Here is a 144179-nt window from a genome sequence, read left to right on the forward strand (position 1 = left end):
CATAGCGTAACTATGTGCCGAATTTGTTGTTTTACTGTGGTGGCTACCCCAGGGGAGAAACTGAATTATCCTACACACTCACCAGAAACCAATGTATTGCCAAGCGTAGACGAGGCTAGGGAGTAGCTTTATTTGCTGATTTATTCCACAGTTGAGGCACCCAAGTTGTGCATTCTGTAAAGGAAATTATTGCTATATCAGCTATTGCAGGATTCTTTCAGGAAAGCCAGCTCTACTGACTACTTCAAAGTATGTGGCTATCGACACAATTTCGATGAGAGTCATTATGTCCCTCATTCCCAGATATTGTTGCATAAGTTTGTTGGACAAAAACTCAGCAAATTTTCCTACCAGTATATCATCTTTCTAGCTTTTAACATAGTTCAGCGTATTGCACAATTTTCTACAGGGTCGAATTGCTGATATAGTTTGTAGGTGGTTGTTGTTCAATCGTCTTATTCTCTTTCGCCAAGTGGTCAATTGCATTGTGTGCTGGACTGTATAAATTGGGTATCAGGCATGGCACTATCCGCTCCTCTGTTTATCTATTCCAAGCAGTTACGTGCTCGAAACGCTTTGGGAACTGGTCTAGGCTTTATCACATAAACCCCTTGGACATTGAGTGTGTGATCTATTTGACTTCTCTCAAAAAGCGCTGTGTGTCTCAAAAGACTGAGAGTAATTTCCACCAACACCCTTTGTTATGGATAGAAACCACTCACAGGGCCATCAACACCCAAGGGTTGGTTGTCTGAACTAGGACTAAAAAGCAATGTGTGTCTCTCTCGGTAGCTCTTTGTAGACTTTTATATTACCCCAGGTATCTCGAGCTGTCGTCGACGTTAGGTGTCTTTCACCATGTGGATCTAGGTTTTCCACCCATATGCGCCTATTGCCACACCTACACATGAGGTAACTGTGACTAGTGGAGATCATCCACCATTGGCATGGCTATCTTATGCCCACCACTAATTGGCAGTCTTGACCAACGCTAGAGATGTGATACTGGCAATGACCTAGGATTTCGAAATAGGCTTATTTAAGTGATTTTGAACTGTTTGAGTGCCAAACCATTCCAGCAAATCTCAGTTGTTCACATTTCCTTTCCGTCAATGTTGATATTTAGGAACATTGGCTGTTCGACTGGTTTAAGTATTCCAGATGTGATAAAACTTCTCTGAGCTAGTCATCGCTGGTTAAATGGCATCATGAACCTTCACGATATTGGTAAAAGTTCTATTTAGAATATAACATTTCCTGGACTGAGGCTAGATATGTCTTCCCAATCTGACTATCTTTATCCATTGTGAATTCTTTCTTCTGGTTCTGAATAGTACTTTTACGTCTAGAAAATTCCATTACCTTCTATAAAAGCATTCCTTGAAACTTCTTAAGTCAAGCGGTTAAATGAGGGCTAGAAGATTCGTTATCATCCACAAAAATACTTCATAATCTATCTGGCACAGCACCAAAATTTACGTTATCTTTCTATTTGTGGTAGTGTGGGTTAAAACAAGTTCCCTACAAGTAGAAGATGTGTTGGGTTTTGCAAAACTACCGGATTTCTACAAAATACAAGGAAAGTGTTTTATAGTTGATAACCTGGACTGTGAAAAATAAAAAGACTAGACAAAATTACAAGAGAAAAACACACTTTTTATTCAAGGCAAATAAAAGAAGAGAGCAGTGGGTACGCAGATAAGAAGACATTGGTCTTACTTTGACGGTCTTTAACCGCTTATCTTTCTCTTCTACATGATCAACTAATAAAGAAACTAAAAACCATTGTCTTTAAGAACACAGGTGTTATACTTTCTATGGCCTGGTAAAATTAAAAAAAAAAAAAAACGCACCTAGTCTTCCAGATAAGCTCGTTCTCTTCGTTCAGTCTATAACATCACTTCGTGGTCTTCACCGCTTCACAACATTGACCAACTATGGCTTTTAGCGATATCCTCATGGACCAGCGAGCAGCCATCACAATGTTAATCTTCAAAATTGGATCTTATCTGTAATACTGCGATATCCCACAGGTAGACGACACATCAACTACTAGAACTAAAAGAAAAAAAGGATGACTGAAATATTAGACATTTAACTCTGGACCATGTAATACTATAAAAGTACCGGAACCTAATAACCGAATAAAAAAATAAAAATTGGTATATTACTGTAAAAGGTAAAAATTAATTTATATGACGTATATCACATGACAAACTATTTGATTACAGTTACTGTCGTTTGGGAATAAATAATGCCGAAGCATTGAAAGGCAGTGTATAAATTGATAAAATTAATTTGTAATTAGATTAATGAAATATGATTGCTCTTGTTTTAAATATCAATTGTTTGCCTTTGAAATTTTAAAATATTTATTGTATACTATACTGGGATAGAGGTAAAGTCTTCGGATGTACAACACCAAAATCAGCGCTTCGATTCCCCTTGTTGGATTTAGAAGATGGTCCACTGTGGTATTTTTATAATAAAATGCACATATCACATTGGGCCCAGCAAGACCCGGGGGTTAAGACACTCGACTTGTAATTCGAGGGTCGCGGGTTCGAATCCCTGTCACACCAAACATGTTCACCCTTTCAGCCGTGGGGGCGTTATGATTTGACAGTCAATCACACTATTCGTTAGTAAAAGAGTATCTCAAGAGTTGGCGGTGGGTGGTGATGACTAGCTGCTTTCCGTCTAATCTTACACTCCTAAATCAGGGACAGCTAGCGTAGATAGCCCTCGTGTAGCTTTGCGCGAATTTCAAAAACTAACACATATCACATAACAGTAGTAATGATAAAAATGGGGATAATATTGGTTTTAGGTAGGCAGGAATAATCATACAGGAAAAAAAAAGTCTTTTGTTTACATCTCAGTGATTCTTCAACAATTCGTAATCCGAGGGTCGAGGGTTCGAATCCCCGTCACACCAAACATACTCGGCCTTTCAGCCGTGGGACGTTATAACGTGACGGTCAATCCCTCTATTCGTTGGTAAAAGAGTAGCCCAAGAGTTGGCGGTGGTGATGACTAGCTGCCTTCCCTCTAGTCTTACCCTGCTAAATTAGGGACGGCTAGCGCAGATAGCTCTAGTGTAGCTTTGCGCGAAATTCTAAACAAACTGAACAAACAATCTTCAACAATTATTTTTAATTATTTATCTTTTCGTGCAGTGTGGACACTTCTTAGTTTTTCCTGTTTCCAAAATCACAAAATTTACCTTAAAACGTAATAATATAAGAAACATTTGAAAAGAGCTAATATTTCGTTTTATTTTCTAAACATACATTATAATACTTTATTTATATCATAAAGAAACTGAATTTTTATTTAAGAGGGCGATAGTATACGTGGTTGGTTACTTTGGCGTAATGGTAGCGTTTAGGAAATTATGTAAAGAAAGTGAAAGGTTCAGCATGCGAGAAGTGTTCATTTATGTTGAAAATAGTTTCGTTTCGTCACATTTCAGAAGGATAAGATTCAATTTTGATTTAGAAATGTCGGTTTTTAAATTATATGCTAGTTTTATGATTAAAATTTAAGAATATTTAATTACTACTAACTAGTGTTAATTTGTTAGTGATACTCTACTTCATAGTTTTAAAAGTGTAATAAAGTTAAAAGTTATAGTTACACTATACTGTGTGCATTGTGTTGCGTAAGCTAACAGTTGGCTTAACAACGAATGCAACGTTTATTGTGATTATTTATATAAATTTAGTATTCAGATAACTCCCTTCCTAACGAAGGGAACATATATTTTAACACAAATAAGTTTATACATTGGCGCAATCAACAGTTTACACTAAAAAAAAACAGGTTAGCTTAACACATTAGGTAATGATAGATTAATTAACTAATGTTTCTATATTGATATCACTATATAAGTGGGTGTACGTTTTTGTGAAGTTACAAAGGTTATAATAGTAATTCTTATAAAAGTTCTATTTATCATAGATTATGGTGTGCATTTTGTTTGATATTGGTATTGATACTCAAACAATATGCTGAAGGAAGGTATTTATTCCTGAGTGTGACTGTGTAAGATTAAAGTGTGTGAATTCATTTGAAGAATCAGAGTGGTGTGAATTTATTATTATCTGTAGGTTTTTAGATAGAAAATGGCATCGATTCAAGCTTGTAAAGATACTGCTGAAGCTGTTGAACTAAATGAATTATTGGGTTTTTTCTTGAAGCCACTAGCAAAATTAAATATATGTGTTCAGCTGCCATCTTTAAAAACTCCTGGAAAGTCTATATCTAATTGGGAGGTTATGGAAAAATTGAAGAAGATGGTCAAACCAGAAGAATTTATTGTTCTAAAAGTTAGTAAAACCACTTTAGAATTTATCAGGTTTGAAGGTGAAGTTGAAAATAAAAGTACTTTAAAGGTTGTTTTAGGAAGACTAGATGGAAGCACTATAAAACTTAGTGGTTTTGCTGATGTACTAAAAGTGCGGGCTGCAGAAGCTAAGTTGACTTTTCCAGCAAGACATGATTGGGACTCCTTTTTTCGAGATGCAAAGAACATGAATGAAATGAAACCAGGAGAACGTCCAGATACAATTCACTTTCAAGGCTTACCATGCAAATGGTTTGCTGAAAATAATTCTGAGAGTGGAAAAGTAAGTGAAAAAATACTTCGTCAGGTGTTTGAGGCATTTGGAGAAATTCGATGTATTGACATTCCAATGTTGGATCCGTATCGTCAAGATATAGATAAATCTGTAGGAAAGATAAGCACTTTCTCATTTGGACAAGATCTTACTTTTGAGGCATATGTACAATACAAGGAATACATGGGATTTGTGAAAGCAATGGATGCTTTGCGTGGAATGAAACTTATGTTTGCAAATGAAAACAAACTCCATGCAGCAGTTATCAAGGTAAGAGGTATAAAGAGTTTCATTAAGTTTATCCTTAACGCATTTTCTGCAGATACAATGATTTTGTTTAGAAATAGTGTATGAATTGTATTTTTCACATATCATAAAGTTTCCTATACATACAGTAGATGTTAAAATAATAAATTTACAACTGAAATCTCTATTGCAAAATGTAGTCATAATGTATGAAATATAAGCACTATTTAAGGATAAATTTTAATGTTTATAATGGATTGAAAAAAATTTGTTATTGGTATGTAATTCAAATGCAGAATTATGTTTTAAAGGGAATAAGGGTTACTTATTTTGTTTCCAGGTTTATAAAGTTTTTATGTATGACTAAATTTCCTTCTCCCCAATATAAATGTTTAATAATTTATACTTCAAAACTGCCCAAATGTCCCCAGGTGGGACAGAGATAAGTCTTCAAACTGACATTGATAAAATATGGAGTTTATTTCACAGGTAATTGGCCATAATTAATTTTAACTCCCCCCAGTCTTAACTAAGGCATATTTTAGCAGATGAATTCCAGGTGAACTGATTGTTAAACAGAAGTATTGACTTGTTGGGTGAGGTGGGGTCCTTGGAGCAATAAGCTTATTTCTGGGTTTGTGAGAAATTCTAGCCTCAAATGTAAAGGTGTTTATAAGGAATTGTTAATGGGGACTTTAACAGCACACTTTGTGAGTAAATGAGACCAACTCCAGAAATATGGATGGAACGATATAGGAATAAAGCCTGATGATGTGATACAGTGTATGTGCTTTTAGATAGAACTTTTATTAATTAGGTATATGAATATGAAACAATTTAACTTTGAGTAACATTTTTGTTATGTGGGAGGTACATCCTTGGTGGGCTGAATGAGCTTTTAGAACCTATTTTTCCCTAGTTCAGGTTGATTGATAGTATATCAGTTAACTCTCAATAAGTCACAAGGGATCATTACTATCCCATGCAATACCTTTAATTAATTACTATGTGTTAAATGGTTCTCTACTTAGCCCTGCCTACAGTAGCTTCCTTAGTTACATGTCTGTCTATATAGCAGTTTTCATTAGTGTTCTGTAGTTTTAGTGATGTTTCAGATTGGGGTGATATATACCCCTTGTGTCTACTTGGGTTTATTTTTTACAAGGCCATATTATTTTACTGAGATTTTAATATACTTGATTTTGTGTTTTTCTTAGTTTGTGGTTAAAAGATATCTTTATTCTATATCACTTCTCTTTTGGCACTTCTTTGTTCAATTGCTTTAGATGCTACTTCCTTCTTGCACATCTCTATGTTGCTATTTGGCTTTTATTTTATACAGATGACTAGAACAGGACTTACTGCTACAGCCATATGTTTTAATATTATGAGTCATAATCTGAGGTTTTCATTACTTTATTTTGCTTACAAATAAAGGCTTGGAGAAAAAAATCATACAATAGTTTGAGCTTTATAATAAATCTAAATGCTGCAGTTGAACCATAATCACCCCAAGGTGACCACACGTGTTCCATTTTACCATATAATTGGGAATTAAACTAATTATTTTTGATAACACTTATTACTCTCAGGTGGAATTTGATAAAACCAAACATCTTAGTGATAGACAAATAAGAAAGAGAAGGCTTGAAAGAGAGAAACTCATCACTTTGGAGAAAGAACGAGAAGAAAGAGTTCGAAAAGAGCGCAAAGAGGAAGAAAAAAGAATAGAAGAAGAAAGGTATATTTGAAATACTGTATATTTGTAGAAAATCAGAAAAATTGTGTGTTTTTGGCTGTCAGATTCCAACAATTTTAGTGTACTTTCCTACTAGATTTATTCCTAAAACAAATAAGGTATTATAATTCATCTCTGTGGAATAGTTGTTGAAAATTCATACTTATTTTGAATAAATGGTAAACATGCATTTGTTATTGTGTGTTGTTGAGATAATTTTTGTTTAAACCATGTTTTTAAAAAATAGGATAAAACACGTATTTAAGAGTTATGAACTTATAAAATGGGCTGCCTGATCATTTGTGCAATTAATTCACATTTTTTTTAAAACAAATTCTTGATATGTACGTATGGAGGGGAAAAGGTATATTCAATTTAAATTCTTAGAATTTGTTATCAGTATTTTAAGAATTTGTGGATTAGGAGTGATCTTAATGAACTAAATGACTATCTCTTACCATGCTTTTTTTGTAGTCTTAATTCCAAACAAAATTACTTGATCAGACTACAAAATATAAATGTGTTATGGTGAATGTTAGAAATAATTCAGTCATAATATTAAAGTTGTTATATCATGAATTAAAGTAATGATGGCCATTAATAAACCTTATCTGTGCTCATAGAAAAAATAGTTCATAAATAAATGTATCAGTCTGAAAGCCTCATAACCCATATGCTAAAACACTCTGTTATCAATGTGTATAGATTTTGCATTTTGTGACATGAAAAAAACTGTCAGTTTAACAGTGAGGTGTTTTATTACATTAATCTACACAATGTTATTATGAGTGATCATACTGATAAGCCCGGCATGGCCAGGTGGCTAAGGCACTCAGTTCATAATCTAAGAGTTGTGGGTTTGAATCCCAGCCACATAAAAAATGCCCTTTCAGCCATGGGGGTGTTATAATATTATGCTCAATCCCACTATTCATTGGTTAAAGAGCAGCTTAAGAGTTGTTGGTGATGACTAGCTGCCTTCCCTCTAGCCTTACACTGCTAAATTAGGGATGGCTAGTGCAGATAGCCCTTGTGTAGCTTTACGAGAAATTCAAAACAAACTGAATCAATCATACTGACAAGTATTTTTAGTTCTTCTTGAATTTGCTTTAGATTTTTTTAAACTTAATTGTATGTACATTTATGTGGAATCTCAAATTGATCACAGTTTGAAATTTTAATTAAAAGTCATTTCAAGAAAGTTTTTAAAAGTAAGAAAATATTTATTTGCAGCATTTCTTTAATTTCTCCAGTGGCTCAGCAGTAAGCTTGATTCACCAGTTACTATATATATATAAAATGATAAGAGAAATAATGATGACTTTTGAAAGGCATTTAACAGTTACAGGTCTTGTAACAGTAGATTATTACTGTTTTTTCACCTCTTTCAACAAACCTTACATATGGTGATGTCAAATACAAATGTTTTTCAGATGTTTACTTACATTTGATTATTTATACATCATAAAGAACTAGAAAATTACTGAATTTTAATTGTATTTATTTACTGATTTACTTGTGTTTATTTATTGTGTTTTGTTGACAGAATCTTCATGCTCGTGACCATTTCCAGGTGGGTGGGGTGTTGGGTGAGAATGGACTTCCTTTTGAACCTCAGTTGCATTTCAATGGTTATGGAAAATTAGTGCTGCAAAAATTCCTTATTATGGCAACATAATTTTATATTAATAATCACTTTTGTTTATGTGTTTCGTACAGAACATTTAAAGGACTGCTACTGACTTGAGGATTATTAGACCTACATGTCTGGTTAACTTCAGAAATATTTGTAAAATTCACCATATTAACAACTATAATGTTAAAATCTGCATAGTTGAAATCTGTGAGTGTCTGTTTGACTCCATTGCCTTAAAGATAAATTGTGATGTTTTGTCAATAGAAGCTGATATTCTGCTGAATAAGTGTCCAAAAGAAGAATTTTGAGATTGTTGACTGAGAATATGTAAAAGATGTGATTATTTGATATCAGGTAGGCACTAGAACTGCCTAATAGGGATGGCTGGGATTGTTCATTGAAATGGTATTTTAAATATCTCCCAAATAGTTCATCAGAAATGTATAATAATATACCGAAAACAAAAGGTGAAAGACTTTCAGAATGTCATTCTCAACATGTGTTTCTATAAAAGGCAGTTGTCATTCACTCAATTAAATTTCATCAGTATTATACAGTGTTTCCTTTTATAATGATTGAGAGACAAGTTCTGGGAATGGCTGTAAATATCGGAGGAAAAAGTTTGAATTTCTTGTTTTTTTATTACATAACACAAAAATCAAAACAGTGGTGTAAGCCAAATGCACTGAAGTGGCATAGTTTCAAACAGAGTATTTGCTTTAATAACTAATTATACTTTTGTTTCAAAAATCATAATTCTAGCATGATGTTATCATTACCCCTCGCAGTTCGCTTTCTTGCAGAGATTTGGTGTTCCTTTAAAAAGCTTAAGTACAGAGTGAAACAGGAATTACCAGCCAATAATTGAAAAACAATAAATACTATAGTTTGAACCTTATTGTATTTAGAAAGTTCATACTTCCTATGTGTATTTAAACACTGCATTAAAAACATTTCAAAAAGGAAGTAATTGGTGGGAGTGGCTCATATCAGTCCTTTAAAAACAGTGCAAATGATATAATAAGGATGGCATTTGTAGCATTCCTGCATAAAATCAGAGGCAAGAATTAATATATAACAATGTGTATTTAACTATTCAATCGCAATCAAGTTTAATTTATTCTGTTTTTATCTGTGCTGTTGCATTTATGTTATTTTTGAAGATTGGTTCCTAGTGTCTGGGTTTTGATTTGTGTATGACTTGCCATGTATGGTATGTCATGCCCTAGCCACTCCACACTTTCTGGCACATCCTTTTTTACTTTCACATGCATTATGGTCACCTAAGGAATTGAAATCAAAATTGTGGTTTGAATCAATTTCTACCCAATCATTGTTCTTTTCCTTTTGGATGTATTCCATCCTTGTCTGTGTCACCTCTTTTCACAATTGGCAAAGAGTAAACCTGGTACAGTCTCCCACATAGGCTCCTTTAATGCAAGGTTTCCTTCTTTTAGAGGTTTCTTTGGAAGCTTCCGAAGAATGCATCTTTCTGTCTCTTGCACTAGTCTCTCCTCATATTCATGGTGAGATTCCAGTTATTTATGTAAGAGGAGATAATGTACAATATTGGAAGTTATAATTTTCTTACAATGAAATTCTATTTCTGATAGGTACTTATCCCACATCACATTTCCCACACTTTGTCCTCACTAAAAAACTGGTGCTTTCATTTTCTGTCAAAGGTGATAGTTCAGTAGAATTGAATAGAGGGAGTTCCATGCATCATAAGGGTGTGTCACACGTTTATTTACATGCAAAAAACAGTTAAACCATGTTGATTGCAGGGCACGTGGGATCTTAAGGCTTGTGGCTTTCAAAAAGTTTGTTGCATATAGAGGGAAGCACTGAACAAATATAGCTATTTATATGAGGGGAGCTAAATACCTATCAGGAATACATTTTCAGTATAAGAAAATTATAACTACAGCATACATCAAACTGCTTTAAAGTTCGAAAAAAAAAAAGACCTAGTAGGATAGGTGGAAGTTCGTGTGTGAGATACTCCAAATCTACCTTATAAAAGACTTGGTTTGTAAAGGATTGGTACATTATTTGTCTTTGGAAATTCATTTGTTCAGGTCTTGATACTTTATGAAAATACCAGTTTGTACTAAATTGGCCTAATTATTGCAATTATAAATACTTGCATGTAATGTTCTTTTAAATATTTTATAAAATTACCATTTCTTATCTTAACTGGTCTGATATTTTGATCATTTGAATGTGAGTTAAAGCAGTAAAAGTTCAGTGTTTACTGATCATTGTAGCAATGAAGAATATAAACATTTAGTTCCTCAAAATGGCCTATAATTCATCAGAGAGAACAAAACCTTTTACTCCCAATCTTTATAGGATAGGATCTAAGATGAGCCCAAAATTTTATCATCCCTGTTAATAATAAGTGGTTCCATTATTGTCTTTTAGAACTATTTAAATTATTTATAGTAAGGCTTTTGCAAGTTCCTGGAAGATTTGCTGAAGAATTAGGTTTTATTTTTCAAAAACACAATTTCACATAAAGCTGAGTGGTCTCTTTAATGATCTTCTAACAACTGTTATGTTGCCTGATGAGAGTTGTGGAATAAACACTATATTGTGATAACCTTTTATATTGTTTTCTATTGTTATGCCATTTGGGGTCACTAAGGACATGTTAACCTGGCTCCTACAATCTGTCCTCTTTGTAATTCATTTACTGGGTTTAGTTGACAACATATGTAAGCACTATTTTACATTAGTTCAGATAATACAGATAACCTGTTTAAGAAATCATTGGAGTAACAAATTAATCAATCTGCTGAGGTTTAGTCCACTTAATGTATGGAATAAGTGTCACATCTTTAATCAGATGTTATTGTTTTTTGTCCAACCTCAATATATGTTTATAATTTGTGTGCTTTATAGACAGAAACTGAAAAAAGAAGAAGAAATTAAAGATCAGAAACTGAAAGAGAAGCTATTAAAAAAGAAGGAGCGGAGATTGTTGAAAGAGCAGAAAAGAAAACAAAAACTTCTTGAAAAGAAAGAGAAGGAAAAATCCAAAGAATATGCTCTTCAACAGAGAAGAGAACTTGTTCTGCGAAGAAAGGAACAAGCTGTCCATCTTCTTAAAAATCTCTTTGAAAGAATAAAGGTATTTGAAAGATTATTTTATAATTTTACACTTGGATGAAATGTAACTTCAGAAAAGTTAAATTTAAATGAAAGACTGACAGCAGTTGTTTTGAACGAAGTACCCAGTTGTCTTACAAATTAGATTCTAGAAAGGATATTTTTATAACATTTCACAGCATATTTACTTATTTTTTAAGCTGTCATATTAGCATTAGTGTTAGAATGTTTTATGTTCTGTAATTTTAGTGATTTTTAGCTAAGACTTAGATATTTTGATAGAATAAATAAACCTTTAAACTAAAAATATATCTTATAAGTTTGCTAGTTTAATGAACTTGCAATTGAAGACTTTTACAGGAAACTAAAACAATTGATTGAAAAAGTTAAAAGATGTTAATTATTTCTATGAATTAGGGTAAAAACGTTTTGCCTTACAGTAAGTAACCTACAATTTTTGAAGAATGGCTTCTTTGTGAGGAAGATATAATTAATGAAGCTTGAAAACTGAGGAAAACATGTCCTCTGTATGCTCATATGTATTCTATACATACATGGTTCAAAATAAAAGCTTTTTTTTTCAGCTGCAAAATATATTTGTATTTTATTACAGATATTTAATGTTTACCAGCATATACCAAAACTATTTTGCCTTTTCCTGTTTTAATACATTAACACACTATTGAAGAAATTTTTTTGCTTATGTTTAGGCTTTTGAATGTATGGCTGATATTTTCATCATCTAAGACAGTTATGTAGAAGTTTGAAAGAGTACATATTATGGGTGTGGTTAATATATTTTATTTATGGTTGCAAGGGCTCATTTTTTGTATGGGAAAGAGATTAACACCTTATGAACATTTTTACTCTTTATTTATGGAATAAGAATGGTCCCAGATTTGTGGAATGAAGCTAGAATACATATTGTAGATTAAACAATGCCTTACTAGACTTTGAGCTGTGAGCACAAAGTTAACCATTATCACAGATTAAATAATCATAAAATACACAATAAAATAATGTAAATGGTCACATATTACTGATTGTGTCTGTTATGCTGAATAATTTAGATTTATAGTGCACATTATGGAATTATTTTTTGATTAGAAAGGATATAAAATTATATAGTTATTCATTTCATAATGTTTTTCTCCTTCATTTATTAGTTTATTAGAAATAAAGCATAAGTAAGATAACATTATGCCTAAGAACATTTTTTTTATTAATTAGGATAAAAGCTTTTTATACAAGCATTATTTTATCCAGTGATTTTTTTAATGCTTCAGTGGTGGTATGTTGATTGAACAACTTCGTATTTATAATTGGTAAATAAAATGTATGAAGTACAGTTGTGAAATACATAGCTTCTACTTCCAGTGGCTCAGTGGTAAGTTTGTAACATTAAAAATTTAGTTTCAGTACTGCAAATGGACACAATATAGATAACTAATTATGTAGCTTTGTATTTATCAACAAACAAGAAAATATTTAATTTTAAACTTTTATGTTTTACAATATTGATTTTTTTTCTGTTTAATAAATCTAATTTGGAGAAAAATTATGAAGTTGTAACAATACTACATAATGGCATTTAAAAATGTATGGTTGTTAATATTACCCAGTTTATTTTAAACCTTGCAAGTGAGCAACAGAAATTGATAGTTTATTTCACTGAATTAATATTGTGCTAGAAAGTCAAAATTTCACTTGGAGCTTACACTGAAATTTGAATCAATTCATAAAAGTAACATTTACTTATTGCTAGAGTCATGGATGTGTGATACTTTAGGTTAAGTTAGTTAGAAGTTGAAATTGTAGACATGAGTTACAACTAACAAGAAGAAAACGTTCTACAGAATGAATTAAACATATGATGATAGATAAATCTGCTTTTAAAACTTAAGACAATGTAACATACAAAATTTGTTAAACTGAGATCACATTCATAATGAAAATGACCAAGATGCTTCAGAGCAAATACGTTTTAGGCTTTTGTAAGTTCATATAAGTTATTTTAATGTTTTTTTAAAGTTGTTATGTGCAAACTAGCTTTTAAAAGTGCCTGAAAACTAAAGCTCTAGTTGACATAAGTACATTCCTCACAATGAGCAAAAGTCTTTTCAAAGTAAACTGCTTATAATGTTCTTATATTGAAGTATACAATTTAACATGAGTAAACAATGCTCTACTAGTAGAATATTCACAAGTTATAGTTTATTTGATCTTAAACTTCATGAAAAATTACATTAATGTCAATACAAACTGAAAATAAACAGTAGTAATGTAAAAATACACCTGATCTAACCAGAAGCTCCTACATGACTATGAATTGGTTTGTATAATCTGACTATTGTTTGTACATGAAAGCATTTTGGTGCATCTTCAGTTTAATCTGAGTTTGTGACTGAAGCTGATAGTGAAAGCTTTTCATCTACAAACAATTGAGCGATGAAGCCTGCTCAACAAAGACGTTTGTGTGTAGTGTATATTTAATTTTTTAAACAGATGTTTTATAAATATATTTTGATATTGTATGTTTTTCCACAAGTCAACTATATCTTCCACCTTAAAGTTAGTGACTTTTTTGTTCAAGAGATGTGAATCAAAGGGTTTTAATTTCAATATGTTAAAAAAATTGTAAAAAAAGTGTACATGCTAGCATATTAATGGATGTGTTATGATTTTTTCCAGAAGCTAGTCAGCTGTTCCACTTTGTTAAAATGAAACATTTCCAACTACGTGCATAATATTGTTTCTAATGTTTTTGTACGTTAAAATGTTTATATATTTTAACATTTTTCTAATGTTTAATTGTGCATCATATAAGTTATGACACCTATTTAAAAACTCCTGTATCAATCATATAGATAAAATAATATTAATAAGTTATTATTCTTAACTTTATTTCAATATTTATTTAGCTTGTTAAGCAGAAAGAAGAAGTGAAAAGAAAAATGGAAGAGATCGAAAGAGAAAGAATTTGTCAACTCGAATTAGAAAACAGGAGACGACTAGAAGAGGTAAAACATCGGTTGGAAGAGGAAAAGCAGCAGCAAGAACGTCTTAAGAAACGGGAACAACTTCTGAGAAACAAATTAATTAAAAATTTAAAAAAACACGAAGAAAAAAAGACAGAAGAAATGAGAGAAAAGTTAAGAAAAGAAATTGCGGGTAAGCATATGCTTAAGAGTGTATTGGTAGCAGCTCCAACTTCATCCAAATCATTATCGTCAGAAGATTTAACATCGTCTGTGACTAGAACTGATGTTGATAATTGTCATCATAACTTCAGATCATCTTTCAATTGTAACAGGGGATTTTATAGAGGATCAAAATCTTACCATAGTCTTGGACCATTTAAGAGAAGTAGCTGTTACGGACTCAGGTGGCCATTTCCTTATCCACAATCTTTTTCACACATGAAACAACTTCAAAACAAGGGGACATTAAAAAGTTATCATTACAAAACCCACTGTAAGAGGTGATAACATTTTTTAATATGAATGAAAATACTTATTTTTCATTTTTGTAAAGTGAAATTTCATTTGTACATATCTTTTATGTACTACTATTTGCTGAACTGACAGAATATTGGTACAAATTAGTTTTAAATAGAAATTTGGGGAGACTTGTGATGTTAAGAAATTATTTCTATGTTTCAATAGCTAAAGAATTTAATACTTTAAAGGCATAAATGTCATTGGGGGTTTTAAATTTAAAATAGTTAATCTATTGGGCCACAGACAGATATAGCTTTTGCAATTAAGAAAAACCATTAACATGTTAATCTGTAAGGTTTATATAATCTATTATATAAAACATGAAAAATATTTTAAAAAAAATTTAAAACTTCCTGATCTTTACCAAAAAGCAGTTGGTGTTTTATGTTATCTCTTATATGATTTTTACATAATTAAATGTACATTATTATACAAGGTTAGAACTCTAAGTAGAGCATTGAGAATTTCATTTTTTTTTTGTTTTGCTTTTTTAACATTCTACAATCATAATTTCTGTGTTTAAGTTGGTGATGTTTTTGTTCAAAAGCTGTGAATTAAAGGGTTTAATCTAAATATAATTAACACCTATAGGCTAGTGTATGGGAATATTGGACATCATTTTGTACTAGAGGTATGATCACCAAACATTCATCTTGAAATCAGTTATAGAAATGATCCAAAATGAAAGTACTAATGATAAGGATTTTGCAGTATGTTTATTTTGGATCAAAATATCACGTATGGATGAAGATATAGATACATAAGGATTGGTATACTAATGAATATTAGCTGTGTATTAGAAATGTTACATAAATAGCAGTGCAGTTGTAAACAACCTTATTCAGAATGTGTTTACCAGAGACTGTATCAAACTGAAATATTGGGTATTTATTAGACTTTAATATTGATTTTACACAAATGGAAAACTTTGTTTTGTATTGAAGCACAGAGTGGAGCTTATTGGATAGAATGCAACAGAAATTTTGTCTGTATTTATATTAATTTTTTTTAACTTCTTACTTATAATTTTTTTTTGCTTTTTCTGCTATCATTTATATTGATCAGTAATTGATCTGCATCATTGGGTAAGGCAATAGAAGGTGTTGTCTTTAGTACTGAAATGCTGAAGGTAATTTTACTACTTCCTTTGTCAATAGACTCAAAGAATTCACTTTCAGATACTTTTCGATTTGGTAAATGTCTTGTCAGAAAAGTATCTTTTTTAAGACCATATCTCATACCATATACTTTTCTACATTCTTTTGTGACATTTACGTTTTGTCATAATCACTATTTTCAGTTAAGACCAGAAAGTCATTATCATTTTTCATCAGTGATGTTGACAATATCTCACTGTTATGTGGCTGTGGTAATCCACAATTTTTGCATTGTTAGTACTCACCAGTATTTTTTGGCTCTTTTCTCTTTGTTGACTCAATTTAGCAGAAATTGATAGTCCATCATATTCACAACCACAAAGAGAATGCTAAGTATTTTGAACATATGAGCTGTTTACATTTGTAAGATAAGGGTTACTTTTTGAACTAGAATTGTGATTTCTTAAAAGTTGTCAGCAGTGCCATCCTTTTCTTTTTAAGCAGCCAGTGTTCCACTGAAGGTAAAAGTAGATTAAATTGTTATACTTTTAGCCAATTACATTGCTTAAACAAGGAAACAAAAAAACTTCTCAGCAGTGGTTTATTTTTTTTCTGACCAACATGAGCTTAGCCAGTTCGCAGGTATTTGTAGTGTTTAAAAAAATTAAACACAATTCAGAAGAGTATAAAACATAAAACTGTCATCATAGAATATTTTCATTTATTTATTCAAATTTGTTTTCTGAGATATTATTTCAATAACAATTTGTACATAAATTGACTACATTTATAGGAAGGAACTGTTAAACTCTCTTGTTTTCTGTAAGATTTTTTTGAATTTGTATGTATTTTGGTGCATGTGATAATGCAAAATTGAAAGATACAGAACCAGAGTAAAATACATCCTCTATTTTTTTTCCTTTTCCTGATCCGAAACAGTTTTTGAAACCATATTTTAAAACACTGCTGTGTATATTTCACATCACTAAGATTTGTTGTATGTGTACGTATTCTGGAATAAAAGGATATTTTTAAATAAAACATTTGATGCAAAAAACATTTAGCATTGTATTATTGTAGTTATTACACCAGTAATTTATTTATTAACAGTAAGCCTTAAGTTAATAGTTTTCTCCTGGAATGTTAAAGAGCTTTACAAGTGGAAAATTCATATTTCTTCAGATTTGTGATTGCAGAAATGTATAAAGGATCAATAGTATGGGAATCATCTTTGCACAGAATTGCTGATGGCATATTTGAGAAATGGCATTTCAGAATAGCTACCTACCTTCTGTTACTTTACTCTTGCAACTGTGTAATTCTTTGCAAATACCACAAGCTTCAACAAAATTTCCAGTCCAACATGTCTGATGTTTATTATGCCATCTTATGATGATGTCATTGCCAACCCTTCATCATTATGAAGGAAGCATATCCTCCATGTGGAGTACTACCATGTGAATACAAGTTTATTTACTTTGTATTAGTATTAAAATGCATTTTCTTGTACTTCTTTAACCACTTAAAAGACAACCTTTATGGATTTGTGGGTCATTTTTCACCATAAATTTTCAGGTTTCTGTTTTTACTAATTATGTGATCAGGAATTCCAGTTTAAAATTCTCCTTCTATTGTTTCAGTAGTGACTGGAGAAAATGTCATGAATTTATCCTAATTGCACATCATAAGTTTGTCATTGTTCTACCTCGTTCCTCACTCTTATAAAATCTTTATCCTTTTGTTTATTGCTTTAGTTGAGTCTCTCTTTTAGTGATGACTTGAACTCACCTTTCCCTCTGCCTGCCTTTGTTTCTGATTCATCTTGTGGTGAAGAACAGGTATATCTTTCATCTTCCCTTATGATTGTAATTACTCAGCTATGTGATGAGTTTCAGGCTACTTTGCTTCATAAGCCTCCACCTTTAAGGCTTCTCTCCCCCCCCTCTCTGTAGACATTCATGCTTATGCTTTTGTTTCCCAACTACATGTTGATTAATATAAGCATTAACTTCCTTGCCTTTGTGACTTTTCTTTAACTAATGGTCATGATCCTTCAGTTTCTGGAATATCTCTACTTTAAGGGTCCCTCTCTTTTCCTACTTTATCTGTACCCTTACTGGGGCAGCGGTAACTCTATGGACTTACAATGTTAAACTCAGGGATTTGATTCTCCAAGGTGAACACAGCAGGTAGTCTGATGTGGCTTTGCTATAAGAAACGCACACACATACACTCTACTTTATCTCTTACTTGTCTCCACGTTACTTGCATTCACCATACTGTTATACATGTTTCTTTACTATTTGTCTATCCTTTGTTTTCTCTCAAAGGCTCTCCATTGCAGCTCCAGTAATTTTTAAGATACTCATTCTCACTTGTTTGAGGTCTTGGCTGCATTCAAAATATGCAGTAGTGTGTTTTGCAGCCAAAAACAAACTGCAGGACGCTTTGATATTAACAGGAGTGATAGTTTAGTGATTTTCCACATTCTATAGCTTGGACTGTGGTAATTTAAACTATCATGTATGAAACTCTTCACATTCTAAATTTCAAGGCAATACAGTAAGAAATACATTTTATTACCAAAGTGCAGAAACTTTATTTACTGGAAAACAATTTTTTTTTTTTTCAAATTTGGTATACCGATAGATCTTTACAACCTACAATTAGGAGTCTCATTTGGTGTAAATATAATGCTGCTTCTAGAAAGTTAGTCAAGAAAAACTTCTCTAATTTGATAAAACATTTTGTACGTGCCTATGCAGAAAGACACACAAGCTATCCATCTAACATTTTACAACAGCTTCACCTAAGAATAAAAGTAGACAGTTTTCATCATTGGGATTAAAAATGACTGGTTTAAGAACAGCAGAACTACAAGGTGAATGGACAAGTAGATACATAAGTGTTGGTTAGGCCAAGCAAACTAGATCAACAGTTTCTAACTCAAGTCTTCAAAAAAAATCATACTGGTGGGCAATTTTTATTGATTATTCATTACCAACTTTTCAGCACAAATGTATTAAATCTTGAAAAATTATCCTAATTAAAGATTATTTAGTGTTACCTGATGTTAATTTAAGTAATCAGCATAAACAGTAATGCTTTTTCAGCTGTATTGACTACTTTGGTGATGACAAGAACTGTTAAACTAAATTTGATGGCATTAATATTAATACTGATTTATAGGAAGAAAAACTGGTAAAGATCTGTTCCAAATAATAGGGTTGCACTAAGGTTAATGTTGGCTATTATCAAGTGTCACTTTCTTATTTTGTGTTGTTTGTTATTAAGTTTTGACCCCCCCCCCAAAAAAAAAAAGACCACATACTTGCAGATCATGCCAAAAACTGAACAAAAAAGGCAGCCTGGCTAGCTAATTAATAAATATATGCTATAGAATTTTATCAGTGCTATAAGTGTAGCTACCAATTTTGATTTCCTTTAAAGTCACACCCTCAGTCCTTATTTGGCTGCATCTTTTTTTTTACACCTTGGGTATATTTGGTTATATCTCTTCTTCTGTCATGGCTTTGTTGATGCTTCTTTGTTTTGGGATTTTCTTGTTGGTATCCCTTCTTTTCTGGGGTGTGCACCATCCACCTTTATATCTACGAGTTCTTTGTTTCTTTCCTTTCTCTGGGGGCAGAGTCTTTAGGGATGTTTCAAGTTATTTTGAGCTTTTGGCTGAAGCTGCTAAGTAGCAGTATTTTTTTTTTTTTTTAAGTTTCCCACTTTACCAAATTACAAGTGGTCCAACATGTTTCCTGTCTGTGGGAGTTATGTAGGTTGCCCTCTAACTTATTTTACATATATTTTCTCTACAAGTGGGTTTTCTTGTCATCATGGTGATTGTACAAGAAGTGCAAGTCTTTGTTTTCTTTATGTATTTGTACTTATTCATGTAACCATTATGTTTGAACTAACATTCATTATACCACTTTTTACAGTACACGCTCATACGATCGTAAAGAAACTTAAACCAAAGAATTATCAATAGAAGAAATGACATCTATTTCATTCAACAATGTAGAAAGGAACAACTAACCCCTAACTTTGTAAAGGTTAAAACTATCAAATTTTAATCAATGCTCAAACATTATCTAAAATTAACAGAAAAAACTACTTAAAGCCATGTTGAACACAAAATACAAAGAACTACATGACTTGCAAAAACAAAAAATGAACCTGGACCATCAACTGGCATGCTACATCAAACCAGAGATTTACAGACTTATACAACGAAACACAAACCAAATCAACATTTAGAATGACAGGGACAAAAAGATCTGCTACAACAAAAAACTAGAAAAACTAAGATGTAAATAACAGAAAAGACACCAACACGACAAATTGTTGACTGACCTCATAATTAACAGATCCGACTGACAATTAAACACAGATGAGATATCTATTTAACGAAGGACTCAACTTCGTAGTAGCACCTAGGTACATTCCAACCTTAGAAATTAAAACATGTTTAGAAGACCTAGCCAGGACACTTGTGATACTTTCCACAGAAAACAAGACAACCACTGAAAACAACTAACAGAAAGAGGAAAATTTTGACAATTTTATTGACATCCAACAGCCAAACTTCCCAGAAAAAATTTATATTTTCCAGAAACACCAAAAAACAACATCTTAAACGATTTTTTCAAAGAAGTTTCTCACAAAATCATCAACATAATTTCACAAAACAGAAAACTAAAAAACAATCTCACAAAAAGAGAGAGACATTAATTCCATTAAAAATAAAAATTCTAAAAGAAGATAAAGGAAATGCTATAGTCATAATGAACACGAATGAATACATACATCCAAGAAATGAAAAACATCCTATCAGACACACAAATCCAACAAAGACATATGAAACACAACTAAACAAAATACTAGTAAAAATGAAAAAGACCAACACAATTTCAAAAACACTTTATTCCTACCTATGCATGCCACAAATATATGGCATCCCCAAACCTCATAAACCAGATTGTCCATTACGACCAATAATGTCCACATATGAATCATTTAATTACAATCTTTGTAAATACATAGCAAGGACATTCTCCAAATATATAAAATCAACCAGCTCATTCATCAAAGACTTTTAATTTCAAGTCTAATCTTAATCAACTTAATCATAAAACTTTAATGGCCAGTTTTGATGTTACATCACTCTTTACAAAATCCAACCACTGAAGCCTGCAAGATAGCCTCAGAATTCTATAGCCAAGATCCTAACACATCAATAGACATTCCCAGCAACCATCTAGCAACCCTCATAGAATTCACCACGAAGACAAACTTCATGTTCAACAACCCCAACTATATACAAACAAATGGCCTATGCATGGGCAACCCAGTATCACCAGTTCTAGCCAATATTTTTATGACACAAGTGAAAACACAAGCAATTAACACAGCATTATATCCACCACTATACTGGTACAGACATGTAGATGATGCGATTGAGGGATTCACATCTACAGAACACACTTAATTTTTTCAATCACATTAACTATATACATCCCAACATTAACTTCACATGTGAACATGAAGAAAGCAATCAAATATCATTTCTTAACCTCAAAATTACAAGAACCGACACACAATTCAAAACAGAAATCCACCGAAAAATCACCCATACTGGACTATACATTCCTTGGGACTCAGCACATGAAACAAAACAAAAACTCGTACTAAGAAACCAAATAAACACAGCCATAAAACTGTGCTCACTACATTAATGACAAATTAAACAAAACAAAACAATACTTCATCAACACAAATAAGTTTCCTCCACAAGCCGTAGAAAACATTATACGCACATACCTAGAATAAAAGCAAAATTAACTAACAAAAGTAAATATATCCCATGAATTAAAAAATTATAAAACCATATACTGCTGCATACCATATATTCCAAACATCAGCAAAAAAATAACCAACATTTGGCAAAAACTAGTGACAAAATACGACATCCCAATTAATACCATATTTATTTAAAAACCAGGGACAAACCTAAGGTCTATACTATGTAAAAACTACACTGACAAACACCACATCAACATTATTTATAAGATACAATGTGATAACTGCCATGACTTCTATATTGAAGAAACAAGTAGAAAAATGGAAACCAGATTCAAAGAACACAAAAAGCCATCTTCACACATTTTCGAACACTGCAAATCAAATAAACACAACATAACCACAAAAAACACCCAAATACTAAGTAAAGAAATAAACATAAACAAATGCAAAATTAAAGAAGCCTTACTTATACAACAACTCAAGCCCAAAATAAGACAATACAAAGGAACACCTTTATATTAAAAATAATATAATAAATATTAATAATAAAATAAATATAAACTTATATAATCAAACATCTAAGCATGCCCTCTACATTCATACACTCAATTGCACAACCCTCTTCAAACATGTGGTCAGCTATCAATCAGTTATCTCTTTCTTTCTTTGTGAACCTGATGATGACTGAAGAAGGTTGAAACATTGTTTGCTCCTCCACATAAAAGTTCTCAACCTATACCAGCTGTTTTTACATATACATTTTTGCCCTTTCACCTGTTTGTTTTTGTATCATAAAAATCATATTTGCACACCTATGATCTGAAAGTCATGCAGGTGCTTTTTCATGGTCTGTCCCTGTGTTCTTGTATATCCTTTCATTTTGTATTGTTTGATCATTTTTCAACTGCCCTCCATCTCATTCATCTTAGTTTCTTAATGAGGCTATGTATATATATCCAAGAAGGCCAAGGATTGGCATCCTGTCATCAACTTATTGACCTAGAACTCTGAACAATGTTTTGAGAGAGTTGCTCTATTCAGTTAACTGAGTGGCAAGGACTTTACAGGGCATTATACCATGCTCTTGCTACCTTCTCACCCATATATATATACCTGAAAAGTATACTAAATTTACACACTGTGAAGGAATTGTGCTTTTTATGTACATACACTCATAGACAGTAGTAACAACATGAGTAGTAATCCTGGCTGATGAGAATTTTATATGAGAAAGTCTTAATTTGACTCGGTTCTGCCAATATTATTTATGGTTAAAAATGAAAACACCTTGTGTTTGATGCATCCTATATGGCAGCACATTATAGGACCACTACTACAGTGATGTAGTTTAGGAAAGCAATACCCAAAGGTTACCAGATTAGTTTACTCAGGAGTTGGAAGCAGTGTATTTTAAGCAAGTAGAGCATGCGATAATGTGTAATTGTGATATAAGCATATAACAATATATGTCCTTGGTTTTGCATACATATGCAAAAATTGCATAAAATAATTCATGAGTGTTGTATAACAATATTCACTTAAAGAATACAACAGTAAACAACATACTTCTGAGAGAAAATGCTCCTTTATCTGTTTTATTTTTTGTAAAACATAGTGCAAGATATTCAGATGAATTGAACTGAAATACTTGAATAAGTGAAATTATCAATATTAAATGTTTGTTTGAATTTCACACAAAGCTACATGAGCAGAGATGCCAACCATTATGATTTGAGCATGATCATTATGATTTTGGTGTATACATTACGACTGTACGCTCATACAGACAAATACTATGACTTGTTGCAACTCCCAAATTATATTATATAGGCCTATACAATAAAGTGATAAATTGTTCCCCCAGAGTTTGAAAGGGGTGAAAAGAAAATTTCTTGTGAGATACAAATAAATTTTGATAATAAATAAAAGACAGTCCAAATGGCTACTTGCAATAATCATGTTTGTGCTTGAAATAATAAAAACTATTTGTATCTTCAACATCTACCAATAGTTTGAGTGTGGTGCTTCTCCATACTGGGTATGTGGGGGAATCCATAGTTATGTCATCAGTGCTTGTCAGCCAATCAGAGCTCACGTAGATGGGTATTTCTCGTTTTCTAAGCGGCATAGAAACACCAATGCGATTGTTCACAAGATGGAAAAAAAGAGGCCTCCTTCACCAGATTGTCTTGTTTCTGGCAAATCTAAAAGGACTAAAACTGTGAAAGGACTCTGTCATTATGCTCAGTCATTTGAAATAGTTGAAATCTCTGCATGAGGGCTGTCTGTGTTAGTCCTCCCTAATTTAATAGTGAAAAAGTAGAGAAAAGGCAGCTAGTTATCACCACCCACTGGCAATTCTTATCAACAAATGGTGGGATTGATTATGCCATTATAATGCCTCCATGGATGAAAGGGCAAGCATGAAATTTATAAACACTAGCTTAGACATCATAATGCATACAGAGTTTATGTATTCAGTGTTTTCTTTGATTCTGACAACTGTTTGTAAACACACAAACTGAAATTTTTTTTTACACTTTTTATGCAACAAGGTACAGTAATAATGCATGAAAAAGCAGGCTGTAAGTGTACAAGAACATACAAAGTAACAATCAAATGGTGAAAGTTTTTTAATTCACATCAAAAACTAGTACTAAACTTGGATCTTGAAAAATGTTCTTAAGGAGAGACAAATAAATATTAGTAGATTCCAACATTCAAGATTAACAATTGAAACCACATTACAGAAGTCAGTTCATTTGTGTAGAAATTAGTTTGTGGTCTCAACTTTTTTCTTTCTTTTCGCTGGAACCAGATTTCATCCATTTGATAACTAGATATTTCAAGAGGAATAAGGCTGTATTAGAGAGTAAGCTGTCTTGTTTGTTGTCCATCATGTAAAACAGAAAGCAGCAGAGTTAAAGGTATTGAAGTCCCAGTGAAATTTGAGCATTGGGAAGTTCGACAGGTATTATGTATACATCTTCTGTTCATGATATAGGGCATGCATACATATAAAGTCTGTAGAAATTTACTCAAGACCTCACATTTTGACTGTCTATATAAAGAATTTGGCCAGGTGGTTGTGGTGCTCGATTCGTAATCTGAAGGCTGCAAGATCAAATTGCCATCACACAAACCATGTTCACCCTTTCACTTTTGGAGGCATTATAATGTGATGATCAATCCCATTATTTGTTGGTAAAAGAAGAACGGCCTAAGAGTGGGCAGCGGATGGTGATGACTGGCTGCCTTCCCTCTAGTATTACAATGCTAAATTAGGGACAGCTATTTCATATAGCCCTCATGTTGTTTTGCGAGGAAGTTCAAAACAAACTCTTAAAGATCTTATGAGAGATCATGACCATAATCAAACAGTCATGGCCATTTTCAACCTATACATACCTAACTGAAATGTTGACCAATTAAAATTCAACTGGTGTTATATTTTTCTTAAACTAATTAGTACTAATGATCAGCTATCTTTTCTTGTTAGCAAAGTATGTTGATGATTACGTTTGAACTCCATGATGTATTGGCTACTTATTGATACCTAATAGACCCAGGACTTTATCCACTGCAAAGAAGAAGACTATGCTGCAAAACCTTGGATTCCAAGGGTTAAACTGACATTTACTATAGATGAAGATTTGTTACAGCCGATACATTACACACTTGGGAGTTTACTGCACATCTGGTTCTGTTATCTCTAAGTTTCAGTGGAATGGATCAATGTCCCTGGAAGCAATAAGCTCTATTAGAAGTCAGTCCTCCACTGCATGTATGAGTCATGGAGGAAACAATATGAACAAATACCAGATTGATTCCAAAGGAAACTTTCTTTACAATGTTGCAAGTATATAGCTGACTGGTTTTAAAGCTAAATTGTTAGCTTCCAAAAAAGCTTGAAACAGAGGGAGAAAAGGCATGGTATGCAAATATGATGTGTGTTTTCTGTCAGGTCATCCTATAAGTAATGTCCAAAAATTTAATATAGAAAGTGCATCATCATTTTTGTCTTTGTAGAAGGCTTTAATGATTAAAATATGTTGTAGGATGTGTATAAAAATGTTCAGACAAATAAAAGAAACTAACCCAACTCCACTTTTTCAGATCATTAATAAAATAAATCCTTATGGATGGATGTGTCTGAGGAGCACATTAGGCATACAATGCTTTATGAGTTTAGAAAAGGCAATATTGCAGCAGAAACTACACGAAACATTCAAGGTGTTTATGGTGCAGTCTCTCAATGAAATAACATGTCAAAGGAGGTTTCAGATGTTCAGATCAGGTGACTACAGCTTAAGTGATGCACCACATTCAGGTCGTCCTGTTGAGATTAATGATGACTTGCTGCTGGCTGCACTTGATGAAGATTGTGCTGTAACAGTTGAAGAACTAGCATAGAAGCTTAATTCAACCCATTCAACAGTTCATCATCATCTGCAATAACTTGGGAGGGTGTCAAAACTTGGAAAATGGGTCCCCATGATTTGACAGAAGCCAACCTCAGAGCAAGAGTGGACATTTGCACTTCTCTGCACTTTTGTTAAGTGTTTGGTGGGATATTGTTGTTGTGATCCACTTTGAGTTGCTGCCACTCAAAGTGGGGATTACATGAGACTTCTATAATCAAAGGTTAGAGAGCTTGAATGTTGCACTGAAAGAAAAGAGTCCTGCTTTGATCAGTTGTAAAGGTGTTGTGTTACACCCAGATAATGCATGGCCCCATACAACAAGGTTCACATCTGCAAAGATTGAAGAGCTAGACTGAGAAAAACTTTCACATCCTCCTTATTCTCCAGACATTGCCCCATCTGATTATCATCTATTCTGAAGCTTGTAGAAGTATCTTGATGGAAAAGAGCTTGGAACTCATGAAGATGTCAAAACTACCCTCTCTACATTCTTTTCCTCCAAACCCCAATAATATTATAGAAGTGGCATTCAGAAGTTAGTGCATCATTGGCAGGAAGTAATTAATCATAATGGAACATACATTATTGATTAAATCACATTAAAAGCATTTGAAATCCTTTCTCTTTTTTTGAACCTGAAATTTGACATTACTTATGGGATGACATGATACATTCTTATTTCAGTTTAGAGTTTTTCATTTATTCTCAGTCTGTGCAGCTGGTGCATAATCAGTGATCCAGAAAACTATTTAGTTGATTTTGTCCTGGTTACCTTTGTGACTTTGTTGTTTTATAAACATAATATCTGTTCCACATAGAGGGGCTACTGTTGTAATGCTGCCCATTGTACAACATTGTAGATGACAACAGAATCCTTAACTTGTAAGGCAGATGATATCTAAAGGGTATGATCTCCCCTGTTGAATGAGAATGACTTATGTGAAATACCAATCGCTACAAGTATATCCATTGTTCCCATTAATTAAGAAATGTTAGATTTTAATATAGCTGCACAGGCTCTCAAATAAGTTGGTTGACAGGAGAAAAATCTTGAGGGAAAATTTCATCTAATCAACTCATGAGTTGATGTAAGGTGACATCTAACATTAATGATGTAAGTACAATGTATTTGTGCACTGATTCAAATAAAGATTGTTTTCATTTAGTATAATAAATTGTGTCTGGTCTGTTTATTTCTTTACTTAAACTCAGTCAGTTAATTAAATTCACCATTACTTTATAATATATCCTGCCAATGTTCCCATTACAAAGTGAACCTACTTATTATTCTTTACCTAAATCAGTTTAACCAGAAAATGTTTCATTTCTGACTGGAGATATTCACTAGAAATTCAAAAATTAAGCTCAAAAGGCATTTTTAACCTTTACTTCCTGAGACATCAAGCATTTTTCAGTGGTGAGATACTTTGAAGAATTATTAACACTACCTAGCTGAATAGTAGTGGAATTCTTGTGGAGCAGACCATATGATACTCACTACTAATTGGTAGGACAACTGATGTTATTAGATGAAATGCCTAGAACCATGATTTTTGAGATTTCTATTATATTTGAAGGTTGAAAGGATATTGTGCTATTTTGCATTCCAAACACCAACTGAACATTTTTCAGAATGAGCAAAAACAGACCCAAATTTTTTTTTTTTGTTTTTATGAAGTTTATGAAACATGTACAACAAGTATATTTGATTTCTATATATACAGTGAGAGTGTTGTGTTCTAAGTCAACACAAAATATGAATCAATTTGTGATGGCAAAAACTCACCTGAAGTAAAAATCCATCTCAAGACAGCTGGTATGGTATTAACAAGGTAAAGAACAATGTTTCAATCTTCTTAGCTCATCTTCAGGTTTGCCTGAACACCCATACCAGCTGTCTTGAGAGACAAAATATGAATCAGTTTGTTATAAAATGTATGAACCCGTTACTTTAGTTGAATTTTTTTATTTTTCTGTGATGCTGAATGTAGTGAGTAGATTTTACTCATGAGTGATGGAGCAACATCATGGTGTTTGTTGCTGTCCGAGACTATAAATGTATTTTAGTGTTTAATATTTTATTTAGCCTATGTTGGTGTAAAAGTGTGTTTATGTATTAGCTTACATCATGAATATTTATGCTGGCTGAGAAGTCTTAGTCTGGCAGAATAATGTTGATAATTATTTATTTCATTAAGCCATAGGACCATAGGAAGTGAAGTTCCTGGGCTCATACCTGGCAGTGCATCATGGCAGCACAGTTACTGAATCATAGTTAGTGAAAATATCCTGTTTTGGTTTATAAGATAATGAAAGTCGAACAGACAAGAGACAATTGTGTAAACCTGATAGTAAACAGAGGAGAAGTATATTATATTAAAATTATTATGGGATCCTACCCTGTCTTTACATTCCATGTTACTTCATCTACCTATATTCTGTCTGATGATCATACATCTTTACAATAGCCTTGCATTGTAGTTTCAATTTCAAAAAAGCTCAGTCATAAGGCCTTCAAGTAAAAAGGACACTACTCTTCCCATAATTCATATAGAGTACAGCAATGATGGGTTCCATACACCTATTTCAATAGTTTCATTATAAAGAAATATTCAGACACTGCATCCACTGACTTAGCCAGTAGGTTTTGTTATGGAACAACATGACTTAAAGCATAATCTTGGTAAACCCTTACCCTTGGCAAAGTTTCTTTGTTTCTAAATGGAGACCTTCCTTGATTATGTTGTGCACTTTTGTTATGGAGCACATGGATAGCTTTTGCCACTGTGTTTTGTGTTCAGGGTTTCTTACCTGTTACAAAATATTACACTTTGTTTACTACAGTTGGAATACCATTCATCTATATTCCTTTGTTTTCTGATAGCATTACAAACAAGGGATATTTCTATCTTGGAAGTTTGAAATCACCAATATGAACACATCATTATGATTTTACTATATGGATTATTGTGCTGCAAAGGGTTGTTACATTCCATTCCTAAATAAAAGCAGTTTTTGGGAATGTCACAGTATTCATATAATTCCAAAATATAGTTCTAATAATAAATGCTGTTTCATCAGGACTGTTGCATAACTTGCTGATTTGCATATTCAAAATAATTTTAATACAACATACTCAACCCTCTGTGTATGATATGTGACAAAGAAATATATGTATGTGGCAACATACAAGCATAGTGTTGCACACATTTATAGACTTGCATGAAGTTGTTCATGAATGTTGTAAGATACAAATGTCAAACAAAATTTTAAGACATTTAGATATGAGGTAAACTACAATTATTTACTTTTTAAATGTTATTTAAAAATCTTAAAAAATAGGGTGTAAAAATATTTGGAAGGTAGTGAATTCTCCTTAGAGAGATAACAGTAATAGGCAAGGTCACATTACCTTTGGGGAAACAGTATTTGTGGTAATAGTAAAAAAAAGAGTATTTGTAATTGGTTGAGATCAAGGTATTCATGAGCACGTTATACTTAGAAACTTATATTCACAAATGGTAGATTATGTGTCATACCAAATATAAACTTCTTGTACCCACCATTTAGTTGAGTTACAATTAAATATTGTCAATCATGCATATTCAGTATTTATGAGCAAGCAAATTTAATGAACATTTATTAAAATGTATTTCAGGACATGTTGCAGTTATAATGCAAGGTAGTGTGCTGTAAGTTTACAACCTAAGGAAGAAAGTAAAATTGATTTGTAGGGGCCCTGGCCTGTGCTAAAAGTTGTGACTGAAAACATGTGGAAGAGAGATCTCTGTGCAAATTGTTTCTTATGGTCAGAAGCTAAAGGTTAGCCCTTGTATAGTGGCTGTTCTATTTCATTCATTAGGGAACCAGCTTGTACTTAAAAGTTTTACACCATACCTTATCCATCAGATCCAAACGTTTGGTTTTGTAACAATGAGACAATAACTTAAAGGTTAATATACGTGTGACAGGTAGCTGTATTAGTTTTTGTCATGATAATAGTGGGAAGCACAGCTATATGCTGGTCAGGTGAAGAACTCTAACAATGTCTGATGGACTGTAATGTACACCAGTACAAAGGATACATTTACAATAGGCAATACATAATTGAATATACACGTGTCTGAAGAAACAACATTTGATCAGAACAATGGTTTTAACACACTTTATCCAAAACTTGCTCTTAATATGAATAGTACTTACAACCAAGCTATTACAACTTTAAAACCTAGATTTTTAGCTGAACTTCTGATCACTCAGAATCCAGTTAATCACACATTTTAATCTTTTAGGTGCTCTGAATCATGCTATCCAGTGTGTGCTCCAATAATGCATTAGTAACAGATATATTGAGCAATGGATACATTTTAGCACATTTTATGAAGTAGATGATGGTATTGAGTATAAGTAATCTCCTTCTTTCTTCAACAGTGGACCAGTGATACTTAGGACTATTCTCTTCAGGGACAACTAATAATTTCCTACTAGAGTTTACCTTGTTGAGTTAGATTTTTTCTCTGCATGGCACACACCATAAAGTGTTGAACCTGTCAACTCATGTGGTTAATAGGACCTTCAGGCATTGTGTTATGCAAAATCTTGAGCCAATAATGGTGTGGATAATATTGGTGAAGTTAACCAGAAATCATTGATAGTTCAATGCAAAACAAAGAAATCAGTAGACTTCTCACTTGGTTACAGGTTGAGATAAATCTTGCACCACTACTATTTTATTGATATCCATGGAGATTTCAGATCTATATAAAACATGACTTAAAAATTAAATCCAGTTAAATGCACATGAACACACATTTTCTCAGTTTTCAATTGTATACCTGCTATTTTTCTCTAGTAGAATACCATTTTCAAGTTTTTACAAAGTACTTTATGATGGCTGTGTGACCCCTTTCCTATATTCACTGTACATCCTTAGTGCTCCAGGGAATCCAGCACAACATTTGTTCAATCAAATGTGTATCACCTATATCAATACAATACCGTGTTACTTTTGTGGTCCCACAATACATTGGCACATTCAGTCAACAACTCACTGAGTTTCTGCATTGAGTTTTGATTGTTAACTAGAAATCTCAAATGCGTAGATCAACACAACCTTGCTTTCAAACTTAGTGCAATGGATAGAACCATAGCATTGATCAGTTCCACCTTACTCAATGTAACAATGATTATTTCAGTGCAAGGAGGGATAACAGATCATCCATAACTGCATAATGACACTGTGACTTTATCCTTTCTTAGAAAAATAACTGGCTAAAATAGCATTGCTTTGTTTATGGATGGGAAATGGCTTGGTTTGTGTATGGGCTCTATAACCATATTAGACAACACATAGCAAACCCCAGAACAACACTTGTTTAGAAGTATATAATTTACTCTCCAATACAAAGTATTGGAATCTAACATTCCAGATCTCATAGGTATTGGATAGTTCTCTAACATAACATCAATTCATCAGTTGTACTGACACAGCTGATTAATTATATAAGCAGTGCATTCATCCCTAGGTTACTGATACTTAGCTGAGGTCATAGTGACTACATTCATTCTTTTAGTGTGCTTCCTAGGCATAGTCAAAGAACATTCTTTTCATTCACGTCTATTTTTGTCTCAGTTCATCAGATTGAAGAGCATGTTGACTGGTTAGAGTGGAAGACTTATTCAACATGCCTAATATACAACATGATGCATTACTGTTATGGCTACTCCTAGATCAACTCTATTCATCACTTTTATACCCTGAAAAGCACATACCAAGATCTATCCAGCTCTAAAAGATATGGTTAAATCATAACACCTTTGGTAGAAGCTTTACACTGTACTTTCTCACTTCAGTCACTAGCTCCATCTTCGATTCTGTCAATTTCCCCGAGTTGAAGAGGCAGTATTAACTGCCTATTGTTGGCTCTTCTACACCTGCTGAGCCATTGGTCATAAGCCAATAGCTCTGTCTACCTTATTGTAAAACATAATATAAGCAATTCACTTGGAAATGACCAAATCTATAGACAAATAAAAAATTTGTTCCTTTTCTCTACGATGATGTCTTATCCATTACATCCAGACTCTGCCATTTTAACAATCAAACAATAGGTATAAACTCAGGCATATATAAATTATTATTCAGTAATGTGCCATTTTCAGGTTTTCAGCCACATGCTCTAAGGTGCAACCAAACACTGGGAAGAGTAGGATAACTCTACTCATCCACCAGGCATTTGTGAGATTGTATTACAGTGTCCAAATGTGTAGATGGTTTAAATGTTAAACACTGATGGATCTAGAGCTTGATAAGGTAGATGTATATAGTAGAATGGCCTGTGTGAGATACAGCTAGTACTGATTCCTTAATTTTTTGCAATCAGCTCAATGTCATGACATTGTATGGCATTGCTAAAGAAATTGCCTCAATAAGATCTATCACATTCAGGCAGTGCCTCTTTGTTTCACTGAGTATCTCTTTCACAAGCTTGTTAGAGAGAATATTCTTGTATTCCATCAAAAGACATTGCAAGGTAATTATTACTATGCTACTAGTGTAGGTTATCCATGTAGATGGCTAAGTTCTCTTTAGTGCCATTATTTTGAGCCTTGTATTTGGCTTGATGGGTTGCTTGATTTTCAACTGGATAAACTGTCAGCATAACTTGTGAATGACTATCTCACAGTCATAAATTGGTGCTTCTCTTAAATGATTGATGGAGTTAAGTTCAGAACCCTGTAGACTCAAGATCAGAAATTATAAACTTATCCATTAACTCTGCATGATCACAGGCTTCCCAGTGATCCATGACTGCTGAAGCAGAATACCTATTTCCTGAAGAGACTCTCCATTGCTTTGTGATTTACTATTCGATGACAACTGATTAGATATCGCTCATGTTGGTGGATGCAACTCATTAGAATCTTCCTTCTCTGAGTCTTATATAGACTGCCCCTTTTAATCTCAGATGTATCAGATGCCACAGCACCTCAATCACCTTCAGCCATCCACACTTCCCTCACACTGAGATAGATCTTCAAGGTAAAAGTATGAACAGCCATTCTTGATTACATCCATTAACTGCAAGTGAAGCTGTTAGAAATGAGGATGTTACACAACATCAGTACAAGTATGATGTCTAGAAGAGGACTTTTACCAGACTGGGCAACTCTCAAACAGTCATCACCCTCTAGTGACCAACTATTATTTTTATTATAAATTTTATGGTTTGTTGAAGATGGCGTTTCTATAAAAACATAGCCTTTTTCAACTTAATAACATCAGAGTAAGAGAAAAGGATATTACATATTTCAGCAGAAATTCCACTAGAAAAGTTCCTGTGATCATGGCATAAAAATTCCCCCCCCCCATTTTTATCTAGCATGTGGTTTATCCAGGCCAAGCTGATTTGAGATGATTAAATAATAGGCATTTTACAAAATATTTGTTATAGAGTAAGCCTAAATCTTCCTGAAACTAGCTGAGTTTGTGACAACGAAATAAAGGAACTAGATACAACGAACAAACTTTATTTAGTAACAAAAACACAGTATGCATATTTAATTAGGGCACTAAATATTTAAGTTTACTAGATTATAAGCTGTTTTTTTATCGAAGCTGAGATTGAATACAAGACTATTTAAATTAAAATTACTTGCTTCCAAGAAAACAAATATCAAACTTACCCAGATCGAATAACGCTGTTACGTTTATAATGTTAGAAAAACATTAAGTTCAAGAAGTCTTAAACAAAAATGAATGAAAAAACAACTCAACACCCGACTATTTTCGAAATGATTCTAGTTTGCCTGTGAAAAAGAAATGCCTTTTTTGAAAGCGCTCGAGTTACAGCCGTTTGTTCATTTTTAACACTATTACGTAACAGCCGTTCCTATTGAAACAAGGGTTGGAAAGACAGTAACTTGACTTTTAGAACTATGAGTTACGTAAAACCTACACAAATTAGAATAAATAATTTACCAAAATACTATATTAAAATAATGAGGTAGAAAACGCATGGTATGCTTATATGCCACACGCGATAATTTAATCTTGTATTTTTCACGGAAAAGGTGTTGCTTATAATAAAATAATATGTAATTAAAAGTGTTATTTCCATTCGTACACTATTATTTCTATAAATGGCTGTGATAGTTTATATGCATTTTATTATCATTATTTTTATTAATCGTTGAAAGGTTTTTTGATATCGTTCAACATTCTTATCAGAGACTATTAACTGCGGATGTTACTCTTCCTCCCCTTAAAATGTGCAACTTCTGTGAAGAAACTGGAGTAAAAACGTATATCACGCTAATATAATAATAATTTAGTAAATAACGATTTAAATATTAAGCATAAAGAAGTCATTTGGTTTTAGGAGAATATACATGCACAAACCATGTTCTATTGAAACAAGTAGTATGTTCCCTTATAATATAAATCACACCATAATATTTATATTTGTTTGCTTACTTATGATTTTGAAGAGAAAATGACATCGTGCAAAATGCCTTATTATTTTCTGGCAACTTTAATTCATTTAGTTTTATTTTAACAGTTTAAATACCATGCTTAATAGATTTTAAATATTAATCTGTAGGGCAAAATTTATCTTTAATCTGTTACAATTTAAATCATAAAACTTTATAGAATGCTAAGTTCTGTTTTTTCAACTTTTAACAGTTGAATTTTGTAAATTTAGTTTGCTGACCCAGGAAACAAAATTTCAACTGCAACGTGCATAACTTGTTTATTATTTAATGACGTAACTGAGGCGGGATTATCTCCCGAAAGAGTGCGAATTCGCAGAATCGGAACTAGTAATAGTTCAGTTGCGACTTGCAATAATCTTACTACAGGTTGAGATTTCGGTATAAATTTTGCTGATTGTTGCTAATGAAATTTTGTATGTAAGTAATTTGCGTAATGAATTTAAGTCAGTTTTTTCTGATGAGAAATAGAAGTTAATGTTATTACAATATTTATTAATATATATTAGTGGTTAAGTTGTATTTTAAAATTAAACCAGTGTTATTGTTTTGTTTACGTATTTAGACTTTGTTAACGTTTTTGTTAGGGTACACACGAGTCTAGATCATAGTTTCACTGATACTAATATTAAAGCTGTTCAAATTATTTTAATAATATAATTTTGCTGTATTATATTAATATTAGCCTACAGGAACTTGTAAGTTTAAGGTCTACTTGGAAGCTGGAGTAAAATCAATTCTTTAAGTATAATTTAGCTCTGCGTAGTTAATTCCTCACTGTTGACAATAATTTGAAACGTATTTACTAATTTAGTAATATTACTATAATAATAATAAGAAGAAACAGCTTTTGTAAATACTTAATAATTTTAGTGTTTTAAATGTTATAATATTCGTTTATTAACTAATACTAAATTTATTCGTATTGTAACTAACATTAAATGCGTAAAATTAAAATAGATTGGGTTGCTTATATTAAAAATTATTATGAACCAATATTTTGAATATTACTACTGCTAGCATATTTAAACTTAATCAGCCTTAGAAGTTAAGAGCCATTATAGTGTTATAAATAATCATAGGAAGACAGTTTCATTTTGAATTTACTTACTGGTAACTATATTTTATTAGAGTTTACAGCTTTTATAGTAAGGTTAATTTTTAGAACAGGTATGATGTTCTGATTACTAGTGCAATCATTATTAAGTATACAAGTTTTTTTTTTTTATAATGATCACACCTGTGATCGAAATGTCATACCTGCTCTAAAACTAATCATACTTACTGTAAAATCTGTAAATTGTAATAAATTGCTAGAAAGAGTACACTGATATCCAGAAGTGCCAATTACATCAGTTATTGTCACGTAATATATTCAGTCAATAAAATTTGTGGTTAAATATGTTAATGTCACTAAACTAATTAAAATTAGTGGTTATAATTATTACTGTTTTTGTTCATTCATCTAACTAGCAAATTCAAAACTGCTAGTAGTAGCAGTAGTATTAGTCTATTATAAAATTATCTGTAGCTGTATTGTAATTAAATATTTAATGTATCAGATATTAATAACTATGGATATTCTATTTATGTGTAAATATTCTTTACTACTATTTCTTCTAATATATTTTTGAATATCAAAGCTCATTTTAATTATATCTAACAGGGTTTATATTTTGAATATTTTACAAAGCAATTGAAAGATGTATGATTTAGGTGGAAACTTGTGTATCTAGGCCACAATACCTTACTTTTGATGGCCATCATGTGCTGAAAAAAATGATTTATTATTAAAAGTTGTAGTTAAAATATTAATGTAGTTGCTGGATGGTGCTAGTTTTGCCATGGCAACCAATCACATGATTAAAACTATGGTCTTGCTATCCTCCATTTCCTGATACTTAACCTCTGTGCAACATGCAGTTTAAATAGGGGTTATAAAACTAGTTTGATATCAGAAAGTCAAATGTTGTGTAAATCACCATTATAATAACTTTTATTTAGAATCTTGCACTATAAGCTACTGAAATGCATTTATCACATGTACATTTATATTCTGTAGTAGTATTATTCAGGAGGAAATGTTTAACTCTTGCTATGGATAAGTCAAAAGGCATGTCACAGTTTTTTAGTTATTTTGAAAGTTATTTAAACAATGTTTATTATCTTAGTATGCCAACAATATTCACCTCACAATATAGTTTATAATTCAACATTTAATATTATATGTTTTAATTTCTAAACTAAACAGAAAACATTAAAAAATCTTAGAAGTTTCAGTTGTATGTAGGTTTTAAATCATTGGCATTACTCAGTCATAGTTCTGGTTATTTGCATTAAAAGTTTTTTTTATTTATTGAGAATGAAACAAAGGAAGGAAGTATTATGTCAGAAATGATCTAAATGAGAATAATATTTCTGAACTTAGCAATAAGGTAGAGAGAGCATGGATTATGTTAGAAAGGAAAATGACACTGGCAGGATTATATATAAACACAGGTTGGTTGCACTGCTGTTAAAAGTAAACCTTTATTTTGGGAAACTTCAGTATTAGAGGCTTTGTTAGATTGAACTTTTGTGGTTTGAATACAAAAAACATATTTCTTAAAGTAGAATGTTAAGGGTACTAACAATTTTTTTTTCTGAGGAGGCTATGCAGTGGAATGCTTTTGTGGAAGAGTATTAAGTACTATGGTTGTAATATATGCTCTTGATATTTACATTGAGATTGGGTGCAAAGTAAATAAGTATTATGCTTTTGATTTTGGAATGACTTATTTTTAGAAACCTTGTAGTTTTACTTAAGAAATTGGTTTCAAAGAAAAAATTAGGGAATGTTTGGGATTTTTTGCTTGATATATTAAATGTTTTGAGGAATGTTTTATACATTTATTTTATGTTCAACCAGCAACCAAATGGTAAATAACTGACCAGAAATATTAAATATCTATTCAATAATTTGTGAGAATTTGGAAATCACTTCTAAAATGTTAAATTTGGTAGATATCAAATACATAACTGGTTAAAAAAATATCAGTAGTTGAAAATATAATGTACTTTGAAAGGCTCTCAGCTTGTGATAATAATTTGGATTAACAGGTTTTTATGATTAACCAAGCAGGGAAAAAGAGCCAAGGAAAATTTTGTTAGCTGTTAGAGATTTAAACAGAAACTTTACTGTCAAGAAGGAATATATGCTAAGTGTTCTCTTTTAAAATATGGAGTTTTTGTACTGCTTATTACAGTGTGGTACATGTATTGCATCATATTGAGTGATTTTGTTTTTTGCTTATTATAGTACCAAATTAAAATAATTAAAAAGTTGGTTGGACATGTTTATTCTGTGTATGAAATGTACAGATGACTTCAACAGTAATTTGTTGGATTAATTGCAGTATATGAAGGTATTTTTGTTTTGTATTATCTACAGAAAAGTCATCTAGTCTCATGCAGTTTAATGTATAAATGATTTAATATAATGTATTTAAGAAACCAGTTGGGTCTGTGTGAATCTGATATTTTTAGGGTTAAGCAACTTTATTTAAGTGTTTTCACTAAAAATGGTGTTAAAATGAAAAAAACAACAACTTGTTTCCAGAATATGGCCAAACTGATTTTTTAAAATTTGACTGAAAATTTTTATTAGCTTTTTCTTAAAGATAACAATGAAATATAAAATTTATACTGAAATTATACAGAATTCTACAAAGGAAGCTGAGTCAAGTTTTGAAGGTATTAAAAAAAACTGGCAACTTGATATTTAAATAATACAACATTCTCTACTGTAATGAATTTTATAATGATTTGAGATTGACAACTTAACCAGTCTAGTGATCTGATTAGCCTGTTTTTATGATGTTCTTTTAGCAAAATTGGGTAATGTGGAATGTGAGATGGACATTCTTGTTGTCTACCTTACATTGACTTTACTGATGAAATAACTTTGGACCTTAAAACAATCCTCATGGAATATACTTTTGAGATTGTTGAAGAACAGTGGATTCTGGTTTTTATATAACATGCATAAAGTTGGGATTCCCCTACATTCATAGTTTATTTACCATTATGCATATACAGCCAGATAGTAAAGTGTAAGCAACAATGTCAGGTAAATGGTTGTTCAGCAAAGAAAGAGGAAAGTGCAAACATTTTGAAAAATGGTGTGAAATTCAGTGCATATGATACATTTTAAGATCTAAATATCTATAAATAAAGAATGAATAGCATTAATATTGATATTTGATGCTGTTTAATCCCAGTAATATGGGTTATGGTGTACCAATCCCAAATTCCAAACCAAGGATAATGCCTCATTGCAGTAAAAAGTTACTGAAAAATGTTTGACAGTTGTTTTATTGAAACAGAATCATTTCTCTATAATGAGATGCCAATTTTATGCAGCAAAGTGTAATTTTTCATCTTGAAAAATACAAGCTATATTTACCAAATTACCTACCCAATTAGATTCTCACTTTGATACAAACTTTTTTGAAGTAATTTTCCTGATGTAATTAAGTTCTGACTTTGAAATAAACAAAACTAAACTTGCAAACAAACTTTTAAGATGTCGTAAAAAAAAAAGAGTAATGAAAGATAGACTGTATAAAAAAAAAACAAAAAAACTTTGGTGAGACACTGTCTGTATTCACCAAATTCCATAGAAAATGCAAGACATCCAAAAATGAGAACACATGGTCTAGTTTTGATTTCAAATTCAACTTCTAATGTAGACAAAACGTAATGACCTAACCTTATCTCATGGCCATAACAGAAATTCCTCTTTTTTTCTCCCCCTTCTTTGGCATAATTAAATACTTAGGCTATTTAATACATTTAAAAAAGGAATAAGCAGAAGCTATGTTTATGCAGAACTCTGCATTATATACAAAGGAAACATTTTATATAAAATGCAATAAAAAGCAGCACTAATTTCTATAATGTAGATATCAGAAAACCTGTTGGTTCAAACTATAAAGTATTTTTAATTTAATGTACTGAAAAAAAAATGAGTATCTTTGAAAAGAAACACTCTTTGGTGAAATTGAAAAGAAATCTGTAATTATATATATGTAACCATTAAATACTTGGTTAGATATATTTTGTGAAATATTGATTAGGGCACAATCCATAACATTATTCACATATCTGAATTGTTTTAGGTTACTTTATTGGTGATGGAAAAGGACTTAAAACCTCCATTAATGTTGTATACACACCACTGTTATGAGAGGTCTGACTTTATTTCTTTGATTTGCCAGTCCAAGCTGTGCTAATGAGCCTTCAATAAGTGAAATTGCAATCCACAGCAGAAGGTATGGCAAATCAGAGAAAACATTAGGCTTGTGTGTCAGATTCTTTATTCAGTTTTACTTGTGGGGGAAATTGAAATATCTTTAAGATTTAACTTTTTTTAATATAATACCTTATTATCTGAAAAGATATCACAGTTTAAACCTGATTATATATTTGCTTAATGAGTGAAACAAGTTGTGGTATTTGTTACTTTGGTTGGTTATAGAAATGTAGTCAAGAACAGGAGTGTCTAGCTGAAGATCAACATATTTGTTATGTTACAAAAATTCAAAAAATAAACTTAGTATTATTGTTATAGCCTTTGTTTTCATTCAGAAATCGAATCTGGATTATAAGGTTTATCACACACATAAGATATTTTGATTTTGGTCTTGATGACATCTCTTGTTGGTTATAAAGTATTTGACATGACAAATTGACTGAACCTGTACAGAGATTAGGTAGCAAGGATAACAGATAAAATATAAAGTTTCTTTAAAATAGAAATTATAATTATCTGAGGGTATAAAGATTTTGGATATGATTTTTGTAAATTTTTTGATGCATAAAAATATTTTTAATCTTAAAGTAAAAATTATTTTGCATGTTGGATAGTCAGTATTCTTAAACAAAAAGGCATGAGGAAAATACAGTCTAAGTATCTTAAGTCTGATACTGCTATATATGAACATATATATTTATAAGTTTTTATTATATTGACCTTACAGTCATAATTACCTAACATTACATAACTTGCATTGAGATAACCATGCATCCAGCAATATGAAACAGACCATTAGTCTTTCCTGTCTTGGCTGTATTTTAGTGGACTAGTATTTTGTAATATATTGTGACATTTCAGTTAGTATATATGTATGTACGTAAATTTGTATTATTTGGAAATAAATTATAATTTTTTTTTTTTTTTTTACAATATAGAACAATAAATCAAGATGTAAAGCAAACAATTATCTCTTCTTGCTATGACCTTTGTACTCAGTTCATGCTGGACATTGTTTGCTGAACCTTTTAAAATTTTAGATAAAGTGGATATCAAACGATTTTTTTGGGGTTTTATATGTATGTGTGCGCGCGCGCGCGCACACACACACACACACACACACACACACACACACACACACACACACACACACAGTTGAATAACCAAAATAAAATCATAAATAACTACACTGCCCCATAGAATTTACTATAATTTATTAAACTTAGTAACTAAGATGTATTTAGATTTTAAAAAATATGAAACTTCAAGCAGACTAAAGACAGAACCTACTTCATTGAAATCTTGAATCAAAAGAAAATGGTAGCCTTTTTTCAAAGATTCAAATGGCAGAGAAAAAAAACTCTTGGGAGATTCTAAGCTGTTGATTGGTTATTCACATGTCATATATTGAAGTAAGTGTATATATGGGATTGTTTCCAAAAATCTGTTCATAAGTCATATCTCAGCAAAATAAAAAGATGTGAAGTTCTTATTTGATTTTCTAGCTTGATAATATTAGTAATTTGAGTTCCTAATTTGTACAAAACTAGACTTAGTATTTTGACATAACAAACATCTACTTTTAAATAGTGCTGCATTCAACATATCATGTAAGTCATTAAAATCTATATTTAGATGTGTTTTAATATACTTTCAAATTAAGAGATTAACTTGTATATAATATTAAAGTTTGAATTATAGTCTACAATTTGATTCCAAACGTATTGACATGAATTCATAAAATAGTAGTCCAATAAAATTTTGAATGCAATTCAACAAATGTGATGATATGGCTTTTCTCCAGAGACTTGTTTTGAAAGGTTTAATTAAAAGATAGAAGTTTTGGAATCTGATTCATGTGTGAAATAATTTAATCTGGATGTCTTAAGTTAATAATATGAGTTCAATATTAAAAGTTTAAATGTATAAATATTTACATACAGGCTAACAAAAATTAAAGTGGAGATGTTAATTTAAAAGAAAGCTCTTGATAATATGGATAAGGACTAGTTTTGAGATCTTTAATAGTTCTACTTTAGTTTAGAGGATGAGATAGCATAGATGGACTAATAGGTCTCTCATCCCCAAACATTATTTATTATCATTTCTTAGATAACTCAAATTTTTAGCATTTATTTAAATATGCAGTGATTTATTTTCTAGTAATTACACATACATTAGTAAAACAAAAATAGTTTGATACACTTCATTAACAATAGTATAATTGTTTGGTAAGACAACCTTTCATTTCATACTTACCACAGATATCTTTGTTAGAACTTTGAGTTATGTACTATGTATCATAGGATATTTGGATACCTCACCCACTTGGCAATTCATCAGGGCCATAGTACACAAGCTTGAATGTTGTTGCTAAAAGATCCTTATCCTGTAGTTTTAAATTACATGGTGTTTCTACAATGTGCTCAAACAATTGATTATTGTCTAGGAGGTTGTTATTCAACTGGTCATAACATTGAATTTGCACATTGTCAAAGTTCTTGACTCTGCAATTTACCAACACATTATGGAATTTTTATGTGGCTAACAAGATCACAATATATTGACTCAATACATTGTTGAATAATCAATATATTATTTATATTTTTGTTCTTTTGATGTTATGTATACTTGCACTTTTGGGGAACATACCTACATTGTGTTGTGCAACAGCAGCAAACAGCATATTACTTAACTATTAAAAAGCTACTGCGTGTAGTATTAGTTGTCTGTATTTTGTACATACTGATATGATCAAGTATTTATTTTGGTTCTCTAATTATATGACATGTGTAGACAACCATTCATCTACAATTTCAAGAAAATTTTTTTTCATTTTTTGTGCCATTGTTCTGGTTTTATTTATTTATTTTGTTTATGTTTTGAACTTAGATACCAAAATGATTGGTCTATATATGGTTTTTGTAGCTAAAATAATCTTCCAGATAAAAAAAACAAATGTATAGCAGTGTGAAACTTCTAAAGTAGATATGCTTTGAGCTGTTATATATATAAAAAACGTTTGAAAGAATAGTTGTTCACGTGCTCATGTTTTTAATCACAGAACCACTGACTAGAATTTCATTTTATAATAACTTGGATCATATGTATATATATTTTTTCCAGAAATGAGATTTAATTTTTATTCTAAAACTGGAGATATGTAAGAATAAAACATTGGTAGCCTAGAAGACACAATACAGAATACTTATAGAATCCCAATTTGATATATTTAGGTTGACACATTATTCAAAATTTTTCCAGTTCCTTTTCTCTAAAATCAGAGAAGAAAAGATTCTAAAATACAGTGATCATGATGGGTGTTCTAAAATGAGGTGTTTGAACTCGAACTTTATGATTTTCAAGTTGTAAAATGTGCATCTTAGTGAACTAATTAGTGCTTCCTGCAACTGAAAAAAAAAAAAAAGGATAAATGAGATACATTGATTTAAGAAGGGCTGTTGAGGTAGTTTGGAGGGTGAAATCATGAAAGTTTGTAAATTTAAATGTGTTATTTTATGTAGGAAAAAGGGTGAGGGTTTTTTAAATGACAAAATGTGGAATGTTTTTCTGAGACATTTTACTTTTATGGTGAATGATGTTCATTAATGGCAATTTGATAATGAAATTACCTATGATCATATAGTATTTCAGATGTTTAAAATATTTATGCCTTCCCAATAACCCCACTCAAAGTATGTTTGAGGTAACATTTTCAAAATTGTTGATATGGCATGATAAGGAAAGTTGAAATTATTTTTTATAACTTTTAAATTTATAAGTCATAAAATTGCATATGTGAACGGTAATGTTTAATAACAATAAGGTAAATTAAGGAGTACTTTTTATACTTTTTAAAGTTATATGTATGCATGAATGTAAGTGTTTTCACTTACACAAATATTTTAAGACTTAAGAGCTTTGTGCCCATAGGGGACAATACATTTGGTCTTTTGGGGCTACATAAGGTGATTTGCCAAATGTGTGGAGAGAGCCCTGTATGTTTGAAGCTGATTCTCTTAATTTTTTCTTTCTTAGATATACTGGTGTTTCAAATTGACTACAGTTGAAAATGTATGGGAAACCATTTGGAACAGCAACTACTTTTGGAAGTAAGCTTGTTTTATCAAATTGATTTATACATTTGGTATAGTTTTTCAATAAGTCATAATAAGCTCAGTGAATATGTATTTAAATTAAACTTTTGATGTAGATATGTTTTATATTTCAATGCAAATTTCTTGGACCTATTAGTTAATTTTATATCTTTAAAAAAAAAAAAAAAAGAAGCAAGCATCAGAATACTATTGTTATCAGAGAATCTCTACAAGTAACCCAGCTTATCTAGTTTTATTATTTTTGACAATGGATGTCTGAGTCAACCAGCACAATTATACAGTTTTGGTAACAGTCCACACAAAATTTTGAAAACTACTGAGTTTAATCTAAGTACTTTACATTCTGTGAATTTAGTGACCATAGTGGTTTTTAATCTTCTCAAAGTTAACCAATCTCATTGCTCTATCCATGACTGTCCACATCTGATGATTCTTTGAATGTATCTGGTCTGTAAGAAGACATGCTTCTTTTTGCCTTCTCCCCTTTTTTTTTTTAATTAGCACCAATTGGAAATTCTTCTCTGTTGTCTTCATTGTCTTACTTTCTTTGCAACTTGTATCTTGTCATGATTACTTCCACATTTGCTGCACTAGTAGCATGTTAAGCATTTTGCCACTTTACATTTGCAATTAAGCTTTGAATTGGCTGCTTTTGACTACCTTCCATGATGCATATGATTCTGACAGATAATCTGCAGGTTGTCGTTACAGTTCTCAGTTATTACTGGCTTTGTGAGAATTTGTTTGGATATTACTATATTGACAAGACCTTGGTCAAAGTTTAACAAGTTTCTCTTATCTCAGTTTAGAAAAAAAATAAGTATCTCTTCCAGTTCTCCGTTATTGAGCTGAAGAACATCTTTCATTTTTAATTCTATAACATTTTCAAGAAATTTGAAGAATTACCAGAATCATTCCTTACAGTGGTGGCATACTGTATGTGGTTTAGTTGAACCAGGTATTTCATTGTTAATTTTTGTTTTACTTTTCTGATAGAAATTATCTTGCATTAATAGTTTAGTATATTAATTTAGGATTAATATAGTTCTCTTAAGCTGTCTGAACTTTTTGAAAGGTATTATTGAGTTTACAACCAAAAATATTCTTAACAGCAAATTTACCCAACTGATGAAGTGGTGCATTGTAATATTTATAAGCAAATAAAGTATGTATAAGCTCAAGCTTATTACTTGCTCTTACTGGAAGATGATACTAATTCACTCTAAATATAATTTTTTTTTTTACATATATCTACATTTTCAAGAAAAATCCATGCTATTAGCATTTAATAGTCTTAGTGTAATAAATCTGAAGTTCATAAGAAGCTTTTGGCCAATTTTTATTAAAATAAGTTTTTAATAAATTATTCATATTTACATATTGAAACTGTTGCCTGATTACTGACTCCAACTTTAGCCCCTTGTTGCAAGAGAGGAAGGAGAGTATTCAACATATTACCAATCAAATCTGGAAAATGTAATTTAACTTTCAAGAACTTAAATTTCCATTTAAAATTGATTATTAGCATCTTTTATTGAAGTTATTTGCAATTGAAAAGGTAAGAGTAATTAAACCAATTTTTACAGGAAATAATTTAGCAAGTATTACAATACACTTTGCAATTCCATTGGACTCTGTTTGATTCAGTCTTGCTCTTGCATAGCACAAACTGCAATGTAATTTTTATTGTGCACTTGTGTTATCTGTATGTGAATTGTTCAGAGTTTGTAGATTTTCTAAATATAGTTGATAAAGGTAGGTAATATTCTGTTTGAGGGTAATATTGCTGGATAAAACAAATTATTTAGGAGCTAGACCTAAATTATAGTCTTTGTATAGATTTAAGAACAATTTCTGTTTTGGAAGGTCATTGTTTCAAAGTCTGTAAAGCCATATTTAATATTTCTAAAATATTATGGCAATCATTTGGTTTCATTTTACAAATATGTATGCACAGAAAAAGAAAACGTGTAACTACCAAACTTGGTACTTGTTACACTATAGAAATATTCAACTCATTCAGATCCTGATTGAAGATAGATTAAGAATGAATCACTTTTCACCAGCATTATAGCAGTATTATGAATAGTGCTTTTTATACTGTGGATTAGAAACTTGGAAATTCAGGTGTTATGAAAGCATCTTGTTTTTAATTTTTAACTTTTATTATTTGAAGTGCAAAATATTATTCATGCATATAGTTATTATTGCATTTCATAATTAAAATGGGACCTTGCCTTTCTACACTGAATAAATTTAATGAAACTTTGTATGAAGATGTGTATAATTGTTCAAATGCTGTGAACTTAGTACTCTTCTTACCTAAGTCTTGACCAGCTTTTGAAATAAAAAAAAAACAGCACCAGCAGTAAATTTTTGAGTTAATGAACAAAAAATTTATCATAGAGATACATTCATATGCATAGAAAAACGTAAAAAAAAAATTCTGTTCTAATGCTATTACTAATTTAATTTTAAGAGTAATTGGTGGTATCAAGCACATTTTGAAGCAGTCATTAGTTAAATGTATGTGGTATTCATCATAAATGTGGTTGATCCATATAAACTAGTAGCTGAGCTCATCGATTCCATGAGATGCCTTGTCCATGCAGATACCTCAATAACTGCTCAATGGAATGAGGTAATTTAAGTGTTCTCTCTCAAAGTTTAGAACCCTAGGTTATTTTAGCCTCAAACCTGAAATCCTATGCAAGATCCTGATAAAGGTGGGCTGCAATGTTTTTTTGTATTTTTGATGATGTTGATACATTTTAAATAAACAGTATTATCAGCAAAACTGATTTTGAGATTACTCCTCAGCAAGAAAAATAAGTAATTTCCACTTACTGTATTGTAGGTTTTACAAAGCACTACATAATGAGTGCTTTGTTAAACTTATGACCATTTATATAAAATACATATTTAGGTTTTACCAGAAAAGAATGATCCTTAACAAGGTTTAAATTACATTCAAATGAGGTTATAAATAGTATACATAATGAAAAAAATATTTATATTTCCCACACTTTTTAAATTACTTATTAAAATAATATATGTAAATCTAGTCCTAACATTTAAAAAAAACAAATTGTGCTGGCAAGTGTAATTTCATTAAGGTCAGTTTTGAAGTATTTTGCTAATTGTATTCTTTCTTGAACTTTTACAAATGCAACATTTTTATAAAGAAAAAAGGATTATGCAAGGTGCATTTTTGTGTATGTGAAAATGATGATAGAACACAAAATACAGTGTGATCCTGATTTCATTATTCTGGAAAGACAGAATCATTTTAGTTTCATGATTAACTAATAAACCAATTTGTTTGATTTAGTGTTACATAACATACCTATTATAAAACTTTTTTGACTGAAATTGGTGAAAATAAGTACTCTCTAATAATGTGTTAAGAATGGTAAGGGATTAATTTTCATAAATGTATGTGTCTTTTTAGGTTTAACTTGTTTTAACAGAACAGCAGTTAACAATAGTTTTATAATGCTATGTCCTTTCTTTTAAAGATACATTTGGCTCAACTCAGTTTGGACAGAATACATGTAAGTTATGTTTAAAGTTTTGAATATTTTTTAAAGGGTAATGTTTAGAATTCAAATATCTGAATTTAAAGATGTTTAGGCAAGAATCACAAGATATGTCATCACCTATGCACTGTAGAACTATCTAAAAGTTAAGTAACAGTTATCAAAAGAGTTATCAATTTAACTGCAATTTTTCTTATACAGGTATTTGGAATGTTTTTCCCTCATGTACATTTAAGTGAATAATAATACAAATCCAAAACTTAGAGAATAGTTTTTTTTGTGTATTGATTATAATATTTAAAAGAAAAAAAGAAATATTTTAAAATCTGCTCTTTTGGTGAATGCTTTTTTATTGTTTCAGTATTATATTTGAAGAACTGTATTTTTTACTTTACTGTCTTTTAGTTTATACATTATTTGATCATGGTTATGCAAAAGAAAAAAATTAAGTTTCATTCTCACAATAGTGGTTGGATTCCTGCTAAGCAGAGATGACATTCTTTAATATTTTTTGCTAGTAACAAATGTTTATCTCTCTTTTTGTAACATTTCTTAAAAATGTCTTGGTTTGTTTTATGCAAGCATAAGAACTTCATTGAAACATTGTTCAGTGAACATGTGGAATACCAAATTAACATCTGTTGGAGATGCTTTCTGCATAATTTTGTAAATTGTTTACATAATGAAAAGTATCAAAAATCGACCTACTTTTTTAAGTTAATTATTAAAATATTACATGTAGATCTCGTCCTTGCATATTTGAAAAATTGGTACTGACTGGTGCAGTTGCACTGAAATTAGTTTAAGTATTTTGTTAATAGCAGACACTGTTTTTGCAAGTGTTCAACTGCTTATAATTATTGACATGTTCAGTGGAAAAAACTCAACTATATCTTAAAACACATGTTTGAAATGCATATGGTGTTATGCAGATAGTTCAGTATCTACAAATGGGGTGTTTACAGAAAGTTTTGGAAATTAATGTTTATTTTACTTTTTAGAGAGTGTTATGAAACACATGATGAAAATAATGCTGAACATATAATTATAAATGGGAAAACAAAATAATCCTTATAAGAAAGCTAGAGAAAAAGCCTGTTTTCCTATTAGTCATAAATAATCAAATTGAGATGTTAGAGAAAATTATTGATATTTATTTAAAGAGAAAATGATTTGAGAAGAGCATGTTTTATGAGTTCAATGTTTTCTTATTTCAGTAAAGCAAAAATATTGGAGGCTTTGACTTTATATTTTAGCATTTCAAATTGAAGCACAAGAACATCATGTGACAGACAAGTGAAGATCAAGAATTTATTTAAATACTTCCTTTTGAAATTAAGAAATTAAAACTGGGATAATATAAAAGTTTAAATTACAGATTACATTTTGATGATAACCTGCTGATGTATATTAATGAAAAATGTATGAAATTGTAAGTGCAACTCTGTGAAAGGTCATGACATGCAAGAGTGCTTGCACCCCCATCCCACATACTTTGACCAAGCTTTTGCTATAGGGTTAAAGCAGGTTTAAAACTTTTTGACAGTTAAACTTTGCAAAAGTGTACATATTGGACTTTTTCTTATTGTTACCAGTAAGAAAAAGACTACTTTATCAGTTTGTATTATTCCTGAATAATACCTCTTAAGGTGGATTCCTGTTTGTGGTGACCTTCAGGAGAAGGTTCTGTACTTTCAGTTTACTTCCTCTGAGATCTAAATATCCACCCACTTGTTTGATGTGAGTGGTTATCTGTAGAATGAATGAGAGGATCTTTGTGGTTAAGGGGTCTAACCCTAAAATGCCACTTTGACCTTGAATTCCTTCAGACGGGTGGTCTTCCTAGGGTCATTTGGCTGGTTCTCTTGGGCTAGGGTTAACTGAGCACCAGTGTTGGATGTTTTCAACAGGTTATGTAGACATTTTGTGTGATGCTGATGTTTGGGTATAGTGCTCAAGAAACCCTGCCATCACTGCACTGTCCTTGTTTAGCATTATAGTAGTCCCCTCGTAGGTCTCCATGGTGGGTGAGGTCAGTTAGCACTGAATCTTTCTTCTTTTATTATATATCCCCCAAATAAAAAAGTAAAATAAAATAAACACTTCATTGGTAAGTGACCAAATCTTAAAGACTGAACAGCAATCTTTACTTCTAAATGTGTATGTCATTTTCTCATACTATATTCTTTGTCAGACAAATTTTCAAAGCAATGTCTTGAGCCCTTTATTCATACAGGTTGTGTAGCCATTTACCAACTTTCATCCAAAACATTTTAATGGACTTGCAATTCAGGGTCCACATGAAATTGATGCTTTCCCATTTTTTTCCACAGGAGCTTGGAGTCTCTCAGAGCTGTGTCTTGAGTGTCACACTTTTCACTGTGAAGAATAATGCTGCCATTTCATAACTTTCTCATACAATGGCAAATGGCCTGTTTGTCGATAGCCTTCACATCTCTTGTCAGTTGTTGAGCGTGAGGTTTACTGAGCAGCAACTGCAAATTGCTCTCAGTTGTTTGTTGAAGTGGGCCACAGCAAATAGTTTTATGTTTTGTTTTTCTAAAACAGTTTGCATGCACCTTTGCAACCAGTGAGTTATTTACCCTGATCCTGAGGTTTGTCTCGGTGTTGTTTTTCTTCTTGTGGTCCCTGAAGCAAAGTTTTTGGTGCTTAGCTTTGATTGTAAGCTGACTTTCATTTCACACATTAGCTACATACACATCAAGAGTGCAATGGCATTGAACATCCTCTATGTCCTCTCTTTCACCATCTCTTTGGGAATGGATCGATGTTCTGTGCTAGAGATCTATCATTCATTTGATCCAAACTGGACTATGGGTCTCTGGTTCTGCCAGGACCCTGGTCTTGAAAATGTTAGACCCATACACCATCTGGAGCTTTGGTTCTGTATGGGGCTTTCTGCAATTTTCCAGTCTACTTTGTACATCAAATTGCATGAACCTATGTTGCTTGCAATTTTCTTTACTGTGTGCTTCAAAACATTGATCCTTACCATAGCTTCCTACTTGAGGTTGTCTTTCTTCATCAGGGTGCTATGCTTTTTTCAGAATAATGGCTTGCCATTCTTCCTTTTGGCCTTTTATGTCCAGGCTCAACTGACTAAATTAAGTCTGTCCTTGGATGATGCTGTCTCTATTGGTTCATTCTACCATGGCTTACTACCGTCCCCACCTGTGACCTTTCTTTGAGTCATCTGAGGAAAGCAGATACTCCTGATTGGAAGTGCCTTCTATTTGCTGAACATCTTTCAAACTATTCTTCCAGTCTCATCTATATGGATGGTTTGAAATATGGTAGGCTGTGCCATGGTTTATTGTGCCTCAGTGGTTGTGCATGTGATCCCCTGTACAGTTTTTGTTCACTGCCGAGTTGTATGCCATTTCTCTTATTCTGGGTTATGTAGAAGCTATGCAATACAGCAGTTTTATTATTTATACTGATTCTCTTAACTCTTTTGGCCTTTTAATAACTTTACATTAGATCTCACCCTGTTCTTATTGATATCCAAAAACTGGCTGGTCCATTTTTCTCTATCTTCTGTTTCTGTCCAGTTTTTCTGGATACAAGACCACATTGGTATTCATGGGAATGAGCTCACTGATACTGCAGCTAAGTCTGCCTGCTCTGGTGCTGTCAGTGCTGTGTCTGTCCCATATATGGACTATGGTCCTGTATTTAAGGCTCAGCTTTATGGCATTTGGCAGTCAACTTGGAGTGAACAATGTGATAATATTTTCCAGGTTAAACTTTCTGTTGTTCTTTGGCCATCTTGTTTTCAGGAGGAAGTTGTTGTGGCAATACTATGCATTGGTCACAGTTTTTTAATTCATTTTCTTTTATCTGGGACTGATAAAAGTCGCAACTGTTAGATTTTACTGTTGTGTTATCATTATGACTTTGCTGATGTTACCATTTTAGACATGTTTTTTCAATGGTTTTTATCCATGATGCATAACAGTGTTATTGGTGATTGTGAAACTGTACACCTTTCTTGTGTTTTTATATTTTCAAGGGCAATTGGCTGTTTTAATTCTATTTAAGTTTTTACCTGCTTCTTGAAGTTTCTTTAGTTTTATATTGATTTATTTTTACATTTTACAACTATTTTACTTTTTTTTTTTTTTTACCAGTTTTTGGTGCAAATGGCCTTGTTGCTGTGCACCAATAAATATCAATCAAGCAGTCTTGGATGAATTTTAGGAGGTGCTGAAAATTTTGAATCTAGAATCAAAAGTAGGCAAAGTTTGGTGAATGAAATTTGACAGACTTATTTCAGAGGCACAGAATTTTTGGGATGAAACCAAACATTTACTATTTTGAACAGTAGTTGTGCATAATAGGTAAATGATGTAAACTGCAAATACTACAATAGTTTTGTTTCTTGATACTTTGTTTTGGACACAGCTACCATTTTGTTTGATCACATGAAGTGTTTGATAATTAGGCTTCTCTTTATTTAGCTTGTCTTGCATGACAATTTGATTTCAAATGCCATATGCTAGGAAATAGCTTTTGCTAGAACACACAGCCATTTTTTTATTCTGACTTTGTTAGGTGGTAAATGGTTAATTTTTTTCATTTTCACAAGTATATTTGTTATTTTCATCTTCAAGAACTTGGCTTTAAAGAAAGCTAATACTACAAGTATTAATTTTAAAAAAAAAGTATGTAAGGACTGTTTAATTTAGCCAGCAAGATGTAGCTCACAAACTGATTGTAGGCACACAGTCACAGACTTAACTATTTGTGAATTTATGTTCAACAAGTAATTAGAATATTTCAAAGTATTTTGGTATAGAATTTTAGAGATTAAAACTTCACTTAGTAGGTTTATTTATTGTTTATTTACTAAATTTTCATTATTTTTAGCAGCCAGTGCTTTTGGAGCCAAACCAGCTGTCAACAATGTGTTTGGAACTTCAGGATTCAGTACTTCTACGCCAAGTAGTGGAGGATTGTTTGGGGGATCATCATCCAGCACAGGGACAGGATTGTTCAGTGGCTCTACAACAGCATTTGGTCAGCCAACATCAACTGGCTCAACAGGATTTGGTGTGTATATTAGCATGTTAACAGAAAAAGTGTCCCAAGACATTTATATAATATAAATGTATTTTTCTGAATTTCATGTTATTTAAATTGCAGGGATATTAAAGATCATAGGACTGTAATAATTAAAGATAAGTCTATAATTCTATATAAAGTAATGAACATCAGCCTTATGGTTTTAAAAGTAAATTGTAAAATAAATTCAGTAATAAAAGAAACACATCAAGCTCAAAGTATTTTCTGGATGCTTTTTGTAAAACACGACTCCTTATTTTTTGATTAAAAAATTTTATTACTTAAAACAGAATTCATAGCTAAAGCATTCAGATTATAGTTTGAAGCCAACTTTTCGCCAATCATTTTAACTCGGTTATTATAATAGTTTTTCTTGTGCGAATTTTCAACTGGTATATACACTAAAGTAATGTAACATAATTATAATGATTGTTAGTTGTATGTCAATTTAACTATTAAACAAGTAAACAAGTGTTGTTTGGGAAGATATGCTTTGTTTCCAATTTGGTGTTCATATTTTTATACTGACCTGCTTGAAAAATAGAAGAATTGTATTGTAATTAAATTCAAAGTTTGTTAAACAGGATAATGTTTTTAAAAAGTGTGATGATAATTTCATTTAAGTTAATTTAGTTTTACTTTGATGTGGCACTTTTCTTTACATTCCCTTGTTGCTTAGCATTTGGAAATCCCTCAACCAGTGGAAATCTTTTTGGAGGGAATACACAAACAGCCAGTGGAGGTCTTTTTGGAAGCAGTAGTACCTCAGCATTTGGGACACCACGTCCAACCTTTGGTGGCTTTTCATCCAACACTGGCACAGGGCTTTTTGGTCAACAGCAACAGCAACAGACCACAGGGTTATTTAGTCAGACAGCCACTCCAAGTACTGGTTTGTTTGGCTCAACAGGTGAATGATTTGTTGTTAGTTTAGTGGCTGCATGTTTAATTGATTAGAGTAATAATGACACAAAACAGATGTTTATTCAAACTTAACAGTACCTAGAAATGCATATATAACTTAAATGCACCTTTTCTAGCATACTCTGCTAAATCAGAATAGGACAAAAATAATATTTTACATATTTTGTTTTTATTGAAATACCCGATTTGCAATTTGACAGGGATTTTTAGACTTTTAATAGATCCTACTGTGACACTTTAATATTGGATGTGAAAAAGTTTTAGGTTTTAAGCTTGTATAAAAACTGAACTGTTAATTAAAAACTCTTGTAGTGTCATCTGTATTCAAATTAGAGAAAAGATTATTTGAATACTTCAGTTAGTCTTGTGAAACTCTGTATTCAGAAATTACAATTGTATTATAAAATTTTTAACTTCCAACCTACCTGAGCCTAAGTATATTTTTAATGAACTATTCATCTTTTCTAGAATTGGGTAGCATATTTTTCATTTTGCAATATTTGTAGTTCAAATTGTGCATATACAAATCTCGTAAATGAGTTGGTTGCAACTAAAAGTTATACGCAACTTTTGAAGTGAGAGTTTGGGGAGTAGGTTTGTAGCTGAAGAGGTGCATAAGATAATTCCTTTTTTTATGTTAGGTATAGCAATTTTGTATGTATTGTTTACTTAATAAAAATAAAGTATAGTAGCTATAGTAATTGAAAATCATCTTAACAGTAGTTCCTTGTCTCAGTCATTATTAAATCTATTAGCAGCTGTGATGTTGGGTAAAAGTCCTGTGGAACTGATTGGACTACTATTAGTTTATCAACTATTTAACGGCTTTAATGGGCAAAACACAAATAAAAGAGTATTTATTTGCACTGAGTAAACTAGTATTTCCTTTTAGCATTAAAATGTTAAACTTTCTAGGCCATAAAACAAAGTAAGAGATTTTAGTCTGTTGAGGTCTGAAATTTTTGCTGCAGCTTTTCTCTTAACTTAGTATGTCATAAATTTATTTAACAACTACAGAAAAAAAAGTTTTGAAAGTAAAGCATTGTATACACTATGAATTTTAGATATGTATTAAATGAAAAATTAAAGCCATGTTTTTTAGACTATAAAAAATGCTTTTCCTGTGATATAGTGAATTTAATTGAGGACTTCCTTTGATTATATTTGTCTTAGAAGTTGTTTGGATGATACTTTTATCTGTTCTGTAACATTAGGTTAATGTGTGCAAAATGTTTTTGAGAGATGAACTTCATAGAAATCTCCAGTCAAATACCGTCTTGTTTACTGAAACTTTCTCTTAAACAAAAGCATGATGCACATTTCATAAAAAGAAAAATACAGAAAATGTCTAAAAATTGTAGTATTTTAACAGTTGTCTACAAGTGTTTGAAAAAAAATATATGCTTTGTGCAATTAGATAGTCTTTTTGTGAAGCCTGATTGGTGACAAGTCGGACATAAAATATTTAATGGTTGTTGCTTTCAAGCAACCTGGAATTATTTGACTGTATTTTTAATGCTTATTTTAATCTTTTCTATATGTATATATATGAAATCCTAGCTGCAGATTTAAATGCTATTATTTTTATACACCAGGTTTTTCTACTACTGTTGGGACTACAGTAAAGTTCAACCCATCAATTGGCTCGGACACCATGATGAAAAATGGTCTGTCAACAAACATTAACACCAGACATCAGTGCATCACTTGTATGAAGGACTATGAGAACAAAAGTCTTGAGGTAAAATACAAATTAAATATGCTGAGAAGGATGAACTAAAGAGTAGTGGATTTTAAGTAAATTGTAGCTTGTTATTAGAATAGGAAAAAGCCTCTTGCCTGTCTTGTTTTAGCAAAGAAGAATGATTGATTTTTAGGCTTTACTAATATTCCATTTTTGCTTATTATATCCTTAGTTAATTCATAATGAAGATGTTTATAGTACTAAAAGAATATTTCTTCTTGTTAATACCCATAATTATATATAAATGTAATAGTGTTTAACCAGTTCCAGTTAAGCAGAGCAGAACAAGTGATGAGATTTTATTCGTATCACATCAGGCAAACACAGCTAATGTAGATACGATACCTGTATACTTCAGAACCACAGCAAATGTTTCAGGTTTAGGGGAATTTTTAATTGTTCTGTAAGATATTTCATATGTGCTTAACCTTTTCTATTTGTTTTGAGATGTATGTTGAAACTAGGAACAATTTTTTGCATGGTAGGAAAGAATGAGAAATTAGTTATTTTACACATTTTGTAAATTTATCTGTTTTTCTTAAACATATTCTAATAGTAATAAATTGGTCAAGCTAAGACTGTGATGGCTTTATGATCATTTCTGTACATGGAAGACCTTGAAAATGGTTGAGATAAGTATTGGTAACAGTAACATCAGATATGAACTAAATGGAGAATGTGATCACATTAAAGTTAGTACTTTCAACTGTTTTTCAGAATAATAGAGTAACATCTTTAATAAAGAACTTATCTAAAACTAATCTTTGAAAAGTAATGCATAGTTATTCTGAACTTAATATAATATATGAATTTCAGCTTGCTTTAAATGTCACACAATTATTAGTCATATTACTAGATTGAATATTGTAAATGCACTGGAGAAACTCTATCTCTTATGTGCAGACATAAAATGTGTTAAAAGTACATTTCTAAGTGCATTAAATTTAATATTCCTATATACCCGAGATGGAACGAGGAATTCTACAAGTTTAAGATTCCTTAATTTGCTTTATTTTGTGGTGTTGACATGTACCCTAAGTGAAGACACTTTTGGTATTTTATTATTTTTAGGAATTAAGATTGGAAGACTATGTGGCCAACAGAAAAGGTGGTCAAGTGACAATGGGAGGATTTGGTTCAACAGGGCAGACTGGATTGTTTACCACTCCAGCTTCAACTACAGGATTTAGTTTTGGTACACAGAATAAACCTCTCTTTGGTGGTTCTTCAACAAGTAAGCTGTTTTGATATATGAAGTGTGTTGTTTCATAACAATTATACAAATTTTGGTAATTAAAAACAAAGACTAAAATTTGTTTCATTATATTCCATACAAAAGTTTTTACACAATAGAAATGTTATCCATTTTCCTAACAAAATCACTGGTTGATGAATTAATCAAACATTTATGCAATATTTTTATCTATAATATAGATAACTTGTAAAGTTTAAGTAGTACTCAATTTGAATTTTGTTTTCTCAAGAAAAGTTTCTCATTAAAGAAACCTGAAAACTATCTACTGAAGTGTAAAGTACTAATTATATTTATTATGGAATATATGTATATATAGTTCATGCTCATATCATGTGGAATTATGCTTAAGTACAACATAAAGCATATAATAAATGTTAAATTATATTAAATATGATAATATGAAGTTATATATTTTAATTTGTTTTGTAGCATACATACAAAATTTACAAAACAAGCAAACATTTCTTGCTGTTTATTTTTGTAGTGCTTCTACTGTTGCCAGTTAATTGTTGTTGTTGTTAATTGGCTTTATAGACCCAGTAAAGAATATAAAAATTCTGGAACTTAACTGACATAAAACATCAAGCTACAAAATCTAGACCTTGAATTGAAAATATGTACAAATGCATTAACTTTCATATTAGTATGTAATCTAAGAAATGATAATGCTACATTTAATATCATTGTTGCTTCAGCTTTCATTTAAACTCTCTCATGAAGCATTTGGTATTTCAATACTTTTTTAAAAATGACAATTACAATATATGTACATAATATAATATTTGTTGATTTTCCTGTAACACTTTACAGAATGTGTTTTATGAGAACAAGAACATTATGTAAAGGTATTGAAATTCTTAAAACCATCCTTTAAACCTGTATTTTAACATTACTTAACAATAAATCTGTATTTGGTTAGTAATATTATAAATGGTGACTTGCAGGAAGTTGAAAAAGATTCATTAAACATTATTTATGTAAATTAGGTACTTTTGGAACTCCTGGAACCACTGGTTTATTTGGTCAGAGCACTCAGCAGCAACAAAGTACAGGTCTGTTTGGTAAACCTGTAGGATTTGGTGCCCCAACAACGTCTACCACTTCTAGCTTTGGGGGGATTTGGTACCTCTGGTGGTACTTCTTTATTTGGTCAGGCCAGCCAGCAGAAGGTAGGAGGATAGTGATTCAATATACAAGCATGTACAAACCATTAGTTTTGTTGAAAATAATTCATTACAAATAATGCTGAGTATGTTACTGGGGGCAGTATTTTGTGAAGACCGATATAATAAATGGTATAACTCACTCAACGGGAGCTTGGTCAGTTTGACTGATCACAATTACCTCTTTGTACTAGTTTAAAGATTTTATGCATTTAATACTTCCAATTTTAAAAATATAGTCTTTCACATACAAAAATTTTAGTGAAGAATTTTCAATAAATTAAAATAAAGATTTGTCCATGCATGTACTGAATATTTGTTTTGAATAGCCCATGTGCAAAGTAATTTTCATGTTAAGATTAAAAATACTTTTCCTCATCTCAAAAAATTCAAATTTCCTTTTTCTAATCCCCTAAATCTCCTAACTCTTTTCAAATTTTTTTAGTAAAATTTTATATTTTATCTGTTATTTCCTCTATCCTACCTCAAAATGGGATTGGTGAATTTGACCAACTTTGTAACCATCAAAGAAAAACTGAAATAATTCTAAATTATTCTTCTTTCTTTCTACATTGACTTCAATTTGCTACAGGAAACTATATTTGTTTCTATTTAGTAGTTTTATACTCATAAGTGTACATCTATGATTAAGTTTTATTGCCCCTTGAATTGTTTTGTTACTGTCCTCACCTTTTAAGTTGTGAATCACTTGGTATATGCAACTCATATTACAATATCAAGTTACATTACTTGTGAATTTTTTAGCATGCGTGCCTTATTTGTGTGAAACCCAAATCTAATTAATTGTAGCTAACCTAAAGAGATCCCTATGTTTACCATCTAGTTATTTTTATAATAAATAAAGAATAAACATGAAAAACAAGAATAAAATATTTCCTGAATGTTCTTTTTTCTTCTTACTGTCAGTTGTTGAGGGTGCATGTACCTACTATTTTATACTAATGGTAGTAATGAACTAAATGTCTTATGTAATTAGATAATACACCAAAGAACACAGAATAATAACATGCAAAAAGGTAGTTAATTTCTAAATGTCTTATGTAATTAGATAATGCACCAAAGAACACAGAATAATAACATGCAAAAAGGTAGTTAATTCCCTATAACTTAACATTTTTCTTTCTTTCTATGTGACAACAGTCAATACAAATTAATCCAAGCTAGTCATTAAGTTTCTCACAGGAATGTTGTTTGTACTCTGTGTTCTGAATAGACAAGCATCAATTTCATACAGTGTTATACAATGTCATTTGATAGATGAAAACATTTACCTTTTATTGGTTATAGGTGGTATATAATTAAATATAACAGAACTAATACATTTTGAAAGAGAGGCTGAAAATTATGTATTGTCTGAGCAATGACAATTTGGTAGTGAGTGTCTTGCATTTAATTCCATACATTTCCAAGGGGTGGTGGATAAAATAGAGAATATAAGGTGCATAGAGAAAATGTTGTGTTTCACGTTAGGGAAAATTAAGAATATTTTTTTCTAAATATTACCTTGTAGAACTAGGAACGTAAAATGTAGATACTGTTAAAATATGGATTAGTAGTTAAGATGTTATGCTATACTAACTGGAATAATATAAAAAGTAGTTTTAATAAACTTTTGAATGCTAGACACTAAACCTTTGTCATGCTTAGTAAAGGATGCCCAGGGTATAAGAATTAATTTTAGATGTACATAAAAAAACAGTTTATATATAAGATTTTTTGTAGGGGTTTCCATTTATTATAAATAACATGTAAGTTTTATAAATGTGTAACAAAATGTGAATATTTATATACAAGCTTATCTTTGACACTGTAACATCTTTTCATATTCATGCTGTGAAAGTTTCCAAGATACTTTAAGGTGTCTCAAGTAGGTCTGATTATGGTCCTTTAAGACTTGTTTTATGTAGATTACTTTGTATTGGGTTTAAAATTTTTATGCACTGAATTTGGCTTTGTTATAGAGGGGGGGGTGACATTTTGATCTGTGCTGAGAGGTAAAAGCAGTGACCATATCTACACCACACATAACAGAACTTTATAAAAACTTTAAATCCAGCATCTAAATTTTGTCTCAGATGTATAAGCTTATATTAATAAAATTATTTCTTTGGTGTTTGCAAATGTCAGTTTTTTTTTGTTTTTTTTAAAAAAATTAATAAACTTTTCATGTGTTTCACTGCTGTTTGGTTCATTCCAGCTACTTCATAATAAAATGCTACTATGATAGAAAGCTTTCTGATACAGTGAGACTTTATACAGGTTAGAATACTAAGACAAGAAATAGTTCAATAACTATAGAAATGTTACTTGTCAAAAATGATTAAAAATCACTTTAAATTGGTCTGTGATATGTAAGGCATTTTTGATTGTTTTTGTGTAGTAACTTTTCTAAAATGTGGTGTTGGCGAATTCAGCTTATTTAACCGAGCTAAATTTTTTTAAAATTCTGATGCATTCTTCAGCTTTAAATAATTTTTATATTATCTTACTCAAAGCTGAGCTTTAAGCTGATTAACAAAGATAAGAGGATTTGTTACTTCCTTGATGTCTTGTGCTTTTGTTTTGTTTTGTGATTTTGGATTTATTTGTTTTGTCCTTCAAGTTTTATCACTTCCATGGAAAACTGAAGGTCCCCTTTCTTGAATATTGTATCACTTGGCTCTTCATCATTTGATATTTTTAATGTGTGAATATCTTTTCATGGGAAATAAGTTTGCTAATTTTCTATCGCCGCAGTACCCATGGCATCATTTCGTATGAAGTAATTAGGAATTTGTTGTAAACCAAACACATGAGCAATTGCATCTGTAGTAACATATTCCTCTATGAAAAATTTATAAATCATTTTCTAAAAGTTGTGATTACTTGTTTTTATTAAGGAACTAGCAGGTATTTTACTTTTTAAAATTGGAAAAATTACAAAACTAGTATTTACATTCCATAGACTTTGTTTGGCCAGCCTTCTGGAACAGGACTCTTTGGTTCCACAGCCACATCACAACCTGGTGTAGGGTTTGGGACAGGAAACACATTTGGTTCTGGTTTTGGTACCAACACTCAATCTGTAAGTAATTTAAGGTATTGAATGATTTTTGAGCTTTCCTGTATGATGTTAATTTTTTTCTGAGCTAAGAACAAATGCATAATGTTCAATGATAGTAAGTATTTCATTACTTTATTTCGTTATGATTTGCACATGTGTGATTCATTTCTGTTTCAGTGTTTTTGTGCAACTATTTGTAGTGTTTGTAATGTATATTTTGAAGAAGGGTAACATTATGATTAACAATTTTCATGAAACAGAAAAACGAGTGTCAAAAAATTATTAGTATATTCTAAAAATATATAAATCAAGTTGTTTGGTTGCAGTATTTGGAAAACATCCTAAAATATTTATTTATTTGTTACCAAGAACTACAGAATTTTTATTAAAATGGTTAACACACAATCATACAGAACAGTATTATGCTCATAAAAATCAAGTCAATAAGAAAGTAACAATTGTTTTAACATCAGGTGATTATTAATTAAGCATACATGTTTTCTGTTTTTGTTAAGTCATTTTTACAATTTTGCATTTTTATTGTGTGATACTGTTAAAACAATATTTTTAACCTTGGTGTGGCTTAAATATAAAATGTAATGGTTTCTTCAATTACTCAAAATATATTGAAACTTGCTGTTTTATAAATTTAAAACTTCTTAGTTGCACAATATATATTCATTTTTTTTTTTTTTAAATCTAGACTGGGCTATTTGGAGCCAAACCAGCTGGTTTTGGGACAACAGCTGGTACAACAACCAGTACTTTCACTTTTGGAGGAGCAGGAACTGGCTCAGGACTTTTTGGACAGAAGCCTGCTGAATCCTCCTTTGGAATGGGCTCAACAGGATTTAGTGAGTATTGTCCAGTATTCATTTTCCTGAATTTTTTGTTTTTAATTTTGTAAAATTATATTACACAGCATATTAATGCTTTCTCTGTGAAATGTACTGTTTCCCATTATCTATTTGTTTGTATGGTATTTATTTACACAGTTGAAAATATAATAATTTTTCATAAATAATATTAAATTTTTCAGATTTTGGAAGTACTCAAAGCCAAGGAACAAGTTTGTTTGGACAGAATAAACCAGCAACAGGATTTGGAATGGGATTAGGAACAGGTTTTACGGGCACCAGCTTTGGATCTGGTCTTGGTACTGGTACATCAACTTCACTGTTTGGAAATCCAGCTGCCAACAAGCCTTCATTTTCATTTGGTGGTGGTGGTGGGGGTACCAACACTGGTTTTTGTAAGTGTGGGTTATTTTTTATTTATTGGTATTTAAATTTATATCATTCATAGTTTGGAAGATAGTATTGTGTTGTGGTCAGTGTTTTTGTTTTTTTTTTTTTTAGATACTGAATTTAACCTTACATTTAAAAAAAAAAGTTATCTGTGTTAAACAGACAGAGAGAAAGAGACAGACAGACAGACAATAATATATAGTACTGACAAAAATTGAAAAATGAATGAAGTATATTCTCACAACAATGCCTCAATACATTCAGTTTATGGAAGAGTATTAATTCAAAGGACTGTTATTTCACTGTTGGTTTTTGATTGGAATTTTGTTTATGTATTTCTTTACAGTATTTGGCCAGCCTGCAACTAGTTCAACATTTAATTTTGGAGGACTTGGAACTACACCATCTCTTGGCAGGTAAGTGTCAAGTTTTAGGTTTTTTTAATTATAATTTTTGGACCATGTGGTTTAGCTTACAAATGTACTTGTAGTTCAAAGATGTAAAGGCTAAGAAATGCATAGTGTTGAATGAGTTGTCTAAATAACTGGTAAACTGAAAGTGCAGCTTAGTATATGGATAACTTGAAATTATCTTTGTTACATCTCTGAGGCCATCTGTTATTTCACCAATTTATTGTGAAATTGCTGCAGAGGTAGATTCTAAGTACATTGTGATTGAGAGTAAGTGAGAAGTTTTTGCTACATTTAAATGCCCAATAAGATTTTGTTACTTTCATACAGACTCTAAGCAAACATGAATTGGCTAACTAGCTAATTCACAAAATTTTGTGTTTAGTATGAAAAGCTTTAGATGTATAGATAAGATCAGAAATGAGTTTAATGTATTTTATAAGCATAAAGCTGACAACACTTGAAAGATACAAACTTTCAATATAAGGAACCACTAAAGCCAAACCTACTAGGTGAAGACATTACCTTAAGGCTTTTTCCTCTAGCTGGCTTGATAAAATAAGTATTAATGGAAGAAGTATGCACCAGAAAGTATACTTGTTATTCCAGAAATATTTTAGTGGGTCAGCAGTTTATGAACTAAGAGTGCTAAAAGAAAAAGGATTGAAAGACATCTATATGAATCTTGTTTAAAATTGTATCTCAACCATGTATGAGATAGAACTGGCATGATGTTTAGTAGAATCAAATTTTGTCAAGCTGATTTAGGATGAAAATATTGAGGCTTTGTTTTTCTTCATTAATATATATATATTTACTGATAGATTTTATTTCAATAAATCGCACTTTTTGTGACATGTTTCGAACACAGTTCATTATTGTTTCATACAGAAGCAATGAACTAACCAGACTCAATATTATGTTGGTAATGTAAAGTTAAAAACAAGATGACATCCACAGAAATGTGTTATAAAGAAAATTACAGTGGCAGACAATAATAAGTAATCATTGCTGTAAAACTAAGCTCAAATGATTGTGAATGATTTAGATCCAGATGAAGAATGGGATCTGGAACAATGCTCTTGTAAAGTGTGTAACCCTCAGTGCTATATCTTAAAAACAGCTTCCATATGATGCTTTACTAGATGTTGTTCTGTGGTAATTTGTTTTTTAGAATTTGAGATGTATTTAAACATTGTTTTTGTTATACACAAAGATATGCCAAATGTAAAATTACCATTTGAGTGTTTTGCTGTGTATTTTGTTTTTATTTTTTATGTTTTGTGAGTTGTATATAGAATAGTACCATAAAAAACACTAAGCATTTTAACAAATTGTTTTTTCCCTTGTGATTTAGCAATCCTAATGCATTAGCAGTAGCTCAGCAACAAGCCCAGACCCAACAGCAGGTCTTAGCTATGGCTGTCAATTCAAATCCATTTGGTGATTCTCCGTTATTTCGGAACATTATTAAGGTTGGTATTAAACTATACATACTTGATGGTCATATTTTTGATGCATGTAATTTTTCTTCTCAGAAGTGCTTCTTACTTGATTTAGCATTAAGCAAGTCTTATGAAGTTAAAATTAATGCAGTATTTATTAAAGATTTAACTTGAATTTATTTTTCTGTTACTAGAGGTGAATAAAAACACAATTAACGACTAAGTATCTTTCAAATGTACATCAGATAGAGAAGTTAATATTGAACACTCACCATCCTCTAATACTTATTATTTTGAAGAAAAAATTAAGTAGTAGTAATTGATAAATTCAGGTTTTTAAATGATATTCCTAATTGTCACTCAAACAACAGCATGCTTTTTGGCGCTAGTAACTAATTACATGTTTACTTTGAGTAATTTATAAGATTTTCTTCACTGTCTTAAAACCTTTTCCAAAGTTCACCAGACAATTGCATATTTGAAATTTGTTTCATCAGGTTGAAAGCTTAGAATATATTATGTACTTGTATTTTTTTCAGTTAGTGCTAGGTGACATAATAAGTGTTGTTTTGTTTTAAACAAAAACTGAGAGTTTGGTAATATTTCTTACACTTTTTAGAGCTTTCATCAAGGCCTAATTTTTTGATAAGTGTTGTCTGTATAAATGTATTTTGTGTATTATCTCTTTAGTATAGTCCAGATAGTATATTTTTTTCTTCTTACAAGTGTACTACCTGTTATTAATCATATTATGAAAAATATATCTTACATTTATTTTTCTGCACATATATAAAGAATAAAAAAGCCTGTTTGATTAAAAGTAGAAACAGTTGCATAAGCAATTTAGTGTTTATTTTTTATTTAAGTTATCCTTGTAATAAATGAATAATTTCCTTTTTGTATTTTTCACGAGACCTGAAGAAAGTAACTGCTTAACTTGTATGTATGACTTTTGTAAAAGACCAGTCACTCAAGGTCTGGGTTGAACTTGTTCTAAGTAAAAGCCCCTTTAAAGTTGCCTTTATGAACATATATTACTAAACATTTTAATAATAGAACTGACTCGCATTCTTTTTAATGATAGTTTGTGTATTTTAAAATATTAGTTTAAGTGAAATAACAGCAAATTGAATGCGACTCTTATGTGATGTTGATTTGATACTATTGGTTGAAATCTTGCACACCATAAAAGTTTTTTTAGATTAAGTATTCAATTCATTAGCTTTCTTACTAAAGATTATAATATTAGGTTGTTCTTTAAGTCTTGTAGTTTCATATAATTTGCATGTGAAAATGTAATCAGTTATACACACATATAAATTAGGCTGTAAGTATTATTACTAAAATTTAATTGATTGTTTTACCCTTTAAAGCTTTAATTTTATGAAGTATCAACAGCATATTCTCGGTAACCTATATACTTATGACTTAAGTTTTATCTACTACATTTTTAGGATTCTAACAAGAGAGAAGAGGTTTTAAAGCCAACCAATCCATCAGCCCAGAATGCCATATTGTGTTCAAGTCAGCACAAAGTTTCTCCTCTGCCTGTAGCTAAAATCAAACCCAAGCCTATACAACCTGTTGGTAACAAAGTTAGTGATCATGCAAATGTAATATTACCATTATGTTACCATTTATTTTTGTTGCTGTTGTTGAAACATATGTACACATGTGTTTTAGGCAGCAGTGTTTATATATTATTAAAATTAGATTGTAAAAGTTTACTGTGCATTTTTCATGAAGACAGAGAAAGCTTTTGTTTGCAAGGTACTTTAGAAAACTTCAAAAATACCTTGAAAGAGAAATTTGGTAAATATTAAGCCTACTTCAATATAATTTAATTCCAAATTTACTGTGTATGTGTCTTCCAAAATTTAGTAGGCTTTTAGTTAACGTAAGTCTTTGACCCCAAAAATATCAGATTATTTAATACAGTATTTTTACTTAAGATATGTCTAAATTTAATGAGCCATTCTGACTCAAACTCAAAGTCTGAATGGGAAATAATTTTTCATTTTAATTAGTAATGATACTTTTACTATTCATAGAAATTTTAGTAGATGAACAAAAACTACAGTTAATAGTTTTAAGCCCCTTTTTCACTATTTCTTTCATTTAATTCTGATATTTTATTGCTCTATGAACTGTGTATATCTACTATGATAAACAGTGAATTGCATGGCTGAGTGTGGAGAGTTTAAGGTGAACTGATTTGTTGGTCATTAGATATCTAATTGTTATTGGGGGCTCCCCAACAAGTATAATGAAAAATTTTTTGCATAACTTAATAAACTTTTAAATTGTAAATTTTAATTACTTTAAAAAATATATAAATTTCATTAAATAAATATACACAAAAATAAATTTATTATTACCTATAGGCCTAAAGCCCATTTTGCTAAGACTGCTTTGTTTTATACCATGTTAGTTACTCAAAATATAATTAATGTTACTTGCAAGTATGCATTTTAAAACAACAAAACAGAATGGCCCACAACTTTGATAATTTACCTGGCTTCCTGTTTGAGTTGTAAAAATATAGAAATTTTATTACTTACCAGAGCAGAAACTTTGATATACAGTTAAAGTCTGTTTAATAAATGATGCCTTTTTACCAAAGTAAAACTAACATATATCTCATAAATGTGTAGTTAACAAAATGACATTTATTTTGGTTATGAATGTACCATTGACAAATACGTGTAAATAAGTAAGTTCAGAAGCTTAAAAATTTGGGAGGAACTTTTATGTTGGGTGTATCAAATTTATTGATACTTAAGAAAATGTGTGAGGTTCTTATCATAATTCTGACTTGTCACTATGTATAGTTAGTGTTTCTAATGGGTGAATATTCTAGAAGAAAATCAAAAAGGGAAATTCAGAGCATCATTTGAAAGTGAGGAGTGAAGATTGAAAATTTGAGTATTTTCTTTTTTAAATTAAGAAAATAAAATGAATGTTTTAATTTTATTAAAAAACATTGATAACAAAGTTTTGTAACTAAATTTTAAATGAAACTGTAAAAGGTTAGGTCATACACACTTTCATTTCCACCTATGCACATACAGTTGCTGTTTTTACAGTTTTTTTTGTTTTTTTTTGTTTAGATTTCTCTGTTTGACGGATTAGAAGATGAAGATTCTGGTTTTGCTAATGAGACCTTTATTCCCCGTCGAGGCTTGAAGAAGCTGGTAATCAAACCCAAATCTTCCCCTGAGAATTCTGGTAATTCTGTATCAGTCACAAAATTTGTGCAGCAGAGTCCTTTTGGTACAAATGATTCTTCTTTCTTGAAAACACCTCAACAGAATCACAATGCTCAATCCCTGACAACACCTTTGACTGTTGACATTAGTGATAGGTGAGTACATTTCAGAATGCTAAAAACTTAAATTTTTTCTTGCATCCTACATTCCATGCTAGATGAACCTTTATCATTGTTATACTCAAATTTATCTGCTTTATATGCTGATGGGCACTATGCTTGTGTTAAATGAATTTGGAAAAAGTATTCTGTTTGATTATATATTTATTCTTAAATTTCAAATGAACTTTACATTTTAGATCAATTTTGATATTGTTTTAATTATATGCTTATTTAAAATATGTTGATCATGAAAAGGTAATATTCTTGTTGTGATTGTTAATTTTTGCTAAAAGCTTTTATTTGTTTCATTGAAGTTGGTTTATAAACATAGCGTAGGTGAAGGTCAGAAAATGGATAAATTTCAATTACATTAGTAAACTCTTTCATTACTCTTTTTTTGTTTTATCTCTATAAGAATCAGTTTTTACCTCCACTGTTGGTAAATGGAGGTTATATTTTTACCCCTGTGTGTGTGTGTGTATCAGCAAGACTTCTTGAAAATAACTCAATGGATTTGGATGAAAGTTCATACACATTTAGACTCTGAACGTAAATTAAAAGTGATTAGCTTTTGGATAATTAAGGTAAAAAAACTCAGAATCCTGACCTGTTAACATGGGGACATATTTTTCACCTTATTTTTGATGTATAATTCAGTTAAACTTTATGGGAATTTGATGAAACTTGGTGAGCATATCTAGGATATTATTCCTCATTGTCCTGCCAAAAATGTTTCATATTCATTAATAATGATGGATGTATGGATACATTTTTGTTTTGTGAGAGTCAAATAGGATCAGTGGTTTGTAGCAAAGGTATAAGCTTTATCTATTGCTCATTTTAGATTGTTGCCTTAATTGTATATCATAGTCAGTAAATTAAAAGGTTTAACACTGAAGAGCTTTTGATAATTTTTTTTAAAGTAAAACTTTTAGTGTTAATTTTATATATCTGGATCAGCTGTCCAGATATTTTGAACTTTTTAAACTAAATTATTCTATTTAAATATAACTACCAGGCAGATGTCCCTTCTCTGGTGTTGATAGCTCAAATACCCTCAAAACAAGAAATTCAGAAATTTTATTGGGTGTTTTTAGTCATTTCATTTTAATAAACCATTGATATTATATACTTCTGGTTGTAACTAGGTTTTTCTTGATACAAGAGGTTGTATTAGTTGGTGATTTTATCAGTTTTGTTAAGATATATGTAAATAAATGTTTTTTTAACTTCATTTTGGAGATATTCATTCGTTTTGTTTAACTCCTCTTATTGGTCAAAATGTCTTCAGGATATTGGCAGTTATTCCAAGCTTTGAAGCTAAATGAATGATACCAGAAAGGTTGAATACAAAAATGCTAAATGACATTGCAACATAAATTTCTTTTCAGATTCTGACAGAACATTACACATCCAGTGTTTTGGTAAATTTGGAAGAGCATATGAATGTACTTTGGACAATAGAGGATTGAGATTTAGTGAAAAACCACATCTTTATGCTGTTAAATTAATTTAGATACATTAGTCTTATTTCAAGTAAAAGAAAATAGAAAACATTTTCAAAATTTATGGGAGAAAGTAAAGAATTTTAACGTTTTCAAAAGTAAGAATTACCACAACTCAAATCTTTTTGAACAGAGGAAATACCAGTGTTGACCAGCCAGTTTTTGATGAAGAAAAAAACAATAGCCCAATCACATCTTCCAACCAGTATTACCCAACTTCTGTCTCTAGATCTGTGTCAGGGTATACAGCCAAGTAAGTGCTATTATTATTATTATCATCTGCATGTCTTTGTACTGAAAGAGCAACACTGTATATTTTAATTATTTTTAGAATAAGCTAGAGATGTACTCAGTATGATATTTTGGTCTCTAATTTGTATTGCAGAACAAAGAGTTTTGATAGTGTATGAAAATTTAGTATCAAAATGACGATACGAGAAAGTGATGTTAGTAATTAAGTTATGAGTGAAAGTGAAGAGTGTACAATAATATGTTGACCACACTGTATTTACAATTTCCAGTTTTTCCTGCATGTTTCAATGTTTTAACTTGTATTTCATCATTAGATTGTTGTAACCTTACTAGTAATCTGGAAAACTAATGCTTTTGTACAATGAATGAAATTTGTGAAAAGTGTATCCATGTCTTTTTAGGTTTCAACCAAATCTAGATGACACTATTGCTGCTTTGAATTCGGCTAACAACAAAGCTACAAGGCGTGGCTTAGGTATGGCAAGCTCTCGATGTCAGGATGATGCTGACCAAAGTAATCTCTCCCACAGTATTTCACTTGAAGAAGATGAGAGTCAGAATGATGATTTTAGTAAGGAACCATCAGAAACAGCTACACCTCACCCAGCAGGAATTGTATTGAATCGTCCTGGCTATTATACCATCCCTTCTCTTGAGGAATTGGCTACCATGACAGATGAAAAAGGCAATTGTATATTGGAGAACTTTACAATAGGAAGGGAGAGTTATGGAAATGTATTCTTTCCTGGTACTACCAATGTTAGTGGACTTAACCTTGATGAACTTGGTGAGTCTCATGTTTGGAAAAGATGAGTCTATGCTATGGATATTGAAAGAAGTCTTTTTATGGTCAATTAAGTTGTTTCTAATATTAATTTGAGTAGTCCTATGTATTTAGTCTCTTCAGGTTGTAGAGAGAGATTTCAAAACGTACCTACAAAAATTGAAACATGAAAATATGAATCTTGATTTGATAACTAAATTACAAGAAGAAATTGTTTTAAAGAGCTTAATTGAGTTGGAAGTTGAAATTCTTGATTGAAATGTAATTTTTTTCTTGAGAATAATCATTGTTGTTTTGATTTATTTTATTAAACTCCTTGATTAAATAATTGTAAGAATGATGAGCTTGAGGTTGAAATGATTGTATTAACATGTTAAAGAAATGTATGCAAAGGTCATTTTTATTAATTCACTTATCTACAAAGTTGTTGAAAACTTGCAAAAATAAAATTAAATCTTTGACATATGTTGAAGATTTAATTTTATTTTTGGAAATAAATCTCCATCAATTTACTAGTGCTAGGACAGGTTGTATCATTGCTATGCATTTTTTACATTATATAATAAGATACTTGGTATTAGATGTATCTAAAGAAAACAATGTTATTTTTCATCTTGTTTTCATAATCCTATGTGTTTGTACAGAAAATATTCTGTACTTTGAGCTTTACATGATTTTTAGCCATGAAACTATTTGTTTAATTTTACTCTTAACAAGTATTTTAATGGACTAATTAATAAAAATACTGAATTGTTAGTAACTGTATCTGTTGGATTTTTTGAAATAGGTGATTTTTTTTTCTTTGTTAAAGTCTTAATATATAGACCTAAACTTCAACTATCTAAACACTACAGGTAGATAGTCCAGTTACAATTCATGCAAATACTCTGTAGTTTTTTTTAAATTTAAAAATAGAGAATTTTTTAATTTCACAGTAATAAAAACAGCTTTTCTGATTTGTGTTATCCTTGACTCCAGTCTAGACATTTAAAATGTTATTGGATATTCTTTGATTTTCTTTTTCTCAAAGTGGAAATACTTAACCAAATTGCATGAAATTTAGGACAGGCTTACTAAGTAATATCTAGTTTTTGAACCTTTTTAAACATTTTGTTTGATTTGATTTGGTTTTTGTTCAGCTCTTGTTTCCATCCTTTTATGATCTTATAGATTGTGAGTTGAAGAAAGGCTTGTTATAATAAATTATCAGGCACAAAAGGATAAGTGAAAGAAAACTTAAGTAATTGTATTTTCTGGGGATAATAATTAGTAAATTGAAATTTATACTTTGGGATGGGGAGAAAAAACATCCATTAGTGCATAGTTTATAGCTCAAAGACTCTTCAGGTGTATGTAGAAATACAAACTGGACATTTTGCTTCTATTTTCTTTGTAAATTACACAAAATAAATGTTATGAATAACAGAATATCAATTCTGCAGCATTTTTGAGTACACAGCTGCTGAAATAGAGTGAGAATTATTATTTCTACTTGTACATGAAATTTCAAAACTCATCTGTGCATTGAATGCCTGAAAGATGCTTGCTCACGGGTATTTAAAGGTTTAGGATTTTTGTTTGAAATTGTTGATTTAATCTTTTTGGTGTACAACATGTACCCATGTTTCACATATTAGTTAGATTGAGAATGAACTGTCATCAAGGTTTTCTCACTTACAAAAAATATTGCTTGGTTTTGTTTCATTTTAGTAAACTTAAATCAGTCAGTGTGGATATATTTTCTTTTTTAAAGCTACAAAAGTTTTGTTTTTTGAAAATTGTTTTCTAATATTTGTGATGACATTTTTAAAGATTGTAAGCCGAATGTCATTGTATATTTCAATAGTTTGTTTTTACCTAATGCTCATGTAATGTGTTTCTCCAGTGCACTTTAGGAGAAAGGAGATAACTGTGTATCCTGATGATGAAAATAAACCACCTTTAGGAGAAGGTTTGAACAAGAAGGCACAGGTGACTTTAGATTGTGTCTGGCCAAATGACAAAAATACTCACACACCTATTAAGGTATGAATAGAAATGTGGTATAATTCCATTTTTTTTTTAAATTTTATGACCATTTTCTGGTTATGGATGTGTAACTGTGTATTTTTGTAAAATAAGATTTTAATGCTAAATCATTCTTTTGTGAATACTGAAAATTCTTGGAGATGGAAACAGGGATCAGTTAAAGGGTATTTATTATTGTAGTACAATTTTGGGTAAAGAAAGAAGAGTAATATTTGAGTTCTTTATGGTTTTGTATATTATCTTCATAAAAGATTTAATATCATAATAAAGCTCATTATATTCTTTATGTAGAGCTAATAGGATTTTGTTATTTCAGGATCCAGTACGTCTGAAAACCATGTGTTACCAAGAAAAAATTGAAAGAGCTACGGCACGTTTAGGAGCCAAGTTTGTTGACTACAGACCAGAGACAGGATCATGGGTTTTTGAAGTAAGACATTAGCATCTGATTTTTTTGTTATTTTGAAAAGATAAACTTATTTTTGAAGAAAGATGTTTAAATAATTTAGATTTGCTTGTCTTTATAAGTTTTTGCAATAGTGCATTAAAAAAATTTATTTGAAGTACAAGGAAAACTATCTTTTAGTTTAATTGAAATAAAAAAACAACCAAAATAGTTTGTATTTAAATATCAGAGTACTTGTTATATTATGATGAGAAAATTATCTTGACCCTTCTTTTTTAGTTAATAAAGATTAAAATGTAAAAAAGGAAAATGTGTAAAGAAACACAATGATAAATTATCTCAACCTTGAAAATAGATGTGCCTTCTGATAAGATCCTTTGTATAGAGAAAGAGTTAAGTGTTAAAAGAATGAAAACAACTTGCTAGTCATTCCTGGTGGCATTTCTTTTGTTTTATAAGTTTTGAAGAAATGCCACACTTGAAAGTTAAATGTAATATATTTGAAAAACTTCCCAACTAATCAGAGCTTGGAAATGTTTTTATTTTTTGCTTATGCTAGATTTATAATTTTAGTGTTTATATGTGAAAGTTACAGAAATATTTTACCATATCAGTTTGTGTTTGGATGCTTAGGGTTTGAGTACATGAGCTCTAGGTTGCAATTGATCATGTTTAGTTTTTTTATATTTTTCAATATAATTGTTATTGGGCAGTAAACATAAATTAAAGTGGCAAACATGAAAATAAAATGCAAGTTAGTTAAAATTGATTAGGTGTATAAAGTAATTTTCTGAGGAGTAATAATGTAACATTTTCTGTTTAACTAAATTCTTTATATTTGTTTTTTAATTGTGTATATTGTTGATCTTAAACAAATTTCTGCACATTTTATATTATGTTTTTAGAATAAAATAATTTGTAGTTATATTGAAACATACTATTAGGCACATTTAAATGATTTTAAGCATACAATAAAAAAAATTAAATAGAAATTATTTCTTATTTTTAAAAGCATAATTTCTCTCAGAAAAGTTTCTAAAATTTTGGAAGCTAACAGTTCATACAAATACTGATTGTAATTTTACTTTTATACAGAAACCAGATATTCTCTAGAATATTTCTTTATATCCTTTTTATTTGTATTGTATTTAAATATAACATTCATGAAGTCAATTGAACTTCATCAAAGGAGTTGCATTTGTTAGGTAATAGAAATATTGGTAAACGTGTGTGTAAAGTGAGCAATGACTTTACTGGTATTTATGAAAGCTAATGTTTGAGTGACATACAAGTAAATATGATATGACATACAAGTAAATATCTGTAATATATGTTTGCCACATGTTAGTATTTCTGAGATTGAAAAAGAAACAGTATCTGACAAAATTTCAAAGCAAAATACCTTTTTGCTAGAGTATTTTAGGGCATGCAGAAACATGCAGATTGCTTATTTTGATAATTAAACAACATATTACTGGTATGCACTGCATATTATTTGTTTTATACATTCAGAAGACTTTCAAAGAAACTATAACTACACCTTAATAGTACAAACTGCATATTATTGGTTTTACATAGTCAGAACCTTTTACAAGTCAGTTACATTTGCATCTTGCTAATATACACTATGTTTTGTGGTTTTTACACAGTTAGCACTTGACAAGTTAGCTAGAGCTACATCTTACTGGTGTACCCTGCACATAGATTTTATACAGTCAGAACATTTTATAAGTAAACTACAGTTACATCTTATTAGCATGGGTTTTACAGTGTGAACATTTGATGAGTAAATTCCAGCCACATCTTACTAGTATGTACTGCATTTTGTGTTTTCCATAATTAAAATAGTACTTGACAAGTAAACTACTGCATTTGATTTACACTGCATTTTGTGATACTTAAGGCAGTATTATGTATACTGTTATTTACAGTAGAGCTTTCTACCATAAAAGGTGATGCATACAAGATGTAAAAAAAATTGTCTGACTTGACATATTTTTATATTTTGTGTAAGTTTATTCTTTTGTTCACATTTTGCCATCAGGCATAGATTTACTTTTCAAAAAGTATGTTTAGGCTATATACAGTTATGAATTTTTAAATCCATTGTTATTTGATGTTTTATGTTGATGAAACACTAGCACCTATCATTGTTCAGATGCAGTGTAATTACTGATTTGTTTAGCTTTATTATAGTGATAATACATTTCTCTTCATAATACTTTCAGTAATAGTGGCATTTATAATTATCAAGTTTATTAAATTAGTTTGAAAATTGACGTATAAAAAAAGTGATACATTTGTAAAATTTTTTTGTACAGTTTCTGTATTTGGTTGCTGATGTGCTTAATGCTAAAATCTGTTATGAACTCTAGAGTGAAGAAATCAAATACCAAAATCAAATGTTTGTTGAGATTTGTGTTGATTTGTATTTCTTACTTTCTTTTTAACATACTTTTGTTATGACCTATTACTTTCTGTGCCTTCACTGTATTTAAACCATCCTATTTTTGAAACTGAGTTTTGTAAATATAACTATTAGTAATTAGTGTGCAAGTTATTCAAAATATACATGATATACATGAATCCTGAGTTTGAAAACTGGAAATAAATGGCATTTGCACAGAGCTATTTGAACTGTAATCTATAATGAAAACTTTTTTTGAACGTTAAGGTTCAGCATTTTTCAAAGTATGGCCTAGAAGAATCTGATGAAGAGGTTGAGATAATTCCACCAGCTCAAGAGAAAGAGTCAGAGAAACCAGTTCAACAGAACAAACAGAAACAGCAACAGCAGCAGGTGCCCAATTTGTCCTGATTTTAGGATGAGTGATTTACGTTATTTTCCATATGTTATTCATGTTATTTATATATGATTTTATTTAGTTACAAAATCTATTGCCACTTATAAAAGTGAGGGGAAAAAGTTATTGTTAATTTTATTTACCCTATGAAAAGTAACCCAATAATTAAAATATGGCATTTTTAGTTATTCTATTGTTGATTCTATACTCATCCATTTATATAGGAGAAACAAACTGAAAGGAAACCTGAGGTTTGTTTATTATTATCTTCCACTAAAATCTTCTGCCAGCATAGATATTACTTTCTGCTTACAGATTCAGTGAGAAGGAACAAATGTAGGAAAAATTTTAAAATGTGTAATTTTTTTTTAAAGTATATATTTGTTCAGTAGACCAAACAGGTTTAACGTGCTGTGAAATACTGCAAGATGGTAATTTATGTACATCATTGAAAATGGTCTAACCTATAATGCTTTCACCAGCTGTGTATAAAGTTCATAAATACACTGTTATTGTGTCAGGGTCAGACCAGTGAGAGGCCAGATGGTTAAGGTATTCGACTCATAATCTGAGGGTCACAGGTTTGAACCTCTGTTACACCAAACATGCTCACTAAATTAATGGCTAATGCAGATGGTCCTCATGTAGCTTTGTGCAAAATTCAAAACAAGCCATACCAGACCAATGAGGATTTTTAATCACAATGAATGAATATACAGAGCTCATAAGGTTTAGAAGATTTGATTTATTACTCATCTGTGGAACTGAAGAAAGAAATTTATTTAAAAAAAAAAAAAGAATTTCATGTTTTTTATGGAGATTGATCACTCAGAAGTAGTTGTTGATAGCCAAGAAAGAGAAGGTGGATATGCTTGTTAAAAGAAAATGTTTAAATGCATATCTTGCTACTTTTTACCAATGCAAATGATTTATAATCAAGCCTAAATAGTGTACTAACAATTTTTTGTAACATGTTTTCAAAGTTTATATGTTGTTAAAATTTATCTGGTCGTTGAAGCATTTAAAGAAATGAAAAGTGATTTTTCTAATCATTTAAATTTTGTAGTCATTTAACTTTCAAATTTAGTTGGAATATTTTAGGCACTGCAACAGTTTCTTTTAACTAAATAGTTAAATCATTGTTTTTAATTAAAGAATTTCTCTCCAAAGGTTCAAGTGAATGGAGGACTTAAGAAACAAGCTATTTCAATGCAACACATTGATGAAGATGATGAAATGCTGGACATAACCCAACAGACCATGCCTCTGGAAGACATTGAAGGTAATGATTATTTAGTGTTTAATAATATTAGATATCTTATGAGGATCTCATTCAACTTTAACATTAGTTTTGTTTGTGTGTAAAGCCTATGTTTATATTTTTGTCATTTATATCAACCCTTTAAATATTAGTTATGCATTGAGTAACTTAACCCTTTTGCAATGGGTCAGGGTTCAAAGACCATGTCATAGCATTTGTTCACTTGCATTCAAAGTTTTATTGAACTACTATTTTATGAATTTATGTCAATAAGTTTGAAATCAAAATGAAGATCCTAATTTAAACATCATATATGAGTTGTGTTCTTTTAATATATACATTTAAACTAAGAAATTAGATTTTAGTGAGTCACATGGTTTGTTGAATGCATCACTGTTTAAAATTAGATGTTTATGATGTTAAAATACTAAGTCTGTAGTTTTGTACAAATTATGAACTCAAATTACTAATATCATCAAGCTAGAATATAAAATAAGAACCTCGTATTATTTTATTTTGTAGAGATATAGCTTATGTACTGAATCATACACAGTGGCCCCATTCATCTCTTTCCATTTTTGAAATGGTCCCATTTCTAGTGTTATGAAACTTAAGCTACTTAGACTAAACATATGTATTTTCATGTTATAATATGTAGTCATTATAGCATGAAAAAGCATAATTTGTATTTATTTCCTAATTTTTTTATGATGGTTGCGAGGTTGGTCAAGTGACAGAAAGTAACATAAAATATAGGGTTTTGCTGAAAACAAATGTGAAATGCACTTAGGTTTTAAGAGTTTAAGCAAATAATATTTGAGATTTTTGGGACCAAAAATAGTTTTTTAATCATAACATGAACTCGTTTTGCTTTCAGGCTAGTAATAAAACAATCTATTTTCACAAACAAATCTTCAGTAAAAATATTTTATTAAAAATTCAGATTTTTGTATACATAATACTTGTAATTTTACTAAGAGTTTTTACCAAAATTTGTGAAGTATTTGGAACAAATTAATTCTGGTTAAAAGTTGGAAAGGCATTGTATAACTATTTGTATCGCTAAAGGGATGAAGCTAACGTGAACTGTTTCCAATGTTTGTTGGATATGAATACTTTTGTTTGTATTGAGGGTGTTTTATCAGTATTTTTGGATAAAACCAAAAGTACTACACATAATCTGTTTTAAAATTTTAAGATTATAATATACCAAGACTACATTGATAATACTTAATTTTATTTTGTTTTCTGCTAGAAGATTAACTAGTATTATGTTCAAACGTTGAGGCTGTGTACGTGTTTAAGAGTTGATTATAAAACTAACTCAGATGCGTGCTATTTTTCTAGAGCTCAGCCAGTTAGATGAAGTGTATTCCCCTTCTGAGAAACTTGCTCGTGCTTTGGGTGTTGATGTTCATCGCATGCAAGAAATGAAGGTATCATTCTTCCAAGATGAAGAATCTGCAGAAAAGGGTGAGAAAAATAATCTTTCATTTGGTATACCAGTTAAGAAAATAAAAGGTAAAAACAATACTCGTCAGAATCAACTATTTCAAGGTGTACATTGTACCTCAGGTGTATGAGAGATGTGCTCATGTACCCACAACATATTTCATGTAATGTTTTAATCTTGCTTTACTTTACATGCTTGTCAGTGTGATAGTATAACCTACACTTCAGTTAAGTAAATACAAACAGCACCTAAGCTTTATCATGACTTTCGAAATATTCGTTTTGAACACCATTTTCAAGAATCTATAATTTTTGTATATTGTGCAACATCCATATATAACTGTTAAAAAGTGTTTTTTGACTAATGGAATTTTGACTTTTTTTTGTTTTTGGGTATATTATCTTTTATCTTCCATATCATGCATTTATGAGATTTTGATATATTTTCTTTGTATATAACATGTACAATACAAAAAAGAACAGTAGCAGTTATAAGAATTTTTACTTTGTTATACAATAACGTTAGGGAAAATGGTCTTAAGTTCTGTATGTTCAATGTTTCATTCATTGAAAAATAAAACTAGTTCATGTATAATATTTTACTAGACGTAAGTAGAAGTACTAGTTGAGTATTTCAAAGTAATGAACAAGCTATGAAACAATAATTCTTTGTATGTATTTTGTTTGAAACTTAATTCTACTGTTTAACGTAATTTGTGAAATGTCCAAATTATATTGCAAGCTCAGAAATTAGGACTTGCTAAAGGTTTGCATGTTGTAGAAAGATTTAACTCTGACACAATAAAATATTAAAATTCATTCAATTATGAATATTAAAGTATATTCATATAAAGTAAATGGTGGAAAACAATTGTTGCATTTCATAATTTATATTACTGAAGAGTATAGGAATTTATTTGTAATCAAGTGCAGTGAATAACATACAAAATAAAAAAAAATAATATATGTATTTCACATGTAAACTTGGAGTTTGGCTTGAATGTGTTTCTGGTGTTAAGTTTACAAACATTGAAATTTCATAGTTAGATGATTGCACCCATAATTTTAAAATTGTTATTCTTTCTAATAACAATAAATAATAATATTATTGCTAATAATAATAATAAAAAAATTAGAATAATTTTTTAATGTAGTTTATTAGGTCAAACTTGAAATGAAGTCGTGAATTGAAGTTCTATCATTACTGTTTTGAAACTGTATTTTTTTTTCAATAAAAATTGATGGTTTATTTGTTTTTAACTGTTTACAGTTGAAGAAGACAAGGGCAATGCAATTGTGTCCACCAGTAGGTCAAAATATAGTGATAGAAGCTCCTATGTATCGAAATCCACAAATGGCGAGCATTCTTCATATAGCCTATCCTTAATCAAAACAAATCTCTCGCACGTAGATAGTCCCAAACCTATTTCGTTCCATGGTAAGCTTTATGTATTTAAAAAAGTAATTGTATTTTAACTTTTATTTTACTAGTTTGTGGGCTCATAGCCTGTGTGTGAAAATAAAAACAAATAACACAAAAAATAATGCATCAGGACAATTTGCTCTTTTCACTATATTACTATGTTACTGAATTTGGTGTTCTTGTCAAAATAATTAAATTTTGCTGGAAGAATCTATTTGCTATTAGAATAATAATAAAAAAAATGTTTATTCACATGCAAGTAATGGCTACCATGTAATTAAGAATCACTTACTTAAACATTAAAGCTAAACTCTAAAGCCAGTCTTAATCTATACTTGTACATGTCTTGTATTTTAAAGATCAATATCCAGTCTCAACTGTACTGGCTCCACTTCAGCCTGAGCCCTTACCCCTTGTAGACTTGTTAACCCATCATCCAACACTGCGTAGTGGTGTGATAGAAGATTCCAGTATTCAAATGAAGAAATCTATGATGCGAACAAAGCGAACCTTAGCATTGATTAACCTGAAAAACTCACTTTTAAATGAAAGACACCACCTTATTGCTGACCTGGGATGTTTTTTGGGTCGTTCTTTTCGAGTTGGATGGGGACCTGAGTGGACTTTTGCCCACTTAGGTCACTGTATAGGGTCAAGAGCAGATCAAGGTAATGTTATAAGGCAAATAATATTGATTTAAATAACTAATGTAGTAAAGTTTCTAATTGTTACTGCTGTAAGCTAGAACTGTTAGGATGCTATCAAAAGCATTTTAACGTACGGGTGCACATGTGTGTGTGTGTGTGTATAGTTTAATAATACATGCATTACATATAGTAAAATTAAGAAAATATGTGTATTTTAGTTGTACAAAATCTCTCAATTTTATGTTCAACAAAGAGTAATACCAATCATGGTTATTAAAAGTATTTGTATATTTTTATATTGCATGGCAAGTTCAGTCTACTGAAGGAGGGCATAATAATGTTAGTGTTTATGTGAGAACAAAAAAACTTGGATTGAAGTTCTTAAGAGAAATTTTAATGTTGTTGTTTCTGTTTATTTATTCCAAGTGAAAAGCAAACCAGCTGCTCTTGGTCTTCTTACATCTGTAAAGCCAGCTATGCCAGCTGATTCAACCTTGGGCTTAACCATAGAAAGACTTAAGATGTCTCTGTCCTACACACAAAATGATAATTTAGTGAAGGTAAAGAAAACTCAGACTAAAATATACCTGTGATTATTTAAACAACTTCATTCACATATAAATGACTATAACAGCAAATTTCTAGATCTTTTAGAACTAAAAATTGGTTTTGTTTGCATTGACATACATAGAAATCTAGGAAAAACTTTTTAAAATTAAATGATTTTAATAAATGATCTATAAAGCTGCTGCTTTTTTGTAACTGAAAAAGTATTTTCTTATGCTTGTAATATTTTTAGTTGTAGGCATACCTATTTTATTCAGGTTGCAACAATGCACAATACAAGTCATTTTTTAATTATGGTGAATAAACTTATTGAGTAACTCCAAGTTTAAATACATTGTGGGATTAACTCTAATTTATTTTTGTTACATTAGTAAAATTATTTGAAATAGTTACAGAATTGTATCTTTTGTAAAAGTTTATTGTTCTGTAAATTGTTACCATAAACATCAACATAATACTAAAGTGAATACTAGCCAATAAAACTTCATGCTTTTGAAAATATTCAAGATACGTCATTTGCGTTGTTGAATGCAATGGAATATATTATTTTAACTTGTCATACTTTCTTAGCAAAGTCTTTTGGAAAGTTTAAACATTCAGTTGGAACATTCTGCATCAACAGTAGAGGATGGATGTCCACTGTTTGTGCCCAGTCTTGGAGTTGACTCTCTCCATGCTCATGCATCTTTGGCTGAAACCCAGACAGCAGCTGTTGGTGAGTTTGTTTGCAGGAAATAAGTTTTAAACATATCAGTTTCCTTTTGCTCTGTTTAACATTAATTAAATAACTATTAGGAGATAAAGTAATTATCTGTGTAAAAGAGGATATTGATTTCTTGAGATACATGACATTTATACAAATTCTTTTTTAAACAGTGATGAACAGTCCAAATCAATATTGAAACTTTCAGCTAATATTAGGTTGAACCATCTTTTGCATTGAAAATATCGTAATTTTGGAAAGATATAAACACTAGAAAGATGCTGAAAGTGTCATCTTTGTAGCCATTTTGCCAAGAAATCTTACATGTAAATGGTTGAAAGAAGGCAGAAAATTATTATGGTGGTGAATGTGATGTTGAAATTCATCACAAAGGTTTGAGATATAGTGATTATGCTTTTCATTTTTTTAATACAGGCTTGGTCATTTTGACTGACCTTGTAACCTTCAAACTATACATTCTTTAAATTTGAATGTGGTAACTATATCTTCAGTAAACATTACACATTCTGTTGCATAAAATATAGTCTTATAAAAATACTTTGTTCATTTAGGAGGTTTTGGTGATGAAATACAAAAACTACAATATGAAAAATGTTAATTTAGAAAAATAACCTTCATATGAATTACAAAAACTGTAAGATGAAAAATATTATTTTTAATTTAAAAACCACCTTTACTAAAACTGACTCAGTAAACGTTTTATAAGTTCTGAGGTCTTGTCTTTATGAAAAAAGTACTTAATTTAAAATTTTGATTTTTGCTGTTAGAATAGACTTTGGAAGATAACAAAATGAATTGTTAGTTATAATGTGTGTGTGTGTGTGTGTGTGTGTGTATGTTTGTGTGTATTGATGGTTATAAGGTTTGTGATAATGACAATAACAAAATGTTAATGCTTTCAACCATATTACACATTTACAGAAAATGGGTTCAGTGTGTCTGTAGTATAATGATAATTTGGTAGCAAACAGTGTGCTTTAACTCATTGAACTTTTCTAGTATTAATAACTGAATACAAACACATTTGTTTGTTAGAAGGATTATTATTATTAGAAGTTAAAATATACATTAACTTTTTGTTTTAAAATGTTTAAGTAAGAATAATTTTGTTTTATTTAAGGTTTATAAAAATATGAATTTTAATCACATTAAATTGCATAGTTCTGATGTTTTTATAATTATAAAATTTAAAGCTTTAATGGCATACACAAAAGATTTTATGGAAAACACTTTTTTAAAGATACACCACTAATTTAACCAAAGTACTCTGCCATCCATAGGACCTATGTTGTATAGTTTCCCATTAAAAACCTTTTCTTTTGTAGACTTAAGCCATTCTGATTGTGAAACATTTAAGCAAGCAGACCATGTTTGGAAACTTGGAGTTGCTTTGTGGGGTAATATTCCAGGTTTTAACCATGAATCAGGTGAGTTAATGGTATTTTATTTCTTTTTGTTTTATTAGGAATTTTGGAAACTAACAAAATATCAGTAGTGTTAGTTATCAAATGTAGAGAGTTACTTGAGCAGAGTTCATTGCTTAAGAAAGAGCTATACTTCTGTACAGCAAGTCTCTCTTATTGTGAAACAAATTTATATAGGGACATGTTTTGTCTGTAAGAGTAAATTTATAAAACTTAGGATTTATCTTTAGTAAAAGGAATCAAATTTGTTTATTTCTTGGCTTTTATAAACCTTTCACTTTGCTGGGAAATGTTTTTACACTGATTAATAATAATGAGTAAATTTCTTCTCAAATAAGCATATTTATGGAATAGTAATTTAGGTCTTAATGAAAAATATTTTACTTTTAATCAAGTAATAGAAATATCAATTTAGTATTATTAGCTGACAAACAGACCTGATGATGGTAATTTTAAAGAAAGCTTAAATTTCCTAGCTATGTTATAAGTATTTTTATTTTTCATCAATGTCTGTTAATTTTACATTTATTATGAAATTTATTTTACTCGAACTTTTTAATGTTAAAAAAATCATAAACTCTTAAATACCATACTTTGAAAACACATTAAAGGAAGTGTCCTTACATTATAAGATGATCTAAATTCTGTTCAATTTTGTGAGAGTAATTAATTGTAGTATTCTTTTTTTCTTTTTTTTTTCAGTGCAATTATAACAAATTTGGTGATTAAAAGTGAATGAAATTTGAATGTCTAATTATATAAACAGATTAAACTGTAATCATTGTAGGAAAACTTTCTTCAAGTTTAACCAGTTACTGAATGATGTAAAGTTTTTCAGCATCACTTACTATAAATTCTGTAATCACAAGTTGCACTAAGTGCTATCTCCTTTTAATGATAAAACCATTTCTTATCCATATTTAGTTTATTGTATTTTTCTGTGTGGATTTTTCTTACTGTTTGATAAGTATATGGTTCTAGAATGAATTTTAGTATCCTGAATTTTTGCTTTAACATGTAGGATAATAGTGTCTGTATAGAAGAGCAACCAATTCTCATTATTTTAAGCACTTAGAGAGATAAATATTCTTACAAGTATGGTATACTTCCCATATAAACTGTTTTGGTTAAAATCAGATTCAATACATCAGTTTTTATCTGCCAGCATCAGAATGTTTTATTGGTACTTCACATGTTGTATATCTGTTGTTATCAATAACCATAAATATTTTCAGATGATCCCAATACTTACATGCATAGGCTTGCTCGTAGACAGGCCTTATCTCAATGGTTAATTGCTACAAACAGTGATATCATACAAACTGAGATCAAGGAGGACAGAAGTTTTGTGAGTATGAACATTTGCAAAATGTTAAGGAATGTGAATTTTATTTTTATAAGTTAGCACTAAAGGTACAATTTTAAGTTTGAGAACGAGATGTGTGTGTTTTCTGTTTAAAAGTTTCTTGTTAAAAGACGCATACATTTGGTTTGTTAGGTGGATACTGATAAACATTACAAAACATGGTTCCTTCATTACATGTTGAAGCATCAAATTAAAACAAAAGTTTTAAAAACCTACTTCTTATTTATATAATACAGGTTCTAAATTAAAAAGACTAGATAATAGCATTTAAATTATATTTTCTAGTTGTTTTGTGGGCCAATATCAAAACTGGTCAAGCTTATTGTTTTATAGCACTCAATTCTTAATTGATATTTGTCATTTACTTTACAAGATATTACAGTAACAAATAAAAAAAAAAATCCAAATAAGATTTATAATTTATTGTGACTTTTAATACTGAAGCTGTGAATTTTGATCCTGTTTAGAATAACAAGACATAAAATATCAAAAATGAGACTAGTAATATTTCATACTTTAGTTTTATTGTAGTGATTCATCACTTGTTTGAATTCTCAAACTTCTGTGAAATGGAATATTGTATATAACATGATTTATTCAAAGTTAATGTATTAATATGCTGTGCAACTAATCAAAACCTTAAGCTTGCTCCAAGTGAGGGATGAGTGAAAGAATGGTTTAATTATCTGTTTTATATAAAGCTTTAGAGAGAGAGAGATAAAAACAGTGTTTTTGTCTTTCTGTAGGGAAATGATTATTTAGCAACAATCTTCACTCACTTGACAAACTTCCAGATCAGTGCAGCATGTGAAGTTGCCCAGAATGCTAGTGATCACAGATTAGCTCTTCTTCTTGCTCAGGCAGGGAGCAATGTAACATTTCGAGAAATGCTTAGAAAACAACTTGTAAACTGGCGTCAGTTCAAGGTAATTCACTTTGTTTAGTTTCTTTATTTGTGTTCAGACTTACAAACAGTACTTTATACAAAAAAATGTTAAAAATGTAATGTCTAGGTTTTCAATTTCATTTGGATATTAGCCCAAAAGGCTATATAATGTATGTAGTTCTACCTAAGTCCTAAAACTGATTTTAACAGAAAAGTCATCAACAGTGTGAAGGTGGTGTTGGAATGAATTGGAGTATATTGTATGCATAGAAATATTTTGAAACATAATAATTCTGTTAACCGTGTATGTCTTTTCAAGGAGAGTAATAGGATTAAGGATTTCATATATGTATCAATGATAGTAAAATATATATTTTTGATTAGTCTTCTGAGCCTTAGAAATGTTCTTCCACTTTATAAGTTTCAATTAGAGTGCAAACCTTTATGATAGTATTGTTTAGTGTGAATTTAGCAGCATTTGTGTGAGGATTGTAAGAACATCATTCATAATGACTTGTATATAATCAAGAAATTATGCCAAATGTTAGTGTATCATGAAAAACTTTACAAAGCAGAGGGTATTTTTATATTTTTATGCAGTTTGTTTTAACCCTCTTATGATAAGTTTGAAAATACTTTTCTCCATCTGAAAAAATCTCATCTTTCATTTGGATAATCTCTGAAATATCCTAAATAAATTCCCTCAGTGTGGATTCTTGAACCTGGTGAAGGGACCTCCAAGGGAAGGTTCTTCTCTTTCAGTTTACCTCCTCTGGGATCTAAACATCCACCCACGTGTTTACCGTGCGTGGCAACCCGTGAAGGGAAGGAGAGGATCCTGGTGGTTGTGGGGTCCAATCCTAACCTACCACTTTGGCCTTGAATTCCTGTATTGGATGTTCTCAACAGATGTTGTGGGCATTATATCTGATGCTTTTGTTTGTATATAGTGCTCACAAAAAGCTGGCATTGCTGCATTGTCCTTGTTTGACATTGTAGTGCATCCCATCATAGGGCTCCATGGTGGGTGGGGTAAGTGAGCACTAAAATTTTCCCCTCTTTATTATGGATACTCCAATTAAAAATCTTAATAAAATAGTGAAAAAAACAGTCTATAAGTAAACAACCACATCTTGAAGATTTTGAGCAGCAATCATCACCATCTGTACCAACTGTTGTACCTCATTTTCTTATATTGCACTAACTTTTAGACAAACCTTTAGGGCAAAGGTCTCCCTTTTTCATTCAGAAGGGAGTAGAGGGACTTGCTGGCTCTCCAAAATCAGTAAAAAAGCTTCGATCTGGTGACATATTGATGGAAACATCCACATCTCAACACAGTGAACTCCTCTTGCATTTAAAGGCAATTGGGGATATGCCTATTGAGGTTACACTTCATGCTACTTTGAATTCATCATGAGGAGTTATTCTTGAGAGGGATTTGAAGAACATTCCAGAGTTGGAGATTCTTGCTGGTTTTTCCCCTCAAGGAGTTTCTGCAGTGAGGTGCATTTCCACTCGCAAAGATGGAATTATGGTGCCAACCAATGTCCTCCTTCTCACATTTACATCACCATGTCCACCTGCCACCATCAAGGCAGGTCATCTTAATTGCAGAGTACGGCCATACATTCCAAACCCTCTCTGATCTTTTCAGTGTCAAAGGTTTGGTTACTCGAAGACGTCATGTCGTGGTTCCTTGATGTTTGCTTGTTGCAGTAGCAAGGACCATAATGCCTACGAGTGTGAAATGGACCCTCATTGCATCAATTGCAATGGCTCTCACCTGTCCAACTTTTGTTCTTGCCCTAAATGGTTGGAAGAAAAAGAGGTGCAGCGTTTAAAAACGATTCATAAAATTATTTATCCCGAGGCTCAAATTGCTGTCCACCATCTCATCTCAGACGTATGCTGCTGCATTTTGTTCCACAACTACTGTGGGAGTGCAGACAGATATCTCTGTGGCTCCTAAAGAATCGTTATCCAAGCAAATGAAAAGTCTTTTGACCTCCATGGTTAAAAACTTGATGAATCAACGTCAACACCTATCTCTCCCTTACACATGTTCCACCAAATCCCAAGATTCACATCCTTTGGTTCCAGGTACAGGCAATTCCTTGGATCCATCTTCTTCTCTCACTTCAAGATGCAAAACAGTCATTTGTTCATGTCCTCAGTTTCTGGAATCCCCTTCCAACAGCAAAGACCTGCCCAATTGACCCAGGGCAGGATCCATGGAGGTCGGTGTCGGTAGACCTCCCTCAAATAAGGACAGTAAGGAAAAAAGACGTGGTCATAAACAGAAGGGTTCTCCACCCAATTTGCCTACACGTAAATAAAAATGGCCATCCTGATACAATGGAACTGTCGAGGTTTACATTCTAATCTGAATGACATCAAAACACTGATTACTACCTACCATCCTGTTTTTCTTTCCTTACAAAAAACATTTCTGAAACCTACCAATGCAGTCACCTTTTGATAGTTTTCTTTGTACAGAAATAACAGGCTGTGTGATGGACGAGTGCATGGAGGGGTGGCAGTGTTGGTTGATCAGCATGTGTACACTGTCTTTGTCACTTGACACACCTTTGGATGCCATAGCCATATGTGTTTCCTTTGGTCATACCATCACTGTTTGTTCTCTCTATCTGTCGCCTGGAGAGACGTGTGACCAATCAGACGTTGATACTCTCATTGAACAGTTGCCGTTTCCCTTTTTAATCCTGGGGGACTTTAATGGACATCAACCCTTCTGGGAAAGTGTTCATATTGATAGGAGGGGTCCCTCTGTAGAGCATATGCTTTCTTATCACCATCTCTCTCTTTTCAATACTGGTTTTATTACTTATTTTCATGCACCTAGTCTGTCCTTTACTGCTATTGATCTCTAAATTTACCCTCTTTATTATTCTCCCATTTTTCATGGAGGGTTGCCAATAATTCACAAGGCAGTGATCATTTACCTATAATTTTGGGAGAGAATGGCCATGTTCGATGCCACCCGACCCGCGTGCCCCAGTGAAAGCTGGATCATGCAAACTGGCCTCCCTTTCACTGCTCTCGCAGAACTTGATCCTGCCATCTTCTGTAAGCCATCAATAGATGACTGTGTGGCAGAAGTAACTGACTGTATTATACAAGCAGCTGCTCAATGTATTCCTAAAACCTCGACACGTTTTCCACTATATCCTCGTCCGTGGTGGAATCCTGCCTGCCACAAGGCACAGAAGGCTCAAAAACAAGCCTGGGATACTTTCTGTAGAATTCCCACACTCTCAAGCCGCATCGCTTTTCAGCGGGCCTGTGCACGTGCTTGATGGGTAAGACGTCAAAGCCAGAAGGAATCTTGGATTAAGACCTTAGAGAGGATGGTTAATGCTCGTCTTGTTTGGTTCCTCAATTCAAACAACCTCCTCTCATCCACCAAATGTGGGTTCTGATGACAGCTCTCCACCATGGACCACCTGATTCGACTTGAATTGTCAATCAGAGAAGCCTTTCTCAAATGACAACATTTTGTATTAATATTCTTTGACATTGAGAAAGCTTATGATATAACATGGAGGTAATTGCATTTTGCGAGACCTCCATATGTATGGGTTACGTGGCCATTTGCCCATTGTCATTAAAAATTTTTAATGGACAGGAGATTCAGAGTTCCCATTCTTTTCTACAGGTACTTGGGGTCCCTCAGGGCTGTGTTTTGAGTGTCACACTTCAGTATAAAAATTAATGCCATCACTGAACAACTCACTCTCACTGTTGCAAATGGGCTCTATGTCGACAATTTGCTGTTAGAATTAGTACAATTTAAATTTGTTCCATTCTATTCATTAACTAGTATGTATGTATTATTGTATCTATTGTAGACTGATGCATTTATCAACTCTAGAAGACTCAAAATTTATGCCTTACTTGCGGGTGCCCTTGTGTGGCAATCGTCAGAAGTTCAGGTGAACTGTTGTGAGGAACTGAATTGGAGGAGAGCATTAGCTGTACATCTGTGGTCAGTAACAAGAATGTTCTTACTGAGATAAAGATGTGTTAAAATTGTCTTTAATTTCTGGACCTTTGCTAGTTTTTTAACAATTTTTTTAGCAAGCATGTGATTGAAACTTTGTGAATTGTTAAATAATTAATTGTTATTCTAGGCTGTTAATATCAATGTTTATGTTTTTGCTTATATATTAAAAGTAAGTGTATGTATTGAGTGATCAAAACTTGTCTAGAAAACAAAAAAACATGCATGCAGTCATATAAATTGACTGTCTACAGTAAAAGATAAACTGTATAAGATACTCCTGCCTAATGAACTTGGATATTTCAGTAAGGCTGAACATCAACAAACCTTGTCACTTGCAGGAATTTACTAAAATATTACCTTCAGCATTTAGTTGTGCCATTCATCCTGTTCTGTTTTGAAACTTCTCATTGAGACCTTAAGTGTACGTGTATCATGATTTCAAAGGAAAAATGTGTATATCATTAATATAGGTAGCGTTTAATTTATAAAGGTTACTTCTGAACTCCTTAAAGAAATTACATAAATGTTTTAGAAAGACTTCAGTCTATACAATATATACAAACTATCTAATAATCTGAAGAGTTAACAATCTTGAAATGTTAAACAAAATTATTGATTGGCATGTTAATGTACTCAGTCCTCTTTAATTGTAATCATGGGTATCCAGGGGTGATTAGACTTGAATGTAACATTAACTCACACTTTGAAAAGTGTTACGTAGATGACTTTTTTGAGTATTAAGTATGAGATATGTACATGTGGTTATTTGTGGTGTACAATGTGGAATCAGTGAGCTTGAAAGTATAATTTGAGAGTGTCAGTGTGAACTTTAATTTTCTTTAGGTATCATTGTTCTCCTGAAGCTGGTGTAGCCGAGGCTGTAGCAGATTATGACAGAGCTTTTCAGGTACTTATATTACCACTTTCAGTTTTGTTTCATGTGTTTAAGACTTCTGTATTTCTTTGTTTTTTGTCTGGTTTGTTTTCATGTGATATTAAAATGTATAATTTGTTACTTTTCCTTAATTATTGCTAATGGCTCTGTGGAAAACAAGCTTAAATAATTTGTTTCTGATTATAAGAAACACTTGCTATTTATTTAATTGAAAGTCAAGAAAAACAATTTAAAGAAATATTGCACACACAAAATTATCCAAGTAGTTGTAGATGACATATTTTCTGCTTATTATCATATCATTTGTTAAAAAAAATTGTCATAGTGTAGAAACTGTTTTATTTTGTTAGCAGATAGCTAAAGTTTTTGCTGTCACAAAACTAGAATGCAATATAAACAGGTAGGGTGTGGAATTTAATGGATATATGTTTATAATAAATTCAAGTTTGTGTGTTTTTTTTTCCTTAAAGAACAAGTATGTGTATCATATCCACTCTTGTTAATTTTGTGTAGGGTGAGAGTAATAATGAAAAATATGCTAAGCCACCATTTCCTCCATACATCGAGACTAACATTTCACAACTGTGGGACATTATGAAACCTGAAGAATCGTTTCAAGTATATGATACCTGTTATCATTTGCTGAAGTTGTATTGTGATAGATCTCATCGGTTGGACCAGTTGCTGTCTCCCACAACATCGGTCTCTTCCCACTTGGATTATAGACTTAGGTCTGTGAGTTGGTTGGTTTATCTATAGTTAGATGAGGAAAATAGATATGGGAGGAAAATGATGTTATTTTTAAGATTAAAAGACTAAACAAGCAGAGTTCTCAGAACTGCGTGACATTTGTTAAACATAAAAATCATTATTGTCATAGTCCTTGCAGTGACATACTTGTTCCTTTTCTATATCTGATTTGTCTTAATGGATTCTTTATACCTACCATAATTTTAATGATACAAATAAGAGATTTAAACAGTTGTAAATATTTGGATCTTGAACCTTGTTTTGTTTCAGTAGTTCCTCTTGCAGCAATAAATTAATTACAGTGCAAAGTGTAACCAGTACATGATGTCACTACTTTGATCTATTTGGTTTGACATGCTTATGAAATCTGATTTTGTTTGTTAAATATATGTATCATAATGTATTAGAATAATAATGAAGTTTCTGCTGTTACAAGTTGTGTGTAATGGGGTCTGTTTTATGTAACTTGATAACAATTTAGCTTTGAGTAGTTTGATACTTGAGTTGGTAATGAGTTTTAAAGCAATAAAATCCTATAAATCTATTCTTTATCTTCACTTTGTTCTGACCTATAAACACAGGCTTTCAAAAGAACTTTCTCAAAGAGTGTGGAATAGTTTTTCATAAAATAGCTTCTCCCAAAATAGTAAATATTTTCCTTGTGTGCGAGGATTTCATAGAGCAGTTGCTAAGAAACACTTTATTTAAATATATGGAACCAGTTTCTGTGTGTATGCAAACACATGTATGTGTGTACTTATGATCTCATAATTTTTTTTGGAGCTCATTATATCTTTAAAACTTGTTTTCCTTTGTTCTGTATTATGTATTTATATCATCAGGAATTCCTTGTATGTGCTCTTTTTCAAGGTTTTTGATCTTGAAATCGACAGTTTTACTAAGTATTGTAAATGGAGAATAATTTTAAAAAATAGTACTTATTGTTAAAGAAATAAGTCTTAAAGGCACATTTATTAATTTTGAATACTTATACTGTCTGGAAAAACAAATAATTTGGAAACTTCTACAATGTATCTGGTATTGCTTGAAATGTTGCCCTCATCTGGTCATCTTATAATTATTATCCAATAAAAACAAATGCTCTGTGGTACAACACCTGTTCAATTAACTAGTTGAAAGATATATGTACAAGCTATACCAACATACACATGTTTAGGGAATTTTGTAAGGTTTGTGTTTGAGTCTTCATTTATTTAGGATAAACTTGTAATATTTTGAGGGAAAAATTGAGTCCTTTTCTATTAACTCATATTTTTGCATAATTATGAATAATTACATAGGAAAAATTTAATACTAATTTGCTTTACATGTAGAAAATATTGACAGTTTTTCGTATTGTATGCTATTTTACGTTTTGCAGCTGGTTGCTCTTTGCCGTCCTTCAGGCTTTAGGGTATACACACCTATCATCACATGCTACTGCTACCCTACACTGTAATTTTGCTGCACAACTGGAATCTATGGGGATGTGGGAATGGGCAGCTTTTGTGTTTCTTCATATTTCGCATTCTTCTAGGTAGGTGTTCATCCAACCTTACTTAACTGACTTTCATAAACAACAACCAAAGTGTGTTGTGTTATGAGTGAAACTCTGTTTTACTGAAAACCTTTAAATGTAGTCCTAGTAGATACATTTTATGCAGTCATACTAGTTTTGGAACTAGTATTATTTTCAAACTTAGTTTTGTAGAGTATAAACTTTTTAAATATTTAGATGTATTGCTTTAGACTTATTTTAATTTTGGTTTTATTATAACCATAGAAGAATTGTTATTTAATAAAATATTTGCTCTTTCCTGGCTTTTATATAGTTTTACAGAAACATAGAAGAAATCAAGCTTATTTAAGTTATTGTTCTCTATGACTTAAGCATTTTATTCTTAAGACTATGAACTTTTCTAAGAGAAATTTACAGATATTTTAATGTTGGACAACAGGGTTTTTATGTAAAAAAAGACTGATTCTATTTTAAGTTACAGTAACAGTAGACAGTGTGGTTGAGAGCTAGAATTATAGCTAACAGAAGTCTACCATGGTATTTATTTGTGACACTGTATAAGAATCAATAAATATTGTTTTCAAAGGAGTTTAAACAGCTTCTAACATTTGTGTGCTCTTTTGTTATTCATAAGAGCATATAATTGATGGAATCTGTTTACTGAACTAAGATTAGTTGGAAAACTAGTATTTGTATTTTTAGTACTTGCGAGATCCAGTTAACAGTTCCTGCATAAGATTGGATTTTATTATTTAAAAAAATAAGGATTGTAGGAGTAGATTTATGGATGTTGTGATTTGATATTTTCTGATACTTTACAAAAACATTTTTATACAAGTGACAGAGAGAGTACATTTACAGTGTTACTTTTAAAATAGAATAAATATATTTTTATTTGAGCAGAACATGCCTGTTGTTGTTTGTTTTTTTCAGTGGCCTAATTTCACAGATTTCATTGCTTGCATAATGTCAGGTGATTATGATGTCAATGTAGGTGTTTAAAATGGTTTCCTAGCATGTGAAACATTTTCCTCACTTATAGGAAGTGAATTTCACTGGAATCTGAGGGTAGCACTTAAGAGTGCCAATATTGCATCTGTTTTTGTTATTTTCTATTGAGAGGCCAATCTTAACAACAGTAATGGATATTACAGAACAAAATATTTTTCCACAAATTGCCCATGACAGATTCAGAAAACTTCATAAACAGTAGTTGGTACAAAATTCTCATTGTGTTGTATTTTCCTCTAATAGTAATATACCATATTTACCCATACATAATGCATCACCCCTTTTGATTTTGAAAGGTTAATTTGAAGAAAATGTTTATTCATTCATAGTTTTACAAAATGTATTGAATGGTTTCTAAATACAGCAAACATTTATCAATATATTAAACAATTTTGGAAATCTTTCACTGAAACTTGTCAGTTTTACAAAATTTATTGAAAAGTTTACATGTGGTAATACACTAAGCTAATCATTCATCTTCAAATAAATCTTCATCATTGCTAGAACTGTCACAACTATCAGATTCATCAAACTATAATTAAGATGTACCAATCAAATTGTTTTCAAAACAAGTGAAGAGATTAAGCCTTTTTAGATTACCTAATTTATTTGCTTCACAGCAAAAAGTTATGTTTAAAAAATCTTTAAAATAAATTTGATCTTGGAGAAAATTTAAATTGAATTATTATAAATACTGTAGATTTTGCTTATGGTGACATAAATATAACTGGGAAGTCAAGAGTTTGTTTAGTTTAACTGAGGTGTACAGGTGCAAGTACACCTTGGTATTGGTATTCTGAGTAATTTGAGACAAAAATGTTAAGTTACTTTGAAAGACTGAAACTCTTAAAAATAGTTTTGTGCTTTTTGAAATACAAGTGGAAGAAACAGACTGAAAATTACAACATTTCAATCATAACTTGTACTACCTACAGGAGACAGGCTTGTGTGAAGGACTTGCTGATGAAACATGTCTCAATGGATCAAAATTCTGAAAATGAAGACCGAGAAATGTTTCTTCATACAAAGCTGAAAATTCCAAAGGAATGGATCTATGAAGCAAAGGTATGAAATTTTCAGAATGTAGTTAGTGTGCTAGAAATTGTCTGTATGATAATAATATATCCAGATATGTCAATTTGAAAAAAAAAACCACTACAAACTTGGATGTTGGTTATTGTAATTGATGAAAACCTTTAAGAAACAAGGCTTAAACCATGAGATATTTAAGTATTGAGTAAATGCTTCAACAATGATATTTGTCAAAATTCTTTTGTTCTAGTAGAAATTAAACTGATAATGATTATAAATTAAAAAAATGTAGATTAAATCATAAAAAATGTTAGAATTTAAAGACACCATAAAAATTCACAAGCATTCTCAATTTCACCTTGACTTTGATACCTTGCTCTAAAGCACAAATTCAATGGGTGGAACTTTTAAGTTTGCTAATAGTAATTACAAAGAATGAAATGTTTTTAAATAAGTGCCACAAACCTTCAGCCTTCTCTCTGTTGGAATCAAAGTTCCAGCATGTCTCTCATAAATTGTAATAGGTCACCTCTCCACCAGCACCATTATCACATGATGCATGTGATTTCCTCTATGTGCTGCCATTGAACTATCATTTCTCATTTTCAGGAGTAGCAGACTCTCCCTTATTAAATCAACAGTTGTTGACATTGGTTTTGCCAGTTTGGAGGTAAACCTTGATTACTCTGTTAATTTTACCCAAGCTCAATTTTCTTGCCTTCATCTCCTCCTTATACCCTGCTACGTTAAGTACCTTTCCTCTCTTCACCCTTTCTTCTGGTGCTCTTCACAGGAATCGTGAAGGATTTTCTGTAGATACCTCCCTCCTTACTTCTGTGTTTGCTTTTATCTTGCCTTTCTCTCTTGAGCATCAGAAAATGGTATATCTGTTGTTGGGACCTTTTGAGCTGTGATATGATTCTGGAACAGACCAATCTCCAGCCTCAAAAATTTGTGGGGCCTTTGCATGGAGTTATTTTCTATGGCATGTGTTTGACTCTGTTTTGGAGTCTTTAGAGTTGTGGGTGGCCTTGACCCATCAGTATACTACCCTTACTACCATGGTATTTTGTTTGTAGCAGCCTGGGCCAAGTGATGCACTGGCTCCTGTTTCACCTTCCTGTGGTTCAGTGGTTTGTCGATTTACTCAACAATGCACAATTCAGACTATGTGGCCAATTTGGGTCTAATGGTGACTAATATTTCGAATTTCATTCATCATTGGAAACCTTTCCTTGCCCATGTATGGGTTCACAGGGTACTATCAGAGAGAAATGGGATAACATATCTCTTCCTTCCCCCACAGACAGTTCAGGACCTCCTTGCACAACAGGCTGTTGAACCAGTTCCACCAGTTCAAGGGGATTTTATTTCCACTTGTTTGAGGTTCTGAAACAGACTGGGAATTGCCATCCTGTGATCAGTTTGTCTCATTTGACTGTCACATTTGACTGAAATGAGACAAACTGATTTATAGGATGGCAGTTCCCAGTCTTTTTCAGAAGCTCAAACAGGTGGAAATAGTCATGTTCACATTCTTTGCTTCACCATGAAGTCATAACTTTATCTTTGGTGAGCATTTTCACCCAATCTTTGGATGACCCTGATAGATGTTTCCAGTGTCTATCTACATTGAGGAGTTATGTACCAGTTTTATGCTTCACCTTTCAGCTTTATCAGCTCCATGTGTTTTGTCATGTGGTCTGCTCCTTTGCTTAACATAGGCCATGAATCTATGCTTCCATGTTTACGTGGATGACTGGTTTCTTCTTGCTCATTCTGAAAGTTGATCAGGCACTCACATATGACAGTTCCTAGCTAAGCTGCTTAGGTGGCCTGATTGATCAAGTTGGAGAAGTCCTTCCTTTGTTCCACACAATACCCTATTCAATGCTCATATATCAGTCAGGTCTAGCTTTCTCCTCTCCAACTCCATTCTATGGAACTTGCATTCAGAAAGCTTTGTCTGCTCCCTCACTTTTTGCTCATTAGGTTCTATTACTTTTGGGGATGTAGTCTTCCACATACCCTTGGATATGGCCCAGATGCAGTCTTTTCAATGGGCACCTAGTAATCAGTGGAACCTCACACCATACTCTTTTTCCCTTGTAGATGATCTACAATGGTGATTGGACAATGCCTACACCTCTGCAGGTGTCCCATTTCCTTCTATGCAACCAGCTTTACCTCTTCACAGATGCATCTCTTCAAGGCTGGAATATCTGGGTTAATCACCTGGAAGTCTTGGGTCATTAGTCTGCCAACGAGTGTTCCCTTCACATCAGTGTTTTCAACTTCCTAGCTGTTTGTAGGGCTTTGGATCATTTTCTTCATCTTGCTAGCCATCACCTCTTTATGATCCATTCTAAGAATTTGACTGTGATGGCTTGTATCAACCACTAAGGGGGTACCAGCTCCAGATCCTTGGGCTTTTGCACTCTGTTTCTCTTTTATTGAGCCCATGTCATATTTGTTTAATGGTGTGTCATGTACCTGGTGCTTTGAGTCTCATAGCAAATTGTCTTTCCAATCAGATTGGGTTTATTCCACAGAATAGTCCATCTGCCCTATCTTTCATTGGCTTTGTCTGCATCTGAGTTCACCCCATATCAGTTCCTTTGCCACTGCCCTCAGTTGCAAATTACTGCATTTTTGGTTGTTGGTTCCCCACCTTCAAGCCTTCGCTGTTGATGCCTTCAGCCAAGGCTAGTTTCATCAGTACCTTCATGTTCATCTTCCCATCTGTTTACTTCAGCAGGTAATCTCCCTCATCCATGCTATAACGTACAGTCTTTCTAATCACTTCATACTGGCTTACTCCACCATGGTTCCTTTGCTTGTTTCAACTGCAGGTGGTACCTGTTCTTCTCTTATGTCCTATCCTGCTTTGTCAGCTTTAGTGACCAATGCTCCATTCTGCACCATCTGTTGCTCCTGCACTGGGATGCCAGTGTGGTTCTTTATGCTCTTTACTTCCATCCAAACCACTCCCCACATGTTCCCCATTTAATCTTTCTTTAAAGACATATTTCCTCCTTCCCTTAGCCTGCAAATGGCATAGGTCAGATATCTTTACCCTTCATGTTACATGGACCTTGTATAATCTTACCTACCTTATCCAAATTGTTCCTTCCTTCCCAAGACTGCTGCATCTCGAGAGGGTCAGATCCCCACCCTTATGTACCTATATTCTATTTCTCACCTCTACCTTCATTTCAATTTGGATAAGACCTCTCTCTCTCCTGTCTATGCCCTTTTTAGTTGCATTTTTGCATGGCTTCCTTTTGAGGTTTGTATTTCTTCTTTACCATCCCTTAGCAACCTTTCTCTTGTGATTTTTCCTCAGTTATTCTGACCAATTGGGTTTTTTGGTTGGTCCGCTTGGCTTATTTCCCAGCATGATATCTTGCATTCCTCTCATCAAATTCATCACCTTGTCTCTTGTCTTCATTCTCCTTTGTAGGATATTCTCCATTTGGGCTTGGAGACAACTCCACACATGTTCATCTCTCAGTATTCACACCACTGTTTTTGTTTTCTCGGGGTATTCCATGTAGCATGTGGCTATTTTCCAGACTTCAACATGGTCATAACATGAGTAAAATCTGTACTAATGCTTTTTTTTTTTATTATTATTATTAAAGGGCTTCTTATTTAACTTCAGTTTGGATCCCACTTTGCTTCTATCAACTACACACTGTAAGCCATATTGACTCCTATAATTCCATGGCTATGTACACTCCCACTTGATGGGGTGTCTCACACAATAACTTAATTGTAAATTCCTTGTGATAATTGCATCACCCATGGATAGCATGGGTAAAGCAGAAGGGAATTACTGCCCACCCTTGCTATGCTTAGATTGAATAAATCAGTGTGGTCTGCTTTTAAAAACTGGATTTCCTGATCACATTTTGCATTGTCTTAGGTATTGCAGTCACTCTAGATTCTCTGATGCACTTTCCCTCTTCTTCTAGTTGTGTATGGGAGTCCTTACCATTTATGAGCCACTGGGGTGGTTGATCGTAGAGGCAGTCTGCTGGATTGGTTTCACATAGATGGCTATAACCATTCAATTCAGAGTAGAGCAGTGGTGTCTTGTTGATGTAGGGGGAGTTACAAGACTCTCCAGATGGATGACTTTCCCAGAGTTGAGATGCCAAATTGTTGGTCATCCCTTTGACTAGGTGTCCTCCTCCTACCCTCCTGTGAATGTTAGTTCCCAGTGAGTGAGGTTTTGGAGATTGAGTGAACCAATCGCACACAAGTCCTCAAACAGGTTTTGTACTGTCCATCTTAATGGCTCTTCTTTAGAGTGGGTCACAGAAGGCTTTCATCATTAGCTTCTGCTCTGGATTTCTCTTTGTTACGTGACTGTTGTTTCAGACTTGTTCACAGTCTCATGGATCAAGTGTATGCAAAAGACTTGCTTCATATTCCAGATGACATGTTCTCGACTCCTTGGCATTAGGCTATCCTGTGGATTCCTGGAGTTTTCTGATAGGATTCCTTTGAACTCTAGGACTTGAAGTGAAGACCATATAGGTCCTCATCCTACCCTCATGAAGATGTTGGTATCCAGCAAGAAAGGTTTTGGATGAAGTTGAGTTGCTGAGTACGGTCAGTCGCACCTTAGCCACTCTACATCTGTGGGAACATCGTCTCTTATCCATCTTCTGGCATGGCATTGAATGATTCTGCTTCTTTTATATTTCTTTTTGCAGCATTCTCTTCTACATCAGTACATAATAGTATACATACCCATTATTGCGGTTGTGTAAAAACTTGTTTTAAATTTAAAACTGGTTAAGATATAGATTCAATATATAGCTTGTATTTTACTTAGAATATATGACTTCCATTAACCTTCCTTATAAGAAAAGCAATGTTTACAGTATTTTTAAGTCTCATTTTGGGTGGAACATCATAGTGTTTGACTTATCTGTCATCTACACAAATAAAGGTTTTTTTAATCAGTATTTATAAATTGGATATAAAATGTTATTCATGATTGTGAGACCAGATTTTGTTTTAAGTATGAATCTATTTTAATGTTTGCAGGCAGTCAAGTCCCGTGCTCTGGGAAATCCTCAGAACGAAGCTTGGTACCTAATGATGGCTGGTTGGTGGAGCAAGAGTCATGACATTGTTATCAGTCAACTTGCTGCAGATGCTATTATCAATGGTAAGAAAATGTTGGTTTACTTTAGATATGTTGGTGATGACCTGGTGTATGAATGTTATTGTGCTGAAGTTAAGTTTTGTGTGTGGATGTTTTATGTGTTAGATTAGCTTTCAGTTAATACCTAAATGTTCTCTTCTGGACCCTAGCTTTATTTTTTATGCATGTATAAATATTTACTTTGAGTGTTAAGTGTTTCAAAATTATGAAATGTAACTAATTATTTGAAGTACGTAATTGAAAACAGAAGTTTAAGAATTTAGAAATTACAACCTAATACAGAACTAAACACTTATTTTTAAAAGGTTGGCAGTTTACGTGTACTTTAAAGAAAAAAGGTGTACCTCCCAGAAGTGCTTATGTTTTTGGGTTTCATTAACTGTAACATTACATACTTTGTAGTCCAATGTGCTTTGTAAGTATCTTGTTCAAATTACTGATTGTACATTTCACTGAAGCATTATTAAAAGTTAGTCACAGTAATTTTAACAATTGTCCCCTAGTATCCAAGTAAGACTGTTCCAGTCATCCAAATTATTATGTGTTTATCATCACATGTTTTGTATATGAAATTTTCCAGAGGAATATGACTACCTTAAGAGTTTCCTGCAGAAAATGGCTGAATGTGATCATAATGCAGAAATATTGGACTGGGCTGTTGGTGGTCAAGTGTTTTTAGATTACATTGAAGTCAGTCAAGCTGTGGATAAAGTTCTGCAGGTATGTCCAATCAGTTGTTCAGTTATTATCGGATTAATGTTAGGATTGACATAATATAAAACTTACCTTCAGTGGATTATGCCCTATTCTGTTTTCTCTACTGGTAAGAACTTTGCTGCATTAAAAAGTAATTACAGGAGAATTCATTACATATTATTATATAGTTAATTAAAAACCAAATGCCTATTTTTGAAGTTTGAGTTATTCTTTTATGGTAAAAGGTTTAAATGAGTTTCATAATGCATTGAGGTATTACAGTAACTACCAGTTGTTTGGGTTTGGTAATAAAGCTTTAGTTGTTATTGATAAACTAGGCTACACAAAGTATTAATTAACCCTATTGCAACAGGTCAAAGGCCATGCCATCACATTTGTTGACTTGCATACCAAATTTTATTGAGCTATTATTTTATGATTTTGTCATTAAGTTTGATATAAACCTGTGGATTATAATCAAATTTTTATATTATATATTATTTAATTTCTTAAAAGTAAATATTAAACACATCTGAATATTGATTTTTGTGTTGTGGTATGTTGAATGTAGCACTGGCTTAAATCGTGTTTGTGATGTCAAAATACAAAGTTTATAGTGTTGTACGAATTAGGAACTCACATTACCAGTATTTACAAGATATAAAATAAAAACCTTTTATCTTTTGTATTTGCTGAGCTATCACTATTTAGTGAATCAAATACTGGCCCTTGCTCACCTATTTCCATTTTTGGAAACAGTCCCTTATACACATTTAATTCTATATATGATGCAAATAACCAATCAAAAGTTAAGGATGTCCCCTTAGTGAGTTTCTTAGCCATTTTCAAAAATAATGGCATCCTCTTTCTTTTGAGACAGATCTTTGTGTTGGCAAGTTAAGTTTTTAGCTTGTTCATGTTTTTTGTTATAGATACAATACAGTTTAGTTATTAAACTTCATAAATTATAATAATTCAATGGTATTAATGATTTTTGTTTATTTGGATATATACATATAACCTAAAAAACATTTTGTTTCACATCCTTCATGTACAAAATTTCTTGAGGCTTAGGAAGTTGCAGCAAGCAGTAACTGAGTACAAAGGTCATAACTATTTGCTTTATTTCTTTATTTACTGTTCTATATATTAAGAAAATGTTTCAAAACTTGTTTGTAAATACTAATAATCTGTATACATATGCGATTTATAATTGAAATGTGATTGTATTTTACTAAATACTAGTCCAGTAAACACAGTCAAGATATGTCACTTTTAATTTATTATTAGCCAGGCATTACTGAAAGGTCAGTATAATAAAAATAATAAATCTATAATATTATAAGATTTAAGCTATTTAGTCTAAACATGTTTTTGTTTTATTATCTGCAATCATTCCAGTATGAAAAAGACATTCATTTCCTATAATTTTATATAGTGGTCAAATAGACTGAATGCATACAGATATTTATTAGTGAAACTAATATAAAGTTTTTTCTTAAGTGTTTGATAAAACTATCTGGATAATATAAGGATCTTGCATTGGGAAATTTGAAAATTTTCTTATACAGAAAGTATTTTTACTTTTAAAATGAAAATTACTTTGCATGTTGGATAAGCAACTTGTGAACAAAAAATTATAAGAAAACATTGCTTAACAAACTTTAAGACTTGTGAAACAAAATATCAGTTGTTGTTTTTTTTAACTTTTTATTTTGAAAGCATTGTAATGTTTATTGATAATCTGCCATATTTAGTGAACACGTGCTTACTAATTTAAAAGTAATAGCATGAAAACTATAACAAGAACAAAATGGTTGAGGTTGGTCCTAGGGACCAAACCCATGTTGAAAGTTTTAATTTGTTATAGGGAATGCAACTTTCTGCTGATTTCAATTTTTCACAGTGCAAACTTTAATAATTTTAACTTAAAATATTTTGTGTAAGTTGTAAGTGTAACCCTAGTGCACCCTAATATGTAACATAAAAAATGGTATAATGATTAACATAAAATGTTTTAAACTTTTCATATTTGAAGTTCGTAAAATAATTTACATCACAAATGTCAAACAAGAATAATATAAAATCAAACATTGTTCCAGAGTTGTGGTATATCATGTATTTTATAAAAAAATTTACAAGATACAAATTTATTTTAGTGAATAATTTATTATGGAGGTATTTTTTGTACATTCTATGTTAATTGAAAGGCAGATTTCTTGGTTGTAGGAATGTTTCTGAACCAATTAAACAATAATTGAAAATAATATTAATTTCTGGTTCTATTTTCTGAGAAAAATTAAAATGTTACTGCATCTTTTCTATGGAGTGAGTGAGGTAATAAAGTAGAATAATGATTTATTAACCTATTATTTTTAAGGGGAAAGTGAGTACCTATGACTTGGAAAAATTACAACCTGAAGTTTTATCCTTGTGTAATCGTATATGTAGCCTTCGTTGTCCTACTGCTAAGGACAGGTAAGCATAATCTTTTGTTTCTAATCATTTGCTGTATTACTACTAAATATATACAGGAAAACCAAGTCTTTTTGAAATTTTGTTCATACTGCTGTTTTCATACAATTAATAACAAGAAACCTGTGTTTTCTCGTATCTCTTCACATGCTTATGTGTATATTTATATTCTTCTTTAAGCTTTATTTTTAATTTTTTAGTTTTGTATTTGTACAGTATTATATAAGATATTCATTGTTCTACAATCTTTTGTTATTGCAGTTGTTGTATCCCCATTAGTTTTACAGTTTTGTGTGTATAGTCATATCAAAATGCTTCTTTCTGTTACACTAAAGTCTGGCAGATGGTGGTATGATTAAAATATCCCACATTTTGTAGCTTACGTCTTGGTTAACTGAAGGTAAATACAGCTTTTAGCTTTATGTAATTATGGTTTTATTAAATAAATAATGCCTTGATTATTGGGCAACCCTCACTGCATGTTGCTGTTCATAAATGAATCATCACAGAGTTAACTGTTACGTTATAAAAATGAAGAAAACATTCCATATATCACAGAAGATCAAAGAAAATCTGAAATCTGAAGTTCAATCTGTTATTTGATTCACCACTTGTTCTTAATTATACTGGAATTCTATCCCTATTCAGTAATCCTAATTGATGTTAGGCTTCATATATTACATAGATTTTTGTTGAATACTTTAAAATAAGTTAGTAGCACCAATACTATGTACTATCCAAAACCTGTAGAAATAGAAGGTACATGGTGGTGAATAGAAGATAACCATGCAAGATTTAATAATAATAATAATAATAATAAATTAGTTTGTTACATGGACTTTTAAAACATTTACAGATGTTTTCTTGAATGTCCTGATCAATAACTAGGTTAGTAGTAAGGTTTCATTTGTTGAAGGTGCTTTCACTGCAGTTTATAATTCTGAAGAGCTACAAAATTGTTTGTTTGATCTAAGACTGTTTAATAAAACAATTGTTAACAATTATCAAAGGGTTCTCACCAATCTTCTATTATCCTTCTTGATATCTTGTGAAGGGAACTCAGGTTCATTATTAAGAAATTAATTTTTACTAATTTGTATCTACTGTTAATATTAAGGTTAATTTAAAAGAAAAAAAATAAATCATTCTTTGTTTAGTATAACCTTAAATTAGTGAACAAACTTCAAATAAAGTTATACTGTATGGTGATTTGGAGTATTTCTTTATAATTTTGAATTTCAAGACTATTATTATTATTATACATTGTTGGTGAAAAAACACAGTGAAGCACTATATTTTATCTGAAATTTGTAAGGTTCAGTTTGTAAATTGACTGTTAATGCATTTTATTTCTTAACTTTTGTCTCTCTTGCTTATGTTCTGTAATATTCTTATATACTTTTCTAAAATATGAATATTTGCTATTCATAAGTTTTAAACTTTTGCCAAAAACTTGATAATGAATTTTTTTCACAGGCTGTGTCAGGCTGAGATGGCAAAGAAGACTGCTACTCTGCTACGGGCAGTATTGTTCCTACAAAAAGCGAAGTCAGAAAGTCGAGAAGATAAAGCTGCTAAAAGAACGCCTGTCCATCTTTTGGCTCCTTACATTGTTAAGTTACCAATGCCTGAAGACTACGCCCTACAAGAACTTCGAACTCTAGCTCGAAGTTACATGCTAGACCTTACTGAAGACTAAATACTGAATTAGACCAGAGCCAAGTGATATATTTTAAAGCCCTAAAATGCTTGAAAATGGTTTCTGTGAAAAAGTAAAATATATATGTTTGAATATAAACTGTTAACCAACTACTATAGGCTCTCCATTATTTCAAAAATTTCTATTACTGATAATGACAATTTTCCAAAATGTTTTGTTTCAGCTAGTTTAAATTTCACTTGTACTGATTCTTAAGAGACACACAAATTAGTTAAATGTGTGATAATTTCTAAGATTACAGCTTTTACTTGTATTTACTGTAATGCAGATATTTTGATAGATTTATTGGATCATATAGGATTTTATATATCTTACACGTTGGTTAAATTGAAGAGATAATGTGTAAAATTGTTGATGTACATAGTGGTCATTTCATATTATAGCCCATTTTAGTTAGAGTGAGTGAACTTGGATGTCTTTGTGGTTTTAAAGCTTGTATGTGTAAATATAACAAGTCTGGAAGATTTGCACATCTGTAAAATAAACAGATTTCTGAAAAAAAAAAGTGAATGGTTCATCAACACAGTGTTAGTTGTAATAACGAATAGAAACACACTGGAGTAAATGTGACAGGTGTCAGGCATGATTGTATTAAAAAGTATGATGTTGTGTATCATTATCGAATCAGTAAACATTAAGGCTTGCTTCCGATTTATTTTTATTGTGTAATTGAAATTGTAAGTTTTACTTTGTATTTTTCTAATAAAGTAATAAACCATACTTTACCTTCCATGGAATAAAAAGTATTGGTTTAATTAAATAACAAATTTTGCTGGGAAAATAAGATGTGTATGTGATTGATTTAAGTTAAGTATTAATTTGTAGTTTGAACATGTAACATTAGACATGAAAAATAAAGTACTGCAAATTTTAGAAAAGAAGTTTGGTAAAAAAACAAACAAAGTTTCTTTCATTTAGTTTCAATTTTGGATTAAAAAACATCTTTAGTTATCATTCCAAAGGAATAAAATGTATTGAAAAAAGGCCATTATGGAGGTTTAGTGAATTCTGTAAATTTGATTACTTATAAGCAACATTTGACTTTTTTTGTGTGGTTATTTCTCTTATCTTTACAGATGCACATTATATTTCAAATTGACTAGATGAAATATATTGATTGTTGAATAACAGCTTTGACATTGGCTAGAACCAGGCATTTGTGTTTATGTATTTCCATATTACATTTGGGGGCTAATATTTTAAATAAAATTTCATTTTCCTTATATTTGTTTTTATGTTTGCTTGGAATAGAAATGCTTTTTTCCCTTCCATAAATGTCATTTCTTACAGCATTCAAATATAATAAATTTGGTTACTCAAACAAAGGAATATAATTAAAGACTTGTGTTTTTAGCCTATTATCGTAATGAACTTTAAAATTTTCGTTTTGGAGTAACTGCAGGCTCTGATATTGCTAGAGTTAGAATATTTTGTTTGGTAAATGGCTTTAAGTGGTCATATAGTCCAGATATTTTTGAAATTTCATCAACTAGAAAGAAATCTTATATAAAACGTCTGATTACTCTGATTTTAAGATTTTTACCATGTATGAAAATCTGAAATGTATGTTCATATAATTGCTTCAGAATTAGTAAATACAAGCAAAGCACTATTTTTTATTTTTTTTCATACAATATGTGGTAGTGTTAGCATTCTGTATCATTTTTTTGTGTGTAACATCAAGTATGAAATGTATGCCTAAATAAACATTTTGAACATTATTGATTCTGGTAGTGTTGTGTTATTTAACATACACAGAGTTACAACATGATTGGATATACATGGTTTATTTATTGTTAAATGTTACTAACACCTGATGTATTATGCAGCAACTTCAATGCCCAACCTTTTTTCATCAGTAATTCTAAATACCACTTTTAGTGATACATTTTATTTTGTATTGGAATTGGTCGAGAGAACTCCAGAAGTCAGTAAGATTTAACGAAACAAAAGGTAATGGTAGGTATTGATGGTTTTTGTTCTATAAAAAATGTTTTTTGAAAAAGTCATTTTGTGTCTTGTGCAATTGAATATTTTAAAATTCTGTAGTTGTTTCCAATTCAGCACAAAGTTACATAATGGACAATCAGTGCTCTTCCCTTCACAGGTATTGAAACCTGGTTTTTAGCATTGTAAGTCCTCAGACATACTGCTGTGGTACTGGGGAGGGGCTTTTTAAAGTGCAGTAAATTCAGTGTATGAATTTGAATGTTGTAATAGGCATATCTGTAAAACTGGTTAAAAGTATTGATACTTGTGAAAATTCAGTAAAGATACACAATAAACTGAGGTGAATATCTGTTTTAGAGACTACAAGGGAAAAGAATGGAGACATTGTTTTCATAGAGGCTAAATGAATGAAAACACTTCAGTATTGTAGGAAAATGAGATTTTAATTAACTTCTGTAAGAATGTGCAAAAATTAACTGGTAGATCAAATTTAACAAATGCCAGCAATAAGTTATACAAATACGTCATGCACTAGTGATTTAAAGGGAAAGTACGAAACTTAAAATTTTTGTGCGTTATTTTGATAGGAAGTAAACAAGGATTTGTAAATGGGCATTTTTGTGATTTAAGATTTTGTCTTACTTGAGACAAAATTTGAACATTATTGAAAACAAGAAGAGAGATGCTTCACGTTGCTTTATTGCCTTTTGAACTTTAATGTAGAAGGTTTGGGTAAATAAATTACTATTTAAAACAAACTGAAAATATTACAAATGTCTGTGACATTTTTTCTATTTCTGCAGTGAATGCTGATAATGACATGGGTATTAATTAAACGTTCTGAATTCTGGCTTAGATAAACCATTTCTTGGAAGGTACTGATTAAAAAGTTCTGAATTCTGCATATTCTTGAACAGTTTTGGGAAGGTACTAATTAAAACGATCTGAATTTGGATAGCCTTAACTATCTTGGAGATTTTTAATTGGAACTTTCTGAATTGTGGATAATCTTAACCACTTCTTGGTCAATACTAACTGAAAGGTTCATGACAGTCTTGACAATTTTTGGAAGGTACTAATTAAAAACTTTCTGAATTCTGGAGAGTCTTAACCATTTCTTGGATGTTAATAATTAAAACTTGAAAACTGAATAGCCTTATACAATTACTATTGACTCAAGTAGTTGCTGTGAAACATTAGATTTCTTAGTTTGGAATTAAGTACAAGGCTACGCAATGGTCTATCTGTGCTGTGCCCACCATGGGCGAGTCCGCGGAGATACTGTTGTGGCATTGGGTGGGATAGATATCTTAGTTGAGTTTTAGTTAGGCCTGGCATGGCCAAGCGCGTAAGGCGTGCGACTCGTAATCCGAGGGTCGCGGGTTCGCGCCCGCGTCGCGCCAAAAATGCTCGCCCTCCCAGCCGTGGGGGCGTTATAATGTTACGGTCAATCCCACTATTCGTTGCTAAAAGAGTAGCCCAAGAGTTGGCGGTGGGTGGAGATGACTAGCTGCCTTCCCTCTAGTCTTACACTGTTAAATTAGGGACGGCTAGCACAGATAGCCCTCGAGTAGCTTTGTGCTAAATTCCGAAAACAAACAAACAAACAATGAGTTTTAGTCGGCCAGAAAAATAAAACTTCTTATTTAGTAACCACAAATAATTCAATTATTTATAATAACGTGAATCCTGAACCTTCATCAGGCTATTCATTATTTCAGCAAAGTTTTTTTATTACCTAAAATGCTGTGAATCGTTGGTCTAAGTGGTTACAATAAAAAATTTGTGATACATTAGATAGTTCAGGAATTAGCGGTTTTATTGATTAAAATTCTGTTAAACATTAAGGATCTTATTCCATTAATGAGTAGTTTTATTAATTTAATTGATAAGTGCTACTGAAATCCTTAAACTAATGTTTTGCGTTTACTAACTTAAAATGATCTATAGTACTAGATTCTTCTAATGGTTCAACGGTATATTCGTGGTCTTGCACTAAAAACCGTGTTTCGATACTCGTGGTGGGCACAATACAGATAGCCTCTTATGCAGTATTGTGTGTAACTACAAACATGGAAACCTAGTCTTAGCGGTTACTAGTTAAAATGTTCTGAATCATTGAATATTTTAATTCAATCCTTAGTGGTTACCAAGAATCTATATGTCTACTAAATAAAATTCTGTAAAATAAAGTATATACTTCAATTCATTTATTTGCGGCTATGCCAACTGGAATGCGTGTGTATTTTCTTATAGCAAAGCCACATTGGGCTATCTGCTGAATCCACCGAGGGGAATCGAACCCTTACCACTGTACCAGCGGGGGACCCAACTGAAATGCTGTGAAGAAGTAAACATCTTAATTTATTTTTTTTGTAATTACTCAAAACTTTGTTGCATGAAATATTTTCTCTTAACTCGAAAACAACGAAACTTTTGCCCTAAAATTCCTTCATGTTAAGGTTGCTAGTAACAAATTATGTTATCCTAACATAAATAGTACAAGAAAATTTCCAAATACATATTCGGATTTGAAAATAAATTTACAAAAATTTAAAAGAAACAATTTGAAGAGATTCTAGAACAAATGAAAAACAGGATTAACCTCTAGATCTAGGATATTTGAAAGGTAAAATTATCAACTGTAGTAATAAAACTGTGATTAGGGTTAAGTAGTTACATTAACTCAATACAGAGTCGCTTCGCGGCTGGAATTTTGAGCCCTTACCCCCGTTGTTATTTGACAGTGTCTCGAATTCTCAGTTGGTGTATTGAAATATCTGAATAGAAAACCATCATCGATAGCATACTGGAACACTGAAAATTCCCGCGCTTATGGACCCGAGTCCCGAATATTTTAAGCGACCTCTCTGATTCCGTGTCCTAAAAAACCATAAACTTGGTTACACGTTCATCGAACACTCGGAGGGGTACAATTTACCATTTCTACTAAGAAAGTTACTGAAGATTTTGTCTTCTGTGACTTTGAACTAATTTGTACAACCTTTGTCTAAATGTCAGATGTAGAAAAAAGGGTGCACAACTTTCGAATGGTATTAACTCATGATGACGAAAAACCCACTTGAAGTAAGAATATATTCTAAAGACGGCTGGTATAAAACTTTAATTAAAATAAAGTACAGAACAAATTTTCGACTTTCTTAGACCATCTTCAAGTTAGCAAAGAGAGTTTGCAACTGGCTGTTTCTGGGCACGAGATTGTAGTGGACGCTACAGTTAGATGTTAAGTTATTGATTAATATAGGTATAAAGGTGTTCCTTTATACTGTTTTAATTTTGGTTTGAGTTATTGTATAAGTGGAGCTTCCTTGATTTTGCGTTTGTTTGTATTTGTTTCCTTACTTAGTATGTTGGTGTCTTCTTAGCTAGATTGTGCTTATTTGATCTGCAGTGTTCAGAAACGTTCTAATGTGTTTTCTTGTGTTCTTTCAATCTGGTTTCCATTTTTCTGAAGAAAGGTTTTCTGAGATTGTGTGTTTTTTTTTTCATTTGTAGTATTTTTTTTTATTTTTTTTTTTAGAAAAAAACTTAATCTCAGGAAACCTTTACTTCTACCTACGCAAGACAGATTCACTCACACCACAACTATACGGCACCCCAAAACCTCACGAACTCGATTGTCCAGTACGACCCATAACGTTGACCTATGAATCATTCAACTAAAACTTCGATAAATACATAGCTTAAGCATTTTCTAAATATGCAACATCAGCCGGCTCCTTTTTCAAAGACTTTTTTAACTTTAAATATATTCTTGATGAACTAAACCACAAAGCCTTAATGGCCAGTTTTGATGTAAATTCCCTTTTCACAGAAGTCCCAACGACCGAAGCCAATAAGATAACTGTAGTACTTTAAGTCCAATACTCCAACCCGTTAATACATACCCCCAGCAACAAATTAGTAACTCTTACAGAATTCACTACCACCAAAATCAACTTCATGTTTAACAATCAAAACCTCTTACAAATAAATGGCTTAATCATGGGTAATCCCGTGTCATCACTTCTAGTCACATTTTTATGACAGAGATTGAATCTTAAGCAATCAATTCAGCTACCACTATACTGGTACAGATATGTTGATGATACAATTGCTTGATTCACATCCACAGAACACACATTTAGTTTTTCAACCACGTTAACTCGATACACTTCAAGATTAAGTTCACCTGTGAACACGAGAAAACTAAATAAATAACATTTCTCAACCTCAAGATCACAAAAACCGGTACACAATTCAAAACAGAAATCCACAGAAAAATCCCCCATACTGGATTATACATTTCCTGGAAATCAGCACATGAAACAAAACAAAATCTAAACATATTAAGCAAACAAATAAACATAGCTACAAAACTATGTTCACCTGATAAAATTAATTATGAAATCAACAAAACAAAACTACACTCCATCAACATCAACAAATTTACTTCAGAAATCGTTGAAAAAGTTAACACACCTAGATCAACAACATAGTCAACAAACAATAATAAATTCAAAGAAAAAACTGTAAAATCTTATCCCACATCCCTGATATTAGCGAAAAACAACCAACATTTGAAAAATTGGCAATAAAACAAACTTTCAGTAAACATTAAATGTACTCAAAAACCAGGTGCAAAACTAAAATCGTTACTATGTAAAAAACTACAGTGACAAATATAACACCAACATTATTTATAAAACACAGTGCAACAACTACCATGACTTCTATATTAGACAAACAAGTAGAAAAAGGGCAAGCAGATTCAAAGAACACTAGAAAACAACTTCGCACGTTTCAGAGCACCACAAATCAAATAAGCACAACATAACCATAATATGTTCGAACATACTAAGTAGTGAAACAAATACAGACCAACCGCAAAATCAAAGAAACCCTACTTATATAAGAGCTCAAAACCAAAATTAAACCAATATAAGGGAATACCTTTATACCTATATTAATTACTAACCTAACGCCCTGCAATGCCCTCTACAGTTTCGTCCGTTCATACTCTCGTCCCTAAGACATGTTTTCCCCCACGATCAGTTGCAAACTCTGTTGACATGAAAAATGTTGTTCTGTATTTTATTTTAATTAAAGTTTTAGTACACACATCAGTCGTATTTAGAATACAGGTTAATACTCAAGTAACTGGTTGTGCCTTCGAAATGTCACGATATTTTATATCTAAAATTACAAACAATAATATGAACACGGACGAAATCTAGCGTTTCAAAATTTTAAGGATACTGTAATCGGTAAACCGGATAAACATTATAGGGTTGTTATTTTAAAACAAAGTGGAATACGCCAACAAGCTGAGACTATTTTAAGCAACACGGATAAATTTATAGAAATTAGGTGTGATCCAACAGCATCAACTTACGAGGTATCTTGTAAAGTAAAACACCGGTGGCTTCGTAATGGAAGAAATGCATCAAAAACTAGACTCATTGAGTCAAGAAGTGAGTAAGAACTTCCTAAGGTTCACAAACGGAATATCCAGTAAGACTAAGTATTGCTGGTGTAGGTATTTACAATCAATCATTTGCAAGATTTTTGACCCTGAATTTGTACAGAATGAATATTATGTTAAGAATACTTTAGGACTATTAACAGCTTGAAGCTTACACAGTGCAATGGTGATGTTCATTGTGCTACTTATGATACTGACTCATCTTTTACAAATATACTTCTAGACAAATTAAAAATATTATCCTTAAGGTTGTGTTCGCTAAAAGTGAAATGTACAGTTATAAATAACAATGTTTTACAATACTTTTACGTTTTGCATCGAAATAATCTTATTTTATGTTCAATGGTAAAATCTATGAACAGATTGGAGTGGCAGTAGGTTCAACTCTTGACCTTGCTAATATTTCGTGTGCTTCCACTAAGCTATTTGGTTACAATCGTGTCCTGAACATTTTAACATCAGTATTAATAATGGAATGTTGATGAAAATGTTGTGGTTTAAGCAACGTTAAGTCGGTTAACGAATTTCTATAGTTTTTTAGTTATTAAAATCCAAATGTAAGATCTATGAAAATCGTCAGAATAATAAACTTCCATTCTAAGATGTTCTTGTATCTTAAATAATAAGAATCGACTTGTTACATTGTATCAAAAACCTTCTTTCACCCGATATTTAGAAAGTTTAACATCTTCATTCTTTAAAGAAAATCTGGTGAAAACCTTGTTGAACAGAACATTTAAACTATCAGGAAGTCAAAATCTTTCAAGAAGCAGTAGTTAAGAAAATTAAGGAAATGCTCAGAATAAGCTATTTTTCATTGTCGTTTCTAAATAGAATACGAATCAAAGTTGTCAAACTATACATCTCGTCTGTCGTTATGTTAAATGTAGCGAAGAAAACTGTTACTTTAGCTATACTCCCTACTTAGGCACTATTTCATATACGATTAAGAATAAAACTAAAAATATATATATATTCAAACCATATCCACAAGTTCAATTAAAATTTGTTTTCTAAAACAGAGTCTATGTTCGAAGCCTATCATCAGCCTTAACAAGCTGGAAACAGTATTCATTTTATACAGACAAAAATAACAATTCGTAATGTTTGTCCGAACATACGCCACCTTCTCTGTTGCTACTCGGGCATTTACTTAACATCAACTATACGGATGTAGATAATAACATCAACATCGAACAGTACGCAACAGTTTTGACCAAGACTGTTATTGACGGCTATTGGTGATTAATTAGAATTCTGTGAATTATTAGCTATCTTAACTAGGCTCTTGTTTAAGCACAAGTGTTTCCATTTTACTAACTGAAATGCTGTGAAACTTGATACCATTTCAATTTCATAGAGAACACCACTTAATATGCAGTGAAACACTAGATATCTCATCCAGCACTTAACGCTTAATAACTTAAATACTGTGAAAAATTGAAAAATTTTAAATCCAATTATATGAGCTTACCAAAAACTAAAGTGCAGTTAAAAACTAAAATATGATTAACTGCAAGACATTAATTCGATCACTTTAAAAACTTTAGGGTAAATCAGTTTGCTGACTCACCAGTTTTTATTAATCTTTGTTGAAAATTAAATAACACATGAAAGAATGGCGGTCGATTGAAAAGTGTTTGCAAAAAAGAAAGAAAGAAGTAACACAAAATTAGCATGTATCTCTGCAGAAACACAAAAATGGATTTTAAAAGAAGCATTCATACAAAGTGCTAATTAAAACTATCATTTTGTAGTTTCTGAATTATCAGTTACTATGATTTGTGACATAGATTTGTTAGGTTTAAAGTTAATTATCAGTAAAAAAACGAAATGCACTTAATATTAATAACAGTTTAGTTGAAAATATCATCCCCGTTCATGGCTTGTTTTGTGTGTAAGATGTTATTTTTCATATAAAGTCATTGTGAATAAGACAGTTCATTGTAATAACTCTTCTTTTAACAAACCACACCACGTGTATAAGTGCTAAGCAAAGTACAAATGGCCTGAAACAGTTTGTTTTCCAACCTATTCTATTTTAACTCTTTTTTATAGACTATAATTTTAACTGATCTAATTTTCAGTTTTTCAACACAAAAGATAATTTTTTCTAGCAAGAAAAAACACATTGAAGGTCACGAGAATCAAGTGAACGATCTTTTATAACTACCAATTGTACACTATAATAGAATGTAGTTCTAGACTACAAACAATTAGGGTTAAATTCACCACGTTATATAGTCAATATGCTACTTACTTTCTTGAAAAGTACCGCCTTCCCGTTTGTTTGTTTTTTTCACTGACATCATTATCTTGTTAAAATGCATGCATTTCCAGTCTTCTATTGTTTCTTATTCAGATATCACGTTAGAATTTGTAACTTCTTCCTTCACGTTTTCATAGCACTTAATTATATCGTATTAGCAATTAAATTACATTTAATAATTTGAACGCCACGTGATTGTTACAGATATTTGTTATAACGATATCTAGGCAAATAAAGTACGTTATATCATAACAAAAAGCAATATTATTATAGCTATAGCTATTTTAAAACTTTATTCTGTAGAGTATATTTATTTCAAACAAAAAATATTAATTCATAAAGTGACTAATACGATTTTTTTTTCAAATGAATCTTAAAATAAATTAAGTTTTTAATAAAACATTTAATTGTAAGATAATTGATAAAACAAACATGCATTTTGCGTCATAAATAAAAATAGTTTTTTATTATTTATTGTTAATTTATTTTCTTCACCAACGTAGTGCCCCCGCTAGTACAGCGGTATGTTTTCAGATTTACAACGCAAAATCAGGGATTCGATTCCCCGCGGTGGTCTCCGCAGATAGCCCGATGTGGCTTTGCTATAAGAAAACACACCCACACTCTTCACCAAAGCAAAAATTTCAGTGAAGAAAAGTCGATGTAGAGGCATGACCTATTGTTTGATTCCCTATTGCAGTTAGTCCGCTGAATAATAATTGATAATTATTTGAGACAGTATTTGACATTGTTGTTTAAGACTCATAACGTAGGTAAATTAATTGTTATGCACGAGCTTTTCTATATGTTAAAATACTTTTATCTGTGAGCTTTCGGTTCTCTTACTACAGCCTTTATAGGGCAACAATGTTCAATTATTACACGATCAGTAAAAACTGAGAAAAATAAACATTTTAAAATTTAAAAAAAACTATATCACATGATCAATAAAGACTGTAAAAAAATAAATGTTTTAAAGTTGTAAACAAAGCCGCATTCTTGCCCAATGAAGACTACGGTAAAAGGGATAAAATCTCGCAAATAAAAGTATTTTAACGAAGAGAAACGTTTGTGTATACCTCTACACAGTATTTAACATGTTATCCAACAACCTAAGGTATTCTGTGTTGTCAATAGCGAGTAAAGGACAAATCCCTCAACAAAACAAGTAATTTCATTTTATTTTTATTTTATTTTTTATTTTTTTACTTTTAACCGAAGCTCTCGTCTACGAGAGTCATTTTGAAAAAAGTTTGGAAGGGGAGCAAAGAAAGTTGACCTCGCTCGGAATCCCGAAATGAGCTGTAGAAACGAACGAATGAAAACATGGCAATGGTTTAGGGTCAAACGCAACCGGGAGTGTTCAGAAAAATAATTTCTCTTTTATCCCGTTCATGAGTTAAGAATAATAAGAATAAATGGGTAGCTTAATGTGGAGAATTCTGTAGAAAACCAACAAAAACTCACAATTTTGAACAGAAGAAAGGTGGTTTGGCAATAAGTAAAAAAGCAGAAAGAAAATCCCTGACGATAGGAACAAAACCAATGGCCAATGTAAGACTTATGGTTTTTCTAAGTGACAGGGATTCCATAGAGCCAATGCCTCGAGTCAGGTGTGGGGGAAGTGTAAACGGGAGAACCCCAAGAAAATCCACTTTCACTAGTTGACATCAAATAATTGCCAGCCAGTGCCAAGTAAAAGTTTTACTGACGATATGATGGGATGAATAGTGACGAAGAAGGAAAGCTGCTGCATAAATGAGGAACAAATGTTTTAGAAAGTCCGCCCTGGTGTAAAAACAGCTGACAGCGGTAGGTTGTTTTCGATGTGGTCTACTACTCGTCTTCACTGGATGAGGGTTGACAGGAAAAGGAGAACTGGGTACTTGATTTGTCTGTAGGAGTGTTTTTCATTGCTGAAGAGTTGGATGTTCGTTTTTGATGTTGGAAGGAGGGGAATTTGAGGATGCTTGACGGCGAGGTGTCTGAGTATAAGGCATTAGGTAAGTTTGACGAGGGGTGCATTAGGTAAGTCTGGATTGCAGAACAGGAGGGCTTGACTTTCAATGGACACGGGTAGAAGAGTCTGAGTGGACTGGATGACGTAGGTGTAGGCAGTGGTTAGAGTTGATGAATTGTTGATTTCTGGAGATTTTGTTTGTGTAAATTGGTCGGAAGGTGAGATTAATGTGGAGGTTTGAGTTGACAGGTTTTGAACTCTAGGCCTTACACTATATTGGTTAATACTGCCTGATTAAAAATGTCACACAGAAGCTACCATTTGAATCTTCCTCACAAGCTTTGGGACAAATGATCATCCCTCTCAGCTCTCACATTACTCGTCTACTCTCGTCCCTAGGTGAGTCGGTGGTAATTTTCCAGACATAAGGCTTAAAATACTAATGTCGTCACTTCGCTTTAGAAGTTAACTGATTCATTGTGTAGTTTTACGTTAAAAAATCACCAATAATTGCATATCTCAGTGAGTATTTTTTTCTCATAAGAAAAATAATATCAACTCAATTTAATAAACATCGAAGCCCACATGAACAGAATAAATGTATTGTAAAGCGCTCACTAGTATGAACCATCAATTTTATGGTATAGTAATGCACAGTTTCAGAATATAAACCATTAGTGTTAACATGTTGAACTTTGCCCTAAATTCAACGTGTTATTTAATTTCGTGGAAGGTACCGCCTTTCTGTTTTTGTATTGACATTATTATCTTGTTAAGGGTGAAATGATTGTAGATAATAAGTTACAGACCCTTTTAATATAAATGTTCCCCACAAACAATAGATCTAAATGAAATAACGAATTCACTACTCAGGTGTGGTTTAATACCCAGCATACGTAAACCATGAATTCGATGATTGAAAATCGCACTCCATAATGTGGAGTCATGGGTGCATTTTACGAGTGTCAGCAAATTTCCACTATTCGCTAAGGCATGAATACCAGAAAAATAGTTTGTGTGCTGTTGTCTGTTTTTCTTCTGTCTAGTGTATCAATTCAAAATTAGGGACAGCCATGGGTTACTTTGTGTGAAAATTCCGAACCAAAGTGAAAAAGAATTAAGAGAAAGCAAACTCTGTTTAGCAATCACTGTTGCTAATTTTTGTAACGAATTGTAACGAAAGTGATTGGTTTTTACTTTTGAGCCAAATTCTACAAAAGCTAGTCAAATGGTTCTTGAGGAAAAGTTAACTTATGAAATGAATTTGACCAAAGTCGGAAGAAAATATTCTCTTAATTTTAATATAATTTTATTTGCAAAATTTGTTTGCTTTGAATTTCGTGCAAAGCTACACGAGAGCTATCTGCTCTAGCCGTCCATAATTTAGCATTGTAAGAATAGAATAAAGGCAGCTAATTATCACCACCCACTCGTGGGCTAATGTTTTACTAACGAATTATGGAAGTGACCATAACATTATAACGTCCTCACGGCTGTAAGGGTGAGCATGTTTGGTTGGAGAGGGATTCGAACCTGCGACCCTCAGATTACGAGTCGAGCGCCTTAACCACCTGGCCGCATTACAAAAGTGATATTTTTTATAGTAGCGCGTATCGCACTGGTTGTTCAACTGCATGAAACAAATTAACAGTTTATGCAGAAAGTGTATTTTATTGGAGCATGAATAACATTGTAACAGACTAAATAAAACACTGCTACAACCAGATCAAACACAAACAATTCTTGAAATATATCAATGGAAATCCATATTAAAAACTTTAAAATAACTCGGATAAAAATGTTATCACTTCCGAAAGCAATTAATACGCGTACCTGGCCAGGACTAGGCCCATAAATGTTAATAAATAGTACGACATAAATCTCAGTATGGTTAATTTCAGCAAATAAAAAAATCAAGAAAAAAACAGCAATAAAAAGATCCAGTTTGCCAGAGAATAACACAATATTTTAAAAGTAAACCTCTTTTTAATGTCTAAAACAATACTGAACAATAATTCTTTCCAACTATATCTTTTTTACTCGCTCGTTTTCAGGATTAAATAAGTATTTTTATTTAGTGGTTAGACCACGAGATTACATCTCATGTGATTAGTAATTACAATAAATCTATATAATCGTTCACTACATTAATATATGGATATCACTTCTACGAAAAGCTTGAGTCAATTTTATGACATACGCACTCAAAAGCATCGTGTTTTGGCTAGAAGGTGAGTTAGCGCTTTAATACAACTAAAAATTATTAGTTGAACTAAACGATAGAAGGAATAATAAATGAACAGTAAACAAAACCATAAAATAAAAGTAGAATTCATTATCTCACATTTCTTCCCTTTCATAAAAAACGAAGTGGTGACATTAATCGCTTCACAGTATTACTTTAGTTTCAACAAAATTGTTTTCCCCTCAAGTATCAGTGGAAACCGATATATCAAAACTCTACACATTTAGTCTCCCTGCTGTTATTTTGAGCACCCTCCCAATGTCTGCGAACTTGAAACGCTGAAACCGAGTTTCCATACCCGTGATGGAGAGAACACAGAAAGCCCTTTTTGTAGATTTGTGCTTAATTACAAACAAGAGGAATAAAAGAACATTTTGAACCACGAAAAATTACCACTGTGTAGGTTTTACATAATTACGACTAATTTCCAAACATATCGTAAAACACAAGCACACGAAATATCAACAATCACGCTCAGTTTGTCAGTTCGCGTGAGTGACAGTGGGGTTATCACTCACGGGTACTTTTCAAGAGTGAAATACGCTCTACGATTCGACACTATTTGAACAAATACGGGTGTGAAAAGAGTCTATGTCGAATATTTGAACAGGTATAGTTTTAGTGGTTTATTTGCAAAGGATTTCTGTTTGTGTCGTGAGCAGGATGTACAGAATCATTGAAAAACTAACGTAGAAAGAGCTTCAAAACTCTGTTTAAAAACGCATGTCAAGGATTTTACATGAACATTTTGTGAGAGTGATAAATGTAGGAAATAAAAAATAAATAACTGAATGAATACATATCTCAAATAAAAACATGTTGTTTCGTTTTGTGTGTAATAAAAATACTAACGACAACGAAAATACTTAAACCGTAATAAATTTTATACAATTTGTTTCTATATCTACATCATTTATTCTCAGAAGGAGACAAAGGTTTTCCACCTTTCCAGCTAGTTAAAGCACTCACATTTTGTTTCATATTTAAATATAAAACGGTCAATAGAATGTGGTCGTACTGGAGACATTATAATACACGTAGAAAGTATCTGTAGTTTGGGTAACTTAATATATGTAGAAAGTTAATGTGGTTTGAACATTTTGATATTAGTAGAAAGTGAATGTGGTATGGGCATCTTGATATAAGTAGAAAGTGAATGTAGTGTGGACATCTTGATATAAGTAGAAAGTGAATGCAGTGTGGACATCTTGATATAAGTAGAAGATGAGTATAGTGTGGACATCTTGATCAAACTATCATCTCACATCAGGAAACAAAACACACCCTATAACGATCGAGAACTATTGTCTGGAGTGATATGAGCTCATATGAACCACTGTACAGTCTGGAGTGATACTGCATTATGAGTGTAAGCAGGAAACTTGTTCTTAAAAAAACCAAAATATACAATGAAGTATTTACTACTTCAAGTCCCGTAAAGATCTATACGAAGTTGTATTTATTACCAACTAAGTTTGGTATATACATGTATATATGGTTCAAAGCTATACAATAAAGACTTCATCACTCTTTGGAGTCTAGTGTTCGTTTTTTTATTTACTTTTTTACACGATTCTTAGTAGTGGAATTAATCGGAATTGGTATAACTCAATGACAAGATGTAAATCAAATGATAAATCGGGTTTCATTTTTTAATAGTTCAAAATTGTAGTGCAGCTGCAGTAGCGTTACAGGTTCGATAAGCTAATATAAGTTAGCGGTAGGCACCCTTATAGGTTCAGAGAGGCTCTGGTCACTTCTATCTTTTGAGGCTACTGGTTATAGTAAAGAACAAAATAACACATGAAAACAAACTAAGACAACCATTAGCCCGGTAAGGCCAGGTGATTAGGAACTCTCGACTCGTAATCTGAGGGTTGAAGTTTCGAATTCTCGTCACCTCAAAACATGCTCGCCATTTCAGTAGGGGAGGGAGAGTATTTATATTGTACCCACTATTCACTGGTAAAAAGGTAGCCCAAGAGTTAGCGGTGAGTGATGATGACTAGATAGTTAATGGTTTGTAGTTTTCTGCTTCTTTTTTGTTTGTTTTAGCGCAAAGATAGTCAAAGAACTATCTGATATTTATTAACCGTGGAAATCGAACCCCGAATGTTAGTGTTCCGATACTGTTGATCCACTATGGTACCCACCCAATAGGTAGTGTATATTATGTAAGTGCAGAAAGCTCTCTCGTATCTTTGCGTGAATTTCAATTAAAAAAAACAACAATATATTATGTCGCTATCAATTAAATATGTTGAATTCCAAAACTTATTTCTAATTTTATTGTGTCTTTAATAATGTTTTTCGTCGTTTGGCTTCGAAAATGTTTGTTATCTGTGAAGTTATCAATTAAATATGCTTTATATCAAATATAAACATTCATTTATGAACTATTATGACGCCTGAAAATATTTTTTAGGCGTTCAACATGGATCTATCTGCCTAACTATGAGTAACTGTTTAGAGAGTTGTTATTATTTTCTTAGATTTTAACAATTCTCACTGTAGGAGAATCAGATCTGAGGTCCTGAAATATACTATAAATTTACGTGTTACTCTTTTCTCGAGACGTTAACAAATTCTTTCAAAGTGTTGAAAAATGCGTGATGACACTTGGAAAATTACTTTAATTAGCAGAGAAGGAATAGAGATACTAAATAAAGGGCTCGACACAGTCAGGTAGTTATGGTACTCGATTATTCAAGGGTAGCGGGTTCGAATCCCCGTTACACCAAATATGCTCGCCCTTTTAACCGTGGGGGCGTTATAATGGGACTGTCAATTCCACTGTTCGTTAGTAAAAGAGTAGTCCAAGGGTTGGCGGTTGGTGGTAATGAGTAGCTGCCTTCCCTCTAGTCTTACACTACTAAATTAGGGACGGCTAGCGCAGATAGCTTTTGTGCAACTTTTCTCGAAATTTAAGACAAACAAAACCAAACCAAATAAAGATTCTAGAATATAAAAATACATAAATATATTTTGGGTTTATAATGTTTGAGATTAGATTCTTGATATAATAAGGTAAAGCTGTTGGACGTATACAGTATCTCTTTCACACAAGCTGACACACATGTGTGAAGAATAAAAAGGGAGGCAAAAAAAAAAACCCAACCAGAAAACGCTCTAATTACAAGGTGTTTATTTTCCGTAAATTAGATTTGTCTTAACCACTTTAAATTTAGCTAAGGCTTGTACATAGTGCTTACTTACGAATTAAATGGCTTTCACAGTATATTGGGGATACATGTGTTGTTATGGAGATAATGGTTTCCAGTGATCTTTGACTTACCCAGTGGTTTAACGTGAGTCTAATAATTTTCATAAACTTGATAAAGCGGCTAATAAACAGTAGGAATTTTTCCTTAAAGTTATAGGTCAGAAGTTAAAAGTATGACGCAATGCAAATATTTTCGAGCAATCCAAGTAGAATAAGTAAATACGTACAGACAGCTGCTTTCCTTGTTAAAGTAAGTTAAAAGGTACTTTATTATATAACTTAAAAGGTTTAAGTCTTTACGATCACCAACCAGAAGAAACGATAAATGCATCGAAAACAACAACAATGAACATTCAACTTCGTTTACTAATATAGACCATTATTTTTTCGTTAAAGCATAATAGAGATTTGTTTTTGTTTGTTTGTTAAATTCACCGAATAGCTACTTGAGTGTTACCTGCGTTAGCTATTCTTACTTTTAAAATGATAGACAAAAGGGAAAGCAGCTAGTCCACACCACCTCTTGGGATACTCTTTCACCAAAAAAAAAGTGAGGTTGAATCACACATTATATCACCCTACGGCTGAAAGGACGAGCAAGTTCAGTGATGCGATTTGAATTCTCGATCCTATCACCATAGCCACAAGGCTGTGCTAGGCCCATAAGCTGTTACTTGGACTATAAAGATGAGAACCTGTTACAACGCCTTTTATCTCTCTCTCAATTCATATTCTAAACACAAACATCATTTTGTAAGGATTTACCTAGTTTTCAATTCTTTGTATGCAGCTCACACTATATTCGAAACTTGCAAACTTTAGAATTTGTCCTATTATTAAAGTTCGAATTATTTTATTTGTATTAAAAGTAATACTTGGTTACAGATTTGGAACTGAATAGGCTCAAGATAATAAAACACGTTCCTTCACTGTGGTTACGATTAGTTTTAGGTATACTCAAATCCATTTGGATTAATACTTTTATCAAACATAGCTCTTTGTTTTAAATGCCTTATAATCCATTTTGTGCACTGCGATATAAATACAGTTAAAAGACTGCCACCCGGTTTTATAATTTTCCCTTTTAAATTTTTATTAACTTTACATAATCGTGTTTTAAGTGCAAAGCCTCACAGTGGGCTATTTGTGCTTTGCCTACCGCAGCGATCAAACCTGAATTTTAACATTATAAACCTTCAAGCGTACTGCTGGATAGAGATGGCTAAGAGAAGGAATCACTTTCCTAATCTTAAAATTCTTTATTTCCTTTTTTATTTCTTTATGGGTAAAAATACAGTTTTAAAGAAATAACTAGTTTCTGAGGTATTGGCTTGGCATGGCTGGGTGGTTAAGACACTCGACTCCTAATTCGAGGGTCGCGGGTTCGAATCTCTGTCACACCAAACATGCTCGTCCTTTCAGCCGTTATAATGTGACGATCAATCCCACTATTTGTTGGAAAAAGGGTAGCCCAATAATTGGCGATGAGTGGTGATGATTAACTGCTTTCCTCCTCGTGCGCAAAATTCAAAACAAACAAACAAAATGTTCTGGGGTACTATCAGAACACGGCTGATCGTGAGTTACGTCAAAATATTGTTAAGTAAAAAATTAAGCTTGCAAAAAGTGACAGCGACAATTTTAGGTTTTTCACATGTTTATCGCATATAAGTTTATGTGAATTATGCTATTATAAGCGTCACTCTCTAACAAAACAAAATAAGTAAATACGTGTATGAATGCATATTTTCTTTAGCTTCCTGTGTCATCAATAGGTTTATAAAGTGACCTAATTTCCTTTCTATTGTCGCAAACCAATTTCAACCACTGTTAAAACTTATATTAAAATCTATTTCACCACGTTGACGCGTTGAAGCTTTATCCCATAAAAATGGTGCAAATAAACAAAGAAAACCAACAAAAAATCGCTCAATTATCTTTAAAATAGCGAGGGCTTGAGGCAATTAAACTAAAATGGGGAATTTCAATAAAAATAGCACGTTGAATATTAATATTACTGGTAGTGAAACGAATAATAGAACTTAATGCATTCACCTGTGCACCCCTTAAGCTAAACCTGTTTCAAACACCCTGGTTAAATTATGTTATTAAAATGTAGTTTACCTAAAAACAATGATGTGAATGATGCGAGGTAACAGGTTGAACGTTAAAAGCTAAATACACGATTTGTTGCATAACACGTGAAACCTTCTTAAACTCATAGTTTTATGTTACAGAATCTCACGCACAAATTACTCCACCCTTTGTCGAACACTGGAGGGGGCAAAGGCGATCAGTGAGATTTGATCTACTACATGTGACATACTTACAGTCTCGTCTTGAAGGACATAAAAATAACCTGAGTTATTGTAAACATGGGAAGCAATATAAAATCAAACCGAGAGAACCAAAAGAACTAATATAATAATGGCAACATTTTTCATTTTTATGGTAAGTTTACCAATTTCATGATGAACCTAATCAACAAAGAATGTCTTATAAGTCTCTAATGTTCTGATTTTTCTAGTTAATTTTTTTCACATTTATCTTAATTGACAGCTTGGACGCATTATTGAGTTTGTTTTAAAATATTTTGTTACGCAGATAAGAAAGGTAAGTGGTAGACAAAGTGTGTTCGAAGTATGGACATCTTAATATTGGCAGAAAGTTAGTGTAGTGTGGACGCCTTAATATAAGTAGAAAATAGCCTTAGGTAGACATCTTAATATCATTAGAAAGTGACACTTAACATATATATATATATAAAGTGATTGTAGAAGGACGGCTTAATACAAACACACACTCAGATATATATATATGTGTGTGTATGTATGATACATATGTATACACACTCAGATATGTATATATGTATGTATATATATAAAGTAACCGTAGTATGAACGACTTAATTTACATAGACTGTGTGTGTTTTCTTATAGCAAAACCATATCGGGTTATCTGCTGAGTACATCGAGGGGAATCGAACCCCTGATTTTAGCTTTGTAAATCCGTACACTTACCACTGTAACAGCGGGGGACTAATTTACATAGAACTGACCGTAGTTAAAAAGTACAGTCAAGGAAGACTTAAAAGAATACAGTGGCAGAGAGTAACCAAAATACATTTTTCTAAGAAATATGAAGAATAGTGAGAATAATAAAAAATAAATTGTTATTAAGTTTTGTTACGTTTGACAAATTTGTTATTCAGTCATGTACTACTGGAACACATTTTATCTATAAAGTGGAATAGTTTTGATAAAAAAAAAACCAGTAATAAGCTTACTAACTTTCTGAGTGCCAGTTAAGACTTACTGTTATTTTTCATTAATCTTCTTATTTTTTAAGATTTACCGTCATTTTCCATGTTTCTATATATTTATTTAAGAGCTAACCGTCATTTTTCATGCTTTTATTTGCTTAATGAAGACTTACCGTTCTTCTCCATTCTTTTATTTATTTAGTTAAGACTTGTCCTTTTTCATTCTTTTATTTGTTTGGTTAAGACTTACCGTCCTTTTTTCACGCTTTTATTTATTTAGTCAAGGCTTATCTTCTTTTTTCACGCTCCTGTGTACTTAATTAAGACTTTCAGTTATTTTCATGCTTTTATTTATTAATTTACCTACTGTCATTTTTCATTCTTTTATTTATTTAGTGAAAACGTGTCGTCCTTTTATATGCTTTTATCCATTTAGTTAAGACTTGCCATCTTTTTTCCACGCTTCCGTGTATTTAATTAAGACTCATAGTTCTTTTCATGCTTTCATTTATGTAGTTAAGGCTTACTGTCTTTTTTCACGCTTTTATTTAAGACTAACCGCAAAATTTTCATGTTTTTGTTTATCTAGTTAAAACTTATTGAACCTTTTCGTGCTTTTAATTTTTATTCCTGTTTGGTTCATGAGTTTACTAAAAAATGATTTGTTTATTTTTGTAAACAAACAAGCTTTATTGAATCTTGAATATTGTATCTTGTAAAAAGTAAAAACCCTGTCTTTGTGCTGAGAACTTCCGGAAATGTGAAAGACAATTACAAAGTTAAATTAACCTTATCTGTTCTGAAAATCAAGAAAAGTTTTCCTCAAATACATGGGTAGTTCATGGTAAAGCACTTTTACATTGCACAATATAGAGTTAACAATGACTCATCTATAAATTATATTCTTTAACATTTTTGCATTGCGTGGTTTTTCGTCTAGAATATGTACATTTATTCTAGAAGTTATTACATACGACAGTTACATTTACTTTAGAATATACCAAGTACTATATTTATGTAAAACTTTTAACAATAAATTTTCAAGAAGTCTTTAGGACCATTGCTATTACTATTGTTTTATTTGTTGTGACTCTAAGATAATAAATAGAAAATAATGCTCAAAATTAAACAGAAGATTGTCATATAATATGGAATTTACCATGTTATTAATTATAATTATACATAAGGGGCCAGTCCTGCATTTAAAATAAAAAGTGACTGGAGAAAAAAATGTGATGGAGTGATAGGCCTAGATAATTGTGAAATTAATTCCTCCTAAGAATAAACCAACAGTTATATCTTCTTTTCAGATATACTTTATAAACACTAATTTTCATTAATATTATATGTTGTTGGGAACTATCTTTGTTACATTTGCTGCTTTTGAAGATAGTAAATAATTTTAAGAAGAGTATTTGTTAAAAGCAACACGGTTTATTACTCCAGATAAAGTATCTATGAATAATAAATTATAATCTTTAAATCAGCCTTGATACGAACCTCTGCTTTTTACAATCGTCTAAGATATTTTCCACAGCACCTCATAATGTTTCAAAAAATCAAAAGTTGCCAACAAGATTAGAGAAAAGGCATAAACAAGCCTTGAAGAAAAAAGGTATCTGGCTATCTGGCCTAATCTAAGCTCGATTGCAGTTCTCATTTTCTCGGAATCTTTGTCCGAAATTAATAGCATTTGAATGAGAATGGATAAGATGAACGAGAAGTAATTATTTGATTGTTATCAATCAAAGTTATAAAGAACTAATTTATATATGAAAAAGCCATTCAACAAAACACATTTGATGGATATTTATAATTTCAGGTAAGAACACATAATTGGTTTGTACTAGATATCTTTCAAGATTTTGAAGTGCGATGAAGTTACTGATAATTACCCAAATGAAGTTAATATAGCATGATAATTATCAACAATGTGCTCAATAGAACATGGTTATTACTAACAATAAGAAGTTTGTGAAGGTTATTTAATTATAATATAATTTTTATTAAGTTATGTTAGTAAAAGCCTAGCTTTGATTTTGATCTTAGAGAAAGTAAATGAAACAGTAAAAATGTTCAAATACATGTAATTAACAGAATTGTTGATGTAGCTAAGAAAGAAACACAACTAATATGTAAAAAAGCAATACCCAATAATAAAAACATGACTGTTTCAAATCATGTCTTTTATAAAAGAATTAGAAAATCTTAATTTAATTGGTTAATATCCCATGTAAGTTAAGAAGAGTTGTTCTTTGTCTTGGGCTCCTGGAAAATTATTTTTTTCTGTTTATTAATTAAAAAAACGATAATAACATCTGTCTGTTTTTTCTGACTAGAATAAATTATTATACATAATAATAAAAAATAACAATAAATTAATCTGCTTTCATCATTTAAAATGTATTTGTTTCGTACAGTGCTTCTATCATAGATCCAGTGTGGTTTGTTTGTTTTATTAAGAATTTTCGAGCTAAAGGGCTATCTGCGTATAACCATCCTTGATTTTAAAATGATAAACTAGAGGAAAGGGAGTTGTCAACAGCACCTACCGCCAAATCTTAGGATACTCTAATCTGAGCGAATAGTGGGATTTTACCGTTACTGTCATACCACACCCACATCCCCAAAAAGTGCAGAATGAAATTTTGTGGCAACAGGACTTAAACCATAAACTATAGAATTCACACTTCACACTCGTTAACCACTAGGACATGATCGTTCCGCCTGCTTCAGGTTCGTTAACAGAGATTGTTAAGAACACTCAGACAACATTTTTGTTTTTATTTTTTGTAATGACTGTTACGTTTGGAAGAACACATATTTAATGAAATAAATCAGCGTATGGATATATATTGCTATTTGTTCTTGAAAGTATACAGTCGACTTCTCAGAAAAGTAAAACTATATAAATTTACAGTTTATAGTGATAAATATTACCCTTACTATTCTTACAGTAATAGGCTCATTCAACTTCAAAGATGGAGACTGTGTATTGATGGTTTCTTCTTCGCTTAAAGCCCTTACTTCAATTCCTAATTGCTGCCAATTGGCAACTAGGTATTTGAAGTAGGTTATCCTGAATGGCTTCTGTAACTAGAACAACATTTATATTTAATATCAACGACAGACAAATAAGTTGCTGAAAACTAGGAGCGCTAGGATATCAGCATTAACAGTTTATATCTGCAATCCACTGGTTCGGCTCATGCTCAGCTGCATTAAGAGCTTTGTAACTTGCTGAATTTCAAGGTTTATTAAGAGCAGAATTGCTCATTAGTTCATTCTTGTGAAACAGAGAGAATTCTCACTGGTGAAGCTTTATTGGTCTTTACTTAGAAGTAGCAAACGTTATATCGATAATTGCGGTATTTACTTCGTTGGCTTCATGGGGATGACGGGGATGGTAGAATGTGCGTCACTTGCCACGGAAGTAGAGTGATTACTCACAATATTATTTAGATATGCGTCACTTGCCACGGAAGTAGAGTGATTACTCACAATATTATTTAGATATGCGTCACTTGCCACGGAAGTAGAGTGATTACTCACAATATTATTTAGATATGCGTCACTTGCCACGGAAGTAGAGTGATTACTTACAATATTATTTAGACATGCGTCACTTGCCACGGAAGTAGAGTGATTACTTACAATATTATTTAGACATTCACCCCTATTTGCCAGCTTCTTTACATTGGTGCAATTATTTTCAATATATTATCAAATTTGTACGTACTTGTACGTTTCGATATTCTGTGGTTCTGGGTCATACCCAAAAGCCCTTGAAGGTTTCCGCGCGATCAGAGTCTGGGAAAAAAGCAGCAGGAAGGGAGCAAAGTTAAATGACTGATAGATTTGTTGAAACTAAAATAAGGGTCTTTAGAAATCCTGTGAGTGATGCCCCTGGAAGTTTCATGGTGATAGAAGTCGGGAAGTTGGAAAAATGTTCGTCACGGACAGACAGACGTATTGACGAAAGGCGTTTTAAACTACATATGACACAAGTACTACTTAAGTATTTGCCTCAGTTATGAAGCATAGTATAAAATTAATGTACACAATCATTGTAAAATTACATTTAATTCACGTTCAGCAGTTATGAAACATATAGTGTAAAGTTAATGAACATAGTCATTGAAAAATTACATTCATTCATTTTCAGCAGTTATGAAACATATAGTATAAAGTTAATGAACATAGTCATTGAAAAATTACATTTAATTCACTTTCAGTAGTTAAGTAACATATGCAAAGCATTTTATTGTAGTCACGCTAGTGGACGAGGAAACATTATTGTTAATTTGTTAAGTTATATAACTTCATAGTTTATTATGTTTAATTGGGTTTTGTACGTGACATATCCTGCAACAATTTAAAAAAATTAAGTATCTTGTTATGATAATTATTACTTTGATATTAATATGTAATGGGTTATAAAAAACACAAGCACTTCCAAAATTCTTATCATGTTAATAAAGATTTAAACAATTCATTCAGAGATGAGCTGTGGTTTAACGCTCCCTACATGCCTGTGACAGAGGTAAGCCTATGGATCTATGGATTTACAACGCTAATATAAGGGGTGAACACAACAGATAGCTAAGTGTGGCCTTGCTATAAGAAACGCACACATACATACTGTTGTTTTAATTAGTTCTTATTTAGTGTGTTATTGAACTCTGAAATTCCACAAACACATTTAACCTGGAACAGAAAAAACATCCTTATTTTTAATTTAACGTAAACATACAATTTATACTTTAACTCCAATTTTACTCATAGAGTTTCATATTGATAAATTAACATAATGTATATTTAATTCAATTTGTACAATTTCAAGAGACGACGTTCAATCGGCGAATACAAAATATTTTTATTTAAGATATCTCCTGGAACAAAATAAATATTTTACAAGCATCTGACCAAAAGGTTCAAATAACACAAAAAATAGTCAAGTCACGGATATGACTTTCTGGAGCTTTGTTCCTGAGTAAAATATAGATGGTGGGCACAGAGTTAAGCGTGGGAGAACTTTAGTTCCACCCTTAAAACTCGACTTAACGTAGAGAATACCTGTGCGTCAACCTATAAATCCCCATTTTTTAACATGCTCTCATTTGTGAACTTTTTTAAATACGTTTACTATAGTCATTACTAATGATAAATTACGGTCCACTTACATCACGTGCCTTATCATGATGCTGTAATATTGAATAAGCCTGTAAAAACAAAATAAAAATAATTACATTTTTTTTCAAGCGAGTGACTAACACAAAACCTAATTTGTTATACCAGTCTGTAGTCTAACAACTTTCGGTTTATGATACGAAATAGTTTTGTCTACCTGGCTACAAGAAGAAATTATCAATGTATAACTTGAATTTTTGATATTATCGGTGAAAGCGACTCGTTAAATACAAGTATAATTATATTTAAAGTTATTGTAACTAAGTTTTTTTATTATTTAAACCTCCTAGAACTGCACTGTTTATATTGTCTGTTCTCACACTACGTGGTTGCAATTTTATCACTCAAAAGGAAGTCGGGAGTTAAACCTAACATGATAGGTACATTAAAACAACCATAGAATATTTGAACCCAAAATTATCTTATCATGTACTTTTGACAAGTGAAACCGCAAAAACAGTTTTTTTTATAGATCATGTTTTTCGGTACATAGCCACTCAAAAGATACCGTATTTTGTCTTAGATTCTCCCCACTGATTTATCTATAGATACTGAGTAATCGTCACATATAAGGGCACCCTGTCACTTTCGTGTAGCACCACAGTTTGGGAGCCTCTGTTCTAGATCACATAACAACTGGTTTTTGATTACATACATGAAAAGGTAACATATCTATTTGAAAATTAAGCGTTTTGATATAAATAGAGGGGATATTTGAGTTTGTTATTATAACCTATTTTTCGATATGTAAACTGGTTGCAAAAGTCTTATACCTTTGGTATTTTTTATTTACGTTTTATGTTTATGCGAAGTTTTAGAATTTATATAAAACTTGGTAAATGAGAAAACAACTATTATTATCTTTTACATTGACAGGCTACTATATTGTTTTCTCCTTACATTTATGTAGAACATTCTATTTATTTTAATATAAGAAATAAATTGTTCACGTGGTGTGTAAAATAGTTATAAATTCAGAGATATGGTCACATTACGGTTAGTTTGAAAGATATTATATAAAAGGAAGAACCTTGTTGACTGTGAAAGAAACAGCACAAACTAGGTGGTCGTCTAGCAGCAGGATCGTTATCAAGGACTATTTTTCACCATTTATTTTAAGACATCTATTATAGGAGTTTGCTAATAGTAACAATCGAAAGAAAAACCTGGGTTTCAGACTGGCGAATGAGGACAGACTTGTTACATGCATACAACAGACGTCAGGAGACTAGTAGCTTTAATTACATCACGTGAAGGACATTACAAAACTGTTGTATAGAAATTAACAACCAGTCCGAAAACCGTGTTTTCAGATGCAAACCGAAAATCTCTACTTCTGAAGTACTTGGAAAACAAACTGTGGACACAAGATGATTGGAAGAATGTTCATGGCCACATTCTACCGTTTTTTGTGCTAACGTTAGAGTAAAAAAATGGAGAAAACCATATGAGGTATCTAATCTTCAAATTTCTAAAGTGGTGTAATGGTGTGGAAACATTCTCGTGGTGTAAATATTATTGCCAATTATATTCCCCCTACGATGTTGTATTTCCACATCTGATGAACAAGGGTAGTTCCAACACGAGAATGTAACTATACAAAATACTCATCATATTTTGTAAATACGGTAGAAAGAATGCAGCAGTGGCTTTATTCATCTTCCTTGGCTAGAAAAATCAACAGACCTCTTTCCTACTTTAGGATGAACCTGAACCGTGTAATTTTTTCCGTGATCCTCACTGTGGATCTATTGCACTACTTAATAACAGTGCACCAACTGTACAAGGCACTTTCCGACATCTTGTGGAATCTACGTTGTATCGACTATAGACTATTCATAAGATAAAATACGGTCCAACCTGATTTTAAGTGTTGGTTCTAATACTGTAACGTCACATTATAAAATCGCACCCTTAGGATGTATTATTTAATTATAGATTTGTTTTTAAATTAACAGTTGCCATATTTTTAAAATAAAGTTAAAAATTTGTATTCAATAAGAAGCCATTCTATTTAACATTTAGTATTAAATAAAACGAGGGTAAACTCATTCAGCTAACTTAATTGTCAACATTATCTTGGCTTACGCAGTGTGTGTGTGTGTATATATGTATGTATGTACGTGTTCCAGATTCTAAAGACGCATCCAGAGACAGTTTTCTATTGGTTAACAGATTAAAATGTTAATAATTTTGGAGCACATGAGTCATTTTTAGATTATTTTCCCGTCTTTAGTCCGTTAGTGAGACAGCGAGAAGTTCACGGACTAACAACACTAAAATCCTGAGTTCGATTCCTCACGGTGGCCACAACAAATAGCCCAATGTGGCTTTGCCCTTAAAACAGTCACATATTTATCCACGATAGAGATTATAAATTCATTAGTTGAGTAGCAGCACTTTTATTGATATATTTGTAGTTTTTAGAGACTTGGCGACCTCTAACGGTAGGCCACCATCATGTGATCGAGTTCATGTGATATATCTATGCGTCCCATATTAGTTAGTTAAAAGAAAGCAAACTATTGAGGGACTGTCTAATTTGTGAATTGTGTGTAAAAGTCCACTAGTGGCAATTAAAACCGTTTTCATTGATGTATAAATGTATCTAGTTAGATAATACCCGTGACACCCTAGATCAACACACTCAAGGTTGCTTTATTCTATAAACTAATTATTTCTGATGAGATTTGGTGGGTAATTCTGGCGATTTAATCGATTAAACGATATATTCGCTCTCCTATGTGTAGCGATTGCATTGATTAGTGTCACAGAAATTAATCGATTAGTGGTTCAGATTATAACTGTTTTCGATTATTCCAATAATCGATTAATCGAAATTACATTTATATCGATTGTCACGAAAATAATCAATAATCAGTCAGGGTTTCCGATAATTTCAATCCAAATAAGTTAAATATTGACATAAAAACTGCTCTTGCTTTTGCTATTATAAAACTGATAACATTATCTGCCACTGTCACTGATTCATAGTTGTTGCTTAGAAAAAAAAAGACAACATTTTTTGCATGTGTTCACTGTGCTTTGAAAAAAATTTGTATTAAAAGTATCATCGAATGCAATCGATTAATGGTGCTGTCGATTAATCGATTAGCAAAATATATCAAATACCCGGTTCAAATAATTTATTGTCTTAATTTACTCACATGTGTAGGTTAAAAATTTGGGCGTGAAATGGTCTAGCGGTTAAGGCTGTTCGTTTTGAATTTTGTACAAAGCAACGCAAGGACTATTTGCGCTAGCTGTCTCCAATTTAGCAGTGTAAGACTAGAGGGAAGGCAGCTAGTCATCATCACCCACCGCCAACTCTTGGGCTACTCTTTAACCAATGAATAGTGGGATTCACCGTAACATTATAATGCCCCCACGACTGAAAGGGTGAACATGTTTGGTGCGATGGGGGATTCGAACCTGGGACCCTAAGATTACGAGTCGAATGCCTTAACCCACCTGGTCATGCCGGGCCGCGGTTAAGGTATTTGACTCGTACTATGTGAATCGCGAGTTTGAATCATGTCATTGAGTGTTCTTTCATCTTTATCTGCCAGAGAATTATAATATGACGGTCAAATTCACTATTCGTTATTAAAGAGTAACCCAGGAATTGGCGGTGTCTGATGTTGAGCAGCTGTCTTCTATCTAGTCTATTGTTTAAAAGTACTCTTTACATTAGTTTATAGAATTTCTTACAAACCTATTCCCAGGATATCTGCGTTCGCTACCTCTGACTTTTCTGGTGAAAAGTTACATAAATGACTTAAACTATGATTTCTGGTGAAAACTCCGCCTTGTGGCAGTTAAAAGGTAAATATATACTAAAACAATATGTTATTTGGTTGTCAAACTTTTGCAGTTCATTGAAGTAGTTAAATAATTTTAATTATATAGTGAATTGCAGAATTTTAGAAAGCTGTTAATTATTATTCCCTACTTGAAAGTTGACAAGAGTTTAGAAAATGTGTAGGCCAAAAAATTAATATGTACCTTGTAACTGATATTGTTCCGTTTCATGTTAAATTGCTCGTTTTTAGTTAAACCAGAAATATACTAAGGAAATTGGCTTGAATATGCATCAGATACTAACCAATACAAAGACTGTTTTGACGTTAGAGATGTATAAATAAGTTGAGGTTAGAGATATATACATAAGTTGAGGTTAGAAATATATACATAAGTATGCTTTGTAATTATTTAAAAAAGAAGTAACAAACTAAACTGAATTCATTTTGTTTATTGTTTGTTTACTTAATTTTACGTTAAGCTACACGAAAGCTGTCTGCTTTATCCGCCCCTAATTTTGAAGTGATGGACAAGAGGGAGCACCGCCTATCGCAAACTCTTTTGCTAACGACTAATGGGATATCGTGATATTATAACGCCTTCACAATTAAACGGACGAGCATGTTTGATTGAGGGACTTAAACCCGTCACTCACGAACTGCGAATTGAGTGTGTACTAATAACTAGAATCATGTCAGCTCCAGGCAGAACTTCGAGAAAACAGACAGCTATTTTAAACAGATGAGTATAAGGTTGATATTAAGGCAGCTGGTAAACCATTAAATAATTGTTACTTGTGTATCCTAAACAAAACAAAAACAAGCGAAATATTCACAAGTCTAAAACTGATAGTTGTTACTATAAAATATCAACCATGGATTTCTTTGTTTTCAACCAAGAGAAACAAATCGTAATCCAGATTTGCAAATCTGCGTTTCTTATTCTAAACATGAATAAAGATCTATTTATTGTAAATTCTTACATGCATGTAAAATCTGAATTGTTTTAGGTATCAAGGAACACATTAAAAAAATCAGAAACAATGACAGAAAGCCATAAACACGACTGTTTTGTTTTTAGGTTTTAATTTCTATATCTAAAGATATTCAGATATATCATAAGGCTTTTACAGAAAAACGCTTAAAGATATCTTTCTTCGCTCTGAGTTCGCAGCTTTAAGTAAACGATTATGATATTAGATCAAATATAACGAATTATACAAATAATTCCAAACCACTTCCAATGAAATAACTTTAGATAGATTAGATTTATAAAATCAATTATTTAATAACCTGAACAGTTGATTATCTTTACGGGATAATCAAAAGTAATAAAATATTTATTAATAAGTCGGCAGGGGAGCGCCACCGAGAAAACCACCATGGTGATTACCACCAAAAGCTCCGTGAACGTTACTCAGAATATCTTGATGAAGGTCTGCCAAAGCGTGTTTCATCACAGCTGGGTTGCCATAGCTATAAGAGACACCATATCCTCTGTTATGTCCAATGGCTCGACCAAGACCTCCTCCTCCGTAATGGGTTGGAGCAGCGTGGCCATAGCTTGCCCCATATCTCATGTTGTAGCCACCTGAGTAGCTGTAGGCTTTACCTCCACCAGGGAGCGCTATGTGCACGTTTCCAGTAGAACCGTGGTAAGCTCCCTCACCGTAACCCCCTGGGAAATGATTACGTGCTCTCACTGATAGTGTCTTGCCATGTTGAAATCCAAGTGGCCTAGCATAGACACTATAACCTTCATAGCCACCATAGGCGTAACAGGAGAATACTAAAATTAGGAAATTAACCTGTAAAACGGAAAAATGTAGATTTGAAGAATACGTACATTTATTATAAAAAATCAACAAAAGTACGTGCGTTACTTATGTCAACGCACACAAATGGAATACATAATTGGTTATAAAATAATCATATAAACAATTTAGTAAAAAGAAACACTATTTTTAAAATGCCAGTTCCGGTTAAATGAAGATACTTTTAAAGTATTTCTCTGTGGTGATGTACATATATGCACGTCACGTGATTATCAGTGTTTACGTAGCATCACGAGTTTTGTAGTGTTCTGTAGCGTTATTCCTTTTCCCATATTATACAATTTTACTCGCTTTGCCGTGTTCTGTATGTAACATTCTGACTTTTGCTGTGTTCTGTATGTAACATTCTCAGTTTTGTTGTTTACTTTAATATCACATGTTTTACTGTGTTCCGTAATATTAAACCTGTTTTACCTTGTTTTGCGGCCCGGCATGGCCAAGCGCGTAAGGCGCGCGACTCGTAATCCGAGAGTCGCGGGTTCGCGCCCGCGTTGCGCCAAACATGATCGCCCTCCCAGCCGTGGGGGCGTTATAATGTGACGATCAATCCCACTTTTCGCTGGTAAAAGAGTAGCCCAAGAGTTGGCGGTGGGTGGTGATGACTAGCTGCCTTCCTTCTAGTCTTACACTGCTAAATTAGGGACGGCTAGCACAGATAGCCGTCTAGTAGCTTTGTGCGAAATTCCAAAAAAAAACCAAACCTTGTTTTGTAACACCAAGCGTTTAGCATTACTATAGAAGTTTTGATAAAAACTTCTAAGGGATACCGAGCTAATGATAAAAGTTAATATTTATATTAATTTTGAAAATAATACATGGAGAGTGAAAAACTCCGTAAAGCTGCGATAACTATACACACATACAGGCTCTATTGTGACATTTATTTCTAATGATACTAAACACATATATATTTCAAGTACAAATTGTCTGTGATTTCTGTCGGTTGATTACATTATCTGATTTAATAATTTGGACAGAAAATGACAAATTGTGAGACATTTTTTAACTTTAGAAACTAAATATAGTTTTGACATTTTTGTGTTGGTAATTACAGAATCGATACTAACTCAGAATTCAAAAACAAGGACGTTAGTTGCAGCCTATTTTTATAGAATGAAAACTAACGTTTCTTAAAACAATACTGTTCATACTATACTATAGTTTTGAATTGTTATAAATCCGTTTTGTATTAAGCTAAGGAGATTAATATAGAAACGTTGCAACACTCTACACATCAGTTCATAGCTTTTACCCTCATATATATAAGTTATTAATAGTGGTTCTTGAAATATTCATGCATAGAACACAACTGCTTTTCTACTGCTGTAAGATAGTATAATTTCGTGGTATTAACAATCTATATCAAGTACTTACAATTAAAGTCCTCATGTCTTCTCTACTGATTGCGCACACTGTATTTGTAATCAATCTGCACAAAGTTAAATACCTACGTTCCACTCACAAACAACTCTATATGTATATTATTTCTTCTCAAAAACATGCAGATATTCGAGTCCAAGACATTCACTATTTCTTTGTGTAAAAGTAAAATAAGAAAAAAAAAAGAGGCTTAGCAGCCAACAACCCTTCCCTCCAGACGTAATATTTTATTTGAGATGGTTTCTCAAAAGCAACGTTCTTTACCCGTATTACTAGAGGTAAAAAAAATCTACTAACATATGAACGACCTCATTTACTTTGGGGTGGTTCCTATTTCATGTTTTATAAGCTATGCGTGACCAGTACGAAAAATAATAAGTATTTCTTTTTAAGAGGTGAATGATCGATTTGGTCAAAACAATGAAGTTATGTGTACAATAACGAATAACAACAAATAAAAGCAGCTGTATACAGTAGTTTAGAACAGAACTTTAGGGCGGATCATTTTAGGACCAGCCCGAAGCACAACTAGCACTATAAGCGTATTTTTCAGTGCACTCTTTTTTTTGTTTTTCCGACTACTTGGTTAGTAATAATACAGTATCAGATATTTCCGGCTAAACTTTTATAATAATTACATGTTGTCACGTGTGTAATTTATTATGTAGTTTCGCGCATTTCTCTTTTCGAAAGAATCCTGTGTAAAGATAACACACAATGGTACAAATGCTCAAAATGTATACCTTTATACAACCACAGTATCGTGACAGCTGCATGGACTTTTGTAAAAAGCATTTATCATAATCAATATTTCACAAAGTTTTGTAATAAAAACAACTGACATTACTTAAGCTCTGTTGACCTACTGACCAACTAGACCTTATACGTACCAAGTGGTCTCTTGGCGGGCCAACAGTAAGTTCATTGACTTACAACGCAGGGGCACATTTCTCCGCAGTAACCAAAGCGCACATAGTCCACTGTGTAGATTTAAGTTCTGTAAACGCACTAGTTTATTTTAAGGGCTTTATTTCTTTATATATATATTTTCTCTGACCCTGGTGACTCAACGCTAAGTCTCACAGCTTACAACGCTAAATTTCGAGTTTTGATGTCAGCGATGGGCAGAGCAAAAATAACTCTTTGTGTACATTTATGCTTAATAAGAAACAAACAAAAAATATCTATTTTGTTAATGCCAATATTAGCACAAGCTGTCTTTTAGTTCTTGTTTTAGTAAAATTTTGATAAATAAAATACTGATTTATCTAGATGTCTTCAATGGTTTATAATCGACAGAACGGCTGGTATGGGTATTAACACTTTTACTAATAAAGCAGAGAACAACGTTTCGACTTTCCTAGGTCATCTTAAGGTTAACAAAGATGACTGACTGCGAAGCGAGCGCTCTAAAGACTTAGCCGTGATGGGCCTGAAAAAAAAATGAAACCTTCCGCTTTTTATGTCACTGTCAACAACAAATAAAGAAACAAATCAAACGCTTCTGGAAACCGTTAATATGTAAAAATGATTCAGACAACACACGGGATATTATGTGGTAGTACGGTGTTGAGATGAGAATGAGTTTATTTGGGTCTCGGAGTTACCGCTTAGTGTGACATAACACACTGAGAATGGAACATAAGGATTACATAATTACTACATGAAGTGTTAAAGTTGTATACAAACGAGTCAAAATGGCGATACTAAACATATAATAATGTCAAAAAATGACACAGAAAGAAAATTACATTTTATTTCCGTATAGTTCTTTCCCGATAGGTGAACTCAAGGGCTAAATATAGGGGTCTGGTGGTCGAGGTAGATACTGCGCAAACAGTCCATTTTTAGCATTGCGCATTAAACTCGCGCAAAAAACCCCAACAAAACCCAACAAAACAAACAAACCCAATAACAACAAATTAGTCAAATTTTAATTTGGGTAACAAGTGTCAATATGGCTGCCATTTCATTTCGTTTTGTATCCGGCGTTTCTTTTAAGCTGACCTTATAAATTTTGTTACTGCGAGACTTTTTGTAAATGTTTACACTGTATATGTGCTTACACCAGGTAGAATATTAAACACCGAAGTAAGCCCAGCATGGCCAGATGGTTAAGACATTCGACTCGTAATCCGAGGGTCCCGTCACACCAAACATGCTCGCCCTTTCAGTCCTGAGGGCGTTATAATGTTTAGCTCAATCCCACTATTTATTGGTAAAAGAGTAGTCCAAGAGTTGATGAGGGTGGTGATGAATAGCTGCCTTCCCTCTAATCTTACACTGCTAAATTAGGGACGACTAGCACAGATGTGTGTTGTTCTTATAGCAACACCACATCGGACAATCCGCTGTGTCCACCAAAGTAAATTGAGTCCCTGATTTTAGCGTCCTAAATCCATAGACTTAACGCTGTCTCAGCGGGGAACATAAAAACATTCAGGAAGCAAAAGTGAAACCTGAGATTTTTATGTTAAAGTAATATAAACGGCACATAATATTACAGTTATATAACCTGTGGGGAAGATAAAAAATGTTAAACATTTGATTGAACTCATACTTCAATCAATTAATGAAGTTCGGTGTGAATTGGAAATTAACACTTAATTAACAATAAGTTTGTTCTAAAGCAAAATGTAGAGATGAAGCCATGTTGGAAGTGATGTACGTAACACCTAATATTCATGGATCAATGCTAATTTTCCAGCCGCTAGGAACATTATGCTGTTTAGTGTAAATATACACAAACGGGCTATCTCTGTTCTGTCTATTCTGGAGAATCGAACTCAAGAATTTAGCGAGTGAAAATCAGTAAAATTATCGTTGATCCAACGTAGGCTGAACGGTATTTGTATAATGAACAAATCATTAGTAAATTTTGCAGACACGGGTGTATTGTCAAGTGACTTTCTGTGATATATATTTTTACCATAAAGATTGTTCAGAACCAAAGGTTAGCCTAATTAAAATTGTTACCAAAACGTCGATACTAAGCTAGCTTTTAATACTGTTGACAGATCAGCCGTTGGCTAAAACGTTTTAAAATAATGTTGCCGCCACTCCTCTGGGGCAGATGATTGTTATTTTTGTCTAACAAATATAACTGGTTTCAATGCATCTTCTAGAAAAAAGATCAAATATCCCAACCCTCCATCTGCTATGAGACCCGTTCCCCATTCAGATGATCTTCCTGTCCCAACACCTCCAGTAAATAATGATCTTCTTTCCTCATCAGATGAAGAAATACCTCCAAGGGAAGATTCTGCCAAGTCAATCTCTTCCGAAGATATTGACTCTTCTTATTCAGGAACAAGTGGCAACGAGCCACACTGGATCACGCAAGAAGACCTGAATGACCTTGCTCGTGATTTGTATCTGTCAAAACAGCAGTCAGAGCTCTTGGCTTCTCAGCTTAAATAGTGGAACCTAGTCCAGGAAGATGTAAGGATCACCAGTTTCAGGAATCGGAACAAAGACCTTGCTTCATTTTTCGACATGGAAAACAAGTTGTGCTACTGCACAAATGTACCTGGCTTGTTCACTTTCCTTGGTTTGCCACATAATCCTTCAGACTGGCGTCTTTTCATAGACTCTTCCAAGCGAAGTCTCAAGGCTGTGATTCTGCACAACGGGAATAAATATCCCAGCATTCCCACTGCACACTCTGTCCATCTAAAGGAGTCCTATGACAATATGGAGCTTCTTTTAGAAGCTGTTAAGTACAACCAGTACCAGTGGAGTCTGTGTGGGGACCTCAAGGTCATTGGTCTTCTTATGGGTATGCAAGCGGGCTTCTTAAAGTACTGTTGCTTTCTCTGTCTCTGGGATAGTCGAGCTGTATCCCAGCATTACAAGCAGAAAGACTGGGGTCTAGAAGCACTTTCGTTCCTGGCGAACACAGCGTCAAGGAGAATCCTCTGGTTGACATGAAGAAGGTGCTTCTTCCTCCTCTTCACATCAAGCTTGGTTTGATGAAGAATTTCGTGAAGGCCATGGACAAAAATGGTGCTGCCTTCCAACACTTGTCTACTGTGTTCCCAGGTCTCAGTGCTGCTAAGCTCAAAGAGGGCAGGTATAATAAGATAACGAAAACTCTGATAACACGAACTAGGCTACGTTTTAAATTAAATAATTTATATTAATACTTAACTGATTAATAAGAATAAAACTTCAAGCACCTTGCAGCAGTATTGATTATGGATCATCTTATTTTTTCGCCACAGAAATAAACTAAAACACGAAGGTTAACACAGTAGTAACTGACATAAGACACATTGACACGTAGTTGATGCAAAATCTGGAAAAGAACGGATCTTTTGAACTATCTTTATTAATTTTGTTTTTAAGAATGTGAAGCCTAACTAGAACAGTAATGATAGGTGATTTTTTTCACGTATGATCCGATTGAGATCCGGCATGGCCAGGTGGTGAGAACGCTCGAACTCATAATCTGAGGATCGCAGGTTCGAATCTCCTGTCACATCAAACATGCTCGTACTTTCAGCCTTAGGGGCGTATAAAGGTACACTATTCGTTGGTAAAAGAGTAGTTGAAGATTTGCGGTGGGTGGTGATGATTATCTGCCTTCCCTCTAGTCTTACACTGCTAAATTAAAGACGGCTAGCGCAGATAGTCTTTGTGTAGCTTTGCGCGAAATTCAAAACAAGCAAACAATAATCCAAATGACAAGTTTTACAATACTGGTATTTGATATATTAAATCTAAATGACATCTTATGTAACATGAGCTAAACAGTTATGTAGGAGGCCCCTGAGTTTCATACAAAGCCGTCTCCAATTCAGGTATGCAGATAAAGAAGAGGGAAAGCCATGTCCCTCTTAGAACAACAGATCAATAAGAGGACGATAAGTCAGTCGCACCGTCGTACACGCTGCTACAAATTAACGTATAAAGATAGCATCCGAGTCTTGTGGTTTTATTTTTACGATTCTTATTAAAGATTTACTCTTTCGGATTCTAAAACACTGATAAAATATAGAATATTTTGATTTTTACAGTACATTTATTTTTTCACGTATTAATTTTTGTACTTAATGTTGAAGGTTTCATCGAATCTAACTCCATATAGATATCAAGTTTCTTCCGTTGACGTGCAGTATTTTAAATTATTAAGCTGTGTAAAATTCGACGTCTTAACATTCTATTTCAGTTTGTTTTAAGCCATAAGTTATTACAATTACAATTTTAGGCCCGGTATTACCAGGTGGTTAAGGCGCTCGACTCGTAATCCGAGGGTCGCGGGCTCGAATCCTCCCCGTCATACTCCACGTGCTCACCCTTTGAGCCGTGGGGGCGTTATAATGTGATGGTCAAAACAAACCAATTACAATCTTAATACATAGATATGTACTTCGGGGAAAAATAAGATTGTTGTATTTTGACATAATTCGATAAAATATACTCTATTTTAATCTATTTTGTATTTTTTTTACCTTTACCCTGCATATTAATTAATTAAGAACCAAAATTTAATTTTTATTTCGCAATATCTGATAATTTTGTGTTTGTTGTGCGAACAAAACAAAATTTTGGTGTTGTTAGCACTCGTAGTTGTTAATTCGAGCTTCGTTAATTATAAGTAAATGTTACTACTGTCGAATTTCATGGCAGGTGATCAAATCGTAAATACTAAAATAAATGTCGACTAATTTTAATAACTTGTGAATTTAATAGTTTGAGACAACTTTCTTATGTAAATAATATTGAAGACAATGATAGCTATTGTCATCCCATGTCACTTATGAAGGACAGAGTCTTCAAAATATTTAAAGCATTGGATAAAGATGAAATCATTTGAAGAAGTTTTCACAGAATAACTGGAGGAGAGAGAAGCTTGGTTTGGTTATGAATTTCGCGAGGGCTATCTGTGCTAGCCCTCCTTAATCATGCAGTGTAAGACTAGAGGGAAGACAACTAGTCATCACCACCCATCGCCAACTCTTGGGCTACACTTTTATCAACGAATAGTGGAATTCACCGTGACTTATAAGGACCCCACGGCTGAAAGGGCGAGAATGTTTGGTGTGACGGAGAATCGAACCTGCGGCCATCAAGTTGGAGGGGGGAAGTACAAGAAGAATATACATGATACTAAGAGAGGTATTAGAGCACGAGACTATGACACCTAGCGAAATTAAGTTAAAACGTATTATAACATCAATAAAAACGTTCATTAACTTAAATTACATATAAATCATGCCGGACAATGGATTTGAAGTAACATGGTTCGAGTCCCTTAACTATTGGTTCAAAATTAGGAAGGTCTAAATGAGACAGTTCTTATGAAATTCAACAATCAAAGAAATAGAAATACGTTAGACAACATCTACAGTGATTCTGTTATCTGTCACAAGGTAGCCAAAAGTAGTAGACTACTTACATGGATGTCAAATTTAAATTAAATTCAAACTTTTTAAAAACATTTTCGCGCGCAAATACCATATGGTTAATATTAGAATTAAAAACGAAATTATATTAAAGAGGCAGTGTATTTATTGTCATTTTTCCATTCTCGAGGTTTGAGAAATTACAACAGAAACGATATAAATGAACGATATTCATTTAGTTTAAGTTTTTTTTAGAGTCAGGAAAATAACATTATTTGCTATTGAAATAGATATAGTTATTTTTATTGAAACACAAGCCTAAAAAATAAATATAATTTTATCATATATAACAGTATTAATTTCATACACGAAAGTACAGTATTAAAGTAAGAGTGAGTGTGTTATAAAAATTACAATTAAATTCGTCTTTCATTTGGAAGATTCTAGAAACACCCTTGTGGAGGCTACTTTCATGAGTAGGACTAACATCACAAATAATATTTCAACAAAATCTCCAAAACTAATGTACGCCTAATTTACTTGAAGAATTTGGGCTAATCAATGTACAACCAATGTATGGATAAATAACGTAAGAATGTTAAATTTTATTAATCAATAATATTCTTTAAAATGCTATTTTAACCGTAAATTGGATACTAATTCACTGACTAGCAACTAGATCACAAACCAATAGACACAATAGCACTCGCTGTCTGATCCACTAACCGACACTGAACTGATCAGTCATTGACTACTCATTAACTCACTGATTCTTGTATTTATATTGTACTTTTTTTTCTGTATAAAACACAAAGTTATTATAACCATTACTTAATGACACGTCCCTCTAGCAGAACGACAACAAACAAACAAAAACACATCTAATTAAAATATATAAAATATAGCTTACAACACGTGTTTTACAATTTTAATTATTTTAATGAAAATAATGATAGACCCTGGCAACATAAAAGTTTAATAACATGATATATTTATCCAAATTACCTTATTTCCCAAATAGCAGACGAAGACCGCCTGGAGGAGTCACGCGTTTTA

General features: G+C 31.9%; 3 protein-coding genes and 1 long non-coding RNA gene across 5 annotated transcripts; 2 read left to right on the top strand and 2 right to left on the bottom strand.

The window, feature by feature from the left end:
* The first annotated feature begins 3350 nt into the window (after window positions 1–3350).
* LOC143239290 (uncharacterized) lies at window positions 3351–17775 on the top strand. Of its 2 annotated transcripts, XM_076480215.1 has the most exons (6): window positions 3351–3505; window positions 4113–4892; window positions 6461–6609; window positions 8153–8179; window positions 11150–11378; window positions 14278–17775. In XM_076480215.1, the coding sequence occupies exons 2-6, from the start codon at window positions 4128–4130 to the stop codon at window positions 14839–14841; spliced, it is 1734 nt and encodes a 577-aa protein (XP_076336330.1). In that variant the 5' UTR covers window positions 3351–3505; window positions 4113–4127; the 3' UTR covers window positions 14842–17775. The 2 variants fall into 2 exon arrangements, with proteins under 2 accessions (XP_076336330.1, XP_076336331.1); XM_076480216.1 differs by lacking the exon at window positions 8153–8179 and having other exon boundaries at window positions 3351–4892.
* A 12565-nt stretch (window positions 17776–30340) lies between these two features.
* LOC143239293 (uncharacterized) lies at window positions 30341–34126 on the bottom strand. Its single transcript, XR_013021105.1, has 2 exons — window positions 33878–34126; window positions 30341–30948 (listed from the first exon to the last, which is right to left on the bottom strand). It is a non-coding gene; the product is annotated as an uncharacterized LOC143239293 (long non-coding RNA).
* An 845-nt stretch (window positions 34127–34971) lies between these two features.
* Nup98-96 (nuclear pore complex protein Nup98-96) lies at window positions 34972–105898 on the top strand. The gene is given in 39 exon segments (XM_076482847.1): window positions 34972–35104; window positions 44016–44089; window positions 47614–47649; window positions 52525–52707; window positions 53399–53629; window positions 55239–55384; window positions 56459–56621; window positions 57629–57755; window positions 57757–57811; window positions 60771–60890; window positions 61573–61723; window positions 61909–62121; window positions 62463–62532; window positions 63884–64001; window positions 65426–65566; window positions 67082–67335; window positions 68980–69099; window positions 69500–69885; window positions 71768–71907; window positions 72227–72340; window positions 74991–75116; window positions 76291–76402; window positions 77729–77854; window positions 79104–79271; window positions 79616–79924; window positions 80330–80463; window positions 81041–81185; window positions 82520–82621; window positions 83854–83966; window positions 84731–84910; window positions 88743–88879; window positions 89741–89804; window positions 90306–90523; window positions 91924–92079; window positions 94008–94137; window positions 99166–99289; window positions 99867–100006; window positions 102363–102460; window positions 103934–105898. Coding segments are annotated over 38 exon segments (5613 nt in total). The 5' UTR covers window positions 34972–35104; window positions 44016–44049; the 3' UTR covers window positions 104157–105898.
* Window positions 105899–134666: 28768 nt separating this feature from the next.
* Window positions 134667–136992, bottom strand: LOC143237946 (uncharacterized). Its single transcript, XM_076477720.1, has 2 exons — window positions 136771–136992; window positions 134667–135369 (listed from the first exon to the last, which is right to left on the bottom strand). The coding sequence occupies exons 1-2, from the start codon at window positions 136783–136785 to the stop codon at window positions 134905–134907; spliced, it is 480 nt and encodes a 159-aa protein (XP_076333835.1). The 5' UTR covers window positions 136786–136992; the 3' UTR covers window positions 134667–134904.
* Window positions 136993–144179: the final 7187 nt, after the last annotated feature.

Source organism: Tachypleus tridentatus, chromosome 13, assembly GCF_004210375.1.
Source record: "Tachypleus tridentatus isolate NWPU-2018 chromosome 13, ASM421037v1, whole genome shotgun sequence".
Classification (NCBI taxonomy): domain Eukaryota; kingdom Metazoa; phylum Arthropoda; class Merostomata; order Xiphosura; family Limulidae; genus Tachypleus; species Tachypleus tridentatus.

Excerpts from the sequence above, each read along its gene's own strand:
- LOC143239290 (XM_076480215.1), top strand. The coding sequence starts at position 4,128 with ATGGCATCGATTCAAGCTTGTAAAGATACTGCTGAAGCTGTTGAACTA. Across the intron at positions 8,180-11,149 it reads ATGCTCGTGACCATTTCCAG|ACAGAAACTGAAAAAAGAAG; the intron begins GTGGGTGGGGTG and ends TGTGCTTTATAG. Across the intron at positions 11,379-14,277 it reads ATCTCTTTGAAAGAATAAAG|CTTGTTAAGCAGAAAGAAGA; the intron begins GTATTTGAAAGA and ends ATATTTATTTAG.